Source organism: Cupressus sempervirens, chromosome 7 (assembly GCF_028749045.1).
Source record: "Cupressus sempervirens isolate cs-2001-9-10 chromosome 7, ASM2874904v1, whole genome shotgun sequence".
Lineage (NCBI taxonomy): Eukaryota > Viridiplantae > Streptophyta > Pinopsida > Cupressales > Cupressaceae > Cupressus > Cupressus sempervirens.
In genome coordinates, this window is record NC_143124.1 from 686434760 (window position 1) to 686578938 (window position 144179).

The 144179-nt window shown below is 47.2% G+C and overlaps 4 non-coding genes and 7 pseudogenes across 4 annotated transcripts; all 11 read left to right on the top strand.

Annotated features, from left to right (window-relative positions):
- Window positions 1–5698: 5698 nt before the first annotated feature.
- LOC149548650 (18S ribosomal RNA) lies at window positions 5699–7484 on the top strand (annotated as a pseudogene).
- A 359-nt stretch (window positions 7485–7843) lies between these two features.
- LOC149548651 (25S ribosomal RNA) lies at window positions 7844–9550 on the top strand (annotated as a pseudogene).
- Window positions 9551–37873: 28323 nt separating this feature from the next.
- On the top strand, window positions 37874–39684 carry LOC149548652 (18S ribosomal RNA). The gene has a single exon (XR_016354763.1). It is a non-coding gene; the product is annotated as an 18S ribosomal RNA (ribosomal RNA).
- Window positions 39685–40595: 911 nt separating this feature from the next.
- Window positions 40596–43153, top strand: LOC149548653 (25S ribosomal RNA; annotated as a pseudogene).
- A 24393-nt stretch (window positions 43154–67546) lies between these two features.
- Window positions 67547–67700, top strand: LOC149548654 (5.8S ribosomal RNA). The gene has a single exon (XR_016354996.1). It is a non-coding gene; the product is annotated as a 5.8S ribosomal RNA (ribosomal RNA).
- Window positions 67701–67947: 247 nt separating this feature from the next.
- LOC149548655 (25S ribosomal RNA) lies at window positions 67948–69697 on the top strand (annotated as a pseudogene).
- A 1773-nt stretch (window positions 69698–71470) lies between these two features.
- Window positions 71471–71624, top strand: LOC149548656 (5.8S ribosomal RNA). The gene has a single exon (XR_016354766.1). It is a non-coding gene; the product is annotated as a 5.8S ribosomal RNA (ribosomal RNA).
- A 947-nt stretch (window positions 71625–72571) lies between these two features.
- On the top strand, window positions 72572–74435 carry LOC149548657 (25S ribosomal RNA; annotated as a pseudogene).
- A 29277-nt stretch (window positions 74436–103712) lies between these two features.
- On the top strand, window positions 103713–104315 carry LOC149548658 (18S ribosomal RNA; annotated as a pseudogene; the record flags this gene model as incomplete).
- Window positions 104316–105066: 751 nt separating this feature from the next.
- Window positions 105067–105220, top strand: LOC149548659 (5.8S ribosomal RNA). Its single transcript, XR_016355001.1, has one exon. It is a non-coding gene; the product is annotated as a 5.8S ribosomal RNA (ribosomal RNA).
- Window positions 105221–105444: 224 nt separating this feature from the next.
- Window positions 105445–107793, top strand: LOC149548660 (25S ribosomal RNA; annotated as a pseudogene).
- The last annotated feature ends 36386 nt before the right edge of the window (window positions 107794–144179 follow it).

Consider the following 144179-nt stretch of genomic DNA (forward strand, 5'->3'; position numbering starts at 1 on the left):
GCTAGCACAATTTTGGAAAAAGGTTTGGCAGTGCTTGCCAGCCCTTACCGCGTCTACTTGGTGATTTTAAAACTCAATCTAAAACAAGAGCCCTTGTCTAGCACCTCCGTTCAGTGTTGCTCAGGTATTAAATCAATTTATGCCATCAGCAAGAATCCCCCAATGAATGCCTACACTTGGACCCTCTCTTAGATCACCTTCTTCGATCACTCGACTAACGCAATTATGGAAGAGACATGGCAGCAGTTGCCATTCTACACCTCGTCTGTTCTGCGATTTCGAAGTTGATCTAATGGCCAGCCCTTGTCTCTAGCCATGAGGTGGGTGCTTGGCACTCTATCAAAGAATTTTGCATGCCTATCATGGCTACAATGGGAGAGGTGGTTGCCACGAGCCTCTCTCGTGCCCCCCTCATTGATTCATTGCTGCTATCAAGGCAGATGGATATGTCAGATTTTGAAATGGTGGACGCCGACGTTGAATCAATTAGAGGGGTATGAAGCCCACCCTCGAGGGTGCTATTCCTGGACTCTCCTTTAGATCATGTTTTCTTGTCACTCATCTGGCACAATTTTGGAAAAAGGTTTAATAGTGGTTGCCAGCCCTCACCGCGTCTACTTGGTGATTTTAAAACTTGATCTAAAATGGGAGCCCTTGTCTGGCACCTCCGTCCAGTGTTGCTCGGGTATTGCATAAATTTTTGCCATCGGTGCAAATTCCCCAATGAATGCCTATTCTTGCACCCTCTCTTAGATCACCTTCTTTGATCACTCTACCAATGCAATTACGGAAGAGACTTGGCAGCAGTTGCCATTATACATCGCATATGTTCTGCGATTTCGAAGTTGATCTAATGGCGAGCCCTTGTCTCTAGCCATGAGGTGCGTGCTTGGTGCTCTAGCAAAATTTTTTGTGAGCCTATCGCGGTTACAATGGGAGAGGTGGTTGCTGTGAGCCTCTCCCGTGCCCCCTCATTGATTCAACACCGCTGTCAGGGCGGATGGATATGTCAGATTTTGAAATGGTGGATGCCGACGTTGAATCAATTAGAGGGGCATGAAGCCCACCCTCGAGGGTGCTATTATTGGACTCTCCTTTAGATCAAGTTTTCTAGTCACTCAGCTGGTGCAATTTCAGAAAAAGGTTTGGCAGCAGTTGCCAGCCCTTACCGCATCTACTTGGTGATTTTAAAATTTGATTTAAAACGGGAGCCCTCGTCTAGCACCTCCATCCGGTGTTGCTCAGGTATTGCATAAATTTATGCCATCGGCCTGAATCCCCCAATGAATGCCTACACTTGGACCCTCTCTTAGATCACCTTCTGTGATCACTCGACTGACGCAATTACAGAAGAGTCTTGGCAGCGGTTGCCATTCTATACCATGTGTGTTCTGCGATTTCGAAGTTGATCTAATGGCGAGCCCTTCTCTATAGCCATGAGATTGGTGCTTGGTGCTCTAGCAAAAATTTTGCATGCCTATAGTGGCTACAATGGGAGAGGTGGTTGCCACGAGCCTCTCGTATACCCCCATCATTGATTCAATGCTACTGTCAGGGTAGATGGATATGTCAGATTTTGAAACGGTGGACACCGACGTTGAATCAATTAGAGGGGCATGAAGCCCACCCTCATGGGTGCTATACCTGGACTCTCATTTAGATCATGTTTTCTTGTCAGTCACCTAAAAATAATTTTAGAAAAAGGTTTGGCAGTGGTTGCCAGCCCTCACCGCGTCTACTTGGTGATTTTAAAACTTTATCTAAAATGGGAGCCCTCGTCTAGCACCTCCATTTGGTGTTGCTCGGGTGTTGTCTAAATTTATTCCATCGGTTTGAATCCCCCAACGAATGCCTATGCTTGGACCCTCTCTTAGATGACCTTCTTCGATCACTCGACCGATGCAATTACGGAAGAGACTTGGCAGCGGTTGCCATTCTACACGCGTCTGTTCTGCGATTTCGAAGTTGATCTAATGGCGAGCCCTTGTCTATAGCCATGAGGTGGGTGCTTTGGCACTCTAGAAAATTTTTTTTCATGCCTATCATGGCTACAATGCGAGAGGTGGTTGCCGCGAGCCTCTCCCATGCCCCCCTCATTGATTCAATGTCGCTATCAGGGCGGATGGATATGTCAGATTTTGAAATGGTGGATGCCGACGTTGAATAAATTAGAGGGGTATGAAGCCCACCCTCGAGGGTGCTATTCCTATACTCTCATTTAGATCATGTTTTCTTGTCACTCAGCTGGTGCAATTTCAGAAAAAGGTTTGGCAGTAGTTGCCAGCCCTCACTGTGTCTTCTTGGTGATTTTAAAACTCGATCTAAAATGGGAGCCCTCGTCTAGCACCTCCGTCCAGTGTTGCTCGGGTATTGCATAAATTTATGCGATCAGCACGAATCCCCCAACGAATGCCTACCCTTGGACCCTCTCTTAGATAACCTTCTTCCATCACTCGACCGACGCAATTACAGAAGAGACTTGGCAGCGGTTGCCATTCTACAGCGTGTCTGTTCTGCAATTTCAAAGTTGATCTAATGGCGAGCCCTTGTCTCAAGCCATGAGGTGGGTGCTTGGCGCTCTAGAAAAAAATTTTGCATGCCTATTGCGGCTACAATGGGAGGCTTTGATAAAAAAAGCTCTTGGGGACCCTCCCTAATAGAATTGATGCTAGTGTTCAAGAAAGACATGTTATTCGGATTTCGAATATTGGCACCAGCATCGTTTCTATTGGAAGGGTCATGAAGCCATCCCGATTTCGCTATGCGAGTGCTCTCTCCCTAGAGTCATTCTCTTCGCAAAAATATCTTTGGCACAAAATTTTTGGAATGGTTCGATAGCGGTTGTCATTCCAATGGTGTCATTGTGGTGGTTGCCTGGGCTGCGATCTGAAGGGCGAGCCATTGTCTAGCAGTTGGGATGTGCATCACGAGTGACAAGGGAGCCTTTGTTATCGGAAGCTCCCCATGGCCATTCGATCAGAAGAGCCATTGCTCATGTGGGCAAGGACGAATGCAGCCTCAGATTCCAAATGAAATCAGTGACACTGGATCTATATATAAGAGCGGAATGAAGGAGCAGCCCGTTTGCTATGCGCCTCTCCCCAAAGTTGCTCTTCTTTCTCACTCCATTGCCACAATTTTAGGAGTTGTTCGATAGCGGTTGTCATTCCAATGTGTCATTGCAATGATCTGGAGAGTGATGCTAAGGGCGAGAGCTTGTGTCTAGAATTTGGGATGTTTGTGCGAGTGAGAAGGGGGGGCTTCTCTTCTTGGAACCTCTCTGTGGCCTTTATATATACACCCAGTGCCGACGATATTGATGGATGCGAGCCCTTGGATTCCAAATTTGTTCATAGCTAACGTTGGTCTTTGTGAGAGATGGGTACAAAAGCACATCCCGATTGCTATGCAAGAGCTCACCAGGGTCGCCTCTGTGCCTACTCGATCAGGACAACATTGGGAATGCTTCGACAGTGGTTGTCGTTCCAATGTGTCATTGGGGGATGCCTTGGAAAGTGGCCTTTCAAGGGCGAGCTCGTGGCTAGCATTTGGATTGTGCATTGCGTCACAAGTGAATGGGGAGATCTCTCTGTGAACGGAGGCATGGTGATTGCAAGAGAAAATTGACTTAGTCAGAGCCATTGGCCTCGGGCCATTGTGATAGCCTTGCAATTTCTCTTTAATTGCAACCTATGTTTGTGCAGTAGCAGAGTTTGCATGTAAGATGGGCCTTGTTCTTGAGAGTTCCAAGAGATGACCTCTGAAACTTTTGGATTGGGCCCCTTCAAGGTGAAATTCATCCAATTGATCAGATAAAGCTCAATGTTCTTGTATCTATTCTAAGATGGTAATGATGGTCATTAATCTGTGGCGGTGAGTATATCCCATTCGATAATTGCAATGGTAGAGCTGTTGGGAAGTACTTGTCGCTTTGTTTTGTTGGATATACCCTATATGTAGGTGTCTACAGTGCTTGCAACACACTGCACATTTGGTGTTCAATTCTAAGATGCACTTGTTGCTGAGTGTGTATGGAGGTGTATCTTTTAGCCAAGGTCTCTGTCTCATTGGTACGTTCTATCATTGCATTTTTATGCTGCCCAGATGACAAGAAGGAAAGAGATGGTTGCATGGGTGCATTGCTCGATGTCCCTAATTTTTTGCCAATTGTTGGAGCCTTGGGATTGAGAGGGGGGCCGGTGAAAGGTTTGGTTGCTGCATAATTTATTCACTAGTGCGTTCTAGGTGCATGCTCGCCTCTTCACTATCTCATCCTACAAAAGTGCATGGCACTGTCATGACAGCCTTTGTCGTCCGGGCCAATAGAAGCATAGAGTATTACCAATAATTTTTTTTTGGATGCGGAAACTCTCCATGCCCTATCCTGCCCTGTGCGATCTGAATGGCTGCAGCTCATGGGTTTTGTGGGAGATACTCTTCTTCAGCTCCCCCCTAAAGAGAGCGTTTGTTGTTTGCATTGTGTAGATAAAAAGCCCAAGGCGTTTCATCTCTCTTCAGATGCAAAATTCTAGGAGGGCTTATTGATGTATGGCCATTTGTACAGGGTGCACCAAAATGCATGTAGGGGGCATATGCCTGGGAAATGGATGTCTTTGAGTGTCCTTACTTGGTCACATGCACGGTGTACATCTTTGCATTACGTCTCTACTGCGAGCATTTGTGATTCGAGCATTTTGGGGGAACGAGTTTTGTATGAGATGTTCTTCTCAGGCTCCTGTGAACCAGTGCGTTCGTCTTTGCAATGCTCTGACAAGTGCAGGCCCAATGTGTCTATCTAGAGGAAGAAATCACACGAATGCTTTTTGCTGAGATGTGGGTGCTCGCGAGTGGTTCCCTCGCGGTGCAGTTCTTCAGTATGTGCATGTGCATGAGATTGAAGCTTTTTCGACAACGCTAGTGTGAGTGTTCACCCATAGGAACTTTTTTGTACCTGCGCTGGCAGATCACGTGTCACGGGGAATGGTTAGCGAGGCTGTGCTGGGAAAGGAGATATTTTCCAGAGGTTAGACATGTCCGTGTATGCGGGAAGGCTCTCATCACCTATAAATGTGCAGAGGGGGTGTTATACATGATGCCCTTGAGTAGCCTTATAATTGAGGTGGTCACGTGCACAGTGATGCCCCCGCCAATCGCATAACTAGCCATGTTTTTGACTCATACGACCCTTCACCCTTTAGCACAGTGGTCTCCATTGGCACTTCGGCAACCAACTCTTCATCATGGGAAAATGTTTGTTGCGATCGAGAAGGATTTTGTCTGTGTGGTTGCACCTCAACAAGCATGTAGGAGGCATATGCCTGGGAAATGGATGTCTCTAAGTGGCCTTACAATTGAGGTGGCTACATGCGCGGTGCATCTCGTATAGACTCGAGGCTTCTTTTCAAGTAGTGGTGATAGCGAGTTCGAGGGTAAAGGGTTCCGTACGGGATGTTCTTCCCAGGTGCCTGTGAACCAAACCTCCCTATTCGGCCCTGTTCGATCGACGATGGGACACTTTCCTCTTGTGTGAAATCTTTGAGCGTTGCGAGTCCTGCATGTGCTGTGAAAGTCATTCTTGTTGCTTGTGCGGTGGATTATGTTTGGATGCATGGCAGAGCGAATGCAAATTTTTGTTTCCCATTGTGGCGGGCATCCCTTGGCTGTAGAAGGTCTTGGGGGTCCCCTCGTTGTCAGAAGCTACCTAGTTGGTCCTGCCAGTAGTCATATGCTTTTCTCAAAGATTAAGCCATGCATGTCTAAGTATGAACTATTTCAGACTGTGAACTTGCAGATGGCTCATTAAATCAGTTATAATTTCTTTGATGGTACTTTGCTACTCGGATAACCGTAGTAATTCTAGAGCTAATACATGCACAAAATCCTGACTCTTGGAAGGGATGCATTTATTAGATAAAAGGCCAGTGCGGGCTTGCCCACTATTTCGGTGATTCATGATAACTCAACGGATCGCACGGCCTTTATGTTGGTGACGCTTCGTTCAAATTTTTGCCCTATCAACTTTTGATGGTAGGATAGAGACCTATCATGGTGGTGATGGGTGATAGAGAATTAGGATTCAATTCTAGAGAGGGAGCCTGAGAAATAGCTACCACATCCAAGGAAGGCAGCAGGCGCGCAAATTACCCAATCCTGACACGGGGAGGTAGTGACAACAAATAACAATACTGGGCTCATCCATTCTAGTAATTGGAATGAGTACAATCTAAATCCCTTAATGAAGATCCATTGGAGGGAAAGTTTGGTGCCAGAAGCCATGGTAATTCAAGCTCCAATAGCATATATTAAAGTTGTTGCAGTTAAAAAACTCGTAGTTGAACCTTGGGTCATCACGGTCGGTCTGCCTTCTAGGTGTGCACTGGCCCTCACGTCCCTTCTATTGGCAGCGTCTTCCTGGCCTTAATTGGTTGGGTCGTGGTTTCGGCACCGTTACTTTGAAAAAATTAGAGTGCTCAAAGAAAGCCTATGCTTTGAATACATTAGCATGGAATAATGCGATAAGAATCTGGTCCTGTTCCGTTGGCCTTCAGGACCGGAGTAATGATTAATAGGGACTGTCGGGGGCATTGGTATTTCATTTTTAGAGGTGAAATTCTTGGATTTATGGAAGATGAACCACTACAAAAGAATTTTCCAAGGATGTTTTCATTAATCAAGAATGAAAGTTGGGGGCTTGAAGATGATCAGATACCGTCCTAGTCTCAACCATAAACGATGCCGACCAAGGATCGATGAATGTTGCTCTAAGGACTTCGCCAACACCTTCTGAGAAATCAGAGTGTTTGGGTTCCGGGTGGAGTATGGTCGCAAGGCTGAAACCTAAAGGAATTGATGGAAGGGCACCACCAGGAGTGGAGCCTGTGGCTTAATTTGACTCAACACGGGGAAACTTACCAGGTCCAGACATAGTAAGGATTGACAGATTGAGAGCTCTTTCTTGATTCTATGGGTGGTGGTGCATGGCTGTTCTCAGTTGGTGGAGCAATTTTTTTGGTTAATTCTGTTAATGAATGAGACCTCAGCCTGCTAACTAGCTATGCGGAGGTTCCCCTTCGTGGCCAGCTTCTTAGAGTGACTATGGCCTCCTAGGCCATGGAAGTTTGCGGCAATAACAGGTCTGTGATGCCCTTAGATGTTCTGGGCTGCATGCGTGCTACACTGATGCAACCAACGAGTTTCTCTCCCTGGCTTGAAAGGTTTGGGAAATCTTGCCAAATTGCATCATGATGTGGATAGACCATTGCAATTATTGATCTTCAATGAGGAATTCCTAGTAAGCGCGAGTCATCAGCTCACGTTGACTATGTCCCTGCCCTTTGTACACACCGCCCGTCGCTCCTACTGATTGAATGATCCGATGACATGTTTGGATCACGGTGACGACGGTGGTTCCTGTCAGCAACATCGTGACAAAAAAAAATCATGACTCTTAGCAACGGATATCTCGGCTCTTGCCATGATTAAGAATGTAGCGAAATGCGATACTTAGTGTTAACTGCAAAATCTCGTGAATCATCAAGTCTTTGAACACAAGTTGCGACTGAGGCCTAGGCCAAGGGCACGTCTGCTAGGGTGTCACACTACAAAATTTTGCCCTCCCCAGCAAGGAGCAGAGATGGCCATCCGCTTCTACAAGTGGCACACGGTCGGCTGAAATGAGCACGAGGTCTGTCGATCCATCACGATGAGTGGTGGCTCGCAAAGGTCAGCGTTGGTTTGCGCCGATCAAACGATTCCTCACAAGGAACTTTATTCTGGGCTCAGTAGCCCACCACAGTGCGGGCATTGCTGCATCTCTACTGCATCCCCAAGTTAGGCATGAGTACCCACTGAGTTTAAGCATATCAATAAGCGGAGGAAAAGAAACTTACCAGGATTCCCCTAGTAACGACGAGCGAACCGAGAAGAGCCCAGCATGAAAATTGATGGCTGCACATGTCGAATTGTAGTCTGTAGAAGCGTCCTCAGTGATGGACTAGGCCCAAGTCCCCTGGAAGGGGGCTCCAGAGAGGGTGATAACCTTGTCGGGCCCAGACCCTGTCGCACCACGAGGCACTGTCGGCGAGTTGGGTTGTTTGGGAATGCAGCCCTAATCGGGTGGTAAATTTCTTCCAAGGCTAAATACGGGCGAGAGACTAATAGCGAACAAGTACCGTGAGGGAAAGATGAAAAGGACTTTGAAAAGAGTGTTAAAGAGTGCTTGAAATTGCCAGGAGGGAAGCGAATGGAGGCCGGCGATGTGCTCTCGGGCACCTATGTGCTCGTGGCGCTAGCCAGCGAGCTTTCCATCTTACCCGTCTTGAAACATGGACCAAGGAGTCTAACATGTGTGTGATTTGTCAGGTTGGTAAAACCCGCAAGGCACAAGGAAGCTGACTGGTGAGATCCCCTCTTGGGGGGTGCACCACAGACCGACCCTAATCTTCTGTGAAGGGTTTAAGTGTGAGCACACCTGTTGGGACCCGAAAGATGGTGAACTATGCCTGAGCAGGGCGAAGCCAGAGGAAACTCTGGTGGAGGCCCGCAATGATACTGACGTGCAAATCGTTCATCTGACTTGGGTACAGGGGTGAAAGACTAATTGAACTGTCTAGTAGCTAGTTTCCTCCAAAGTTTCCCTCAGGATAGATGGAGCTCACGTGCAAGTTTTATTGGGTAAAGCAAATGATTAGAGGCATCGAGGGCATAACTCCCTCAACCTATTCTCAAAATTAAATAGGTAAGTCAACGCAGCTACTCTGTTGAGCCGTGCCACGAAATCGCGAGCTCCAAGTGGGCCATTTTTGGTAAGCAGAACTGGCGATGCGGGATGAACCAAAAGTCGAGTTATGATGCCAAATTGCGCGCTAACCCAGATCCCACAAAGGGTGTTGGTTGATTAAGACAGCAGGACGGTGGTCATGGAAGTCAAAATCCACTAAGGAATGTGTAAAAACTCACCTGCCGAATCAACTAGCCCCAAAAATGGATGGCGCTGAAGCGTGCAACCTATACTCAGCCGTCGGGGAAAGTGCCAAGCTCCGATGAGTAGGAGGATGTGGGGGTTGTTGCGAAACCTTAGGCATGAGCCTAGGTGGATCGGCCCCCGGTGCAGATCTTGGTGGTAGTAGTAAATATTCAAATGAGAACTTTGAAGACTGAAGTGGGAAAGGTTCCATGTGAACAACACTTGGACATGGGTTAGTCGATCCTAAGAGATGGGGAAACCCTGTTTCAAGGGCGCACTTTGTGCGATCATCGAAAGGGAATCAGGTTAATATTCTTGAACTAGGATGTGGCGGTGGACAGTAATGTTAGGAAATCTGGAGACGTCAGCGGGGGCCCTGGGAAGAGTTTTCTTTTCTTTTTAACAGCCTGCCCACCCTGAAATCGGTTCAACCAGAGATAGGGTCCAGCGGCTGGAAGAGCACCGCACGTCCCACGATGTCCGATGCACCTTTGAAATCCCTTGAAAATCTAGAGGATCGAGTACCATTCACACTCGATCGTACTCATAACTGCATCAGGTCTCCAAGGTGAACAACCTCTAGTCAATAGAAAAATGTAGGTAAGGGAAGTCAGCAAAATGGATCCATAACTTCGAGAAAATGATTGGCTCTGAGGGCTAGGCCTAGGGGTCTGCACCCTGAACTCGTGGGCTGTTGGCGGCCTGCCCGAGCTACTCCTGTGGCAAGGGCGGGCCTCGCATGCCGATAGGGCGACAAACACAGGATGCCCCCTTCAGAGGGCTTTCCCTAGGCGGCGAACAGTCGACTCAGAACTGGTACGAAAAAGGGGAATCTGACTATTTAATTAAAACAAAGCATTGTGATGGTCCCTGCTAATACTGACGCAATGTGATTTCTACAATTTTTTTGAACCACTCATGTCACCGTGCTTGACTTGATTCTATGCGCCCCAAATCATGTACGTGATCCAAAAGCGATTAACTCTTTTTTTGGCTAACGGCCAAAGTTTTCGAATCGACTCAGCTACCCTGACTCGAATTGCCTCGAGCCTTAACTGCCTCCATTTTTTTTTTGCTCGACTCATGTAGCTACACTTGCCTTGATTCTGAGTGGCCCGAGTCAATTACGTGATCCAAAATCGGGTAAGTTTTTCTTTTTTCTTTTTTTTGTCAAGTCCCAAAGTTTTGAACTCGAATAGAGTCGGATGCCCTGACTCGAGTCATCTCCAAATTTTTTGCACGACTCATGTCACTGTGCTCGACTTGATTCTAAGTGCCTCGAGCCGTGTACGTGATCCAAAAGCGGTTAACTTTTTCTTTTTGGTTAACACCCAAAGTTTTCAACCTGACCCGCCTCGATAACCTCGACTCAAAGTGCCTCGAGCCTTAATGGCCTCCAATGTTTTTGCATGACTCATGCCACTGTCGACTTTTCGCTCGAATCATGTCACCTAGGGCACCTCGATGGTACGTGACCTGAGCCCTATGCGCAATCCAAAACTGGGTAACATTTTTTTTTGAACTCCTAAAATTTCATTCTATTTTGCCTTATGGGGCCTATCATGATCTCTTTTTATAAAGAAAATTCTCAAATCGGATCATTTCATCTACCCTATGTCAAATCTGGCTAGCTAGGCATAACGCCTCGAGTCGGCTCAACAATACGTGAACTGAAACTTGTGCGTGATCCAAAAGCATTTTTTTTTTTTGTAATGCCCAAAATTTAGCGCTTTTTGCTGTACAGGGTCTCCCATGATTTTTTATTTTCCCCCCTTGTCAACCCACTCTGGTGACCTAGTCGGGTCACCCGAGGTTGGGGCGACGGAGTCAGGTGACCCAAGTTCGGTCGACCTAGGCGTGCGATCCTGGCTGGGGATAGCAAGTCAATTCTATAAGTTTGTTTGCCAATTTTGCTAGCCAGCTCGCCAAGATGACTTACCGTCTCGCCTCACTAGGTTGCCCCACCAGGTCACCTCTTCTTTAAGATTGCTCACCATGTCGGCTCCCCAAGTCAGCTCACCGAGTCGACTATTCAGGTTGCATCACCAAGTGGACCCCTTAAGTTTGCTCACCAAGTCAGCTCCCTAGGTCAGCTCACCAAGTCGAATCACCTAGTCATTTTACCACCTTGCCCCAGCAAGTGTGCTTGCCAAGTTGCCCCACTGAGTTGCTTCTCTAAACCCACTCACCATGTCAGCTCACCAAGTTGGTTGTTCAAGTACATTGCCAAGTGAACTCTTTAAGTTCACTCACCAGGTTAGCCTGCCCAAGTTGCCTCTTTAAGTTTGCTTGCCAGGTCGCCCCCCCAAGTCGCATCAGCGAGCTAACTCACCAAGTCACCTCACAAAGTTGACTCTTTAAGTGCGCTCACCAAGTCAGCTCACCAAGTCGACTCAACATCTCACCTTGATAAGTTGGCTTGCTGAGTTACCCCACCAAGTCGTTGCCTCTTTAAGCTCGCTCACCGTGTCAGCTTGTCAGGTTGGCTCACCAAGTAAACTAATCAAGTAGGCCCACCAAGTCACCTCAAGGATAGCTCCTCACCATGAGTCACCTCACCATGTTGACTCAATGAGTTGCCTCACCATGTTGACTCTTTGAGCTCGCTCGCCAGGTTGCCTCACCAAGTCGACTCGAGTACGTTGCCAAGTCAACACTTTAAGTTCGCTTGCCAGGTCAAATCGCCAAGTTAGCTCACCATGTCATCTCAATGAACCAACTCGGTGAGTTGCCTCACTAGGTTGGCTCTCTAATTCCACTCACCAAGTCACCCCACCAACTTGCCCCGTTAGGCCCACCCACCACCTCGCCCCGTTAGGCCCACTCTCACAAAATTGACTCTTTAAGTTTGCTCATCAAGTCGAGCCACCAAGTAATCTCACCAAGTCAACTCTTTGAGTCTGTTCATCAAGTCGCCCCACCAAGTACTCTAACCAAGTCGATTCTTCAAGTGCGTTCATCAAGGTGCCCCACCAAGTCGACTCTTTAAGTCATTTCATCAAGTCACCCCACCAAGTACTCTCACAAAGTCAACTCTTTAGGTCCGCTCATAGAGTCACCCCACCAAGTCGACCCTTCAAGTGTGTTCATCAAGTCACCCCACCAAGTTAACTCTTTAAGTTCATTCATCAAGTCACCCCGCCAGGTCAGCCCATAAATTATTTTAACCAAGTTGACTCTTTAAGGTCATTCATCAAGTCACCCCGCCAGGTCAGCCCACCAAGTGGACTCTTTAAGTTCGTTCATGAAGTCACTCTGCCAATTCGGCCCACCAAGTTGACTATTTAAGTTCGTTCATCAAGTCACCCAACCAGGTCAGCCCACCAACTACTCTCACCAAGTTGACTCTTTAAGTTTTCTCACCAAGTCACCCCGCCAGGTCGGCCCATCGAGTACTCTCACCAAGTCGACTCTTTAGGTTTGTTCATCAAGTCACCCCACCAAGTACTCTCACCAAGTCGACTCTTTAAGTTCATTCATCAAGTCGCTCTACCAGGTCAGCCCACCAAGTACTCTCACCAAGTCAACGCTTTAAGTTCGATCATCAGGTCACCCCGCTAGGTCGGCCCACCAAGTACTCTCACAAAGTCGACTCTTTAGGTTCATTCATCAATTCACCCCACTAGCTTGGCCCACCAAGTTCTCTCACCAGGTTGACTCTTTAAGTTCGTTCATCAAGTCACCCTGCTAGTTTGACCCACCAAGTACTCTCACAAAGTTGACTCTCTAAGTTCGTTCATCAAGTCACCCTGCTAGGTCAGCCCACCAAGTACTCTCACCAAGTCACCCCACTAGTTTGACCCACCAAGTTGACTCTTTAAGTTCATTCATCATGTCACCCGACCAAGTCGGCCCACCAAGTGAACTCTTTAAGTTCATTCATCAAGTCACGTGACCAGGTTAGCCCACCGAGTACTCTCACCAAGTTGACTCTTTAAGTTTGTTCATCAGGTCACTCGGCGAGGTCGTCCCACCAAGTCACCAAGTCGACTCTCTAAGTTCGTTCATCAAGTCACCCTGCCAGATCGGCCCACCAAGTCGAATCTTTAAGTTCGTTCATCAAGTCACCCCACCAAGTACTCTAACCAAGTTGATTCTTCAAGTGTGTTCATCAAGTCACTCGACCAAGTACTCTCACCAAGTCGACTCTTTAACTATGTTCATCAAGTCACCCCACCAAGTACTCTCACCAATTCAACTCTTTAAGTTTGTTCATCAACTCACCACACCAAGTACTCTCACCAAGTCAACTCTTTAGGACCGTTCATCAAGTCACCTCGCCAAGTCGACGCTTGAAGTTCGTTCATCAAGTCACCCCACCAAGTACTCCCACCAAGTCGACTCGTTAAGTTAGTTTATGAAGTCACCCAGCCAGGTTGACCCACCAAGTACTCTAACCAAGTCGACTCTCTAAGTCTGTTCATCAGGTCACCCCACCAAGTACTCTCACCAAGTCAACTCTTTAGGTCCGTTCATCAAGTCACCCTGCAAAGTCAACCCTTTAAGTTTTTTCATCAAGTCACCCCACCAATTCGACTCTTTAAGTCCTTTCATCAACTCACCCCACCAAGCTGACTCTTTAAGTCCATTCATCAAGTCACCAGAACAACTACTCTCACCATGTCGACTCTATAAGTTCGTTCATCAAGTCACCCCACCAAGTCGGCCCACCAAGTACTCCCACCAAGTTGACTCTTTAAGTCCGTTCATCAGTTCACCCTGCCAAGTACTCTCACCAAGTCAACTCGTTAGGTCCATTCATCAAGTCACCCCGCCAAGTCGACCCTTTAAGTCTGTTCATCAAGTCGCCCCACCAAGTACTCTCACCAAGTCGACTCTTTAAGTCCTTTCATCAAGTCACCCAACCAAGTCGACTCTTCAAGTCTGTTCATCAAGTCACCAGAACAAGTACTCTAACCAAGTCAACTCTTTAAGTCTGTCCATAAAGTCACCCCACCAGGTCGGCCTAGCAAGTACTCCCACCAAGTCGACACTTTAAGTCCTTTCATTAGTTCACCCTACGAAGTACTCTCACCACGTTGACTCTTTAAGTCTGCTCATCAAGTCGAGCTACCAAGTACTCTCACCAGGTCAACTCTTTGAGTCTGTTCATCAAGTCGCCCAACCAAGTTCTCTCACCAAGTCGATTCTTCAAGTGCGTTCATCAAGTCGACCCACCAAGTACTCTCACCAAGTTGACTCTTTAAGTCCTTTCATCAAGTCACCCCACCGAGTACTCTCACCAATTCGACTCTTTAAGTTTGTTCATCAAGTCGCTCCGCCAGGTCAGCCCACCAAGTACTCTCACCAAGTCAACCCTTTAAGTTCGGTCATCAAGTGACCCCGCCAGGTCGGCCCACCAAGTTCTCTCACAAAGTCGACTCTTTAGGTTCCTTCATCAATTCACCCTGCCAGCTCGGCCCACCAAGTTCTCTCACCAGGTCAACTCTTTAAGTTTGTTCATCAAGTCACCCCGCCAGTTCAACCCACCAAGTACTCTCACAAAGTCAACTCTCTAAGTTCGTCCATCAAGTCACCCTGCCGGGTTAGCCCACTAAGTACTCTCACCAAGTCACCCCGCTAGTTTGACCCATGAAGTTGACTCTTTAAGTTCATTCATCAAGTCACCCGGCCAAGTTGGCCTACCAAGTCGACTCTTTAAGTTCATTCATCAAGTCACGTGACCAGGTCAGCCCACCGAGTACTCTCACCAAGTCGACTCTTTAAGTTTATTCATCAAGTCACCCAGCCAGGTTGGACCTCCAAGTCACCAAGTACTCTCACCAAGTTGACTCTCTAAGTTCGTTCATCAAGTCACCCCACCAGGTCGGCCCACCAAGTCGAATCTTTAAGTTCGTTCATCAAGTCACCCCACCAAGTACTCTAACCAAGTCGATTCTTCAAGTGCATTCATCAAGTCACCCAACCAAGTACTCTCACCAAGTCGACTCTTTAACTATGTTCATCAAGTCACCCCACCAAGTACTCTCACCAGGTCAACTCTTTAGGTCCGTTCATAAAGTCACCACACCAATTACTCTGACCAAGTCAACTCTTTAGGACCGTTCATCAAGTCACCTTGCCAAGTCGACCCTTGAAGTTCATTCATCAAGACACCCCACCAAGTACTCCCACCAAGTTAACTCTTTAAGTCAGTTCATGAAGTCACCCAACCAGGTCAGCCCACCAAGTACTCTCACCAAGTCGACTCTCTAAGTCTGTTCATCACGTCACCCCACCGAGTACTCTTGCCAAGTCAACTCTTTAGGTCCTTTCATCAAGTCACCTCGCAAAGTCGGCCCTTTAAGTTTGTTCATGAAGTTAGCCCACCAAGTTGACTCTTTAAGTCCTTTCATCAAGTCACCCCACCAAGCCAACTCTTTAAGTCTGTTCATCAAGTCACTAGAACAACTACTCTCACCAAGTCGACTCTATAAGTCCATTCATCAAGTCACCCCACCAGGTCGGCCCACCAAGTACTCCCACCAAGTCGACTCTTTAAGTCCATTCATTAGTTCACCCCACCAAGTACTCTCACCAAGTCAACTCTTTAGGTCTGTTCATCAAGTCACCCTACCAAGTCGACTCTTTATGTCCATCCATAAAGTCACCCAACTAGGTCGGCCCACCAAGTACTCTCACCAAGTCGACTCTTTAAGTCCGTTCATCAGTTCACCCCACCAAGTACTCTCACCAAGTCAACTCTTTTGGTCCGTTCATCAAGTCACCCCGCCAAGTCAACCGTTTAAGTCTGTTCATTAAGTCACCCCACCAAGTACTCTCACCAAGTCAACTCTTTAAGTCCTTTCATCAAGTCAACCCACCAAGTCGACTCTTCAAGTCCATTCATCAAGTCACCAGAATAAGTACTCTAACCAAGTCGACTCTTTAAGTCCATCCATAAAGTCACCCCACTAGGTCGGCCCACCAAGTACTCCAACCAAGTACTCCAACCAAGTCGACTCTTTAGGTCGGCCACCAAGTACTCTCACGAAGTAGACTCTTTGAGTCCGTTCATCAAGTCGCCCCACCAAGTACTCCAACCAAGTCAATTCTTCAAGTGCATTCATCAAGTCTCCCCACCAAGTACTCTCACCAAGTCGACTCTTTAAGTCCTTTCATCAAGTCACCCCACCAAGTACTCTCACCAAGTCAACTCTTTAGGTCCATTCATAGAGTCACCCCACCAAGTCGACCCTTCAAGTGTGTTCATCAAGTCACCACACCAAGTTGACTCTTTAAGTTCATTCATCAAGTCACCCTGTCAGGTCAACCCTCAAATTACTCTCACGAAGTTGACTCTTTAAGTTCGTTCATCAAGTCACCCCACCAGGTCGGCCCACCAAGTGGAATCTTTAAGTTCGTTCATGAAGTCACTCTCCCAAGTCGGCCCACCAAGTCGACTCTTTAAGTTCATTCGTCAGGTCACCCCGCCAGGTCAGCCCACCAACTACTCTCACAAAGTTGACTCTTTAAGTTTGCTCACCAAGTTACCCCGCCAGGTTGGCCCACCAAGTATTCTCACCAGGTTGACTCTTTAGGTTTTTTTCATCAGGTCACCCAATGAAGTACTCTCACCAAGTTGACTCTTTAAGTTCGTTCATCAAGTCGCTCCACCAGGTCAGCCCACCAAGTACTCCCACCAAGTCGACCCTTTAAGTTCGATCATCAAGTCACCCCGCTAGGTCGGTCCACCAAGAACTCTCAAAAAGTTGACTATTTAGGTTCCTTAATCAATTCACCCCGCCAGCTCGGCCCACCAAGTTCTCTCACCAGGTTGACTCTTTAAGTTCGTTCATCAAGTCACCCCGCTAGTTCGACCCACCATGTACTCTCACAAAGTCGACTCTCTAAGTTTGTTCATCAAGTCACCCTGCCAGGTTAGCCCACTAAGTACTCTCACCAAGTCACCCCGCTAGCTCGACCCACCAAGTTGACTCTCTAAGTTCATTCGTCAAGTCACTCGGCCAAGTCAGCCCACCAATTTGACTCTTTAAGTTTGTTCATCAAGTCACGTGAATAGGTCAGCCCACCGAGTACTCTCACCTAGTCGACTCTTTAAGTTTGTTCATCAAGTCTCCCAGCCAGGTCGACCCACCAAGTCACCAAGTACTCTCACCAAGTTGACTCTCTAAGTTTTTTCATCAAGTCAGCCCGCCAGGTCGGCCCACCAAGTCGAATCTTTAAGTTCATTCATCAAGTCACCCCACCAAGTACTCTAACCAAGTCGATTCTTCAAGTGCGTTCATCAAGTCACCCGACCAAGTACTCTCACCAAGTCGACTCTTTAACTATGTTCATCAAGTCACCCCACCAAGTACTCTCACCAGGTCAACTCTTTAGGTCCGTTCATAAAGTCACCACACCGAGTACTCTCACCAAGTCAACTCTTGAGGTCCGTTCATCAAGTCACCCCGCAAAGTCGACCCTTTAAGTTTGTTCATCAAGTCACCCCACCAAGTTGACTCTTTAAGTCCTTTCATTAAGTCACCCCACCAAGCCGACTCTTTAAGTCCGTTCATCAAGTCACCAGAACAACTACTCTAACCAAGTTGGCTCTATTAGTCCGTTCATCAAGTCACCCCACCAAGTCGGCCCACCAAGTACTCCCACAAAGTCGACTCTTTAAGTCTGTTCATCAGTTCACCCCGCCAAGTACTCTCACCAAGTCAAATCTTTAGGTTCGTTCATCAAGTCACCCTGCCAAGTCGACCCTTTAAGTTCATTCATCAAGTCGTCCCACCAAGTACTCTCACCAAGTCAACTCTTTAAGTCCTTTCATCAAGTCACTCCACCAAGTCGACTCTTCAAGTTCGTTCATCAAGTCACCAGAACAAGTACTCTAACCAAGTCGACTCTTTAAGTCCATCTATAAAGTCACCCCACCAGGTTGGCCCACCAAGTACTCCCACCAAGTTGACTCTTTAAGTCTGTTCATCAATTCACCCCGCCAAGTAGTCTCACCAAGTTGACTCTTTAAGTTTTCTCATCAAATCGAGCCACCAAGTACTCTCACCAAGTAGACTCTTTGAGTCCATTCATCAAGTCGCCAAACCAAGTACTCTAACCAAGTCGATTCTTCAAGTGCCTTCATCAAGTTGCCCCACCAAGTACTCTCACCAAGTTGACTCTTTAAGTCCTTTCATCAAGTTAGCCCACCAAGTACTCTCACCAAGTCAACTCTTTACGTCCGTTCATAGAGTCACCCCACCAAGTCTACCCTTCAAGTGTGTTCATCAAGTCACCCCACCAAGTCGACTCTTTAAGTTCATTCATCAAGTCACCCCGCCAGGTCAGCCCACAAATTACTCTCACCAAGTTGACTCTTTAAGTTCGTTCATCAAGTCACCTCGCCAGGTCAGCCCACCAAGTGGACTCTTTAAGTTCATTCATGAAGTCACTCTGCCAAGTCGGCCAACCAAGTCAACTCTTTAAGTTCGTTCATCAAGTCACCCCGCTAGGTCAGCCCACCAACTACTCTCACCAAGTTGACTCTTTAAGTTTTCTCACCAACTCACCCCGCCAGGTCGGCCCACCAAGTAGTATCACCAGGTCAACTCTTTAGGTTTGTTCATCAGGTCACCCCACCAAGTACTCTCACCAAGTCAACTCTTTAAGTTTGTTCATCAAGTCGCTCTGCCAGATCGGCCCACCAAGTACTTTCGCCAAGTCGACCCTTTAAGTTCGATCATCAAGTCACCCCACCAGGTCGGCCCACCAAGTACTCTCACCAAGTCGACTCTTTGAGTTCGTTCATCAAGTAACCCTACCAAGTGCTCTCATCGAGTCAACTCTTTAGGTCCGTTCACCAAGTCACCTCGCCAAGTCGACCCTTTAAGTTCTTTCATCAAGTCAACCCACCAAGTACTCTCACCAAGTCAACTCTTTAAGTCCGTTCATCAAGTTACCCCACTAGTTCGGCCAACAAACTACTCCCACCAAGTTGATTCTTTAAGTCTATTCATCAGTTCACCCCGCCAAGTGCTCTTACCAAGTGGACTCTTTAAGTCTGCTCATCAAGTCAAGCCACCAAGAACTCTAAGCAAGTTGACTCTTTGAGTCCGTTCATCAAGTCACCCCACCAAGTACTCTAGCCAAGTCGATTCTTTAATTGTGCTCATCAAGTCACCCCACCAAGTACTCTCACCAAGTTGACTCTTTAAGTCTGTTCATCAAGTCACCCCACCAAGTACTCTCACCAAGTCAACTCTTTAGGTCGGTTGATAGAGTTAGCCCACCAAGTCGACCCTTCAAGTGCATTCATCAAGTCACCCCACTAGGTCGACTCTTTAAGTTCATTCATCAAGTCACCCCGCCAGGTCACCCCACAAATTACTCTCACCAAGTTGACTGTTTAAGTTCGTTCATCAAGTCACCCCGCAAGGTTGGCCCACCAAGTGGACTCTTTAAGTTCGTTCATGAAGTCACTCTGCCAAGTTGGCCCACCAAGTTGACTCTTTAAGTTTGTTCATCATGTCAGCCCGCCAGGTCAGCCCACCAAGTTGACTCTTTAAGTTTGCTGACTAAGTCACCCCGCCAGGTTGGCCCACCGAGTACTCTCACGAAGTTGACTTTTTAGGTTTGTTCGTCAAGTCACCCCACCAAGTACTCTCACCAAGTCGATTCTTTAAGTTCGTTCATCAAGTCGCTCTGCCAGGTCGGCCTGCCAAGTACTCTCACCAAGTTGACCCTTTAAGTTTGGTCATCAAGTCACCCCACCAGGTCGGCCCACCAAGTACTCTCACAAAGTCGACTCTTAACGTTTGTTCATCAATTCACCCCGCCAGCTCGGCCCACCAAGTTCTCTCACCAAGTTGACTCTTTAAGTTGGTTCATCAAGTTAGCCCGCCAGTTCAACCCACCAAGTACTCTCACAAAGTTGACTCTCTCAGTTTGTTTATCAAGTCACCCTACCGGGTCAGCCCACCAAGTACTCTCACCAAGTCACCCCGCCTGTTCGACCCACCAGGTCAACTCTTTAAGTTCGTTCATCAAGTCACCTAGCCAAGTCAGCTCACCAAGTTGACTCATTAAGTTCGTTCATCAAGTCACGTGACTAGGTCAGCCCACCGAGTACTATCACCAAGTCGAATCTTTAAGTTTGTTCATCAAGTCACCCCGCCAGGTCAGCCCACCAAGTACTCTCACCAAGTTGACTCTTTAAGTTTGTTCATCAAGTCACCCTGCTAGGTCGACCCACCAAGTCGACTCTTTAAGTTCGTTCATCAAGTCACCCTGCCAGGTCGGCCCACCAAGTCGACTCTTTAGGTTCGTTCATCAAGTCACCCCACCAAGAATTCTCACCAAGTAAACTCTTTAAGTTCGCTCATCAAATCACCCCACTATGTCTGCCCACCAAGTACTCTCACCAAGTCGACTCTTTAGGTTCATTCATCAAGTCACCCTACCAGGTCGACCCACCAAGTGGACTCCTTAAGTTCGTTCATCAAGTCACCCAGCCAGGTCGGCCCACCAAGTCACCAAGTACTCTCACCAAGTCGACTCTCTAAGTTCATTCATCAAGTCACCCCGCCAAGTCAACCCACCAAGTCAACTCTTTAAGTTCGTTCATCAAGTCACCCCACCAAGTACTCTAACCAAGTCGATTCTTCAAGAGCATTCATCAAGTCACATGACCAAGTACTCTCACCAAGTCGACTCTTTAAGTCCTTTCATCAAGTCACCCCACCAAGTCGACTGTTTAAGTCCATTCATCAAGTCACTAGAAAAAGTACAAGTACTTTAACCAAGTCGACTCTTTATGTTCGTTCATCATGTCACCCCACCAGTTTGGCCAACCAAGTACTCCCACCAAGTCAATTCTTTAAGTCCGTTCATCAGTTCAACCTGCCAAGTACTCTCCCCAAGTGGACTCTTTAAGTCTGCTCATCAAGTCGAGCCACCAAGTACTCTCAGCAAGTCGACTCTTTGAGTCCATTCATCAAGTCACCCCACCAAGTACTCTGAACAAATCGATTCTTCAAGTGCGCTCATCAAGTCGAGCCACCAAGTACTCTCACCAAGTCGACTCTTTGAGTCTGTTCATCAAGTCACCCCACCAAGTGCTCTCACCAAGTCAACTCTTTAGGTTCGTTCATAGAGTCACCCCACCAAGTCAAACCTTCAAGTGCATTCATCAAGTCACCCCACCAAGTTGACTCTTTAAGTTAATTCATCAAGTCACCCCGCCAGGTTAGCCCACAAATTACTCTCACCAAGTCGACTCTTTAAGTTCGTTCATCAAGTCACCCCGCCAGGTCGGCCCACCAAGTGGACTCTTTAAGTTCGTTCATGAAGTCACTCTGCCAAGTCGGCCCACAAGGTCGACTCTTTAAGTCCGTTCATCAAGTCACCCCGCCAGGTCAGCCCACCAAGTACTCTCACCAAGTCGACTCTTCAAGTTTGCTCATCAAGTCACCTCGCCAGGTCGGCCCACAAAGTACTCTCACCAGGTCGACCCACCAAGTACTCTCACCAGGTCGACTCTTTAGGTTTGTTCATCAAGTCACCCCACCAAGTACTCTCACAATTTTGACTCTCTAATTTTGTTCATCAAGTCGCTCCGCCAGGTCGGCCCACCAAGTACTCTCACCAAGTCGACCATTTAAGTTCAGTCATCAAGTCACCCAGCCAGGTCGGCCCACCAAGTACTCTCACAAAGTAGACTCTTTAGGTTCATTCATCAATTCACCCCACCAGCTCGGCTCACCAAGTTCTCTCACCAAGTCGACTCTTTAAGTTCATTCATCAAGTCACCCTGCCAGTTCGACCCACCAAGTACTCTCACCAAGTCAACTCTTTAGGTTCATTCATCAAGTGATCCCACCAGGTCGACCCACCAAGTGGACTCTTTAAGTTTTTTCATCAAGTCACTCTGCCAAGTCGGCCCACCAAGTTGACTCTTTAAGTTTTTTCATCAAGTCACCCCGCCAGGTCAGCCCACCAAGTACTCTCACCAAGTTGACTCTTTAAGTTTGATCACCAAGTCACCCCGCCAGGTCGGCCCACCGAGTACTCTCACCAAGTCGACTCTTTAGGTTTGTTCATCAAGTCACCCCACCAAGTACTCTCACCAAGTTGACTCTTTAAGTTCGTTCATCAAGTTGCTCCGCCAGGTCGGCCTGCCGAGTACTCTCACCAAGTCGACCCTTTAAGTTTGGCCATCAAGTCACCTCGCCAGGTTGGCCCACCAAGTACTCTCACAAAGTCGACTCTTTAGGTTCTTTCATCAATTCAAACCACCATCTTGGCCCTCCAAGTTCTCTCACCAAGTTGACTCTTTAATTTTGTTCATCAATTCACCCCGCCAGTTTGACCCACCAAGTACTCTCAAAAAGTCGACTCTCTAAGTTCGTTCATCAAGTCACCCTGCTGGGTCAGCCGACCAAGTACTCTCACCAAGTCACCCCACTAGTTCGACCCACCAAGTCAACTCTTTAAGTTCCTTCATCAAGTCACGTGACTAGGTCAGCCCGCCGAGTACTCTCACCAAGTCAACTCTTTAAGTTTGTTCATCAAGTCACCCTGCCAGGTCAGTCCACCAAGTACTCTCACCAAGTTGACTCTTTAAGTTTGTTCATCAAGTCACCCTACCAGGTCGGCCCACCAAGTCGACTCTTTAAGTTCATCCATTTAGTCACCCTGCCAGGTCGGCCCACCAAGTAAACTCTTTAGGTTCGTTCATCAAGTCACCCCACCAAGTACTCTCACCAAGTTGACTTTTAAGTTCGCTCATCAAATCACCCCACTATGTCTACCCACCAAGTACTCTCACCAAGTTGACTCTTTAGGTTCATTCATCAAGTCACCCAGCCAGGTCTACCCACCAAGTGGACTCTTTAAGTTCATTCATCAAGTCACCTGGCCAGGTCGGCCCACCAAGTCACCAAGTACTCTCACCGAGTCGACTCTCTAAGTTCGTTCATCAAGTCACCCCGCCAGGTCGGCCCACCAAGTTGACTCTTTAAGTTCTTTCATCAAGTCGCCCAGCCAAGTACTCTAACCAAGTTGATTCTTCAAGTGCATTCATCAAGTCACCCGACCAAGTACTCCCACCAAGTCGACTCTTTAAGTCCTTTCATCAAGTCACCCCACCAAGTCGACTCTTTAAGTCCATTCATCAAGTCACCAGAACAAGTACAAGTACTCTCACCAAGTCGACTCTTTATGTCTGTTCATCAAGTCACCCCACCAGTTCGGCCAACAAAGTACTCCCACCAAGTCGATTCTTTAAGTCTGTTAATCAGTTCACCCCACCAAGTACTCTCACCAAGTGGACTCTTTAAGTTTTCTCATCAAGTCGAGCCACCAAATACTCTCACCAAGTAAACTCTTTGAGTCCGTTCATCAAGTCACCCCACCAAGTACTCTTACCAAGTTTATTCTTCAAGTGTGCTCATCAAGTCGAGCCACGAAGTACTCTCACCAAGTTGACTCTTTGAGTCTGTTCATCAAGTCACCCCACCAAGTGCTCTCACCAAGTCAACTCTTTAGGTCCGTTCATAGAGTGACCCCACCAAGTCAACCATTCAAGTGCATTCATCAAGTCTCCCCACCAAGTTGACTCTTTAAGTTAATTCATCAAGTCACCCCGCCAGGTTAGCCCACAAATTACTCTCACCAAGTCGACTCTTTAAGTTCGTTCATCAAGTCACCCCGCCAGGTCAGCCCGCCAAGTGGACTCTTTAAGTTCGTTCATGAAGTCACTCTTCCAAGTCAGCCCACAAGGTCGACTCTTTAAGTTCGTTCATCAAGTCACCCCGCCAGGTCAGCCCACCAAGTACTCTCACCAAGTCAACTCTTCAAGTTTGCTCATCAGGTCACCCCACCAGGTCGGCCCACCAAGTACTCTCACCAGGTCGACTCTTTAGGTTTGTTCATCAAGTCACCCCACCAAGTACTCTCACAATGTCGACTCTCTAAGTTCGTTCATGAAGTCGCTCTGCCAAGTCAGCCCACCAAGTACTCTCACCAAGTCGACCCTTTAAGTTCGATCATCAAGTCACCCAGCTAGTTCGGCCCACCAAGTACTCTCACAAAGTTGACTCTTTAGATTTGTTCATCAATTCACCCCGCCAGCTCGGCCCACCAAGTTCTCTAACCAAGTCGACTCTTTAAGTTTGTTCATCAAGTCACCCAGCCAGTTTGACCCACCGAGTACTCTCGCAAAGTCAACTCTCTAAGTTCATTCATCGAGTCACCTTGCCAGGTCAGCCCACCAAGTACTCTCACCAAGTCACCCCGCCAGGTCAGCCCACCAAGTTGACTCTTTAAGTTCGTTCATCAAGTCACTCGACCAAGTCGGCCCACCAAATCGACTCTTTAAGTTCGTTCATCAAGTCATGTGACCAGGTCAGCCCACCGAGTACTCTCACCAAGTCGACTCTTTAAGTTAGTTCATCAAGTCACCTTGCCAGGTTGGCCCACCAAGTACTCTCACCAAGTTGACTCTTTAAGTTTGTTCATCAAGTCACCCTGCTAGGTCGGCCCACCAAGTCAACTCTTTAAGTTTGTTCATCAAGTCACCCAGCCAGGTTGGCCCACCAAGTCAACTCTTTAAGTTCGATCATCAAGTCACCCCACCAAGTACTCTCACCAAGTTGACTCTTTGAGTTCATTCATCAAATCACCCTACTATGTCTGCCTACCAAGTACTCTCACCAAGTCGACTCTTTAGGTTCATTCATCAAGTCACCCCAGCAGGTCGGCCCACCAAGTCACCAAGTACTCTCACCAAGTCGACTCTCTAAATTTGTTCATCAAGTCACCCTTCCAGGTCAGCCCACCAAGTCGACTCTTTAAGTTTGTTCATCAAGTCACCCCACCAAGTACTCTAACCAAGTCAATTCTTCAAGTGCATTCATCAAGTCACCCGACCAAGTACTCTCACCAAGTCGACTCTTTAACTCTGTTCATCAAGTCACCCCACCAAGTACTCTCACCCGGTCAACTCTTTAGGTCTGTTCATCATTTCACCCCACCAAATTGACCCTTCAAGTGCGTTGATCAAGTCACCCTGGCAAGTTGACCCTTTAAGTTCGTTCATCAAGTCGCCCCACCAACTACTCTCACCAAGTCGACTCTTTAATTCCTCATCAAGTCACCCCACCAAGTCGACTCTTCAAGTCCGTTCATCAAGTCACCAAAATAAGTACTCTAACCAAGTCGACTCTTTAAGTCCGTTCATCAAGTCACCCCACTAGGTCAGCCCACCAAGTACTCCCACATAGTTGACTATTTAAGTCTGTTCATCAGTTCACCCCGCCAAGTACTCTCACCAAGTTGACTCTTTAAGTCTGCTCATCAAGTTGAGCCACTAAGTACTCTCACCAAGTCCACTCTTTGAGTCTGTTCATCAAGTCACCCCACCAAGTACTCTAACCAAGTCGATTCTTCAAGTGCGTTCATCAAGTCACCCCACCAAGTACTCTCACCAAGTCGACTCTTTAAGTCCTTTCATCAAGTCACCCCACCAATTCGACTCTTTAAGTCTATTCATCAAGTCACCCTAACAATTACTCTCACCAAGTCGACTCTTTATGTCCCTTCATCAAGTCACCCCACCAGGTACTCCCACCAAGTCGACTCTTTAAGTTCGGTCTTCAGCTCACCCTGCCAAGTACTCTCACCAAGTGGATTGTTTGAGTCTGCTCATCAAGTCGAGCCACCAAGTACTCTCACCAAGTCGACTCTTTGAGTCTGTTCATCAAGTCACCCCACCAAGTGCTCTCCCTGAGTCAACTCTTTAGGTCCATTCACCAAGTCACCCCGCCAAGTCGACCCTTTAACTTCTTTCATCAAGTCACCCCACCAAGTCCTCTCACAAAGTCAACTCTTTAAGTCCTTTCATCAAGTTACCCCACCAAGTCGACTCTTTAAGTCCGTTTATCAAGTCACTAGAACAAGTACAAGTACTCTCACCAAGTCGACTCTTAATGTCTGTTCATCAAGTCACCCCACCAGTTCGGTGAACCAAGTACTCCCACCAAGTCGATTCTTTAAGTCCGTTCATCAATTCACCCCGCCAATTACTCTCACCAAATGGACTCTTTAAGTCTGCTCATCAAGTTGAGCCACCAAGTACTCTCAACAAGTCGACTCTTTGAGTCTGTTCATCAAGTCACCCCACCAAGTACTCTAACCAAGTCGATTCTTCAAGTGCGCTCATCAAGTCACCCCACCAAGTACTCTCACCAAGTCGACTCTTTAATTATGTTCATCAAGTTGCCCCACCAAGTACTCTCACCAAGTCAACTCTTTAGGTCTATTCATAGAGTCACCCCACCAAGTCGACCATTCAAGTGCATTCATCAAGTCACCCCACCAAGTCGACTCTTTAAGTTCATTCATCAAGTCACCCCGCCAGGTCAGGCCACAAATTACTCTCACCAAGTCGACTCTTTAAGTTCGTTCATCAAGTCACCCCACCAGGTTAGCCCACCAAGTGGAATCTTTAAGTTTGTTCATGAAGTCACTCTGCCAAGTCGGCCCACCAAGTTGACTCTTTAAGTTTGTTCATCAAGTCACCCTGCCAGGTCAGCCCACCAAGTACTCTCACCAAGTCGACTCTTTAGGTTGCTTCATCAAGTCACCCGACGAAGTACTCTCATCCAGTCGACTCTTTAAGTCCGTTCATCAATTCACCCCACCAAGTGCTCTCACTGAGTCAACTCTTTAGGTCCATTCATTAAGTCACCCTGGCAAGTCGACCCTTTAAGTTCTTTCATCAAGTCACCCCACCAAGTACTCTCACCAAGTCAACTCTTTAAGTCCTTTCATCAAGTGACCCCACCAAGTCGACTCTTTAAGTCCATTCATCAAGTCACCAGAACAAGTACAAGTACTCTCACCAAGTTGACTCTTTATGTCCGTTCATCAAGTCACCCCACCAGTTTGGCCAACCAAGTACTCCCACCAAGTTGATTCTTTAAGTCCATTCATCAATTCACCCCACCAAGTACTCTCACCAAGTGGACTCTTTAAGTCTGCTCATCAAGTCAAGCCACCAAGTACTCTCAGCAAGTCCAATCTTTGAGTCCGTTCATCAAGTCACCCCACCAAGTACTCTAACCAAGTCGATTCTTCAAGTGCGCTCATCAAGCCACCCCAGCAAGTACTCTCACCAAGTCAACTCTTTAAGTCTGTTCATCAAGTCACCCCACCAAGTACTCTCACCAAGTCAACTCTTTACGTCCGTTCATAGAGTCACCCCACCAAATTGAACCTTCAAGTGTGTTCATCAAGTTACCCCACCAAGTCAACTCTTTAAGTTCATTCATCAAGTCACCCTGTCAGGTCAGCCCACAAATTACTCTCACCAAGTCGACTATTTAAGTTCGTTCATCAAGTCACCCCGCCAGGTGAGCCCACCAAGTGGATTCTTTAATTTTGTTCATGAAGTCACTCTGCCAAATCGGCCCACAAGGTCGACTCTTTAAGTTCATTCATCAAGTCACCGCGCCAGGTCACCCCACCAAGTACTCTCACCAAGTCGACTCTTTAAGTTTGCTCATCAAGTCACCCTGCCAGGTCGGCCCACCAAGTACTCTCACCATGTTGACTCTTTAGGTTTGTTCATCAAGTCACCCCACCAAGTACTCTCAAAAAGTTGACACTCTAAGTTGGTTCATCAAGTCGCTCCGCTAGGTCAGCCCACCAAGTACTCTCACCAAGTCGACCCATTAAGTTCGGTCATCAATTCACCTCGCCAGGTCGGCCCACCAAGTACTCTTACAAAGTCAACTCTTTAGGTTCGTTCATAAATTCACCCCGCCAGCTTGGCCCACCAAGTTCTCTCACCAATTTGACTCTTAAAGTTCGTTCATCAAGTCACCCCGCCAGTTTGACCCACCAAGCACTCTCGTAAAGTCGACTCTCTAAGTTCATTCATCAAGTCACCCTGCCAGGTCAGCCCAGCAAGTACTCTCACCAAGTCATCCCGCTAGTTCGACCCACCAAGTCGACTCTTTAAGTTCGTTCATCAAGTCACCCAGCCAAGTCGGGCCACAAAGTTGACTCTTTAAGTTCGTTCATCAAGTCACGTGACCAGGTAAGCCCACCAAGTACTCTCACCAAGTTGACTCTTTAAGTTAGTTCATCAAGTCACCTTACTAGGTTGGCCCACCAAGTACTCTCACCAAGTTGACTCTTTAAGTTTTTTCATCAAGTCACCCTGCCAGGTTGGCCCACCAAGTCGACTGTTTAAGTTCATAAAATGGGTACCCGAGCCATTCTACTTGAGTCATAATTCTCAAATCGAGTAGCTTCCGATATAAAATGGTCGTCAAGCCATTCTAGTTGGTCTCCAAAAATTGATCAATTTACCCCCTTGACTGATGTAATCAAATCGCCTAACAAATGCCAATCTTTGTCTCCATTGACAACCTCATGAAAAATGGGGTCGTGGATGGCTATTCGGTCACATTTTCCATTGAATTGGGTTTTAAGGTACTTATGCACTGAATGTACATTTCTGATGTAGAGTCAGCCTTGCACTAATAGCTTATATAGGGGAGGTAGTGTGCTTGAAAAATAGTGGGCGAGCCAGCCTGGTTGAGCCGATCTGGGAGAGCCATGCTGGCCGACCCTATCTGGCTGAGCCGTTCTGGCTGAGCCATGCTGGCCGAGCCGATCTGGGTGAGCCATTCTGGCCAACCTAATATGGGCGAGCCATGCTGGCCGAGCCATGCTGGCTAACCCAATCTAGGCAACCCGATCTGGGTGAGCCGTTCTGGCCAAGCCATCCTGGCCGAGCCGATCTGGGCGAGCCATGCTGGCCGACCCGATCTGGCCGAGCTCCAAAAATGGTGTCGTGGATGGCTGTTTGGTCACATTTTTCATTGAATTGGATTTTTAAGGGAGTTGTCCATGCTATCACAGATTTCTAATGCAGAGCGAGCCTCACACTAATAGCTTATATAGGAGAGGTTGTTGCCGCGAGCCTCTCCCATGCCCCTTTCATTTATTCAACATTGGTGTCTAGGCAGATCAGATTGTTGGGTTTTCAAACGGTGTATGCTAATGTTGAATCAATGAAAGGGGCATGAAGCAATCTCAGTGCTTTTCCTCAGCTCTCCTTTAGATCATGTTTTTCGATGACTCAATTTTGGAAAAGGTGAGGCAGTGATTGCCAATCCATGGCGTGTCTTTTTGGTGATTTTAAAACTTGATCTAAATGTAAGCCCTTGTCTAGCACTCTGGCGTTGCTTGGTATAATGGCAATTTGCTATGGGTGCTCGGCACTCTAGAAATTTGTCATGGTGTACTTATCGCGGCTACATAGGAGCTTTAATATTGAAACCTCTCGGCAAAAAATGGTGGCCGAGGGATGCTGGCCAGCCTGATCTGGGTGAGCCATGCTAGCCGACCCGATCTAGCTTAGCCCTTTTTGTCGACCTGATCTGGATCTTCTTTCTCACTCCATCAGCACAAATTCGGGAGTTGTTTGATAGCGGTTGTCATTCAAATGTGTCATTGTGGTGATTTAGAGGGCGATGCTAAGGGCAAGAGCTTGCGTCTAGCATTTGGGGATGTTTGTGCAAGCGAGCAGGGTAGCTTCTCTTATCAGAACCTCTTCGTGGCCTTTGAATATAGACCTAGTGCCAATGATATCGATGGATACGAGCCTTGGATTCTAAATTTATTCAGCTAACATTGGTTTTTGTGAGAGAAGGGTACAAAAGCACTTCTTGATTGCTACGTGGGAGCTCCCTAAGATCGTCTCTGTGCCAACTCATTCGGCACAACATTGGGAATGGTTCGATAACGGTTGTCATTCCAATGTGTCATCGGGATGTCTTGGAACGCAGCCTTTCAAGGGCGAGCTCGTGTCTAGCACTTGGATTGTGCGTCATCACAAGTGAATGGGGAGATCTCTCTGTGAACGGTGGCATGGTGATTGCAAGAGAAAATTGACTTAGTAGTCAAAGCATTGGCCTCGGGCCATTGTGACGGCCTTGCAATTTCTCTATAATTGCAACCTATGTTTGCGCAGTAGTAGAGTTTGCATGTAAGATTGGCCTTTGTTCTTGACAGTTCCAAGTACTCTCACCAAGTCACCAAGTCACCATGCTAGCCGACCCGATCGGGCTGAGCCGTTCTGGCCGAGCCATGCTGGCTGAGCGGATCTGGGTGACCCATTCTAGCTGAGCCGATCTAGGTGAGCCATGCTAGACAATCCGTTCTGGGTGAGCCATGCTGGCCGATCTGTTCTGGGCAAGCCATGCTGGCCGACCCAATCTGGCCGAGCTCCAAAAATACTGTCGTGGATGGTTGTTTGGTCACATTTTTCATTGAATTGGATTTTTAAGGGAGTTGTCCGTACTATCGCAGATTTGTAATACAAAGCGAGCCTCGCACTAATAGCTTATATAGGAGAGGTTGTTGCCGCAAGCCTCTCCCATGCCCATTTCATTGATTCAACATTGGTGTCTAGGCGGATCGAATTGTTGGGTTTTCAAACGGTGTATGCTGATGTTGAATCAATGAAAGGGGCATGAAGTGATCTTAGTGCTTTTCCTTGGCTCTCCTTTAGATCACGTTTTCTAATGACTCAATTTTGGAAAAGGTGAGGCAGCGGTTGCCGATCCATGGCATGTCTTTTTGGTGATTTTAAAACTTGATCTAAACGTGAGCCATTGTCTAGCACTCCAGCGTTGCTTGGTATAATGGCAATTTTCTATGGGTGCTCGACGCTCTAGCAATTTGTTATGGTGTACTTATCACGGCTACATGGGAGCTTTAATATCGAAAGGTCTCGGCATAAAATGGTGGCCGAGCCATGCTAGCCGACCCGATCTGGCTTAGCCATTTTTGTCAACCTGATCTGGCTCTTCTTTCTCACTCCATCAGCACAAATTCAGGAGTTGTTCGACAGCGTTTGTCGTTCCAATGTGTCATTGCGGTGTTCTGGAGAGCGATGCTAAGGGCGGGAGCTTGCATCTAGCATTTGGGGATGTTTGTGCAAGCGAGCAAGGGAGCTTCTCTTATTGAAACCTCTCCGTGGCCTTTTAATATAGACCCAGTGCCGACGATATCAATGGATACGAGCCTTGGATTCTAAAATTGTTCAGCTAACATTGGTTTTTGTGATAGATGGGTACAAAAGCACTTCTCGATCGATACGCGGGAGCTCCCTAAGATCGCCTCTGTGCCAACTCGATCGGCACAACATTGGGAATGGTTCGATAGTAGTTGTCATTCCAATGTGTCATCGAGATGTCTTGGAACGTGGCCTTTCAAGGGTGAGCTTGCATCTAGCACTTGGATTGTGCATCATCACAAGTGAATGGGGAGATCTCTTTGTGAATGGCAACATGGCAATTGCAAGAGAAAATTGACTTAGTAGTCGGAGCATTGGCCTCGGGCCATTGTGACGGCCTTGCAATTTCTCTATAATTGCAACCTATGTTTGCACAGTAGCAGAGTTTGCATGTAAGATTAGCCTTTGTTCTTGATAGTTCCAAGTACTCTCACCAAGTCACCAAGTCACCATGCTGGCCGACCCGATCTGACCGAGCTGTTCTAGCGAAACCATGTTGGCTGAGTTGATCTGGGCGAGCCATTCTGGCCGAGCTGATCTAGGCGAGCCATGCTGGCTAAGCCGATCTGGGTGAGCCATGCTGGCCGACCCGTTCTGGGTGAGCCATGCTGGCCGAGCCGTTCTGGGCGAGCTCCAAAAATGGTGTCGTGGATGGCTGTTTGGTCACATTTTTCATTGAATTGGATTTTTAAGGGAGTTGTCCGTGCTATCACAGATTTCAAATGCAGAGAGAGCCTCGCACTAATAGCTTATATAGGAGAGGTTGTTGCCGCGAGCCTCTCCCATGCCCCTTTCATTGATTCAACATTGGTGTCTAGGCAGATCATATTGTTGGGTTTTCAAATGGTGTATGCTGATGTTGAATCGATGAAAGGGGCATGAAGTGATCTCAGTGCTTTTCCTCGGCTCTCCTTTAGATCATGTTTTCCGATGACTCAAATTTTGAAAAGGTGAGGCAGCGGTTGCCGATCCATGGCATGTCTTTTTGGTGATTTTAAAACTTGATCTAAACGTGAGCCCTTGTCTAGCACTCTGGCGTTGCTTGGTATAAAGGCAATTTTCTATGGGTGCTCAGTGCTCTAGCAAATTGTCATGGTGTACTTATCGCTGCTACATGGGGGCTTTAATATCGAAAGCTCTTGGGAAAAAATGGTGGTCGAGCCATGCTAGCTGACCTGATCTGGCTTAGCCATTTTCGTCGACCCAATCAGGCTCTTCTTTCTCACTCCATCAGCATAAATTTGGGAGTTGTTCAATAGCGTTTTTCATTCCAATGTGTCATTGCAGTGATCTAGAGAGTGATGCTAAGGGTGGGAGCTTGCATCTAGCATTTGGGGATGTTTGTGCAAGCGAGCAGGGGAGCTTCTCTTATCGGAACCTCTCCGTGGCCTTTGAATATAGACCCAGTGCCGACGATATCTATGGATACGAGCCTTGGATTCTAAAATTGTTTAGCTAACATTGGTTTTTGTGAGAGATGGGTACGAAAGAACATCCCGATCGATACGCGAGAGCTCCCTAAGATCACCTCTGTGCCAACTCGATTGGCCCAACATTGGGAATGGTTTGATAGTGGTTGTCATTCTAATGTGTCATCAGGATGTCTTGGAACGCGGCCTTTCAAGGGCAAGGTCGCGTCTAGCACTTGGATTGTGTGTCATCACAAGTGAATGGGGAGATCTCTCTGTGAACGACGGCATGGTGATTGCAAGAGAAAATTGAATTAGTAGTCAGAGCATTGGCCTCGAGCCATTGTGACGGCCTTGCAATTTCTCTATAATTGCAACCTATGTTTGTGCAGTAGTAGAGTTTGCATGTAAGATTGGCCTTTGTTCTTGATAGTTCCAGGAGATGACCTCTGAAACTTTTGGATTGGGCCCATTCAAGGTGAAATTCATCCAGTTGATCGGATGAGCTTGATGACCATTTCACTCGCTTGGCTCCATGAATTCAAATCCCATCCAGCTGCGATAGACACTCCAAATGCCGAGCCATTGATACCATGCCATCCTACTCGGACTCCTAGACGATCAAGGTCAACATTGTGTCTGCTCCTCTCAAGTAAACCTCTAAAAAGGCACCAAGGCAAATGGTATTGTCGAGTCATCCTACCCGAGCTGTTCCACCCGAGCCGAGCTATTCCGCCCGATCTCCAAAAGGTGGCCATTTCACTACCTTGGCTCCATGAATTCCCATCTCCTGACCGATGAAAATCTTTTGCTCCTCTGTCGACCTCATAAGAAATGGGGTCATGGATCTATATATAAGAGCAAAATGAAGCAGCAGCCCATTTGCTATGCGCGGCTCCCCAAAGTTGCTCATCTTTCTCACTCCATCGGCACAAATTCGAGAGTTGTTCGATAGCAGTTGTCATTCCAATGTGTCATTGCCACGATCTGGAGAGCGATGCTAAGGGTGAGAGCTTGTGTCTAGCATTTGGGATGTTTGTGCGAGTGAGCAGGGGAGCTTCTCTTATCGGAACCTCTCTGTGGCCTTTGAATATATAGACCCAATGCCGACGATATCGATGGATACGAGCCTTGGATTCTAAATTTGTTCATAGCTAACATTGGTTTTTTGGAGAGATGGGTATGAAAGCACATCCCAATTGCTACACGGGAGCTCCCTAAGGTCACCTCTATGCCAACTCGATTGACACAACATTGGGAATGGTTCGACAGCAATTGTCATTCCAATGTGTCATCAGGGGATCTCTTAGAAAGTGGCCTTTCAAGGCCGAGCTCGCGTCTATCACTTCGATTGTGTATCACATCACAAGTGAATGGGGAGATCTCTTTGTGAATGGTGGCATGGTGATTGCAAGAGAAAATTGACTTAGTCAGAGCATTGGCCTCAGGCCACTATGATGGCCTTAAAATTTCTCTTTAATTGCAACCTATGTTTGCATAGTAGCAGAGTTTGCAAGTAAGATGGGCCTTGTTCTTGAGAGTTCCAGGAGATGACCTCTGGAACTTTTGGATTGGGCCCCTTCAAGGTGAAATTCATCCAGTTGATCAGATGAGCTCGATGACCATTTCAATCCCTTGGCTCTATGAATTTGCATCTCCTAACCGATGACAATCTTTTGCTCCTTAGACGACCTCATAAAAAATTGGGTCGTGGATGGCTGTTTGGTCAGAATTTACAATGATTTGGATTTTTAAGGCGGATGTCAGTGTGTTCACTAATTTCTAATGCAGAGCGAGCCTTGCACTAATAGCTTATATAGGAGAGCTTGGTACTGCAAGCCTCTCTCGTGCCTCTCTCATTAATTCAACGTCGGTGTCAAGGGGGATGGAAATGTCAGATTTTGAAACGGTGGACGCCAACGTTGAATCAATTGGATGGGCATGAAGCCCACCCTCGAGGTGCTATTCCTTGACTCTCCTTTAGATCATGTTCTCTTGTCACTCAGCTGGTACAATTTCAAAAAAAGGTTTGGCAGTGGTTGCCAGCCCTCACCGCATCTACTTGATGATTTTAAAACTTGATCTAAAATAGGAGCCCTTGTCTAGCACCTCTGTCTGGTGTTGCTCGGGTATTGCATGAATTTATGCCATCGGTGTGAATCCCCCAATGAATGCCTATGCTTGGACACTCTCTTAGATCACCTTCTTCGATAACTCGATCGATGCAATTACAAAAGAGACTTGGCAGTGGTTGCCATTCTACAACGCGTCTGTTCTACGATTTTGAAGTTGATCTAATGGCGAGCCCTTGTCTCTAGCCATGATGTGGGTGCTTGGCGCTCTAGAAAAAACTTTTGCATGCCTATCGCGGCTACAATGGGAGGCTTTGATAACAAAAGCTCTCGGTGACCCTCCCCAATAGAATCGGTGTTGGTGTTCGAGAAAGACACATTATTTGGATTTTGAATATTGGCACCAGCATCGTTTCTATTGGAAGGGCCGTGAAGCCATCCTGATTTTTCTATGCGAGTGCTCTCTCCCTAGAGTCATTCTCTTCGCAACAACTTCTTTGGCGCAAAATTTTTGGAATGGTTCAGTAGCGGTTGTCGGTCCAATGGTGCCATTATGGTGGTTGCCTGGGCAGCAATCTAAAGGGTGAGCCATCGTCTAGCAGTTGGGCTGCGCATCACGAGTGACAAGGGAGCCTTTGTTATCGAAAGCTCCCCATGGCCATTCGATTAGAAGAGCCATTGCTCATGTGGTCAAGGACGAATGTAGCCTTGGATTCCAAATGAAATCAGTGACATCAGATCTATATATAAGAGCGGAAAGAAGGAGCAGCCCATTTTCTATGCGCCTCTCCCTAAAGTTACTCTTATTTCTCACTCCATTGCCACAATTTTGGGAGTTGTTCAACAGCGGTTGTCATTCCAATGTGTCATTGCGGTGATCTGGAGAGCGATGCTAAGGGCGAGAGCTTGTGTCTAAAATTTGGGATGTTTGTGCAATTGAGTAGGGGGGGCTTCTCTTCTCGAAACCTCTCCGTGGCCTTTGTATATAGACCCAGTGCCGACGATATCGATGGATGCAAGCCCTTGGATTCCAAATTTGGTCATAGCTAACATTGGTCTTTGTGAGAGATGGGTATGAAAGAACATCCTGATTGCTACGCGGGAACTCCCCAAGGTCACCTCTATGCCAACTCGATCAGCACATAATTGGGAATGGTTTGACAGTGGTTGTCATTCCAATGTGTCATCGGAGGATGCCTTGGAAAGTGGCCTTTCAAGGGCGAGCTCGTGTCTAGCACTTGGATTGTGCATCGTGTCACAAGTGAATGGGTAGATCTATCTATGAATAGCGGCATGGTGATTGCAAGAGAAAATTGACTTAGTTGAAGCCTTTGGCCTCGGGCCATTGTGACGGCCTTGCAATTTCTCTTTAATTGCAACCTATGTTTGTGCAGTAGTAGAGTTTGCATGTAAGATGGGCCTTGTTCTTGAGAGTTCTAGGAGATGACGTCCAGAACTTTTGGATTGGGCCCCTTCTGGGTGAAATTCATCCAGTTGATCAGATGAAGCTTGATGTGCTTGTATCTATTCCGAGATGGTAATGATGGTCATTAATCTATGGCGGTGAGTATATCCCATTTGGTAATCGCAATGGCGGAGCTGTTGGGAAGTACTTGTCACTTTGTTTTGTTGGATATACCCTATATGTAGGTGTCTGCATGGCTTGCAACACACTGCATATTTGGTGTTCGATTCTAAGATGCGCTTGTTGCTGAGTGTGTATGGAGTTGTATCTTTTAGCCAAGGGCTCTGTCTCATTGGCACATTTTATCATTGCATTTTTATCCAGCCCGGATGGCAAGAAGGAAAGACATGGTTACACAGGTGCATTGCTCGACATCCTTAATTTTTTGCTGATTGGTAGAGCCTTGGGATTGAGAGGGGGGCCGGCGAAAGGTTTGGTTTCTGCATAATTTATTCGCTAGTGCGTTCTCGGTGCATGCTCTCCTCTTCACTGTCCCATCCTACAGAAGTGCATGGCATTGTCATGACAGCCTTTGTTGTCCAGGCCAGTAGAAGCGTAGAGTATTACCGATAATTTTTTTTTGGATGCGGAAACTCTCCATGCCCTATCCTGCCCTGTGCGATCCAAATGACTGCAGCTCATGGGTTCTACGGGAGATACTCTTCTTCAGCTCCCCCCTAAAGAGAGCATTCGGTGTTTGCATTGTGTGGACAAAAAGCCCAAGGCGTTTCATCTCTCTTCAAATGCAAAATTCTAGGAGGGCTTGTCAAAGTATGGCCGTTTGTACGGGGTGCACCGAAAAGCATGTAGGTGGCATATGCCTGGGAAATGGATGTCTTTGAGTGTCCTTACTTGGTCACGTGCATGGTGTACATCTTTGCATTATGACTCTGCTGCGAGCATTTGTGATTCGAGCATTTTGGGGGAACAGGTTTCATACGAGATGTTCTTCTCAGGCTCCTGCGAACCAGAGCGCTCATCTTTGCAATGCTCCGACAAGTGCAGGCCCAATGTGTCTGTCTAGGGGAAGAAATTGCACAAATGCTTTTTGTTGAGATGTGGGTGCTAGCGGGTGGTTCCCTCACGGTGTAGTTCTTTGGTATGTGCATGTGCATGAGATTGAAGCTTGTCCAATAACGCTAGTGTGAGTGTTCACCCATAGGAACTTTTCTGTACCTGCACTGGTAGATCACGTGTCACGGGGAACGGTTAGCAAGGCTGTGCTGGGAAAGGAGATATTTGCCATAGGTTAGACATGTCTATGTATGCGGGTGGGCTCTCATCACCTATAAATGTGCGGAGGGGGTGTTATACACGATGCCCTTGAGCGGCCTTATAATTGAGGTGGTCGCATGCACACTGATGCCCCCACCAATCGCATAACCAGCCATATTTTTGACTCGCATGGCCCTTCACCCTTCAACACAATGGTCTCTGTTGGCACTTCGGAAACCAGCTCTTTGTCATGGGAAAATGTTTGTTGCGATCGAGAAGGATTTTGTCTATGTGGGTGCACCTCAACAGGCATGTAGGAGGCATATGCCTGGGAAATGGATGTCTTTGAGTGGCCTTACAATTGAGGTGGCTATGTGCGCGGTGCATCTCATACAGACTCGAGGCTTCTTTCTGAGTAGTGGCGACAACAAGTTTGAGGGTAAAGGGTTCCATACAGGATGTTCTTCCTAGGTGCCTATGAACTAAGGCTCCTTGTTCGGCCCTCTCTGGTCGATGATGGGAGACTTTCCTCTTGTGTCAAATCTTTGAGCGTTGCGAGTCCTGAATGTGCTGTGAACGTCATTCTTGTTGCTTGTGCGGCGGATTATGTTTGGATGTATGACAGAGCGAATGCAAATTTTGGTTTCCCATCACGGCGAGCATTCCTTGGCTGTAGCAGGTCTTTTGGGTCCCCTCATTGTTAGAAGCTACTTGGTCAATCCTGCCAGTAGTCATATGCTTGTCTCAAAGATTAAGCCATGCATGTCTAAGTATGAACTATTTCAGATTATGAAACTGAAGATCGCTGATTAAATTAGTTATAGTTTCTTTGATGGTACTTTGCTACTTGGATAACCGTAGTAATTCTAGAGCTAATATGTGCACCAAATCTCAACTCTCGAAAGGGATGCATTTATTAGATAAAAGGCCAGCGCGGGCTCGCCCACTATTTCGATGATTCATGATAACTCGACGGATCGCATGGCCTTTGTGCTAGCGACGCTTCATTCAAATTTCTACCCTATCAACTTTCGATGGTAGGATAGAGGCCTACCATGGTGGTGATGGGTGACAGAGAATTAGGGTTTGATTCCAGAGAGGGAGCCTGAGAAACGACTACCACATCCAAGGAAGGTAGCAGGCGCGCAAATTACCCAATCCTGACATGGGGAGGTAGTGACAATAAATAATAATACTGTTCTCATTGAGTCTGGTAATTGGAATGAGTACAATCTAAATCCGCTAACGAGGATCCATTGGAGGGAAAGTCTGGTGCTAGTAGCCATGGTAATTCTAGCTCCAATAGCATATATTTAAGTTGTTGCAGTTAAAAAGCTTGTAGTTGGACCTTGGGTTGTCACGGTTGGTCTGCCTTCTAGGTGTGCACTGGCCCTCACGTCCCTTCTATTGGCAGTGTGTTCCTAGCCTTAATTGGCTAGGTCGCAGTTCTGGCATCGTTACTTTGAAAAAATTAGAGTGCTCAAAGCAAGCCTACGCTCTGAATACATTATCATGGAATAACACGATAGGAGTCTGGTCCTATTCCGTTGGCCTTTGGGACCGGAGTAATGATTAATAGGGACTGTCGAGGGAATTTGTATTTCATTGTCAAAGTTGAAATTCTTGGATTTATGGAAGATGAACCACTGTGAAAGCATTTGCCAAGGATGTTTTCATTAATCAAGAATGAAAGTTGGGGGCTCGAAGACGATCAGATACCGTCCTAGTCTCAACCATAAACGATGCCGACCAGGGATCGGCGGATGTTACTCTAAGGACTCTGCCAACACCTTCTGAGAAATCAGATTGTTTGGGTTCTGGGGGGAGTATGGTCGCAAGGCTGAAACTTAAAGGAATTGATGGAAGGGCATCACCAGGAGTGGAGCCTACGGCTTATTTTGACTCAACACGGGGAAACTTACCAGGTCCAGACATAGTAAGGATTGACAGATTGAGAGCTCTTTCTTGATTCTATGGGTGGTGGTGCTAGGCCGTTCTTAGTTGGTGGAGCAATTTGTTTGGTTAATTCTATTAACGAATGAGACCTCAGCCTGCTAACTAGCTATACAGAGGTTCCCCTTCATGGCCAGCTTCTTAGAGGGACTATGGCCTCCTAGGCCATGGAAGTTTGAGGCAATAATAGGTCTGTAATGCCCTTAGATGTTCTGGGCCGCATGCGCGCTACACTGATGCAACCAAAAAGTTTCTCTCCCTGGCCTGAAAGGTTTGGGAAATCTTGCCAAATTGCATTGCGATGGGGATAGACCATTGCAATTATTGATCTTCAACGAGGAATTCCTAGTAAGCACGATTCATCAGCTCACGTTGACTACGTCCCTGCCCTTTGTACACACCACCCGTCGCTCCTACCAATTGAATGATTCGGTGAACTGTTCGAATCATGATGGCGACGGTGGTTCCTATCGATGACGTCACAAGAATTTCACTAAACCTTATCATTTAGAAGAAGGAGAAGTCGTAACAAGGTTACCGTAGGTGAACCTACAGTAGGATCATTGTCGGTTTGAGACCCTGAATCATGTAGGGGATGGAGCTGGCCTCCTCCTCGCCCCCAAAATCTTTGCAACGTGCAAACACTTGGCCCTGTAGCAATGTGCTAGATGACCAAGCTAAGGGTCTAGCGCCATCGAGGTCGAGGGTCACATCGAATGCCCATGATTGAAAGCGTGGATTCCTTGCGGGGCGAAGAAGAGACTTAGATGCAATCTGGATTAGGATTAGTGCCTTCGAATGACATCCACGTTGGAGCGAGAGGTCTCTGCTCGGTTTTAGTTTAGAGGGGGTCCGGGCCTTGTCCCCCATTGAGATTTCATGGTCCGATCACATGCGCGACGCTGTGCCAGGGATCCATCATTTCTATGGCGGCAAGTCAGGACTGCCGCAACCCTCCGTTGCCTTGCCCAAGTGTGTTGACTCGTCGCTTGGAGCATTCTGTGTTTATAATGGGTGCACTCGCATGATTTGTGGGGCAGGGGGCCCCATTCGTTGAAACGGCTCTCCCATGCATCCCCTCCCACCTTTGCGAGGTGATGGGGTGGGGACACACCACAGCATTCCTCGTCACACCCATTGGGTGCTCGGGGTTTGGGATGTGTCAACACCCAACACACGGGTGCATCTCGCACCTTAGAAATCCAAAGAACAAAGCGTGAGCCAACACCTTGCGCACGTCTACTTGGGAATCATACTAAAAAAATTTGCCCTCCCCAGTGAGGAGAAGAGATGGCCATCCACGTCCACAAGTGGCGCGCGGTCAGCTGAAATGAGGATGAGGTTCGTTGATCCATCACGACAAGCGTTGGCTTGCAAAGGCCGGTGTTGGTTTGCGCCGATCGAATGATTCCTCTCGAGGAACTTTATTCTGGGCTCAGTAGCCCACCACAGTGTGGGCATTGCTGCATCTCTACCGCGTCCCCAAGTCAGGTGTGAGTACCCACTGAGTTTAAGCATATAAATAAGTGGAGGAAAAGAAACTTACCAGGATTCCCCTAGTAACAGCAAGCGAATCAGGAAGAGCCTAGCATGAAAATCGACGGTCATGCCTGTCGAATTGTAGTTTGTAGAAGTGTCCTCAGTGACAAACCAGGGCCAAGTCCCCTAGAAGGGGGCATCGGAGAGGGTGAGAGCCCCGTCAGGCCCAGACCCTGTCGCACCACAAGGCACTGTCGATGAGTTGGGTTGTTTGGGAATGTAGCCCTAATCGGGTGGTAAATTCCGTCCAAGGCTAAATATGGGCAAGAGACCAATAGCAAACAACTACCACGAGGGAAAGATGAAAAGGACTTTGAAAAGAGAGCTAAAGAGTGCTTGAAATTTCTAGGAGGGAAGGGGATGGAGGCCGGCAATGTGCCCCGGTCAGATGTAGAATGGTGTGAGCTGGTCCGTCGATTGGTTCGGCGGACGTGCCAATGTGCGCTGTCACGGTGGCACAAGCACAACCTTTTGGTCGCACAAATACTTTCGTCGTAGCGGTCAAAGGAGCAAAGCACACGCCTTCACGACAGGCTCTCGAGCACCTGTGTGCTCGTGGTGCTGGCCAGTAGGCTTTCCATCTGACCCATCTTGAAACACAGACCAAGGAGTCTAACATGTGTACAAGTTGGCAAGTTGGGAAAACTCACAAGGTGCAAGGAAGCTGACTGGCAAGATCCCATCTCGGGGGGTGCACCATCGACCAACCCTGATCTTCTGTGAAGGGTTCGAGTGTGAGCACACCTGTTGGGACCTAGAAGATGGTGAACTATGCCTGAGCAGGGTGAAGCTAGAGGAAACTCTGGTGGAGGCCCACAGTGATACTAACGTGCAAATCATTCATCTGACTTGGGTATAGGGGCGAAAGATGAATCAAACTGTCTAGTAGTCGATTTCCTCTGAAGTTTCCCTCAGGATAGCTGGAGCTCAGATGCGAGTTTTATTGGGTAAAGCAAATGATTAGAGGCATCGGGGGCGTAACGCCCTCAACCTATTATGAAACTTTAAATAGGTAAGTCGATGCGGCTACTCTGTTGAGCCATGCCATAGAATTGTGAGCTCCAAGTGGGCCATTTTTGGTAAGCAGAACTGGCGATGCAGGATGAACCAAAAGCTGAGTTACAGTGCCAAATTGCATGCTAACCCAGATTCCACAAAGGGTGTTGGTTGATTAAGGCTTTCCCTAGGTGGCAAACAGTCGACTTAGAATTGGTACAGACAAGGGGAATCTGACTTTTTAATTAAAACAAAGCATTGCGATGATCCCTGCGGATGCTGATGCAATGTGATTTTTGCCCAGTGCTCTGAATGTCAAAGTGAAGAAATTCAACCAAGTGCAGGTAAACGGTGGGAGTAACTATGACTCTCTTAAGGTAGCCAAATGCCTTGTCATCTAATTAGTGATGTGCATGAATGGATTAACGAGATTCCCACTATCCATATCTACTATCTACCGAAACCACAGCCAAGGGAACGGGCTTGGCAGAATCAGGATGGAAAGAAGACCTTGTTGAGCTTGACTCTAGTCTGACATTGTGAAATGATTTGAGAGCTGTAGAATAAGTGGGAGCTTTTAGGTGCAAGTGAAATAACACTACTTTTAATGTTATTTTACTTATTTTGTGAGGTGGAGATGGGGTAATGCCCCTATTTTTAGCCTTAAGGTGCATCTAGGTGCGTCGATCTGGGCAAAAGACATTGTCAGGTGGGGAGTTTGGCTAGGGTGGCACATCTATTAAAAGATAACGCAGGTGTCCTAAGATGAGCTCAATGAGAACAGAAATCTCATGTAGAACAAAAGGGTAAAAGCTCATTTGATTTTGATTTTCAGTATGAATACAAACTGTGAAAGCGTGGCCTATCGATCCTTTAGACTTTCAGAATTTGAACCTAGAGGTGTCAGAAAAGTTACCATAGGGATAATTGGCTTGTGGCAGCCAAGCGTTCATAGCGACGTTGCTTTTTGATCCTTTGATGTTGGCTCTTCCTATCATTGTGAAGCAAAATTCACCAAGTGTTGGATTCTTCACCCACCAATAGGGAATGTGAGTTGGGTTTAGACTGTCGTGAGACAGGTTAGTTTTACCCTACTGATGATTCGCACTGCGATAGTAATTCAACTTAGTACGAGAGGAACCATTGATTCACACATTTGGTCATCATGCTTGGTTGAAAAGCCTGTGGCGCAAAGCTATCGTGTGTCAGATTATGACTGAATGCCTCTAAGTTAGAATCCACGCTAGATGCGACGCATATCTCTCTCCGGCTGCATCGCGACCCGCAGTAGGGGTGCTCTTGCACTCATTGGGGACTGGGTCATTGGCCATCTTCGATCGACGCACTAGCCCGTTGGAGCAACCTTGGATATTAATTTCAAGCAGTCGGTGAGAAGAATCTTTTGTAAACGACTTAAATAAGCAACGGGGTATTGTAAGTGGCAGAGTGGCCTTGTTGCCATGATCCATTGAGATTCAGCCCTCTGTCGCCTCAATTCGTAAAACCTTTTTCAACTCTGAGGTGGGTGGGGTTTGTAATTTGCATGAGGGCGAGAAAATCTCCCAAGTGCCAAATTCTGAGTGGAGGTGGGGTTCGCAAGGTTTTTTCTTGCGAGCTCGTAACAATCTCTTAGGTGCCAAATTCCTAGCGGGTGGGGTTTGCAATTTGTGCGAGTGCAGGAAAATCTTCCAAGTGCCAAATTTCGGGTGGGTGGGGTTTGTAATTTTTCGCAAGGGCGGGAAAACTCTCCCAGGTGCCAAATCTCGAGCGGGTGGGGTTTTGTGAAAATTTTTGTGAGGGCGAAGAAATCTCCCAAGTTCTGAATTCCCGGTGGGTGGGGTTTTGCAATTTCTATCGGGGCAGAAAAATCTCCCAAGTGCCACATTCCGGGTGGGTGGGGTTTTGTGAAAATTTTTGCGAGGGTAGAAAAATCTCCTGAGTGCCAAATTTCGGGCGAGTGGGGTTTTGTAAAATTTCCACGAGGGGGAAAAAAATCTCCCGAGTCCCAAATTCCGAGCTGGTGGGGTTTGCAATTTTCGGAAGGGCAAAAAAATCTCCCAAGTGCCGAATTCCCCACGGGTGGGATTTTGTGATTTTCGTGAGTCTGAAAAAGTCTTCCAAGTGCAATTTCCATGTGGGTCAGGTTTGCAATTTCTATGAGGGCAGAAAAATCTTCCAAGTCCAAATTCCGGGCGGGCGGGGTTTCGTAATTTCCAAGTGCCAAATTCCGAGTGGTTGGGGTTTGTAAATTTTGCGAGGGTGGAAAAATCTTCCAAGTCCAAATTTTGAGTGGGTGGGGTTTGTAAATTTTTGTGAGGGCAAAAAAATCTTCCGACTGCAAATTCTAGGTGGGTCCTCGGGTTTTGTAATTTTTGCGAGGGCAGACAACTCATGTACGTGATCCAAAATCGGTCAACTTATTTTTTTGGTTAACGCCCAAAGTTTTGAACTCAAATCGAGTTGGCTACCCCGACTTGAATCGCCTCCAAATTTTTTGCACAACCCATGTCACCATGCTCGACTTGATTCTAAGTGCCCCGAGTCATGTACATGGTCCAAAAGAGGTCAACTTTTTTTTTTTGGGTTAATGCCCAAAGTTTTCAACTCGAACCATGTCGGCAACCCCGAAACGAATTGCCCCAACTACCCAAACCTCGACTCGAATCGCCTCGAGCCTTAATCACCTGCAATTTTTTTGAACCACTCATGTCACCGTGCTTGACTTGATTCTAAGTGCCCCGAGTCGTGTAAGTGATCCAAAAGCGGTTAACTTTTTCTTTTTGGTTAACACCCAAAGTTGTCAACTCGACCCACCTCGAGCCTTAATGGCCTCCAATGTTTTTGCATGAATCATGCCACTGTCAACTTTTCGCTCAAATCATGTCACCCAGGGCACCTCAATGCTACGTGACCTGAGCCCTGTGCGCAATCCAAAATCGGGTAACATTTTTTTTTTAACTCCCAAAATTTCATTCTTTTTGCCTTATGGGGCCTATCATGATCTCTTTTTATAAAGAAAATTCTCAAATTAGATCGTTTTGGCTACCCTACCTCGAATCTGGCTAGCTAGGTGTAACACCTCGAGTCGGCACGGCAATACGTGAACTGAAACTTGTGCGTGATCCAAAAGCAGGTAACTTGTTTTTTTTTTTTTGTAATGCCCAAAATTTAGCTCTTTTTGCTGTACAGGTCCTCCCTTGATTTTTTTTAATTTTTTTTCCACTCGTCGACCCACTCTGGCAACCCAGTTGGGTCACCCGAGGTTGGGGCGATGGAGTCGAGTGACCCAAGTTGGGTCGACCAAGGCGTACGATCCTGGCTGGGGACAACAAGTCGATTCTATAAGTTTTCTTGCCAATTTTGCTAGCCAGGTCGGCTCACCAAGTCATTTGACCATGTGGTCTTTGCCAAATCAAGAATTGAATCTTTAAGTCTGCTCATAGCTCATCAAGCCGGCTCACCAAGATGACTTGCCGTCTCACCTCACCAGGTTGCCTCTTCTTTAAGACCGCTCATCATGTCGGCTCCCCAAGTCAGCTCACCGAGTCAACTATTCAGGTTGCCTCACCAAGTTGACCCCTTAAGTTTGCTCACCAAGTCAGCTCCCTAAGTCAGCTCACCAAGTCGAATCACCTAGTCGTTTTACCACCTTGCCCCAGCAAGTGTGCTCGCCAAGTTGCCCCACCGAGTTGCTTCTTTAAGCCCACTCACCATGTCAGCTCACCAAATTGGTTGTTCAAGTACATTGCCAAGTCAACTCTTTAAGTTCGCTCACCAGGTCAGCCCACCCAAGTCGCCTCTTTAAGTTTGCTCACCAGGTCAGCACGCCCAAGTCGCATCAGCGAGCTAACTCACTGAGTCACCTCACAAAGTTGACTCTTTAAGTGTGCTCACCAAGTCAGCTCACCAAGTCAACTCACCATCTTGCCTCGATAAGTTGGCTTGTCGAGTTACCCCACCAAGTCATTGCCTCTTTAAGCCCGCTCACCGTGTCAGCTCGTCAGGTCGGCTAACCAAGTCGACTAATCAAGTAGGCCCACCAAGTTGCCTCAAGGATAGCTCCTCACCATGAGTCACCTCACCATGTTGACTCAATGAGTCACCTCACCATGTTGACTCTTTGAGCTCGCTTGCCAGGTTGCCTCACCAAGTCGACTCGAGTACGTTGCCAAGTCGACTCTTTAAGTTTGCTCGCTAGGTCAAATCGCCAAGATAGCTCACCATGTCATCTCAACGAACCAACTCACTGAGTCACCTCACCATGTTGGCTCTCTAATTCCACTCGCCAAGTCGCCCCACCAACTTGCCCCGTTAGGCCCACTCACCACCTCGCCCTGTTAGGCCCACTCTCACCAAGTTGACTCTTTAAGTCTGCTCATCAAGTCGAGCCACCAAGTACTCTCACTAAGTCGACTCTTTGAGTCTGTTCATCAAGTCGCCCCACCAAGTACTCTAACCAAGTCGATTCTTCAAGTGCGTTCATCAAGTTGGCCCACCAAGTACTCTCACCAAGTCAACTCTTTAAGTCCTTTCATCAAGTCATCCCACCAAGTACTCTCACCAAGTCAACTCTTTAGGTCTATTCAAAGAGTCACCCCACCAAGTCAACCCTTCAAGTGCATTCATCTAGTCACCCCACCAAGTCGACTCTTTAAGTTCATTCATCAAGTCACCCCGCCAAGTCAGCCCACAAATTACTCTCACCAAGTTGACTCTTTAAGTTCGTTCATCAAGTCGCTTCGCCAGGTTGGCCTACCAAGTACTCTCACCAAGTTGACCCTTTAAGTTCGTTCATCAAGTCACCCCACCAGGTCGGTCCACCAAGTACTCTCACAAAGTTGACTCTTTAGGTTCGTTCATCAATTCACCTCGCCAGCTCGGCCCACCAAGTTCTCTCACCAGGTCAACTCTTTAAGTTCGTTCATCAAGTCACCCCGCCAGTTCGACCCACCAAGTACTCTCAAAAAGTTAACTCTCTAAGTTCATTCATCAAGTCACCCTGCCAGGTCAGCCCACCAAGTACTCTCACCAAGTCACCCTGCTAGTTCAACCCACCAAGTCAACTCTTTAAATTCATTCATCACATCACCCGGCCAAGTTGACCAACCAAGTCGACTCTTTAAGTTCGTTCATCAAGTCACGTAACTAGGTCAGTCCATCGAGTACTCTCACCAAGTCAACTCTTTAAGTTTGTTCATCAAGTCACCCGGCCAGGTCGGCCCACCAAGTCACCAAGTACTCTCACCAAGTTGACTCTCTAAGTTCGTTCATCAAGTCACCCTGCTAGGTCAGCTCACCAAGTCGAATCTTTAAGTTCATTCATCAAGTCACCCCATACAGTACTCTAACCAAGTCGATTCTTCAAGTGCGTTCATCAAGTTACCCGACCAAGTACTCTCACCAAGTCGACTCTTTAACTATGTTCATCAAGTCACCCCACCAAGTACTCTCACCAATTCGACTCTTTAAGTTTGTTCATCAAGTCACCACACCAAGTACTCTCACCAAGACAACTCTTTAGGACCGTTCATCAAGTCACCTTGCCAAGTCGACCCTTGAAGTCCATTCATCAAGTCACCCCACCATTTACTCCCACCAAGTTGACTCTTTAAGTTAGTTCATGAAGTCACCCAACTAGGTCGGCCCACCAAGTACTCTCACCAAGTCGACTCTCTGAGTCTATTCATCAGGTCACCCCACCGAGTACTCTCGCCAAGTCAACTCTTTAGGTTCGTTCATCAAGTCACCTTGCAAATTCGACCCTTTAAGTTCATTCATCAAGTCACCCCAACAAGTCGACTCTTTAAGTCCTTTCATCAAGTCACCCCACCAATCCGACTCTTTAAGTCTGTTCATCAAGTCAACAGAACAACTACTCTCACCAAGTCGACTCTATAAGTTCGTTAATCAAGTCACCCCACCAGGTCAACCCACTAGGTACTCCCACCAAGTCGACTCTTTAAGTCCTTTCATCAGTTCACCCCGCCAAGTACTCTCACCAAGTCAACTCTTTAGGTCTGTTCATCAAGTCACCCTGCCAAGTTGACCCTTTAAGTTCATTCATCAAGTCGCCCCACCAAGTACTCTCACCAAGTCGACTCTTTAAGTCCTTTCATCAAGTCATCCCACCAATTCGACTCTTCAAGTCCATTCATCAAGTCACCAGAACAAGTACTCTATCCAAGTCGACTCTTTAAGTCCGTCCATAAAGTCACCCCTCCAGGTCGACGCACCAAGTACTCCCACCAAGTCGACTCTTTAAGTCTGTTCATCAGTTCACTCTACCAAGTACTCTCACCAAGTTGACTTTTTAAGTCTGCTCATCAAGTCAAGCCACCATGTACTCTCACCAAGTCGACTTTTTGAGTCCGTTCATCAAGTCGCCCCACCAAGTACTCTAACCAAGTCGATTGTTCAAGTGCATTCATCAAGTCGCCCCACCAAGTACACTCACCAAGTTGACTCTTTAAGTCCTTTCATCAAGTCACCCCACCAAGTACTCTCACCAAGTCAACTCTTTAGGTCCGTTCATAGAGTCACCCCACCTAGTCGACCCTTCAAGTGCATTCATCAAGTCACCCCACCAAGTCGACTCTTTAAGTTCATTCATCAAGTCACCCCGCCAGGTCAGCCGACAAATTACTCTCACCAAGTCGACTCTTTAAGTTCGTTCATCAAGTCACCCCACCAAGTCTTCCCACCAAGTGGACTCTTTAAGTTCGTTCCTATAGTCACTCTGCCAAGTCGGCCCACCAAGTTGACTCTTTAAGTTCATTCATCAAGTCACCCCGCCAGGTCAGCCCACCAACTACTCTCACCAACTCGATTCGTTAAGTTTTCTCACCAAGTCATCCCGCCAGGTCGGCCCACCAAGTACTCTCACCAGGTCAACTCTTTAGGTTTGTTCATTAGGTCACCCCACCAAGTACTCTCACCAAGTTGACTCTTTAAGTTCGTTCATCAAGTAGCTCTGCCAGGTCGGCCCGCAAAGTACTCTCACCAAGTCGACCTATTAAGTTTGATCATCAAGTCACCCCACTAGGTCGGCCAACCAAGTACTCTCACAAAGTCAACTCTTTAGGTTCCTTCATCAATTCACCCCGCTAGCTCGGCCCACCAAGTTCTCTCACCAGGTCGACTCTTTAAGTTTGTTCATCAAGTCACCCCGCCAGTTTGACCCACCAAGTACTCTCACAAAGTTGACTCTCTAAGTTCGTTCATCAAGTCACCCTACCAGGTTAGCCCACCAAGTACTCTCACCAAGTCACCCTGCTAGTTCGACCCACCAAGTCAACTCTTTAAGTTCATTCATCAAGACACCCAACCAAGTCAGCCCACCAAGTCGACTCTTTAAGTTTGTTCATCAATTCACGTGACCAGGTCAGCCCACCGAGTACTCTCACCAAGTCGACTCTTTAAGTTAGTTCATCAAGTCACCTTGCCAGGCCGGCCTACCAAGTACTCTCATCAAGTCGACTCTTTAAGTTTGTTCATCAAGTCACCCTGCCAGGTCGGCCCACCAAGTTGACTCTTTAAGTTCGCTCATCAAGTCACCCTGCCAGGTCGACCCACCAAGTCGACTCTTTAGGTTCGTTCATCAAGTCACCCCACCAAGTACTCTCACCAAGTTGACTCTTTAAGTTCGTTCATTAAATCAGCCCACTATGTCTGCCCACCAAGTACTCTTACCAAGTCGACTCTTTAGGTTCATTCATCAAGTCACCCCACCAGGTCAACCCACCAAGTGGACTCTTTAAGTTAGTTCATCAAGTCACCTGGCCAGGTCAGCCCACCAAGTCACCAAGTACTCTCACCAATTCGACTCTCTAAGTTTGTTCATCAAGTCACCCCGCCAGGTCAGCCCACCAAGTTGACTCTTTAAGTTCGTTCATCAAGTCACCCCACCAAGTACTCTAACCAAGTCGATTCTTCAAGTGCATTCATCAAGTCACCCGACCAAGTACTCTCACCAAGTCAACTCTTTAACTCTGTTCATCAAGTCACCCCACCAAGTACTCTCACCCGGTCAACTCTTTAGGTTCATTCATCAAGTCACCCCACCAACTCGACCCTTCAAGTGCGTTGATCAAGTCACCCCACCAAGTCGACCCTCTAAGTCCGTTCATCAAGTCGCCCCACCAAGTTGACTCTTTAAGTCCGTTCATCAAGTCACCCCACCAGTTCGGCCAACCAAGTACTCCCACCAAGTCGATTCTTTAAGTCTGTTCATCAGTTCACCCTGCCAAGTACTCTCACCAAGTTGCCTCTTTAAGTCTGCTCATCAAGTCGAGCCACCAAGTACTCTCACAAAGTCGAGTCTTTGAGTCCGTTCATCAAGTCACCCCACCAAGTACTCTAACCAAGTCGATTATTCAAGTGCGTTCATCAAGTCATCCCACCAAGTACTCTCACCAAGTTGACTCTTTAAGTCCTTTCATCAAGTCACCCCACCAAGTTGACTGTTTAAGTCTATTCATCAAGTCACCAGAACAAGTACTCTCACCGAGTTGACTCTTTATGTCCCTTCATCAAGTCACCCCACCAGGTACTCCCACCAAGTCAACTCTTTAAGTCTGTTCATCAGTTCACCCCACCAAGTACTCTCACCAAGTGGACTCTTTAAGTCTGCTAATCAAGTCGAGCCACCAAGTACTCTCACCTGGTTGACTCTTTGAGTCCGTTCATCAAGTCACCCCACAAAGTGCTCTCACCAAGTCAACTCTTTAGGTCCATTCACCAAGTCACCCTGCCAAGTCGACCCTTTAAGTTCGTTCATCAAGTCACCTGGCCAAGTTGGCTCACCAAGTCAACTCTTTAAGTTTGTTCATCAAGTCACGTGACTAGGTCAGCCGACCGAGTACTCTTACTAAGTCAACTCTTTAAGTTTGTTCATCAAGTCACCCCGCTAGATTGGCCCACCAAGTACTCTCACCAAGTCGACTCTTTAAGTTTGCTCACCAAGTCACCCCACCAGGTCAGTCCACCAAGTACTCTCACCAAGTCGACTCTTTAGGTTGCTTCATCAAGTCACCTCACCAAGTACTCTCACCAAGTTGACTCTTTAAGTTCATTCATGAAGTCGCTCTGCCAGGTCGGCCCGCCAAGTACTCTTATGAAGTTGACCCTTTAAGTTCGGTCATCAAGTCACCCCACCAGGTTGACCCACCAAGTACTCTCACAAAGTTGACTCTTTAGGTTCGTTTATCAATTCACCCTGCCAGTTTGACCCACCAAGTACTCTCGCAAAGTCAACTCTCTACGTTTGTTCATTGAGTCACCTTGCCAGGTCAGCCCACCAAGTACTCTCAGCAAGTCACCCTGCCAGGTCAGCCCACCAAGATGACTCTTTAAGCTTGTTCATCAAGTCACCCGGCCAAGATGGCCCACCAAGTCAACTCTTTAAGTTCATTCATCAAGTCATGTGACCAGGTCAGCCCACCAAGTACTCTCACCAAGTCGACTCTTTAAGTTAGTCCATCAAGTCACCTTGCTAGGTCTGCCCACCAAGTACTCTCGCCAGGTCGACTCTTTAAGTTTGTTCATCAAGTCTCCCTGCCAGGTTGGCCCACCAAGTCAACTCTTTAAGTTTGTTCATCAAGTCACCCTGCCAGGTCAGCCCACCAAGTTGACTCTTTACATTCATTCATCAAGTCACCCCACCAAGTACTCTCACCAAGTCGACTCTTTAAGTTCGTTCATCAAATCACCCCACTATGTCTGCCCACCAAGTACTCCAACCAAGTTGATTCTTTAAGTCTGTTCATTAGTTCACCCTGCCAAGTACTCTCACCAAGTGGACTCTTTAAGTCTGCTCATCAAGTCGAGCCACCAGGTACTCTCAGCAAGTCAAATCTTTGAGTCCGTTCATCAAGTAACCCCACCAAGTACTCTAACCAAGTCGATTCTTCAAGTGCGCTCATCAAGTCACCCCACCAAGTTGACTCTTTAAGTTTGTTCATCAAGTCACCCCACCAAGTACTCTCACCAAGTCAAATCTTTAGGTCCGTTCATAGTGTCACCCCAGCAAGTCGACCCTTCAAGTGCGTTCATCAAGTCACCCCACCTAGTCGACTCTTTAAGTTCATTCATCAAGTCACCCCACTAGGTCAGCCCACAAATTACTCTCACCAAGTTGACTCTTTAAGTTCGTTCATCAAGTCACCCCACCAGGTCGGCCCACCAAGTGGACTCTTTAAGTTCATTCATGAAGTCACTCTACCAAGTCGGCCCACAAGGTTGACTCTTTAAGTTCGTTCATCAAGTCACCCCACCAAGTACTCTCACCAAGTTGACTCTTTAAGTTTGCTCATCAAGTCACCCCACCAGGTCAACTCTTTAGGTTATTTCATCAAGTCACCCCACTAAGTACTCTCACAAAGTTGACTCTCTAAGTTCGTTCATCAATTCACTCCGCCAGGTCGGCCCACCAAGTACTCTCACCAAGTCGACTCTTTAAGTTCGGTCATCAAGTCACCCCGCCAGGTCGGCCCACCAAGTACTCTCATAAAGTCGACTCTTTAGGTTTGTTCATCAATTCACCCCGCCAGCTCGGCCCACCAAGTTCCCTCACCAAGTTGACTCTTTAAGTTCGTTCATCAAGTCACCCCTCCAGTTCGAACCACCAAACACTCTCGCAAAGTTGACTCTCTAAGTTCGTTCATCGAGTCACCCTGCCAGGTTAGCCCATCAAGTACTCTCACCAAGTCATCCCGCTAGTTTGACCCACCAGGTCAACTCTTTAAGTTTGTTCATCAAGTCACCCAGCCAAGTCGGTGTTAGATTGTGGTGACTGATCAGGAAAGTACTGTACATACTTCATAAATGGTAGCCGACATCGACATGGTAGCCGACATATTATGGCCAACATATGGCCGACATGTTATAACCCTAAAGCGGTTTAATACTTGTATAAAAAGGGCTTAGGGTTGGGTATTTTTTGATATGTGGTGATACGAAATTGGTTCTTGCGGCGGTATTGAGCTGTAAGGGATTACGGATTGTAATCAGGTTGTAATCACTGGATTGTAATAAGATCATACTTGCTGTTTGGTGGATGTAGCCCAGGGATTGGGTGAACCACGTTAAATCTTGGTGCCTTGTGTTCATTTCTGTGTGTTCTATTATTTTTTGTTATTGGTTATATTTGCATGTAGTTTTTATTTCTGTCCGTGGTTTATCCTAACAAGTGGTATCAGAGCCTAGTTGTTTCTCAGTTATCCTCTGCAGGAAAGTCTCACGATTAAGTGGGAGTCTCACGGTTGAGTGGGAGCAATGGCAGATGATGGTAAGCTGAGGGTTGATAGGTTTAATGGGCAGAACTTCCAGTTATGGAAGATGCAAATGGAAGACTATTTATATCAGAAGGATTTGTGGGAGCCGTTGGAAGGAAAAGCCAAGAATCAGGGAACTATTTCAGAGGCTGAATGGGATCTTTTGGACAGAAAGGCACTTGGAAGCATTCGGTTATGCTTGGCACCATCGGTGGCATTTAATATTACAAAAGCAAAGACGACAGAAGATTTGATGAAAACCCTAGCGACACTCTATGAAAAGCCCTCCGCTTCAAATAAGGTATTTCTGATGAAGCGTTTATTTAATATGAAAATGGCAGAAGGTGGATCTGTTGCAGATCATTTAAATGACTTTAATACTATTACTAGTCAATTATCTTCTGTGGGTATCAATTTTGATGAAGAAATTAGGGCTCTCTTGATTTTGTGTTCTTTGCCTGAAAGCTGGAATGGCTTGGTAATGGCAGTGAGTAATTATGTTCCTGGATCAAGTACCCTAAAATATGATGATGTGATCGGTGTTATTTTAAGTGAGGAAACTCGTAGAAAATCCTCAGGTGGATCTACATCAGGAAGTGCTTTAAATGCACAAAGCAGGGGCAAAACGACTGAAAGAGGAAGTAACTCTGGAAATCGTGGGAAATCAAGAGGAAAGTCAAAGGGGAGGAGGTCTCAATTGAGAGGACCAAATGATTGCTGGTACTGTGGGAAACCAGGGCACAAAAAGAAAGATTGCTGGACTCGAAAGAAAAATGAAGGAGATAAATCAGATGTAGACAAAGAGGCAAATGTGGTAAGTAATAAATCCGAAGAGGATGCTTTGCTTCTGTCTTTAGAGAGTGTTGATGATTCATGGGTTTTAGATTCTGGTGCTTCTTTTCATGCTACACCTCATAGAGGTTATTTCATTGATTATGTCCAAGGGGATTTTGGGCTTGTTTATTTGGGGGATAATGAACCCTGTCAGATTGTTGGAAAGGGAAAAATTAAGATTAAGTTGCAGAATGGGAATCATTGGATACTACATGAGGTAAGACATGTTCCAAAGCTGAGTAGGAATTTAATTTTAGCAGGGCAACTCGGTGATGAGGGTTGTGTAATTAATTTTAATGATAAAAATTGGAAGGTTTCAAAAGGTTCCCTTGTAGTAGCAAAAGGTGTGAAAGTAGGCACCTTATATCTTTGTACAGGTCATATTGTTCCTTCTACTTTGATTGTTTCAGAGAAAAATGAATATTCAGGAACAATTACTGCAGTTGAGCAGGGAGAACAAATAGCTGCTGTAGATTCTGATACAGCGCTGTGGCGCAATAGACTTGGGCACATGAGTGAGAAAGGTATGAAAGTACTTCATTCAAGGAAAGTTTTACCAGGTCTAAAATGTGTGAATATGGATTTCTGTGAAAGTTGTGTGTATGGAAAACAAAAGAGAGTGAGTTTTGTAAAGACAGGGAAGGAAAACAAAAAGGAGAAATTAGAGCTTGTGCATACAGATGTATGGGGACTGGCTCAGGTATCTTCCCTTGGTGGCTCTCATTATTATGTTACATTTATTGATGACGCAACTAGAAAAGTATGGGTTTATTTCCTTAGACAAAAATCTGATGTATTTCAAACTTTTAAGAAATGGAAATGCTTGGTTGAAAATGAGACTGGTAAGAAATTAAAATGTCTCAGATCTGATAATGGTGGTGAGTATTGCAGTCATGAATTTGAAGATTATTGCTCCACTAATTGTATTCATAGACAAAAAACTATTCCAAGGACTCCACAGGAAAATGGAGTGGCTGAATGCATGAACAGGACTATAATGGAGCACGCAAGGAGCATGAGGTTGCATGCTGGGTTGCCCTTACACATGTGGGCGGAGGCTATCAATACTGCAGTATATTTGATTAATAGAGGATGTCCCAATTCTTCCAAGAAGAACTGAAGCCATATCATCTCTTTGGTGGCCTCTATAGCAGCATCATACTCTGCCTCTTTAGTGGAGAGAGCATGTATAAAATGGGTACTTGGTGGGCAGTATATTTGATTAATAGATCTGGACGAGCCATGCTGGCTGACTCGATCTGGCCGAGCTCCAAAAATGGTGTCATGGATGGTTGTTTGGTCACATTTTTCATTGAATTGGATTTTTAAGGGAGTTGTCCATGCTATCATAGATTTCTAATGTAGAGCGAGCCTCGCACTAATAGCTTATATAGGAGAGGTTGTTGCCGCGAGCCTCTCCCATGCCCCTTTCATTGATTCAACATTGGTGTCTAGGCAGATCAGATTGTTGGGTTTTCAAACGGTGTATGCTGATGTTGAATCAATGAAAGGGGCATGAAGCGATCTCAGTGCTTTTCCTTGGCTCTCCTTTAGATCATTTTTTCTGATGACTCAATTTTGGAAAAGGTGAGGCAGCGATTGTCAATCCATGGCGTGTCTTTTTGGTGATTTTAAAACTTGATCTAAATGTGAGCCCTTGTCTAGCACTCTGACGTTGCTTGGTAAAATGGCAACTTACTATGGGTGCTCGACGCTCTAGAAATTTGTCATGGTGTACTTATTGCGGCTACATGAGATGTTTGTGCAAGCGAGCAAGGGAGCTTCTCTTATCGAAACTTCTTTGTGGCCTTTGAATATAGACCCAGTGCTGACAATATCAATGGATACGAGCCTTGGATTCTAAAATTGTTCAGCTAACATTGGTTTTTGTGAGAGATGGGTACGAAAGCACTTCCCAATCGATACACACGAGCTCCCTAAGATCGCATCTGTGCCAACTCGATCGGCACAACATTGGGAATGGTTCGACAGCGATTGTCATTCCAATGTGTCATCGGGATGTCTTGGAATGTGGCCTTTCAAGGGCGAGCTCGCGTCTAGCAGTTGGATTGTGCATCACAACAAGTGAATGGGGAGATCTCTCTGTGAACGACGACATGGTGATTGAAAGAGAAAATTTACTTAGTAGTTGGAGCATTGGCCTTGGGCCATTGTGATGGCCTTGCAATTTCTCTATAATTGCAACCTATGTTTGCGCAGTAGCAGAGTTTGCATGTAAGATTGGCCTTTGTTCGATGACCATTTCACTCCCTTGGCTCCATGAATTCAAATCCCATCTAGCTGCCATAGACACTCCAAATGCCGAGCCGTTGTTACCATGCCATCCTACTCGAACTCCTAGATGATCAAAGTTGACATTATGTCTGCTCCTCTCAAGTAAACCTCAAAAAAGGCACTGAGGCAAATGGTATTGTCGAGTCGTCCTACCCGAGCTGTTCCACCCGAGCTGAGCTATTCCGCCTGATCTCTAAAAGGTGGCCATTTCACTACCTTGCCTCCATGAATTCCCATCTCCTAACCAATGATAATCTTTTGCTCCTCTATCGACCTCATAAAATCGGTGCTGGTGTTCAAGAAAGACACATTATTTGGATTTGGAATATTGGCACCAGCATCGTTTCTATTGGGAGGGTCATGAAGCCATCTCGATTTTGCTATGCAAGGGCTCTCTCCCTAGAGTCGTTCTCTTTGCAACAACTTATTTGGAAAAAAAAATTTGAAATGGTTCGGGAGCGATTTTCGTTCCAATGGTGCCGTTACGGTGGTTGCCTGGGTAGCGATCTGAAGGGCGAGCCATCGTCTAGTAGTTGGGCTGTGCATCACAGGTGACAAGGGAGCCCTTGTAATCGGAAGCTCCCTGTGACCATTCGATGAGAAGAGCCATTGCTTGTGTGAGAAAGGACGAGTGCAGCCTCGAATTCCAAATGAAATCAATGACATCGAATCTATATATAAGAGCGGAATGAAGCTGCAACTCGTTTGCTATGCGCGGCTCCCCAAAGTTGCTCATCTTTCTCACTCTATCAGCACAAATTTGAGAGTTGTTCGACAATAGTTGTCATTCCAATGTGTCATTGTGGTGATTTGGAGAGCGATGCTAAGGGTGGGAGCTTGTGTCTAGCATTTGAGATGTTTGTGCGAGCGAGTAGGGGAGCTTCTCTTATCGAAACCTCTCCGTGGCCTTTGAATATATAGACCAAGCACCGACGATATCAATGGATACGAGCCTTGGATTCTAAATTTGTTCATAGCTAACATTGGTTTTTTTGAGAGATGGGTATGAAAGCACATCTCGATTGCTACACGGGAGCTCCCTAAGGTCACCTCTGTGCAAACTCTATCGGCACAACATTGGGAATGGTTTGACCATGGTTGTCATTCCAATGTGTCATCGGGGGATGTCTTGGAAAGTGGCCTTTCAAGGGCGAGCTCACGTCTATCACTTGGATTGTACGTCGTGTCACAAGTGAATGGGGAGATCTCTCTGTAAATGATGGCATGGTGATTGCAATAGAAAATTCACTTAGTCGGAGCATTGGCCTCGGGCCACTGTGATGGCCTTGCAATTTCTCTTTAATTCCAACCTATGTTTGCGCAGTAGCAGAGTTTGCATGTAAGATGGGCCTTGTTCTTGAGAGTTCCAGGAGATGACCTCTGGAAATTTTGGATTGGGCCCCATCAAGGTGAAATTCATCCAGTTGATCAGATGAGCTCGATGACCATTTCAGTCACTTGGCTCCATGAATTAACATCTCCTAACCAATGACAATCTTTTGCTCCTTAGACGACCGCATAAAATTTTTTCTCATGGATGGCTGTTTGGTCAGAATTTTCAACGATTTGGATTTTTAAGGTGGATTTTGGTGTGTTCACTAATTTCTAATGCAGAGCGAGCCTCGCACTAATAGCTTATATAGGAGAGGTTGTTTCTGCGAGCCTCTCCCATGCCCCTCTCATTGATTCAACGTTTGTGTCAAGGCGGATGGATATGTCAATTTTTGAAATGATGGACGCCGACGTTGAATCAATTAGAGGGGCATAAAGCCCACCCTCGAGGTGCTATTCCTTGACTCTCCTTTAGATCATGTTTTCTTGTCACTCAGCTAGCACAATTTCAGAAAAAGGTTTGGCAGCGGTTGCCAGCCCTCACCGCGTCTACTTTGTGATTTGAAAACTCAATCTAAAATGGGAGCCCTCGTCTAGCACCTCCGTCCGATGTTGCTCAGGTATTGCATAAATTTATGCCATCGGCACGAATCCCCCAATGAATGCCTACGCTTGGACCCTCTCTTAGATCACCTTCTTCGATCACTCAACCGACGCAACTACGGAAGAGACTTCGCAGCGGTTGCCATTCTACACCGCATGTATTCTACAATTTCGAAGTTGATCTAATTGTGAGGCCTTGTCTCTAGCCATGAGGTCGGTGCTTGGCGCTCTAGAGAAAAATTTTGCATGCATATCATGGCTACAATGGGAGAGGTGGTTGCCACGAGCCTCTCCCGTGCCCCCCTCATTGATTCAATGCCGCTGTCAGGGCGGATGGATATGTCGGATTTTGAAATGGTGGACGCTGACGTTGAATCAATTAGAGGGGCATGAAGCCCACCCTCAAGGGTGCTATTCTTGGAATCTCCGTTAGATCATGTTTTCTTGTCACTCAGCTGGCATAATTTCAGAAAAAGGTTTGGCAATGATTGCCAGCCCTCACCGCGTCTACTTGGTGATTTTAAAACTTGATCTAAAATGGGAGCCATCGTCTAGCACCTCCGTTAGATGTTGCTCGGGTATTGCATAAATTTTTGCCATCTGCGCGAATCCCCCAATGAATGCCTATGCTTGGACCCTCTCTTAGATCACCTTCTTCGATCACTCGACCGATGCAATTACGGAAGAGACTTGGCAGTGGTTGCCATTCTACACCACGTCTGTTCTGCGATTTCGAAGTTGATCTAATGGCGAGCCCTTGTCTATAGCCATGAGGTGGGTGCTTGGCACTCTAGCAAAAAGTTTTGCATGCCTATCACAGCTACAATGGGAGAGGTGGTTGCCACAAGCCTCTCCCATGCCCCCCTCATTGATTCAATGCCGCTGTCAGGGCGGATGGATATGTCAGATTTTGAAACGGTGGACACCGACGTTGAATCAATTAGAGGGGCATGAAGCCCACCCTCGAGGGTGCTATTCCTGGACTCTCCTTTAGATCATGTTTTCTTGTCCCTCAACTGGTGCAATTTCAGAAAAAAATTTGGCAGCGGTTGCCAACCCTCACCGCGTCTACTTGGTGATTTTAAAACTTGATCTAAAATGGGAGCCCTCATCTAGCACCTCCATCCGGTGTTGCTCGGGTATTGCATAAATTTTTTCTATTGGCACGAATCCCCCAACGAATGCCTACCCTTGGACCCTCTCTTAGGTCACCTTCTTCGATCACATGACCAGCACAATTATGGAAGAGACTTGGCAGCGGTTGCCATTCTATAGCGTGTCTGTTCCGCGATTTTGAAGTTGATTTACTAATGGCGAGCCCTTGTCTAGCCATAACATGGGTGCTTGGAACTCTAGCAATTTTTTGCATTCCTATCGCAGCTACAATGGGAGATGTGGTTGCCATGAGCCTCTCCCGTGCCCCCCTCATTGATTCAACGCTGGTGTCAGGGCGGATGGATATGTCAGATTTTGAAACGGTGGACGCCGACTTTGAATCAATTAGAGTGGCATGAAGCCCACCCTCGAGGTGCTATTCTTGGACTCTCCTTTAGATCTTTTTTTGTTGTCACTCAGCTGGTGCAATTTTAGAAAAAGGTTTGGCAGTGGTTGCCAGCCCTCACCGCATCTACTTGGTGATTTTAAAACCTGATCTAAAATGGGAGCCCTTGTCTAGCACCTCCGTTCGGTGTTGCTGGAGTATTGCATAAACTTTTTCTATCGGCATGAATCCCCCAACGAATCCCTAGCCTTGGACTCTCTCTTAGATCACCTTCTTTGATCACTTGACTGACGCAATTACGGAAGAGGCTTGGCAGCAGTTGCCATTCCACAGCGCGTCTGTTTAGCAATTTTGAAGTTGATCTAATAGCGAGCCCTTGTCTAGCCATGAGGTGGGTGCTTGGGGCTCTAGCAATTTTTTGTTTGCCTATCGTAGCTACAATGGGAGTTTTGATAACAAAAGCTCTTGGTGACCCTCCCCAATACAATCAGTGCTAGTGTTCGCGAAAGACACGTTATTCAGATTTGGAATATTGGCACCAACATCGTTTCTATTGGGAGGGCTATGAAGCCATCCCGATTTTGCTATGTGAGGGCTCTCTCCCTAGAGTCATTCTCTACGAAACAACTTCTTTGGCACAAAATTTTTAGAATGGTTCGGCAGAGGTTGTCATTCCAATGGTGCCATTGTGGTGGTTGCCTGGGCAGTGATCTGAAGGGCGAGCCGTCGTCTAGCAGTTGGACTGCGCATCACGAGTGACAAGGGAGCCTTTGTTATTGGAAGCTCCCCATGGCCATTCAATTAGAAGAGCCATTGCTTGTGTGAGCAAGGATGAATGCAGCCTTGGATTCCAAATGAAATCAATGACGTCGGATCTATATAAGAGCGAAATGAAGCAGTAGTAGCCCGTTTGCTATGTGTCGCTCCCCAAAGTTGCTCTTCTCTCTCACTCCATTGCCACAATTTCGGGAGTTGTTCGATAGTGGTTGTCATTCCAATGTGTCATTACGCTTATCTAGAGAGCGATGCTAAGGGCGGGAGCTTGTGTCTAGAATTTGGGATGTTTGTGCGAGCAAGCAGGGGAGCTTCTCTTATCGGAACCTCTCCATGGCCTTTGTATATAGACCCAGTGGTGACGATATCAATGGATGCAAGCCCTTGGATTCCAAATTTGTTCACAGCTAACATTGGTTTTTTTGAGAGATGGGCAAAAAAGCACATACCAATTGCTACACAAATGAATGGGGAGATCTCTCTATGAACGACGGCATGGTGATTGCAAGAGAAAATTGACTTAGTCGGAGCCATTGGCCTCGGGCCATTGTGACGGCCTTGCAATTTCTCTTTAATTGTAACCTATGTTTGCGCAGTAGCAGAGTTTGCATGTAAAGATGGGCCTTGTTCTTGAGAGTTCTAGGAGATGACCTTCAAAACTTTTGGATTGGCCCCTTCAAGGTGAAATTCATCTAGTTGATCGGAAGAGCACGAAGAAAATTTCAGTCCCTTGGCTCCATCAACTCACATCTCCTAACCGATGACAATCTTTTGCTCCTCTGCCGACCTCATAAAAAATTGGGTCGTGAATGGCTGTTTGGTCAGAATTTTCAAGGATTTGGATTTTTAAGGCAGTTGTCAGTGTGTTCACTAATTTCTAATACAGAGCGAGCCTCACACTAATAGCTTATATAGGAGAGGTGGTTGCCACGAGCCTCTCCCATGCCCCTCTCCTCGATTCAACGCCAGTGTCAAGGCGGATGGATATGTCAGATTTTGAAATGGTGGACACCGACGTTGAATCAATTAGAGGGGCATGAAGCCTACCCTCGATGTGCTATTCCTCGACTCTCCTTTAGATCATGTTTTCTTGTCACTCAGCTGGCACAATTTTGGAAAAAGGTTTGGCAGCGGTTGCCAGCCCTCACCATGTCTACTTGGTGATTTTAAAACTCGATCTAAAACAGGAGCCCTCGTCTAGCACCTCCATCCAGTGTTGCTCAGGTATTGCATAAATTTATGCCATCGAAGTTGATCTAATGGCGAGCCCTTGTCTATAGCCATGAGGTGGGTGCTTTGGCACTCTAGCAACATTTTTTGTATGCCTATCACGGCTACAATGGGAGAGGTGGTTGCCGCGAGCCTCTCCCGTGCCCCCCTCATTTATTCAATGCCACTGTCAGGGCGGATGGATATGTCAGATTTTGAAATGGTGGACGCCGACATTGAATCAATTAGAGGGGCATGAAGCCCACCCTCAAGGGTGCTATTCCTGGACTCTCCTTTAGATCATGTTTTCTTGTCACTCACCTGGCGCAATTTTGGAAAAAGGTTTGGCAGCACTTGCCAGCCCTCACCGCGTCTACTTGGTGATTTTAAAACTCGATCTAAAATAGGAGCCCTCGTCTAGCACCTCCATCCAGTGTTGCTCAGGTATTGCATAAATTTATGCCATCGACACGAATCCCCCAATGAATGCCTATGCTTGGACCCTCTCTTACATCACCTTCTTCGATCACTCGACCGACGCAATTATGGAAGAGACTTGGTAGCGGTCTCCATTCTACATCGCATGTGTTCTGCAATTTCAAAGTTGATCTAATGGCAAGCCCTTGTCTATAGCCATGAGGTGGGTGCTTTGCGCTCTAGCAAAATTTTTTGCCTGCCTATCATGGCTACAATGGGAGAGGTGGTTGCCGCAAGCCTCTCCCGTGCCCCCCTCATTGATTCAATGCCGCTGTCAAGGTGGATGGATATGTCAGATTTTGAAACGGTGGACACTGACGTTGAATCAATTAGAGGGGCATGAAGCCCACCCTCATGGGTGCTATACCTGGACTCTCCTTTAGATCATCTTTTCTTGTCACTCTGCTGGCGCAATTTTGGAAAAATGTTTGGCAGTGGTTGCCAGCCCTCACCGTGTCTACTTGGTGATTTTAAAACTTGATCTAAAATGGGAGCTCTCGTCTAGTACCTCCCTTTGGTGTTGCTTGGGTGTTGCATAAATTTATGCCATCGGCGTGAATCCCCCAATGAATTCCTACACTTGGACCATCTCTTAGATCACCTTCTTTGATCACTCGACTGACGCAATTATGAAAGAGACTAGGCAGCAGTTGCCATTCTACACCGTGTCTGTTCTGCGATTTCAAAGTTGATCTAATGGAGAGCCCTTGTCTATAGCCATGAGGTGGGTGCTTTGGCGCTCTACCAAACATTTTTGCATGCCTATCATGGCTACAATGGGAGAGGTTGTTGCTACGAGCCGCTCCCGTGCCCCCCTCATTGATTCAACGCTGCTGTTAGGGTGGATGGATATGTCAGATTTTGAAACGGTGGATGCTGATGTTGAATCAATTAGAGGGGCATGAAGCCCAACCTCGAGGGTGCTATTCCTAGACTCTCCTTTAGATCATTTTTTCTTACCACTCAGCTGGTGCAATTTTTGAAAAAGGTTTGGTAGCGGTTGCCAGCCCTCATCGCGTCTTCTTGGTAATTTTAAAAATCGATCTAAAAAAGGAGCCCTCATCTAGCACCTCCGTCTGGTGTTGCTCAGGTATTGCATAAATTTATGCCAATGGTGTGAATCCCCCAACGAATTCCTACACTTGGACCCTCTCTTAGATCACCTTCTTCGATCACTCGACTGACGTAATTACGGAAGAGACTTGGCAGCGGTTGCCATTCTACGCCGTGTCTGTTCTGCGATTTTGAAGTTGATCTAATGGCAAGCCCTTGTCTCTAGCCATGAGGTGGGTTCTTGGTGCTCTAGAAAAAAAATTTGCATGCCTATCGTGGCTACAATGGGAGGCTTTGATTACAAAACCTCTCGATGAACCTCCCCAATAGAATCGGTGCTGGTGTTCGAGAAAGACACGCTATTCAGATTTTGAATATTGGCACCACCATCATTTCTATTGGAAGGGCCATGAAGCCATCCCAATTTTGCTATGCGAGTGCTCTCTCCCCAGAGTCATTCTCTTTGCAACAACTTCTTTGGTACAAAATTTTTGGAATGGTTCGGCAGCGGTTGTCGTTCCATTGGTGCCATTGTGGTGGTTGCCTGGGCAATGATCTAAAGGGCGAATTGTCATCTAGCAGTTGGGCTGTGCATCATAAGTGACAAGGGAGCCTTTGTTATCAGAAGCTCCCCATGGCCATTTGATCAGAAGAGCCATTGCTCATATGGGCAAGGACGAATGCAGCCTTGGATTCCAAACAAAATCAGTGACATCGGATCTGTATATAAGAGTGGAATGAAGGAGCAACCCATTTGCTATGCGCCTCTCCCCAAAGTTACTCTTCTTTCTCACTCCATTGCCAAAATTCTGGGAGTTGTTCGACAATGGTTGTCATTCCAATGTGTCATTGCGGTGATTTGGAGAGCAATGCTAAGGGCGGGAGCTTGTGTCTAGAATTTGGGATGTTTGTGCAAGCGAGCAGGGGGGGCTTCTCTTCTCAAAACCTCTCCATGGACTTTGTATATAGACCCAGTGTCAATGATATCGATGGATGCGAGCCCTTGGATTCCAAATTTTTTCATAGCTAACAATTGTCTTTGTGAGAGTTGGGTATGAAAGAACATCCCGATTGCTACACGGGAGCTCCCCAAGGTCGCCTCTGTGCCAACTCAATCGGCACAAAATTGGGAATGGTTCGACAGCGGTTGTCATTCCAATGTGTCATCGGGGGATGCCTTGGAAAGTGGCCTTTCAAGGGTGAGCTCGCGTCTAGCACTTGGATTGTGCATCATGTTACAAGAGAATGGGGAGATCTCTCTATGAATGGTGGCATGGTGATTGCAAGAGAAAATTGACTTAGTCAGAGCATTGGCCTTGGGCCATTGTGATGGCCTTGCAATTTCTCTTTAATTGCAACCTATTTTTGTGCAGTAGTAGAGTTTGCATGTAAGATGGGCCTTGTTCTTGAGAGTTCAAGGAGATGACCTTTGAAACTTTTGGATGGGCCCCTTCAAGGTAAAATTCATCCAGTTCATCGGATGAAGCTCGATGTGCTTGTATCTATTCCAAGACGGTAATGATGGTCATTAATCTGTGGCAGTGAGTATATCCCATTCGATAATCGCAATGGCAGAGCTGGTGGGAAGTACTTGTCACTTTTTTTTGTTGGATATACCCTATATGTAGGTGTTTGCACAGCTTGCAACACACTACACATTTGGTGTTCAATTCTAAGATGCGCTTTTTGCTTAGTATGTATGGAGTTGTATCTTCTAGCCAAGGGCTCCGTCTCATTGGCACGTTCTATCATTGCATTTTTATCCTGCCTGGATGACAAGAAGGAAAGAGATGGTTGCACGGGTGCATTGCTTGATGTCCCTAATTTCATCAAGGGTCCACTCTCCACCCTAAGTTTTTGCCAATTGGTAGAGCCTTGGGATTGAGAGGGGGGCTAGCAAAAGGTTTGGTTGCCAAATAATTGATTTGCTAGTGCGTTCTCAGTGTGTGCTCGCCTCTTCACTGTCTCATCCTACAGAAGTGCATGACACTATCGTGACAGCCTTTTTGGTTTAGGCCAGTAGAAGCGTAGGGTATTACCGATAATTTTTTTGGATGCGGAAACTCTCCATGCCCTGTGCGATCTGAACGGCTGCAGCTTATGGGTTTTGCGGGAGATACTCTTCTTCATCTCCCCCCTAAATCGAGCGTTCGGTGTTTGCATTGTGTGGACAAAAAGCCCAAGGTGTTTCATCTCTCTTCAGATGCGAAATTCTAGGAGGGCTTGTTGAAGTCTGGCCGTTTGTATGGGGTGCACCAAAAATCTTGTAGGGGGCATATGCCTAGGAAATGGATGTCTCTGAGTGTCCTTACTTATTCGCGTGCGCAGTGTACATCTTTGCATTATGACTCTGCTGCGAGCATTTGTGATTCAAGCATTTTGGGGGAACAGGTTTTGTACGAGATGTTCTTCTCAGGCTCTTGCAAACCAGAGCGCTCGTCTTTGCAATGCTCCGACAAGTGTAGGCCCAACATGTTTGTCTAGGGGAAGAATTCGCATGAATGCTTTTTGCCGATATGTAGGTGCTCGTGGGTGGTTCCCTCACGATGTAATTCTTTGGTATGTGCATGTGCATGAGATTGAAGCTTGTTCGACAATGCTAGTGTGAGTGTTCACCCGTAGGAACTTTTCTATACCTACACTGGCAGATCACGTGTCACGGGGAATGGTTAGCGAGGCTGTGCTAGGAAAGGAGATATTTGCCAAAGGTTAGACATGTCCGTGTATGCGGGCAGGCTCTCATCACCTATAAATGTGCGGAGGGGGAGTTATACATGATGCCCTTGAGCGGCCTTATAATTGAGGTGGTCGCATGCACAGTGATGCCCCCGCCAATCGCATAACCAGCCATGTTTTTGACTCGCACAACCCTTCACCCTTCAGCACGGTGGTCTCCGTTGGCACTTTGGCAACCAACTCTTCATCATGGGAAAACATTTGTTGCGATCGAGAACAATTTTTTCTATGCGGGTGCACCTCAACAGGCATGTAGGAGGCATATGCCTGGGAAATGGATGTCTTTGAGTGGCCTTACAATTGAGGTGGCTACGTGTGCGGTGCATCTCATACAGACTCGAGGCTTCTTTCTGAGTAGTGGCAAAGGTGAGTTCGAGGGTAAAGGGTTCCATACAAGATGTTCTTCCCAGGTTCCTATGAACTGAGGCTCCCTATTCAACCCTCTCTGGTCGACGATGGGATACTTTCCTCTTGTGTGAAATCTTTGAGCATTGCGAGTCCTGCATGTGCTGTGAACGTCATTCTTGTTGCTTGTGCGAGAGCTCTTTCTTGATTCTATGGGTGGTGGTGCATGGCCATTCTTAGTTGGTGGAGTGATTTGTCTGGTTAATTCCATTAACGAATGAGACCTCAGCCTGCTAACTAGCTACGCGGAGGTTCCCCTTCACGGCCAGCTTCTTGGAGGGACTATGGCCTCCTAGGCCATGGAAGTTTAAGGCAATAATAGGTCTGTGATGCCCTTAGATGTTCTGGGCCACACGTGCGCTACACTGATGCAACCAACGAGTTTCTCTCCCTAGCCTGAAAGGTTTGGGAAATCTTGCCAAATTGCATCATGATGGGGATAGACCATTGCAATTATTGATCTTCAACGAGGAATTCCTAGTAAGCATGAGTCATGAGCTCGCGTTGACTACGTCCATGCCCTTTGTACACACTGCTCGTTGCTCCTACCAATTGAATGATCTGGTGAAGTGTTCAGATTGCGGCGACGATGGCGATTCCTGTCGACGACGTCGCGAGAAGTTCACTGAACCTTATCATTTAGAGGAAGGAGAAGGTGTAACAAGGTTACCATAGGTGAACCTGGGGTAGGATCATTGTCAGTTTGAGACCCTAAATTGTGTAGGGGATGGAGATGGCCTCCTCCTCACCATTGAAATCTTGGTGAGGTGCGAACACTCGGCCCTGCAGCGATGTGCTGGATGGCCAAGCTACGGGTCCAGTGTTGTTGAGGTCGAGGGTCACATCGAATGCCTGTGATCGAAAGAGTGGATTCCCTGCAGGGCGAAGAAGAGACTTGGATGCAATCTAGATTAGGATCAGTGCCTTCGAACGACGTCTGCATCAGAGCGAGAGGTCTCTGCTCAGTTGCAGTTCAAAGGGGGTCTGGGCCTCATCCCCCATTGAGATTTCATGGTCAGATTGCATGCGCGTCACTATGCCAGGGATCCATCATTTTGATAGCGGTGAGTCGAGACTGCTGTAACCCCTTGTTGCCTTGCCTAGGTGTGTTGACTCATTGCTTGGCGCATTCTGTGTTTAGGATGGGTGCACTCGCATGATTTGCGAGGTAGGGGCCCCGTCCACTGACACGGCTCTCCCATGCGTCACCTCCCACCTTTGCAAGGTGATGGGGTGGGGACACACCATAGTGTTCCTCATCGCACCCATTGGGTGCTCAGGGTTCGGGATGTGTCAACACCCAACACACGGGTGCATTGCGCACCTTAGAAATCCAAAGAACGAAGCGCCAGCTAGCGCCTTGCACGCTTGGGTCACCAAAAGACAAAAACAAAACAAAATAATGACTCTCAGCAATGGATACCTTGGCTCTCACCACGATGAAGAATGTAGCGAAATGTGATACTTAGTGTGAATAGTAGAATCCTGTGAATCATCAAGTCTTTGAACGCAAGTTGTGCCTGAGGCCTCAGCCAAGGGCACGTCTTCTTGGGCATCACACTACAAAATTTTGCCCTCCCCAGTGAGGAGTGGAGATGGCCATCCACGTCCGCAAGTGGCACGCGGTCAGCTAAAATGAGCACGAGGTCCGTTGATCCATCATGACAAGCGGTGGCTCGCAAAGGCTGGTGTTGGTTTGCGTCGATCAAACGATTCCTCGAGAGGAGCTTTATTCTAGGCTCAGTGACCCATCGCAGTGCGGGCATTGTTGCATCTCTACCACGTCCCCAAGTCAGGCATGAGTACCCGCTGAGTTTAAGCATATCAATAAGTGGAGGAAAAGAAACTTACCAGGATTCCCCTAGTAACAGCGAGCAAATCGAGAAGAGCCCAACATGATAATCGACAGCCACGCCTATCAAATTGTAGTTTGTAGAAGTGTCCTCAGCAACGGACTAGGCCCGTGACCCTTGGAAGGGGGCACCGAAGAGGGTGAGAGCCCCGTCAAGCTCAGACCCTGTCGCACCATGAGGCGCTATCGGCGAGTCAGGTTGTTTGGGAATGCAGCCCTAATCGGGTGGTAAATTCTATCCAAGGCTAAATATGGGCCCCGGTCAGATGCAGAACAGTGTGAGCCAGTCCACCGCTTGGTTCGGGGGATGTGCCAGCGCGGGTTGTCGCGGTGGTACAAGCACGACCTTCTAGTTGCAAAAATACTTCCATCGCGGTGGTCGAGGAGCGAAGTGCATGCCTTTACGATGGGCTCTCAGGCACCTGTGCACTCATGGCACTGGCCAACGGGCTTTCCATCCGACCCACCTTTAAACACGGACCAAGGACTCTAACATGTGTGTGAGTTGGCAGGTTGGGAAAACTCACGAGGCACAATGAAGCTAACTAGCGAGATCCCCTCTCGGGGGGTGCACCGTCGACCGACCCTGATCTTCTATGGAGGGTTCGAGTGTGAGCACACCTATTGGGACCTGAAAGATGGTGAACTATGCCTGAGTAGGGTGAAGCCAGAGGAAACTCTGGTGGAGGCACACAGCGATACTGATGTGGAAATCATTTATTTGACTTGGGTATAGGGGCGAAAGACTAATCAAACCATCTAGTAGCTGGTTTCCTCTGAAGATTCCCTCAAGATAGCTAGAGCTCACGTGCGAGTTTTATCGAGTAAAGAAAATGATTAGATGCATCGGGGGTGTAATGCCCTCGACCTATTCTCAAACTTTAAATAGGTAAGTTAGCATGGCTGCTCTATTGAGCCGTGCCACAGAATCGCGAGCTCCGAGTGGGCCATTTTTGTTAAGCAGAACTGGCGATGCGTGATGAACCAAAAGCCGAGTTACGGTGCCAAATTGTGCACTAACCCAGATCCCACAAAGGGTGTTGGTTGATTAAGACAGTAGGACGGTGGTCATCGAAGTCAAAATCTGCTAAGGAGTGTGTAACAACTCACCTGCCAAATTAACTAGCCCCAAAAATGGATGGCGCTGAAGCGCGCAACCTATACTCGGCCGTTGGGGCAAGTGCCAGGCTCTGATGAGTAGGAAGACGCAGGGGTTGTTGCGAAACCTTGGGCATGAGCCTGGGTGGACTGGCCCCCGGTGCAGATCTTGGTGGTAGTAGCAAATATTCAAATGAGAAATTTGAAGACTGAAGTGGGGAAAGGTTCCATGTGAACAGCACTTGGACATGGGTTAGTCGATCCTAAGAGATGGGGAAACCCTATTTCAAGGGTGCACTTTATGCGATCATCGAAAGGGAATCAGGTTAATATTCTCGAACCGAGACGTGGCAGCAGACGACAATGTTAGGAAATTTGGAGATGTCGATAGGGGCCTCGAGAAGAGTTATCTTTTCTTTTTAACAGCCTGCCCACCCTGAAATCGATTCAACCAGAGATAGGGTCCAGCAGCTGGAAGAGCACCGCACATCCCGCGGTGTCTGGTGCACCTTTGGTGGTCCTTTAAAATCTAGAGGACCGAGTACCGTTCACACCCAATCATACTCATAACCGCATGAAGTCTCCAAGGTGAATAGCCTCTGGTCAATAGAACAATGTAGGTAAGGGAAGTCGGCAAAATGGATCCGTAACTTCAAGAAAAGGATTAGCTCTGAGGGCTGGGCCTAGGGGTCCTGTTTTGTTGGCCTTCGGGACCGTAGTAATGATTAATAGGGACTGTCGAGGGCATTTGTATTTCATTGTCAGAGGTGAAATTCTTGGATTTATGGAAGATGAACCATAGTGAAAGCATTTTCCAAGGATGTTTTCATTAATCAAGAACGAAAGTTGGGGACTCGAAGATGATCAGATACCGTCCTAGTCTCAACCATAAACGATGCCGACCAAGGATCGGCGGATGTTGCTCTAAGGACTCTGCCAACACCTTCTAGGAAATCAGAGTGTTTGGGTTCCGGGGGGAGTATGGTCGCAAGGCTAAAACTTAAAGGAATTGATGGAAGGGCACCACCAAGAGTGGAGCCTGCGGCTTAATTTGACTCAACACGGGGAAACTTACCAGGTCTAGACATAGTAAGGATTGACAGATTGAGAGCTCTTTCTTGATTCTATGGGTGGTGGTGCATGGCCATTCTTAGTTGGTGGAGCAATTTGTCTGGTTAATTCCATTAACGAATGAGACCTCAGCCTGCTAGCTAGCTACGTGGAGGTTCCCCTTCGCAGCCAGCTTCTTAGAGGGACTATGGCCTCCTAGGCCATGGAAGTTTGAGGCAATAACAGGTCTGTGATGCCCTTAGATGTTCTGGGCTGCACGCATGCTACATTGATGCAACCAATGAGTTTCTCTCCCTAGCTCGAAAGGTTTGGGAAATCTTGCCAAATTGCATCATGATGGGGATAGACCATTGCAATTATTGATCTTCAACGAGGAATTCTTAGTAAGCGCGAGTCATCAGCTCGCATTGACTATGTCCCTGCCCTTTTTACACACCGCCCTTTGCTCCTACCAATTGAATGATCTAGTGAAGTGTTCAGATCAGGGCGATGTTGGCAGTTCTTGTCGGTGACGTCGCGAGAAGTTCACTAAACCTTATCATTTAGAGGAAGGAGAAGTTGTAACAAGGTTACCGTAGGTTAACCTGTAGTAGGATCATTGTCGATTCGAGACCTTGAATCATGTAGGGGATGGATCTCACCTCCTCCTCACCCCCAAAATATTAGCGACATGCGAGCACTCAGCCCTACAGTGATGTGCTAGATGACCAAGCTACGGGTCCAGCACTGTCGAGGTTAAGGGTCACATCGAATGCCCGTGATCGAAAGCGTGGATTCCCCGCAGGGCAAAGAAGAGACTCGGACGCAATCTGGATTAGGATCGGTGCCTTTGAATGACGTCTGCATCAAAGCAAGAGGTCTCTGCTCAATTGCAGTTTAGAGGGGGTCTGGGCCTCATCCCCCATTGAGATTTCATGGTCCAATCGCATGCGCGGTGCTGTGCCAGGGATCCAACATTTTGATGGCGATGAGTCGAGACTGCTGCAACCCCCTATTGCCTTGCCTAGGTGTGTTGACTCGTCGCTTGGAGCATTCTGTGTTTAGGATGGGTGCACTCGCATGATTTATGGGGCAGGGGCCCCATCCACTGACACGGATCTCCCATGCATCACCTCCCACCTTTGTGAGGTGATGGGGTAGGGACACACCACAACGTTCCTCATCACACCCATTAGGTGCTCGGGGTTTCAGATGTGTCAACACCCAACACACGGGTGCATCGCGCACCTTAGAAATCCAAAGAATGAAGCGCAAGCCAGCGCCTTGCATGCTTGGGTCGCCAAAAGACAAAAAAAAAACAAAATCACGACTCTCGACAATGGATATCTCGGCTCTCACCACGATGAAGAATGTAGCAAAATGCGATACTTAGTGTGAATTGCAGAATCTCGTTAATCATCAAGTCTTTGAACACAAGTTGCGCCCGAGGCCTCGGCCAAGGGCATGTCTTCTTGGGCGTCACACTACAAAATTTTTCCCTCCCCAGCGAGGAGTAGAGATGGCCGTCCGTGTCCAAAAGTGGCACGCGATTGGCTGAAATGAGCACGAGGTCCATCAATCCGTGGCAACGTGCAGACACTCAGCCCTGCAGTGATGTGCTAGATGGCCAAGCTACGGGTCCAGCACCGTCGAGCTCGAGGGTCACATCGAATGCCTGTGATCAAAAGCGTGAATTCCCCGTGGGGCAAAGAAGAGACTCGGATGCAATCTAGATTAGGATCGGTGTCTTCGAACGACGTCCGTGTCAGAGTGAGAGGTCTCTACTCGGTTGCATTTTAGAGGGGGTTCGGGCCTCATCCCCCATTGAGATTTCATGGTCTAATTATGTGCGCGGCGCTGTGTCAGGGATCCATCATTTCGACGGTGGTAAGTCAGGACTGCTGCAACCCCCCGTTGCCTTGCCCAGGTGTGTTGACTCGTCACTTGGAGCATTCTATGTTTAGGATGGGTGTAATCGTATGATTTGTAGGGCAGGGGCCCCGTCTAAAGACGCGGCCCTCCCATGCGTCACCTCCCACCTTTGTGAGGTGATGGGGTAGGGACACACCACAGCGTTCCTCATCGCACCCATTGGGTGCTCGAGGTTTGGGATGTGTCAACACCCAACACACAGGTGCATCGCGCACCTTAGAAATCCAAGGGAGCATCTGCTTGGGCGTCGCACTACAAAATTTTTCCCTCCCCAGTGAGGAGAAAAGATGGTCGTCTGTGTCTGCAAGTGGCACACGGTTAGCTAAAATGAGCACGAGGTTCATTGATCTGTCGCGATGAGCGGTGGCTCGCAAAGGCCGGCATTGGTTTGCGCCGATCGAATGATTCCTCGTGAGGAACTTTATTCTGGGCTCAGCAGCCCGCTGTAGTGCGGGTATTGCTGCATCTCTACCGCATCCCCAGGTCAGGCGTGAGTACCCACTAAGTTTAAGCATATCAATAAGTGGAGGAAAAGAAACTTACCAAGATTCCCCTAGTAACGATGAGTGAACCAGGAAGAGGCCAGCATGAAAATTGATGGCCGCGCCTGTCAAATTGTAGTTTGTAGAAGTGTCCTCAGCGACGGACCAGCCCCAAGTCCCCTGGAATGGGGCACCGAAGAGGGTGAGAGCCCTGTCGGGCCTGGACCCTGTTGCACCATGAGGCACTGTCGGTGAGTTGGGTTGTTTGGGAATGCAGCCCTAATCGAGTGGTAAATTCCGTCCAAGGCTAAATACGGGTGAGAGACCGATAGCAAACAAGTACCACGAGGGAAAGATGAAAAGGACTTTGAAAAGAGAGTTAAAGAGTGCTTGAAATTACCGAGAGGGAAGCGGATGGAGGCCGGTGATGTGCCTCGATTGGATGTGGAACGGTGTGAGCCGGTCCGCTGCTCAATTTGAGGGACGTGCCAGTGCGAGCTGTCGCGACGACACAAGCGTGACCTTCTAGTCACACAAATACTTCCATCGTGGCGGTCGAGGAGCAAAGTGCGCACCTTTATGGTGGGCTCTTAGGCACCTGTGGGCTTGTGGCACTGGCCAACAGGCTTTCCATCTAACCCATCTTGAAACACGGACCAAGGAGTCTAACATGTGTGTGAGTTGGCAGGTTGGGAAAACTCGCGAGGCACAAGGAAGCTGACTGGCGAGATCCCCTCTCGGGGGCTGCACCGCTGACCGACCCTGATCTTCTATGAAGGGTTCGAGTGCGAGCACACCTATTGGGACCCAAAAGATGGTGAACTATGCCTGAGTAGGGCAAAGCCAGAGGAAACTCTGGTGGAGGCCCGCAGCAATACTGACGTGGAAATCGTTCATCTGACTTGGGTATAGGGGAAAAAGACTAATCAAACCGTCTAGTAGCTGGTTTCATCTAAAGTTTCCCTTAAGATAGCTGGAGCTCACATGCAAGTTTTATCGGGTAAAGAAAATGATTAGAGGCATCAGGGGCATAACGCCCTCGACCTATTCTCAAACTTTAAATAGGTAAGTTGGCGTGGCTACTTTGTTGAGCCACACCACAGAATTGCGAGCTCCAAGTGGGCCATTTTTGGTAAGCAGAACTAGTGATGCGGGATGAATCGAAAGCCGAGTTACGGTGCCAAATTGTGCGCTAACCCAGATTCCACAAAGGGTGTTGGTTGATTAAGACAGCAGGACGGTGGTCATGGAAGTCAAAATCTGCTAAGGAGTGTGTAACAACACACATGCTGAATCAACTAGCCCCGAAAATGGATGGCACTGAAGCGCGCAACCTATACTCGATTGTCGGGGCAAGTGCCAGGCTCCGATGAGTAGGAGGACGCGGGGGTTGTTGCAAAACCTTGGGCATGAGCCTGGGTGGACCGGCCCCCAGTGCAAATCTTGGTGGTAGTAGCAAATATTCAAATGAGAACTTTGAAGACTAAAGTGGGGAAAGGTTCCATGTGAACAACACTTAGACATGGGTTAGTCGATCCTAAGAGATGGGGAAACCCTATTTCAAGGGCACACTTTGCGCGATCATCGAAAGGGAATCGGGTTAATATTCTTGAACTGGGATGTGGCAGTGAACGACAACATTAAGAAATTTGGAGATGTCGGTGGGGGCCCTGAGAAGAGTTATCTTTTCTTTTTAACAGCCTGCCCACCCTGAAATCGGTTCAATCGGAGATAGGGTCCAGCGGCTGGAAGAGCACTGCACATCCTGCGATGTTTGATGTGCCTTTGGCGGCCCTTGAAAATCTAGAGGACCGAGTACCATTCATGCCCGATCGTACTCATAACCGCATCAGGTCTGAAAGGTGAATAGCCTCTGGTAAATAAAACAATGTAGGTAAGGGAAGTTAGCAAAATGGATTTGTAACTTAGGGAAAAGGATTGGCTTTGAGGGCTTGGCCTAGGGGTCTATGCCCCGAACTTGTGGGCTGTTGGCTGCCTGCCCGAGCTGCTCCCGTGGTGAGGGTGGGCTGTCGTGTGTCGATCGGGCGACGGACGCAGGATGCCCCCTTCGGAGGGCTTTCCCTAGGCGGCGAACAGTCGACTTAGAACTGGTATGGACAAGGGGAATTTGACTATTTAATTAAAATAAAGCATTGTGATGGTCCCTGTGGATGTTGATGCAATGTGATTTCTACCCAGTGCTCTGAATGTCAAAGTGAAGAAATTCAACCAAGTGCGGCTAAATAGTGGGAGTAACTATGACTCTCTTAAGGTAGCCAAATGCCTCGTCATCTAATTAGTGACATGCATGATTGGATTAACAAGATTCCCACTATCCCTATCTACTATCTAGCGAAACCACAGCCAAGGGAACAGGCTTGGTAGAATCAGTGAGGAAAGAAGACCCTGTTGAGCTTGACTCTAGTCTGACTTTGTGAAATGACTTGAGAGGTGTAGAATAAGTGGGAGCTTTCAGGCGCAAGTGAAATACCACTACTTTTAACATTATTTTACTTATTCTGTGAGGCAGAGATGGGGTAATGCCCCTATTTTTTTCCTTAAGGTGCATCTAGGTGCATTAATCTGGGAAAAAGACATTGTTAGGTGGGGAGTTTGGCTAGGGTGGCACATCTGTTAAAATATAATGCAAGTGTCCTAAGATGAGCTCAACGAGAACAGAAATCTCGTGCGGAACAAAAGGGTAAAAGCTCATTTGATTTTGATTTTCAGTATGAATACAAATCATGAAAGCATGGCCTATCGATCCTTTAGACTTTCAGAATTTGAAGCTAGAGGTGTCAAAAAAGTTACCATAGGGATAATTGGCTTGTGGCAGCCAAGTGCCGAATTCCCGACGGGTGGAGTTTTGCAATTTCTGCCAGGGCAGAAAAATATCTCAAGTGCCACATTCCGGGCGGGTGGGGTTTTGTTAAAATTTTTGCGACGGCGAAAAAATCTCCCAAGTGCCAAATTCCCAGTGGGTGGGGTTTGCAATTTTTGCGAGGGCGTAAAAATATCCCAGGTGCCAAATTCCTAGCGGGTGGAGTTTCCAATTTCCACCAGGGCAAAAAAATCTCCTGAGTGCCAAATTTTGAGTGAGTAGGGTTTTGTAAAATTTCCACGAGGGGTAAAAAAATCTCTCGAGTCCCAAATTCTGTGCTGGTGGGGTTTGCGATTTTCAGAAGGGCGGAAAAATCTCCCAAGTGTCGAATTCCCCACGGGTGAGGTTTTGTGATTTCCGCGAGTGCAAAAAAGTCTTCCAAGTGCAATTTCCATGTGGGTCGGGTTTGCAATTTCTGTGAGGGCGAAAAAATCTTCCAAGTCCAAATTCTGGGCGGGCAGGGTTTCGTAATTTCCAAGTGCCAAATTTCGAGCGGGTGGGGTTTGTAAATTCCACGAGGGGGAAAAATCTTCCAAGTCCAAATTTCAAGCAGGTGGGGTTTGTAAATTTTTGTTAGGGCAGAAAAATCTTTCGACTGCAAATTCCACGGAGGTCCCCGGGTTTTGTAATTTTTGCGAGGGTAGACAACTCATGTACATGATCCAAAATTGGTCAACTTATTTTTTTGGTTAACGCCCAAAGTTTTGAACTCAAATCAAGTTGGCTACCCCGACTCGAATCGCCTCCAGATTTTTTGGACAACCCATGTCACCGTGCTCGACTTGATTCTAAATGCCTCGAGTCATGTAGGTGGTCCAAAAGAGGCCATTTTTTTTTTTGGGTTAATGCCCCAACTACCCAAACCCTAACTCGAATCGTGTCGAGCCTTAACTGCCTCCAAGTTTTTTGCACAACTCATGTCATCGTGCTCGACATGATTCTAAGTGCGCCGAGTCATGTGCGTGATCCAAAGGTGGTCAACTCTTATTTTTGGTTAACGCCCAAAGTTTTCAACCCAAATTGTGTCAGCAACCCCGACTCGTATCGCCTTGAGCCTTAACTGCCTCCAGTTTTTTCATAGGACTCATGTCACTGTGCTCGACTTGGTGCCTCGAGTCATGTACATGATCCAAAAGTGGTTAACTTCTTCCTTCTTTGGTTAACACCCAAAGATTTCAACCCGAATCGTGTCAGCAACATCGACTCAAATCGCCTCGAGCCTTAATCGCCTGCAATTTTTTCAAACCACTCATGTCACCGTGCTTGACTTGATTCTATGTGCCCCAAGTCATGTACATGATCCAAAAGCAATTAACTCTTTTTTTGGCTAACGGCCAAAGTTTTCGAATCGACTTAGCTACCCCGACTCGAATTGCCTCAAGCCTTAACCGCCTCCATTTTTTTTTTCGCTTGACTCATGTAACCACACTTGCCTTGATTCTGAGTGCCCCGAGTTACTTACGTGATCCAAAATTGGGTAACTTTTTCTTTTTTCTTTTTTTTGTCAAGTCCCAAAGTTTTGAACTCGAATAGAGTCGGATGCCCCAACTCGAGTCATCTCCAAATTTTTTGCACGACTCATGTCACCGTGCTCGACTTGATTCTAAGTGCCCCGAGTCGTGTACATGATCCAAAAGCGGTTAACTTTTTCTTTTTGGTTAATGCCCAAAGTTTTCAACCCAACCCGCCTCGGCAACCTCGACTCGAAGTGCCTCGAGCCTTAATGGCCTCTAATTTTTTTGCACGACTCATGCCATCGTCAACTTTTTGCTCGAATCATGTCACCTAGGGTACCTTGATGCTACATGACACGAGCCCTGTGCGCGATCCAAAACTGGGTAACATTTTTTTTGAACTCCCAAAATTTCATTCTTTTTTGCCTTATGGGGCCTATCATGATGTCTTTTTATAAAGAAAATTCTCAAATTGGATCGTTTTAGCTACCCTACCTCGAATCTGGCTAGCTAGGTGTAACGCCTCGAGTCGGCTCGGCAATACATGAACTGAAACTTGTGCGTGATCCAAAAGCAGGTAACTTGTTTTTTTTTTTTTTTGTAATGCCCAAAATTTAGCGCTTTTCGCTGTACAGGGCCTCCCATGACCCAAGTTTGGTCGACCTAGGTGTGCAATCCTGGCTAGGGATAGCAAGTCGATTCTATAAGTTTGTTTGCCAATTTTGCTAGCCAGGTTGGCTCACCAAGTCATCTGACCATGTGGTCTTTGCCAAATCAAGAATTGACTCTTTAAGTCCACTCACAGCTCATCAAGACGGCTCAACAAGATGACTTACCGTCTCGCCTCACTAGGTTGCCCCACCAGGTCACCTCTTTTTTAAGACCACTCACCATGTCAACTCCCCAATTCAGCTCACCGAGTCGTCTATTCAGGTTGCCTCACCAAGTCGACCCCTTAAGTTTGCTCACCAAGTCAGCTCCCTAAGTTAGCTCACCAAGTTGAATCACCTAGTCATTTTACCACCTTGCCCCAGCAAGTGTGCTCACCAAGTTGCCCCACCGAGTTTCTTCTCTAAGCCCACTCACCATGTTAGCTCACCAAGTTGGTTGTTCAAGTATGTTGCCAAGTCAACTCTTTAAGTTCTCTCACTAGGTCAGCTCGCCCAAGTCACCTCTTTAAGTTCGCTCGCCAGGTCGGCCCACCCAAGTCGCATCAGCAAGCTAACACGCCGAGTCACCTCACAAAGTTGACTCTTTAACTGCGCTCACCAAGTTAGCTCACCAAGTTGACTCACCATCTCGCCTTGATAAGTTGGCTTGCTGAGTTACCCCACCAAGTCATTGCCTCTTTAAACCCGCTCACCATATCAGCTGGTTAGGTCGGCTAACCAAGTTGACTAATCAAGTAGGCCCACCAAGTCACCTCAAGGATAGCTCCTCACCATGAGTTGCCTCACCATGTTGACTCAATGAGTCACCTCACCATGTTGACTCTTTGAGCCTACTCACCAGGTCACCTCACCAAGACGACTCGAGTACATTGCCAAGTTGACTCTTTAAGTTCGCTCACCAGGTCGACTCGCCAAGTCATCTCACCATGTCATCTCAAAGAACCAACTCACTGAGTCATCTCACCATGTTGGCTCTCTAATTCCACTCACCAAGTCACCCCACCAACTCGCCCCGTTAGGCCCACTCACCACCTCACCTCGTTAGGCCCACTCTCACCAAGTTGACTCTTTAAGTCTGCTCATCAGGTCAAGCCACCAAGTACTCTCACCAAGTCGACTCTTTGAGTCCCTTCATCAAGTTGCCCCACCAAGTACTCTAACCAAGTCAATTCTTCAAGTTCGTTCATCAAGTAGTCCCACCAAGTACTCTCACCAAGTCGACTCTTTAAGTCCTTTCATCAAGTCACCCCGCCAAGTACTCTCACCAAGTCAACTCTTCAGGTCCGTTCATAGAGTCACCCCACCAAGTAGACCCTTCAAGTGCATTCATCAAGTCACCCCACCAAGTTGACTCTTTAAGTTCATTCATCAAGTCACCCCACCAGGTCAGCCCACAAATTACTCTTACCAAGTCGACTCTTTAAGTTCGTTCATCAAGTCACCCTGCCAGGTCGGCCCACCAAGTGGACTCTTTAAGTTTGTTCATGAAGTCACTCTGCCAAGTTGGCCCACCAAGTCGACTCTTTAAGTTCATTCATCAAGTCACCCCGCTAGGTTAGCCCACCAACTACTCTCACCAAGTTGACTCTTTAAGTTTTCTCACCAAGTCACCCCACTAGGTCGGCCCCCCGAGTACTCTCACCAAGTCGACTCTTTAGGTTTGTTCATCAAGTCACCCCACCAAGTACTCTCACCAAGTTGACTCTTTAAGTTCATTCATCAAGTCGCTCCGCCAGGTCGGCCCGCCAAGTACTCTCACCAAGTTGACCCTTTAAGTTCGGTCATCAAGTCACCCCACCAGGTCGGCCCACCAAGTACTCTCACAAAGTCGACTCTTTAGGTTCGTTCATCAATTCACCCCGCCAGCTCGGCCCACCAAGTTCTCTCACCAGGTCAACTCTTTAAGTTCATTCATCAAGTCACCTTGCCAGTTTGACCCACCAAGTACTCTCACAAAGTCGACTCTCTAAGTTTGTTCATCAAGTCACCCTGCCAGGTCAGCCCACCAAGTACTCTAACCAAGTCACCCTGCAGTTTGACCCACCAAGTTGACTCTTTAAGTTCGTTCATCAAGTCACCCAAACAAGTCAGCCCACCAAGTCCACTCTTTAAGTTCATTCATCAAGTCACATGACCAGGTCAGCCCACCGAGTACTCTCACCAAGTCGACTCTTTAAGTTTGTTCATCAAGTCACCTAGCCAGGTCGGCATAGTAACTAACCAAGTACTCTCACCAAGTCGACTCTTTAAGTTTGTTCATCTAGTCACCTTGCTAGGTCGGCCCACCAAGTCGAATCTTTAAGTTCGTTCATCAAGTCACCCCACCAAGTACTTTAACCAAGTCGATTCTTCAAGTGAGTTCATCAAGTCACCCAACCAAGTACTCTCACCATGTTGACTCTTTAACTATATTCATCAAGTCACCCCACCAAGTACTCTCACCAATTTGACTCTTTAAGTCTGTTCATCAAGTAACCACACCAAGTACTCTCACCAAGTCAACTCTTTAGGTCTGTTCATAGAGTCACCCCACAAAGTCAACGCTTTAAGTGCATTCATCAAGTCACCTCACCAAGTCGACTCTTTAAGTTCATTCATCAAGTCACCCCACCAGGTCAGCCCAAAAATTACTCTCACCAAGTTGACTCTTTAAGTTCGTTCATCAAGTCACCCTGCCAGGTCGGCCCACCAAGTGTACTCTTTAAGTTCGTTCATGAAGTCACTCTGCCAAGTCGGCCCACCAAGTCGACTCTTTAAGTTCGTTCATCAAGTCACCCCGCCAGGTCAGCCCACCAACTACTCTCACCAAGTCAACTCTTTAAGTTTGCTCACCAAGTCACCCCGCCAAGTCGGCCCACCAAGTACTCTCACTAGGTCAACTCTTTAGGTTTGTTCATCAAGTCACCCCACCAAGTACTCTCACAAAGTGGACTCTTTAAGTTCGTTCATCAAGTTGCTCAGCTAGGTCGGCCCACAAAGTACTCTCACCAAGTCGACCCTTTAAGTTTGGTCATCAAGTTACCCCACGAGGTCGGCCCACCAAGTACTTTCACAAAGTGGACTCTTTAGGTTCCTTCATCAATTCACCCCGCCAGCTCGGCCCACCAAGTTCTCTCACCAGGTTGACTCTTTAAGTTCGTTCATCAAGTCACCCCGCCAGTTCGACCCACTGAGTACTCTCACAAAGTCGACTCTCTAAGTTCATTCATAAAGTCGCCCTGCCAGGTTAGCCCATAAAGTACTCTCACCAAGTCAACCTGCTAGTTTGACCCACCAAGTCGACTCTTTAAGTTCGTTCATCAAGTTACCCGGCCAAGTTGGCCCACCAAGTTGACTCTTTAAATTTGTTCATCAAGTCATGTGACCAGGTCAGCCCACCGAGTACTCTCACCAAGTCAACTCTTTAAGTTTGTTCATCAAGTCACCTGGCCAGGTCGGCCCACCAAGTCACCAAGTACTCTCACCAAGTCAACTCTCTAAGTTTGTTCATCAAGTCACCCCGCCAGGTCGGCCCACCAAGTTGAATCTTTAAGTTCGTTCATCAAGTCACCCCACCAAGTACTCTAACCAAGATGATTCTTCAAGTGCGTTCATCAAGTCACCCGACCAAGTACTCTCACCAAGTCGACTCTTTAACTATGTTCATCAAGTCACCCCACCAAGTACTCTCACCAGGTCAACTCTTTAGGTCCATTCATAAAATCACCACACCAAGTACTCTCACCCAGTCAACTCTTTAGGACCGTTAATCAAGTCACCCCACCAAGTACTCCCACCAAGTCGACTCTTTAAGTCCGTTCACAAAGTCACCCAACCAGGTCAGCCCACCAAGTACTCTCACCAAGTTGACTCTCTAAGTCTGTTCATTAGGTCACCCCACCGAGTACTCTAGCCAAGTCAACTTTTTAGGTCCGTTCATCAAGTCACCCCGCAAAGTTGACCCTTTAAGTTAGTTCATCAAGTCACCCCACCAAGTTGACTCTTTAAGTCCTTTCATCAAGTCACCCCACCAAGCTGACTCTTTAAGTCTGTTCATCAAGTCACCAAAACAACTACTCTCACCAAGTCGACTCTATAAGTCCGTTCATCAAGTCAACCCACCAGGTCAGCCCACAAAGTAATCCCACCAAGTTGACTCTTTAAGTCCATTCATCAGTTCACCTCGCCAAGTACTCTCACCAAGTCAACTCTTTAGGTCTGTTCATCAAGTCACCCCACCAAGTTGACCCTTTAAGTCCGTTCATCAAGTCGCCCCACCAAGTACTCTCACCAAGTTGACTCTTTAAGTCCTTTCATCAAGTCACCCAATCGAGTTGACTCTTCAAGTCCATTCATCAAGTCACCAGAACAAGTACTCTAACCAAGTGGACTCTTTAAGTCCATCCATAGATTCACCCCACCAGGTCGGCCCACCAAGTACTCCCACCAAGTCGACTCTTTAAGTCTGCTCATCAAGTTGAGCCACCAAGTTCTCTCACCAAGTAGACTCTTTGAGTCCGCTCATCACGTCGCCCCACCAAGTACTCTAACCAAGTTGATTCTTCAAGTGCGTTCATCAAGTCGCCCCACCAAGTACTCTCACCAAGTTCACTCTTTAAGTCCTTTCATCAAGTCACCCCACCAAGTACTCTCACCAAGTCAAATCTTTAGGTCCGTTCATAGAGTCACCCCACCAAGTCGACCCTTCAAGTGCGTTCATCAAGTCACCCCACCAAGTTGACTCTTTAAGTTTGTTCAACAAGTCACCCCACCAGGTCAACCCACAAATTACTCTCACCAAGTTGACTCTTTAAGTTCGTTCATCAAGTCACCCCGCCAGGTCAGCCCACCAAGTGCACTCTTTAAGTTCATTCATTAAGTCACTCTGCCAATTACTCTCACAAAGTTGACTCTTTAGGTTCCTTTATCAATTCACCCCGCCAGCTCGACCCACCAACTTCTCTCACCAGGATGAATCTTTAAGTTTGTTCATCAAGTCACCCCACCAGTTTGACCCACCAAGTACTCTCACAAAGTCAACTCTCTAACTTCGTTCATCAAGTCACCCTGCCAAGTTAGCTTGCCAAGTACTCTCACCATGTCACCCCGCTAGTTCGACCCACCAAGTCGACTCTTTAAGCTTGTTCATCAAGTCACCCGGCCAAGTCGGCCCACCAAGTTGACTCTTTAAGTTTTTTCATCAAGTCACGTGACCAGGTCAGCCCACCAAGTACTCTCACCAAGTCGACTCTTTAAGTTTGTTCATCAAGTCACCCGACCAGGTCAGCCCACCAAGTCACCAAGTAGTCTCACCAAGTCGACTCTCTAAGTTCGTTCATCAAGTCACCCCGCCAGGTCAGCCCACCAAGTCGAATCTTTAAGTTCGTTCATCAAGTCACCCCACCAAGTACTCTAACCTAGTCGATTCTTCAAGTGCATTCATTAAGTCACCCGACCAAGTACTCTCACCAAGTCGACTCTTTAACTATGTTCATCAAGTCACCCCACCAAGTACTCTCACTAGGTCAACTCTTTAAGTCTATTCATAAAGTCACCCGACCAAGTCAACTCTTCAAGTGCATTCATCAAGTCACCCCACCCAAGTACTCTCACCAATTTGACTCTTTAACTCTGTTTGTCAAGTCACCACACGAAGTACTCTCACCAAGTCAACTCTTTAGGATCGTTCATCAAGTCACATCGCTAAGTCGACCCTTGAAGTTCGTTCGTCAAGTCACCCCACCAAGTACTCCCACCAAGTTGACTCTTTAAGTCCGTTCACGAAGTCACCCAACCAGGTCGGCCCACCAAGTACTCTCACCAAGTCGACTCTTTAGGTCCATTCATCAAGTCACCCCGCAAAGTCGACCCTTTAAGTTCATTCATCAAGTCACCCCACCAAGTCGACTCTTTAAGTCCTTTCATCAAGTCACCCCACCAAGCCGACTCTTTAAGTCCATTCATCAAGTCACCCCACCAGGTTGGCCCACCAAGATGACTCTTTAAGTCTATTCATCAGTTCACCCCGCCAAGTACTCTCACCAAATCAACTCTTTAGGTCCGTTCATCAAGTCACCCCGCCAAGTCGACCCTTTAAGTCCGTTCATCAAGTTGCCCCACCAAGTAGTCTCACCAAGTCGACTCTTTAAGTCCTTTCATCAAGTCACCCCACCAAGTAGACTCTTCAAGTCCATTCATCAAGTCACCAGAACAAGTCCTCTAACCAAGTCATCCGTTTAATTTTGTTCATCAAGTCACCCCACCAGTTCGGCCAACAAAGTACTCCCACCAAGTCGATTCTTTAAGTCTGTTCATCAGTTCACCCTACCAATTACTCTACAAAGTGGACTCTTTAAGTCTGCTCATCAAGTTGAGCCACCAAGTACTCTCAGCAAGTTGACTCTTTGAGTCTGTTCATCAAGTCATCCCACCAAGTACTCTAACCAAGTCGATTCTTCAAGTGCGCTCATCAAGTCACCCCACCAAGTACTCTCACCAAGTCGACTCTTTAAGTCTATTCATCAAGTCACCCCACCAAGTACTCTCACAAAGTCAACTCTTTAGGTTCATTCATAGAGTCACCCCACAAAGTTGACCCTTCAAGTGCATTCATCAAGTGACCCCACCAAGTTGACTCTTTAAGTTCATTCATCAAGTCACCCCGCCAGGTCAGCCCGCCAAGTACTCTCACCAAGTCGACTCTTTAAGTTTGTTCATCAAGTCACCCCGCAGGGTCGGCCCACCAGGTGGACTCTTTAAGTTCGTTCATGAAGTCACTCTGCCAAGTCGGCCCACCAAGTTGACTCTTTAAGTTTGTTCATCAAGTCACCCTGCCAAGGCAGCCCACTAAGTCAACACTTTAAGTTTGCTCACCAAGTCACCCTGCCAGGTCGGCCCACCGAGTACTCTCACCAAGTCGATTCTTTAGGTTTGTTCATCAAGTCACCCCACCAAGTACTCTCACCAAGTCCACTCTTTAAGCTCATTCATCAAGTCGCTCCGCCAGGTCGGTCCGTCAAATACTCTCACAAAGTTGACTCTTTAAGTTTGTTCATCAATTCACCCTGACAGGTTGGCCAAACAAGTCGAATCTTTAAGTTTGTTCATCAAGTCAATTTTCCAGGTCGGGCCACCAAGTCGACTCTTTAGGTTCATTAATCAAGTCACCCCACCAAGTACTCTCACCAAGTCAACTCCTTAAGTTTTCTCATCAAATCACCCCGCTATGTCTGCCCACCAAGTACTCTCACCAAGTTGACTCTTTAGGTTCATTCATCAAGTCACCCCGCCAGGTCGGCCCACCAAGTGGACTCTTTAAGTTTGTTCATCAAGTCACCCAGCCAGGTCGGCTCACCAAGTCACCAAGTACTCTCACCAAGTTGACTCTCTAAGTTCGTTCATCAAGTCACCTCGCCAGGTCGGCCCACCAAGTCGAATGTTTAAGTTCGTTCATCAAGTCGCCCCATCAAGTACTCTAACCAAGTCAATTCTTCAAGTGCGTTCATCAAGTCACCTGACCAAGTACTCTCACCAAGTTGAGTCTTTAAGTCCTTTCATCAAGTCACCCCACCAAGTCGACTCTTTAAGTCTATTCATCAAGTTACCAGAACAAGTATAGGTACTCTCACCAAGTCGACTCTTTATGTCCGTTCATCAAGTCACCCCACCAGTTCGGCCAACCAAGTACTCCCACCAAGTTGATTCTTTAAGTCCGTTCATTAGTTCACCCCGCCAAGTACTCTCACCAAGTGGACTCTTTAAGTCTGCTCATCAAGTCGAGCCACCAAGTACTCTCAGCAAGTCGACTCTTTGAGTCTGTTCATCAAGTCACCCCACCAAGTACTCTGACCAAGTCAATTCGTGAAGTGCGCTCATCAAGTCGAGCCACCAAGTACTCTCACCAAGTTGACTCTTTGAGTCTGTTCATCAATTCACCCCACCAAGTGCTATCACCAAGTGAACTCTTTAGGTCCGTTCATAGTGTTAACCCACCAAGTCGACCCTTGAAGTGTGTTCATCAAGTCACCCCACCAATTTGACTCTATAAGTTAATTCATCAAGTCACCCTGCCAGGTTAACCCACAAATTACTCTCACCAAGTCGACTCTTTAAGTTCGTTCATCAAGTCACCCCACCAGGTCGGCCCACCAAGTGGACTCTTTAAGTTCGTTAATGAAGTCACTCTGCCAAGTCAGCCCACAAGGTTGACTCTTTAAGTTCATTCATTAAGTCACCCTGCCAGGTCAGCCCACCAGGTACTCTCACCAAGTCGACTCTTCAAGTTTGCTCATCAAGTCACTCCGCCAGGTTGGCCCACCAAGTACTCTCACCAGGTCGACTCTTTAGGTTTGTTCATCAAGTCACCCCACCAAGTACTCTCACAATGTCGACTCTCTAAGTTCATTCATCAAGTCACTCCGCCAGGTCGGCCCACCAAGTACTCTCACCAGGTCGACCCTTTAAGTTCTGTCATCAAGTCACCCAGCCAGTTCGGCCCACAAAGTACTCTGACAAAGTTGACTCTTTAGGTTCATTCATCAATTCACCCTGCCAGCTCGGCCCACCATGTTCTCTCACCAAATCGAATCTTTAAGTTAGTTCATCAAGTCACCCCGCCAGTTTGACCCACCAAGTACTCTCAAAAAATTGACTCTCTAAGTTCATTCATCAAGTCACCCTGCCAGCTCAACCCACCAAGTACTCTCACCAAGTCACCCCGCCAGGTCGGTCCACCAAGTGGACTCTTTAAGTTCATTCATCAAGTCACCTGGCCAAGTTGGCCAACCAAGTCGACTCTTTAAGTTCATTTATCAAGTCACGTGAGTAGGTTAGCCCACCTAGTACTCTCACCAAGTCGCATCTTTAAGTTAGTCCATCAAGTCACCTTGCCAGGTTAGCCCACCAAGTACTCTCACCAAGTTGACCCTTTAAGTTTGTTCATCAAGTCACCCTGCCAGGTCGGCCCACAAAGTTGACTCTTTAAGTTCGTTCATCAAGTCACCCTGCCAGGTCGGCCCACCAAGTTGACTCTTTAGGTTTGTTCATCAAGTCACCCCACCAAGTACTCTCATCAAGTCGACTCTTTAAGTTCGTTCATCAACTCACCCCGCTATGTCTGCCCACACAGTACTCTCACCAAGTCGACTCTTTAGGTTCATTCATCAAGTCACCCCACCAGTTCGACCCACCAAGTGGACTCTTTAAGTTTGTTCATCAAGTAACCCAGCCAGGTCGGCCCACCAAGTCACCAAGTACTCTCACCAAGTCGACTCTCTAAGTTCATTCATCAAGTCACCCTGCCAGGTTAGCCCACCAAGTCGACTCTTTAATTTCGTTCATCAAGTCACCCCACCAAGTACTCTAACCAAGTCGATTCTTCAAGTGCGTTCATCAAGTCACCTGACCAAGTACTCTCACCAAGTCGGATCTTTAACTCTGTTCATCAAGTCACCCCACCAAGTACTCTCACCAGGTCAACTCTTTAGGTCTGTTCATCAAGTCACCCACCAACTTGACACTTAAAGTGCGTTGATCAAGTCACCCTGCCAAGTCGACCCTTTAAGTCCGTTCATCAAGTTGCCCCACCAACTACTCTCACCAAGTCAACTCTTTAAGACCTTTCATCAAGTCACCCCACCAAGTCGACTCTTCAAGTCCATTCATCAAGTCACCAGAACAAGTACTCTAACTAAGTCAACTCTTTAAGTCTGTTCATCAAGTCACCCCACCAGGTCGACCTACCAAGTACTCCCAGCAAGTCAACTCTTTAAGTCCGTTCATCAGTTCACCCCGCCAAGTACTCTCACCAAGTTGACTCTTTAAGTCTTCTCATCAAGTCAAGCCACCAAGTACTCTAACCAAGTCGACTCTTTGAGTCCGTTCATCAAGTCACCCCACTAAGTACTTTAACCAAGTTGATTCTTCAAGTGCGTTCATCAAGTCACCCCACCAAGTACTCTCACCAAGTCAACTCTTTAAGTCCTTTCATCAAGTCACCCCACCAAGTCGACTGTTTAAGTTTGTTCATCAAGTCACCAAAACAACTACTCTCACCAAGTCGACTCTTTATGTCCCTTCATCAAGTCACCCCACCAGGTTGGCCCACCAAGTCAACTCTTTAAATCTGTTCATCAGTTCACCCCACCAAGTACTCTCACCAAGTGGACTCTTTGAGTCTTCTCATCAAGTCGAGCCACGTAGTACTCCCACCAAGATGATTCTTTAAGTCTGTTCATCAGTTCACCCCGCTAAGTACTCTCACCAAGTGGACTCTTTAATTCTGCTCATCAAGTCGAGTAACCAAGTACTCTCAGCAAGTCGAATCTTTGAGTCTGTTCATCAAGTCACCCCACCAAGTACTCTAACCAAGTCAATTCTTCAAGTGCGCTCATCAAGTCACCCCACCAAGTACTCTCACCAAGTCGACTCTTTAAGTCTGTTCATCAAGTCACCCCACCAAGTACTCTCACCAAGTCAACTCTTTAGGTCCGTTCATAGAGTCACCCCACCAAGTCAAACCTTCAAGTGCATTCATCAAGTCACTCCAACAAGTCGACTCTTTAAGTTTATTCATCAAGTCACCCCGCTAGGTCAGCCCAAAAATTACTCTCACCAAGTCGACTCTTTAAGTTCATTCATCAAGTCACCCCGCCAGGTCGGCCCACCAAGTGGACTCTTTAAGTTCATTGATGAATCACTCTACCAAGTCAGCCCACCAAGTCGACTCTTTAAGTTCGTTCATCAAGGCAACCCGCCAGGTCAGCCCACCAAGTACTCTCACCAAGTCGACTCTTTAAGTTTGATCACCAAGTCACCCCGCTAGGTTAGCCCACCGAGTACTCTCACCAAGTCGACTCTTTAGGCTTGTTCATCAAGTCACCCCACCAAGTACTCTCACCAAGTTGACTCTTTAAGTTCGTTCATCAAGTTGCTCCACCAAGTCAGCCTGCCAAGTACTCTCACCAAGTCGACCCTTAAAGTTTGGTCATCAAGTCACCTCGCCAGGTCGGCCCACCAAGTACTCTCACAAAGTCGACTCTTTAGGTTCGTTCATCAATTCAAACTGCCAGATTGGCCCACCAAGTTCTCTCACCAAGTCAACTCTTTAAGTTCATTCATCAAGTCACCCCACCAGTTTGACCCACCAAGTACTCTCACAAAGTCGACTATCTAAGTTCGTTCATCAAGTCACCCTGCTGGGTCAGCCCACCAAGTACTCTCAACAAGTCACCCTGCTAGTTTGACCCACCAAGTCAACTCTTTAAGTTTGTTCATCAAGTCACCTAGCCAAGTTGGCCCACCAAGTCAACACTTTAAGTTCGTTCATCAAGTCATGTGACTAGGTCAGCCCACCGAGTACTCTCTCCAAGTCGACTCTTTAAGTTTGTTCATCAAGTCGCTCCACCAAGTACTCTAACCAAGTCAATTCTTCAAGTGCGTTCATCAAGTCACCCAACCAAGTACTCTCACCAAGTCGACTCTTTAAGTCCTTTAGTCAAGTCACCCCACCAAGTTGACTCTTTAAGTCTGTTCATCAAGTCACCAGAACAAGTACAAGTACTCTAACCAAGTCGACTCTTTATGTACGTTCATCAAGTCACCCCACCAATTCGGCCAACAAAGTACTCCCACCAAGTCGATTCTTTAAGTCCATTCATCAGTTCACCCTGCCAAGTACTCTCACAAAGTGGACTCTTTAAGTTTTCTCATCAGGTCAAGCCAGACTCTTTGAGTCTATTCATCAAGTCATCCCACCAAGTACTCTAACCAAGTCGATTCTTCAAGTGCGCTCATTAAGTCGAGCCACCAAGTACTCTCACCAAGTCGACTCTTTGAGTCTGTTCATCAAGTCACCCCACCAAGTGCTCTCACCAAGTCAACTCTTTAGGTCCGTTCATAGAGTCACCCCACCAAGTCGATCCTTCAAGTGTGTTCATCAAGTCACCCCACCAAGTCGACTCTTTAAGATAATTCATCAAGTCACCCCGCCAGGTTAGCCCACAAATTACTCTCACCAAGTTCGTTCATCAAGTCACCTCGCTAGGTCGGCCAACCAAGTGGACTCTTTAAGTTCGTTCATGAAGTCACTCTGCCATGTCGGCCCACAAGGTCAACTCTTTAAGTTTGTTCATCAAATAACCCTGCCAGGTCAGCCCACCAAGTACTCTCACCAAGTCGACTCTTCAAGTTTGCTCATCAAGTCACCCCGCCAGGTCGGCCCACCAAGTACTCTCACCAGGTCGACTCTTTAGGTTTGTTCATCAAGTCTCCCCACCAAGTACACTCACAATATCGACTCTCTAAGTTCGTTCATCAAGTCACTATGCCAGGTCGACCCACCATGTACCCTCACCAAGTCGACCCTTTAAGCTCGGTCATCAAGTCACCCAGCCAGGTTGGCCCACCAAGTACTCTCACAAAGTTGACTCTTTAGGTTCGTTTATCAATTCACCCCACTAGCTCGGCTGACCAAGTTCTCTCACCAAGTCGACTCTTTAAGTTTGTTCATCAACTTACCCCGCCAGTTCAACCCACCAAGTACTCTCGCAAAGTTGACTCTCTAAGTTCGTTCATCGAGTCACCTTGCCAGGTCAGCCCACCAAGTACTCTCACCAAGTCACCCTGCCAGGTCGGCCCACTAAGTCGACTCTTTAAGTTCATTCATCAAGTCACCCAGCCAAGTCGGCCCACCAAGTCGACTCTTTAAGTTCATTCATCAAGTCACGTGACCAGGTCAGCCCACCGAGTACTCTCACCAAGTCGACTCTTTAAGTTAGTTCATCAAGTCACCTTGCCAGGTCGGCCCACCAAGTACTCTCACCAAGTCGACTCTTTAAGTTTGTTCATCAAGTCACCCTGCTAGGTCGGCCAACCAAGTCGACTCTTTAAGTTCGTTCATCAAGTCACCCTGCTAGGTCGGCCCACCAAGTCATCTCTTTAGGTTCATTCATCAAGTCACCCCACCAAGTACTCTCACCAAGTTGACTCTTTAAGTTCATTCATCAAATCACCCCACTATGTCTGCCCACCAAGTACTCTCACCAAGTTGACTCTTTAGGTTCATTCATCAAGTCACCCCGCCAGGTCGGCCCACCAAGTTGACTCTTTAAGTTCGTTCATCAAGTCACTTGGCCAGGTCAGCCCACCAAGTCACCAATTACTCTCACCAAGTCGACTCTCTAAGTTTGTTCATCAAGTCACCCCGCCAGGTCGGCCCACCAAGTCGACTCTTTAAGTTCATTCATCAAGTCACCCCACCAATTACTCTAACCAAGTCGATTCTTCAAGTGCGTTCATCAAGTCACTAGACCAAGTACTCTCAGCAAGTTGACTCTTTAACTTTTTTCATCAAGTCATCCCACCAAGTACTCTCACTCGGTCAACTCTTTAGGTCCGTTCATCAAGTCACCCCAACAACTCGACCCTTCAAGTGTGTTGATCAAGTCACCCCGCCAAGTTGACCCTTTAAGTCCGTTCATCAAGTTGCCCAACCAAGTACTCTCACCAAGTCGACTCTTTAAGTCCTTTCATCAAGTCACCCCACCGAGTCGACTCTTCAAGTCCGTTCATCAAGTCACCAGAACAAGTACTCTAACCAAGTCGACTCTTTAAGTCCGTTCATCAAGTCACCCGAGCAGGTCAACCCACCAAGTACTCCCAGCAAGTTGACTCTTTAAGTTCGTTCATCAGTTCACCCCGCCAAGTACTCTCACCAAGTTGACTCTTTAAGTCTGCTCATCAAGTCAAGCCACCAAGTACTCTCACCAAGTTGACTCTTTGAGTTCGTTCATCAAGTTACCCCACCAAGTACTCTAACCAAGTCGATTCTTTAAGTGTGTTCATCAAGTCACCCCACCAAGTACTCTCACCAAGTTGACTCTTTGAGTTCGTTCATCAAGTTACCCCACCAAGTACTCTAACCAAGTCGATTCTTTAAGTGCGTTCATCAAGTCACCCCACCAAGTACTCTCACCAAGTTGACTCTTTAAGTCCTTTCATCAAGTCACCCCACCAAGTTGACTGTTTAAGTCCGTTCATCAAGTCACCAGAACAAGTACTCTCACCAAGTCAACTCTTTATGTCCCTTCATCAAGTCACCCCACCAGGTTGGCCCACCAAGTCGACTCTTTAAGTCCGTTCATCAGTTCACCCCGCCAAGTACTCTCACCAAGTGGACTCTTTGAGTCTGATCATCAAGTCGAGCCACCAAGTACTCTCACCAAGTCGACTCTTTGAGTTTGTTCATCAAGTCACCCCACCAAGTGCTCTCACCGAGTCAACTCTTCAGGTTCGTTGACCAAGTCACCCAACTAAGTCGACCCTTCAAGATCTTTCATCAAGTCACCCCACCAAGTACTCTCAGCAAGTCAAGTCTTTAAGTCCTTTCATCAAGTGACCCCACCAATTTGACTCTTTAAGTCCATTCATCAAGTGACTAGAAAAAGTACAAGTACTCTCACCAAGTTGACTCTTTATGTCCGTTCATCAAGTCACCCCACCAGTTCGGCCAACCAAGTACTCCCACCAAGTTGATTCTTTAAGTCTGTTCATCAGCTCACCCCACCAAGTACTCTCACCAAGTCAACTCTTTAGGTCCGTTCATAGAGTCACCCCACCAAGTCGACCCTTCAAGTGCGTTCATCAAGTCACCCCACCAAGTTGACTCTTTAAGTTCATTCATCAAGTCACCCCGCCAGGTTAGCCTACAAATTACTCTCACCAAGTCGACTCTTTAAGTTCATTCATCAAGTCACCCTGCAAGTTCGGCCCACCAAGTGGACTCTTTAAGTTTGTTCATGAAGTCACTCTGCCAAGTCGACCCACAAGGTCGACTCTTTAAGTTCGTTCATCAAGTCACCCTGCCAAGTCACCCCACCAAGTACTCTCACAAAGTCAACTCTTTAAGTTTTCTCATCAAGTCACCCCGCCAGGTCGGCCCACCAAGTACTCTCACCAGGTTGACTCTTTAGGTTTGTTCATCAAGTCACCCCACTAAGTACTCTCACAAAGTTGACTCTCTAAGTTCATTCATCAAGTCGCTCCACCAAGTTGGCCTACCAAGTACTCTCACCAAGTTGACCCTTTAAGTTGGATCATCAAGTCACCCTGCCAGGTTGGCCCACCAAGTACTCTAACAAAGTCGACTCTTTAGGTTCGTTCATCTAAATGTGAGCCCTTGTCTAGCACTCTTGCGTTGCTTGGTATAATGGCAATTTACTATGGGTTCTTGGCACTCTAGCAATTTATCATGGTGTACTTATCATGGCTACATGGGAGCTTTAATATCGAAAGCTCTCGACAAAAAATGGTGGCCGAGCCATGCTGGCCGACCCGATCTGGCTCTTCTTTCTCACTCTATCGGCACAAATTTGGGAGTTGTTTGACAGCGGTTGTCATTCAAATGTGTCATTGCGGTGATCTGGAGAGCGATGCTAAGGGCAGGAGCTTGCATCTAGCATTTGGGGATGTTTGTGCAAGTGAGCAGGGGAGCTTCTCTTATCGGAAGCTCTCCATGGCCTTTGAATATAGACCCAGTGCCGATGATATCGATGGATAAGAGCCTTGGATTCTAAAATTGTTCAGCTAACATTGGTTTTTGTGAGAGATGGGTATGAAAGCACTTCCCGATCGATACGCGAGAGCTCCCTAAGATCACCTCTATGCCAACTCGATCAGTACAACATTGGGAATGGTTCGACAGTGGTTTTCGTTCCAATGTGTCATCGGGATGTCTTGGAACACAGCCTTTCAAGGGTGAGCTCGTGTCTAGCACTTGGATTGTGCATCGTCACAAGTGAATGGGGAGATGTCTCTATGAACGGCGGCATGGTGATTGCAAGAGAAATTTGACTTAGTCGGAGCATTGGCCTCGGGCCATTGTGATGCCCTCGCAATTTCTCTTTAATTGCAACCTATGTTTGCGCAGTAGCAGATTTTACATGTAAGATGGGCCTTGTTGTTGAGAGTTCCAGGAGATGACTTCCGAAACTTTTGCATTGGGCCCCCTTCAAGGTGAAATTCATCCAGTTGATCGGATGAGCTCGATGACCATTTCAGTCCCTTGGATCCATGAACTCACATCTCCTAACCGATGACAATCTTTTGCTCCTCTCCTGACCTCATAAAAAATTGGGTCGTGAATGGCTGTTTGGTCAGAATTTTCAAGGATTTGGATTTTTAAGGCAGTTGTTAGTGTGTTCGCTAATTTCTAATGCAGAGCAAGCCTCACACTAATAGCTTATATAGGAGAGGTGGTTGTCGCGAGCCTCTCCCGTGCCCCTCTCATTGATTCAATTAGAGGGGCATGAAGCCCACCCTCGATGTGCTATTCCTCAACTCTCCTTTAGATCATGTTTTCTTGTCACTCAGCTGGCGCAATTTTAAAAAAAGGTTTGGCAGTGGTTGCCAGCCCTCACCGTGTCTACTTGGTGATTTTAAAACTTGATCTAAAATAGGAGCCCTCGTCTAGCACCTCTGTCTAGTGTTGCTCGGGTATTGCATAAATTTATGCCATCGGCATGAATCCCCCAATGAATGCCTATGTTTGGACCCTCTCTTAGATCACCTTCTTCGATCACTCAACCGACACAACTACAGAAGAGACTTGGCAGCGGTTACCATTCTACACCGCGTCTGTTCTGCGATTTTGAAGTTGATCTAATGGCGAGCCCTTGTCTCTAGCCATGAGGTGGGTGCTTGGCGCTCTAGCAAAATTTTTTGCATGCCTATCATGGCTACAATGGGAGAGGTGGTTGCCACGAGCCTCTCCCGTGCTCACCTCATTGATTCAACGCCACTGTCAGGGCAGATGGATATGTCAGATTTTGGAACGGTGGACGCCGACGTTGAATCAATTAGAGGGGCATGAAGAGCACCCTCGAGGTTGCTATTCCTGGACTCTGCTTTAGATCATGTTTTCTTGTAACTCAGCTGGCACAATTTTGAAAAAAGGTTTGGCAGCAGTCGCCAGCCCTCACCGCGTCTAATTGGTGATTTTAAAACTTGATCTAAAATGGGAGCCCTCATCTAGCACCTCCGTCCGATGTTGCTCGGGTATTGCATAAATTTTTTCCATTGGCATGAATCCCCCAACGAATGCCTATTCTTGGATGCTCTCTTAGATCACCTTCTTCAATCACTTGACCGACGCAATTACAGAAGAGATTTGGCAGTGGTTGCCATTCTACACTGTGTCTGTTCTACGATTTCGAAGTTAATCTAATGGCGAGCCCTAGTCTATAGCCATGAGGTAGGTGCTTGGTGCTCTAGAAAATTTTTTTGCATGCCTATCACGGCTACAATGGGAGAGGTGGTTGCCACGAGCCTCTCCCATGCCCCCCTCATTGATTCAACACCGCTGTGAGGGCGGATGGATATGTTAGATTTTGAAACGGTGGATGCCGACGTTGAATAAATTAGAGGGGCATGAAGCCCACCCTCGAGGGTGCTATTCCTAGACTCTCCTTTAGATCATGTTTTCTTGTCCCTCAACTGGCACAATTTTGAAAAAAGGTTTGGCAGCGGATGCCAACCCTCACTGCGTCTACTTGGTAATTTTAAAACTTGATCTAAAATGGGAGCCCTTGTCTAGCACCTCCGTCCAGTGTTGCTCGGGTATTGCATAAATTTTTGCTATCAGCGTGAATCCCCCAATGAATGCCTACCCTTGGACCCTCTCTTAGATCACCTTCCTCGATCACTTGACCGACGCAATTATGGAAGAGACTTGGCAGCGATTGCCATTCTACATCGTGTCTGTTCCATGATTTCGAAGTTGATCTACTAATGGCGAGCCCTTGTCCAGCCATGACGTGGGTGCTTGGGGCTCGAGAAATTTTTTGCATGCCTATTGTGGCTACAATGGGAGAGGTGGTTTCTGTGAGCCTCTCCTGTGCCCCCCTCATTGATTCAATGCCGGTGTCAGGGCGGATGGATATGTCGGATTTTGAAACGGTGGATGCCGACATTGAATCAATTAGAGGGGCATGAAGCCCACGCTCGAGGTGGTATTCCTGGACTCTCCTTTAGATCTTGTTTTGTTGTCACTCAGCTGGCACAATTTCAGAAAAAGGTTTGGTAGTCGTTGCCAGCCCTCACCGCGTCTACTTGGTGATTTTAAAACCTGATCTAAAATGGGAGCCCTTGTCTAGCACCTCCGTGCGGTCTTGCTTGGGTATTGCATAAATTTTTGCTATCGGCGTGAATCTCCCAATGAATCCCTAGCCTTGGACTCTCTCTTAGATCACCTTCTTCAATCACTCGACCGACGCAATTACAAAAGAGGCTTGGCAATGGTTGCCATTCCACAGCGCGTCTGTTCAGCAATTTTGAAGTTGATCTAATGGCGAGCCCTTGTCTAGCCATGAGGTGGGTGCTTGGGGCTCTAGCAATTTTTTATGTGCCTATTGCAGCTACAATGGGAGCTTTGATAACAAAAGCTCTTGGTGACCCTCCCTAATAGAATCAGTTCTGGTGTTTGCAAAAGACACGTTATTCGAATTTGGAATATTGGCACCAGCATCATTTCTATTAGGAGGGTCATGAAGCCATCCCAATTTTGCTATACGAGGGCTCTCTCCCTAGAGTCATTCTCTACGCAACAACTTCTTTGGCACAAAGTTTTTAGAATGGTTTGGCAGCGGTTGTCGTTCCAATGGTGCCGTTGTGGTGGTTGCCTGGGCAGTGATCTGAAGGGCGAGCCATCGTCTAGCAGTTGGGCTACGCATCACGAGTGACAAGGGAGCCTTTGTTATCGGAAGATCCCTATGGCCATTCGATTAGAAGAGCCATTGCTTGTGTGAGCAAGGATGAATGCAACCTCGGATTCCAAATGAAATCAACGATGTCGGATCTATATAAGAGTGGAATGAAGCAGTAGTAGCCCATTTGCTATGTGCGACTCCCCAAAGTTTCTCTTCTTTCTCACTCCATTGCCACAATTTTGGGAGTTGTTCGATAGTAGTTGTCATTCCAATGTGTCATTGCGGTGATCTGGAGAGTGATGCTAAGGGCGGGAGCTTGTGTCTAGAATTTGGGATGTTTGTGCGAGCGAGCAGGGTAGCTTCTCTTATCAGAACCTCTCCGTGGCCTTTGTATATAGACCCAGTGGCAATGATATCGATGGATACGAGCCCTTGGATTCCAAATTTTTTCATAGCTAACATTGGTTTTTTCGAGAGATGGGCACGAAAGCACATCCTGATTGCTACGCGGGAGCTCCCTAAGGTCGCCTCTGTGCTAACTCGATCGGCACAACATTGGGAATGGTTCAAAAACGGTTGTCATTCCAATGTGTCATCAGGGGATGTCTTGGAAAGTGGTGTTTCTTTCAAGGGAAAGCTCGTGTCTCACACTTGGATTGTGCATTGTGTCACAAGTGAATGGGGAGATCTCTCTGTGAACGGTGGCATGGTGATTGCAAGAAAAAATTGACTTAGTCTGAGCCATTGGCCTCGGGCCATTGTGACGGCCTTGCAATTTCTCTTTAATTGCAACCTATGTTTGCACAGTAGCAGAGTTTGCATGTAAAGATGGGCCTTGTTCTTGAGAGTTCTAGGAGATGACCTACAAAACTTTTGGATTGGGCCCCTTCAAGGTGAAATTCATCCAGTTGATCCGAAGAGCATGATGACCATTTCAGTCCCTTGGCTCCATGAACTCACATCTCCTAACTGATGACAGTCTTTTTCTCCTCTGCCGACCTCATAAATAATTGTGTCGTGAATGGTTGTTTGGTCAGAATTTTCAAGGATTTGGATTTTTAAGGTAGTTGTCGATGTGTTTGCTAATTTCTAATGTAGAGCGAGCCTTGCACTAATAGCTTATATAGGAGAGGTGGTTTCCACGAGCCTCTCCCATGCCCCTCTCATTGATTCAATGCTGGTGTCAAGGCGGATGGATATGTCAGATTTAAAAATAGTGGACGCTGATGTTGAATCAATTAGAGGGGCATCAAGCCCACCCTTGATGTGCTATTCCTTGACTCTCCTTTAGATCATGTTTTCTTTTCACTTAGCTGGTGCAATTTTGGAAAAAGGTTTGGCAGCGGTTGCCAGTCCTCACTGCGTCTACTTGGCGATTTTAAAACTTGATCTAAAACGGGAGCACTCGTCTAGCACCTCCGTCCGAAGTTGCTCGGGTATTGTATAAATTTATGCCATCGGCATGAATCCCCCAATGAATGCCTACACTTGGACCCTCTCTTAGATCACCTTCTTCGATCACTCGACCGACGCAACTACGGCAAAGACTTAGCAGCGGTTGCCATTCTACACCACGTCTGTTCTGCGATTTCGAAGTTGATCTAATAGTGAGCACTTGTCTCTAGCCATGAGGTGGGTGCTTGGTCCTCTAGCAAAATTTTTTGCATGCCTATCATAGATACAATTGGAGAGGTGGTTGTCACAAGCCACTCCCGTGCCCCCCTCATTGATTCAACACCGCTATCAAGGCGGATGGATATGTCAGATTTTGAAATGGTGGACGCTGACATTGAATCAATTAGAGGGGCATGAAGCTCACCATTGAGGCTGATATTCCTAGACTCTCCTTTAGATCATGTTTTCTTGTCACTCAGCTGGCACAATTTCAGAAAAAGGTTTGTCAGCGGTTGCCAGCCCTCACCGCGTCTACTTGGTGATTTTAAAACTTGATCTAAAACGGGAGCCCTCGTCTAGCACCTCCGTCCGGTGTTTCTTGGGTATTGCATAAATTTTTTTCATCGGCGCGAATCCCCCAATGAATGACTACGCTTGGACCCTCTCTTAGATCACCTTCTTTGATCACTAGATCGACGCAATTATGGAAGAGACTTGGCAGTGGTTGCCATTCTACACCGTGTCTGTTCTGCAATTTCAAAGTTGATCTAATCGTGAGCCCTTGTCTCTAGCCATGAGGTGGGTGCTTGGCACTCTAGTAAAATTTTTTGCATGCCTATCACGGCTACAATGGGAGAGGTGGTTGCCGCGAGCCTCTCCCGTGCCCCCCTCATTGATTCAACGCCGCTGTCAGGCCAGATGGATATGTCAGATTTTGAAACGGTGGATGCCGACGTTGAATCAATTAGAGGGGCATGAAGCCCACCCTTGAGGGTGCTATTCTTGGACACTCCTTTAGATCATGTTGTCTTATCACTCAGTTTATGCAATTTCAGAGAAAGGTTTGGCAGTGCTTGCCAGCACTCACTGTGTCTACTTGGTGATTTTAAAACTTGATTGAAAACGGGAGCCCTCGTCTAGCACCTCCGTTCGGTGTTGCTTGGGTTTTGCATAAATTTATGCCATCGGCACGAATCCCCCAACGAATGCCTAGGCTTGGATCCTCTCTTAGATCACCATCTTCAATCACTCGATCGACTCAATTACAGAAGAGACTTGGCAGCGGTTGGCATTATACACCACGTCTGTTTTGTGATTTCGAAGTTGATCTAATGGCGAGCCCTTGTCTATAGCTATGAGGTGGGTGCTTGGTGCTCTAGCTAAATTTTTTGCATGCCTATCACGGCTACAATGGGAGAGGTGGTTTCCACGAGTCTCTCCCATGCCACCCTCATTGATTCAATGCCAATGTCAGGGCGGATGGATATGTCAGATTTTGAAATGGTGGACATCGATGTTGAATCAATTAGAGGGGCATGAAGCCCACCCTCGAGGGTGCTATTCTTGGACTCCCCTTTAGATCATGCTTTCTTGTCACTCAGCTGGCACAATTTCGGAAAAAGGTTTGGCAGCAGTTGCTAGCCCTCACCGCGTCTACTTGGTGATTTTAAAACTTGATCTAAAACAAGAGCCCTCGTCTAGCACCTCCATCCAGTGTTGCTCAGGTATTGCATAAATTTATGCCATCGGCATGAATCCCCCAACAAATGCCTATGCTTGGACCCTCTCTTAGATCACCTTCATTGATCACTCAACCAACACAATTACGAAAGAGACTTGGCAGCGGTTGCCATTCTACACCGCGTCTATTCTACAATTTCAAAGTTGATCTAATGGTGAGCCCTTGTCTTTAGCCATGAGGTGGGTGCTTGGCACTCTAGCAAAATTTTTTGCATGCCTATTGTGGCTACAATGGGAGAGGTAGTTTGCTACGAGCTTCTCCCATGCCCCGCTCATTGATTCAATGCCGTTGTTAGGGCGGATGGATATGTCAGATTTTGATATGGTGGACACCGACGTTGAATCAATTAGAGGGGCATGAAGCCCACCCTCGTGGGTGCTATACCTAGACTCTACTTTAGATCATATTTTCTTGTCACTCACCTGGCGTAATTTTGAAAAAAGGTTTGGCAGTGGTCGCTAGCCCTCACTGCGTCTACTTGGTGATTTTAAAACTTGATCTAAAATGGGAGCCCTCGTCTAGCACCTCTGTCCGGTGTTGCTCGGGTGTTGCATAAATTTATGCCATCGGCACGAATCCCCCAATGAATGGCTATGCTTGGACCCTCTCTTAGATCAACTTCTTCGATCACTCGACCGATGCAATTACAGAAGAGACTTGGCAGCGGTTGCCATTCTACACCGCATCTGTTCTATGATTTTGAAGTTGATCTAATGGTGAGCCCTTGTCTATAGCGATGAGGTGGGTGCTTTAGCGCAATAGAAAATTTTTTTGCATGCCTATCATGGCTACAATGGGAGAGGTGGTTGCCACATGCCTCTCCCGTGCCCCCCTCATTGATTCAACGCCGCTGTCAGGGTGGATGGATATGTCAAATTTTGAAACGGTGGACACCAACGTTGAATCAATTAGAGGGGCATGAAGCCCACCCTCGAGGGTGCTATTCCTGGACTCTCCTTTAGATCATGTTTTCTTGTCACTCAACTGGCGCAATTTTAGAGAAAAGGTTTGGCAGTTGTTGCTATCCCTCACCACGTCTTTTTGGTGATTTTAAAACTCGATCTAAAATGGGAGCCCTCATCTAGCACCTTCGTCCAGTGTTGCTCGGGTATTGCATAAATTTATGCCATCGGCACGAATTCCCTAATGAATGCCTACACTTGGACCCTCTCTTAGATCACCTTCTTCGATCACTCGACCGACACAATTACGAAAGAGACTTGGCAGCGGTTGCCATTCTACACTACGTTTGTTCTGCGATTTTGAAGTTGATCTAATGGCAAGCCCTTGTCTCTAGCCATGAGGTGGGTGCTTGGCACAATAGCAAAAAAATTTTCCCGCCTATCATAGCTACAATGGGAGGCTTTGATAAAAAAAGCTCTCGGCAACCCTCCCCAATAGAATCGGTGCTGGTTTTCGAGAAAGACACGTTATTCGGATTTCGAATATTGGCACCAACATCATTTCTATGTGAAGGGCCATGAAGCCATATCGATTTTGCTATGCGAGTGCTCTCTCCCTAGAGTCATTCTCTTCGCAACAACTTCTTTGGCACAAAATTTTTGGAATGGTTCGACAATGGTTGTCGTTCCAATGGTGCCGTTGTGGTGGTTGCCTGGGCAGCGATCTGAAGGGCGAGTCATCGTCTAGCAGTTGGGCTGTGCATCACGAGTGACAAGGGAGCCTTTGTTATTGGAAGCTCCCCATGGCCATTCGATCAGAAGAGCCATTGCTCGTGTGGGCAAGGACGAATGCAACCTCGAATTCCAAATGAAATCAGCAACATCGGATCTGTATATAAGAGCAGAATGAAGGAGCAACCCGTTTGCTATGCGCCTCTTCCCAAAGTTGCTCTTCTTTCTCACTCCATTGACACAATTTCGGGAGTTGTTCAACAGCAGTTTTCATTCCAAAGTCTCATTGCAATGATCTGGAGAGCGATGCTAAGGGCAGGAGCTTGTGTCTAGAATTTGGGATTTTTGTGCGAGCGAGCAAGGGGGGCTTCTATTCTCAGAACCTCTCCGTGGCCTTTGTATATAGACCCAGTGCTGACGATATCGATGGATGTGAGCCCTTGGATTCCAAATTTGTTCATAGCTAACATTGGTCTTTGTGAGAGATGGGTACGAAAGCACATCCTGATTGCTACACGGGAGCTCCCCAAGGTCGCCTCTGTGCCAACTCAATCGGCACAACATTGGGAATGGTTTGACAGTGTTTGTTCCAATGTGTCATTGGGGGATGCCTTGGAAAGTGGCCTTTCATGGGTGAGCTCACATCTAGCATTTGGATTGTGCATCACATCACTAGTGAATGGGGAGATCTCTCTATGAACGAAGGCATGGTGATTGCAAGAGAAAATTGACTTAGTCAGAGCATTGGCCTCGGGCCATTGTGACAGCCTTGCAATTTCTCTTTAATTGCAACCTATGGTTGTGCAGTAGCAGAGTTTGCATGTAAGATGGGCCTTGTTCTTGACAGTTCCAGGAGATGACCTCTAGAACTTTTGGATTGGGCCCCTTCAAGGTGAAATTCATCCAGTTGATCGAATGAACCTCGATGTGCTTGTATCTATTCCGAGACGGTAATGATGGTCATTAATCTATGGTGGTGAGTATATCCCATTCGGTAATCGCAGTGGTAGAGCTGGTGGGAATTACTTGTCACTTTGTTTTGTTGGATATACCCTATATGTAGGTGTCTGCATGGCTTGCAACACACTGCAGATTTGGTGTTCGATTCTAAGATGCGCTTGTTACTGAGTGTGTATGGAGATGTATCTTTTAGCCAAGGGCTCTCTCTCATTGGCACATTCTATCATTGCATTTTTATCCTTCTCGGATGGCAAGAAGGAAAGAGATGGTTGCACAGGTGCATTGCTTGATGTCGATAATTTCATCAAGGGTCCACTCTCCACCATAAGTTTTTGATGATTGGCAGAGCCTTGGGATTGAGAGGGGGGATGGCGAAAGGTTTGGTTGCCACATAATTTATTCACTAGTGTGTTCTCGATGCGTGCTCGCCTCTTCACTATTTTATCCTACAGATGTGCATGGCACTATCATGACAGCCTTTGTGGTCTGGGCTAGTAGAAGCATAGAGTATTACCAATAATTTTTGTTTGGATGCGAAAACTCTCCATGCCTTGTCCTGCCCTGTGTGATTTGAACGGCTGTGGCTCATGGGTTCTATGGGAGATACTCTTCTTTAGCTCCCCCCTAAAGAGAGCCTTGGAAATGGATGTCTCTGAGTGTCCTTACTCGGTCGTGTGCATGGTGTACATCTTTTCATTATGACTCTACTGCGAGCATTTGTGATTCGAGCATTTTAGGGGAACGGGTTTTGTACGAGATGTTCTTCTCGAGCTCCTACGAACCAGAGCGCTCATCTTTGCAATGCTCTGACAAGTGCAGGCCCAACATGTCTGTCTAGGGGAGGAAATTGCACAAATGCTTTTTGCTGAGATGTGGGTGCTCGCAGGTGGTTCCCTCGCATTGCAGTTCTTTGGTATGTGCATGTGCATGAGATTGAAGCTTGTCCGACAATGCTAGTGTGAGTGTTCACCCATAGGAACTTTTTTGTACCTGTGCTAGCAGATCACGTGTCACAGGGAATGGTTAGTGAGATTGTGCTAGGAAAGGAGATATTTTCCAGAGGTTAGACATGTCTGTGTATGCGGGCAGGCTCTCATCACCTATAAATGTGCAGAGGGGGTGTTATACATGATGCCCTTGAGAGGCCTTATAATTGAGGTGGTCACGTGCACAGTGATGCCCTCACCAATTGCATAACCAGCCATGTTTTTGACTCACACAGCCCTTCACTCTTCAGCACGATGGTCTCCGTTGGCACTTCGGCAACTAGCTCTTCATCATGGGAAAATGTTTGTTGTGATCAAGAAGGATTTTTTCTGTGCGGGTGCACCTCAATAGGCATGTAGGAGGCATATGCATGGGAAATGGATGTCTCTGAGTGGCCTTACAATTGAGGTGGCTACGTGCACGGTGCATCTTGTATAGACTCAAGGCTTCTTTTTGAGTAGTGGCGATAGCAATTTTGAGGGTAAAGGGTTCCGTACGGGATGTTCTTCCCAGGTGCTTATGAATCGAGGCTCCTTGTTCGACCCTCTCTGATCGACGATGGGACACTTTCCTCTTGTGTGAAATCTTTGAGCGTTGCGAGTCCTACATGTGCTGTGAACGTCATTCTTGTTGCTTGTACGGTGGATTATATTTGGATGCATGACGGAGCGAATGCAAATTTTGGTTTCCCATCATGGCGGGCATCCCTTGGCTGTAGAAGGTCTTGGGGGTCCCCTTGTTGTTAGAAGCTACCTGGTCAATCCTGCCAGTAGTCATATGCTTGTCTCAAAGATTAAGCCATGCATGTCTAAGTATGAATTATTTCAGACTGTGAAACTGTGGATGGCTCATTAAATCAGTTATAGTTTCTTTGATGGTACTTTACTACTTGGATAACTGTAGTAATTCTAGAGCTAATACATGCACCAAATTCCAACTCTCAGAAGAGATGTATTTATTAGATAAAAGGTTGGTGTAAGCTCGCCCACTATTCTGGTGATTCATGATAACTCGACAGATTGCACGGCCTTTGTGTTGGTGAAGCTTAATTCAAATTTCTACCCTATCAACTTTCGATGGTAGGATAGAGGCCTACCATGGTGGTCACGGGTGATGGAAAATTAGGGTTCTATTTCAGAGAGGGAGCCTTAGAAATGGCTACCACATCCAAGGAAGGCAGCAAGCGCGCAAATTACCCAATCCTAACACGGGGAGGTAGTGACAATAAATAACAATACTGGGCTCATCGAGTCTGGTAATTGGAATGAGTACAATTTAAATCCCTTAATGAGGATCCATTGGAGGGCAAGTATGGTGCTAGCAGCCATGGTAATTCCAGCTCCAATAGCGTATATTTAAGTTTTTGCAGTTAAAAAGCTCATAGTTGGACCTTGGGTCGTCACGGTCAGTCTGCCTTTTGGGTGTGCACTAGCCCTCACGTCCCTTATGCCGACGGCGTGTTCTTGGCCTTAATTGGCTAGGTCGCAGTTCCGACACCATTTTGGCGCCAAGCTACGAGTCCAGTGCCGTCGAGGTTGAGGGTCACATCGAATGCCCATGATCGAAAGCGTGGATTCCTCGCAGGGTGAAGAAGAGACTCGGATGCAATATGGATTAGGATAGGTGCCTTCGAATGACGTTCGCATTGGAGCGAGAGGTCTCTGCTCGATTGCAGTTCAGAGGGGGTTCGGGCCTCATCCCCTGTTGAGATTTCATGGTCTGATCATGTGTGTGTTGCTATGCCAGGGATCCATCATTTTGACGACGGCAAGTCAGGACTACCACAACCCCCCGTTGCCTTGCCCAGGTGTGTTGACTCGTCGCTCGTAGCGTTCTATGTTTAGGATGGGTGCACTCACATGATTTGCTAGGCAGGGGCCCCATCCACTGACATGGCTCTCCCATGCGTCACCTCCCACCTTTGCAAGGTGATGGGCTGAGGACACACCACAGCGTTCCTCGTCGCACCCATTGGGTGCTCGGGGTTCAGAATGTGTCAACACCCAACACACAGGTGCATCGCGCACCTTAGAAATCCAAAGAATGAAGCGTGAGCCAATGCCTTGTGTGCTTGGGTTGCTGAAAGACAAAAACAAAACAAAATCATGAGTCTTGGCAATGGATATCTCAGCTCTCGCCATGATGAAGAATGTAGCAAAATGCGATACTTAGTGTGAATTACAGAATTTTGTGAATCATCAAGTCTTTGAACGCAAGTTGCCCCCGAGGCCTCAGCCAAGGGCACGTCTGCTTGGGCATCGCACTACAAAATTTTTCCCTCCCTAGTAAGGAGCAGAGATGGCCGTCCGTGTCTGCAAGTGGCACGCGATTGACTGAAATGAGCACGAGGTCCGTCGATCCATCGCGACGAGCACTGGCTTGCAAAGGCCGGCGTTGGTTTGCATCAATCGAACAATTCCTCGCGAGGAACTTTATTCTAGGCTTAGTGGCCCACCGCAGTGTGGGCATTGCTGCATCTTTACCACATCCCCAAGTCAGGCATGAGTACCCACTGAGTTTAAGCATATCAATAAGTGGAGGAAAAGAAACTTACCAGGATTCCCCTAGTAACGGCGAGCAAACCGGGAAGAGCCCAGCATGAAAATCAACAACCGCGCCTATCGAATTATAGTTTGTAGAAGCATCCTTAGTGATGGACTAGGCCCAAGTCCCCTAGAAGGGGGCACTGGAGAGGGTGAGAGCCCTGTCGGGCCCAGACCCTATCGCACTATGAGGTGCTGTCGGTGAATCAGGTTGTTTGGGAATGCAACCCTAATCGGGTGGTAAATTTTGTCCAAGGCTAAATACAGGCGCCGAATCAACTAGCCCTGAAAATGGATGGCACTAAAGTGCACAACCTATACTCGGTCGTCGGGGCAAGTGCCAGGCTCTGATGAGTAGGAGGATGTGGGGGTTGTTGTGAAACCTTGGGCGTGAGCCTGGGTGGACCGGCCCCCGGTGCAGATCTTGGTGGTAGTAGCAAATATTCAAATGAGAACTTTGAAGACTTAAGTGGGGAAAGGTTCCATGTGAACAGCACTTGGAAATGGGTTAGTCGATCTTAAGAGATGGGGAAACCCTATTTCAAGGGTGCACTTTGCACGATCATCGAAAGGGAATCGGGTTAATATTCCTGAACCGAGACATGGCGGCAGATGGCAATGTTAGGAAATCTTGAGACGTCAGTGGGGGCCCCGGGAAGAGTTATCTTTTCTTTTTAACAGCCTGCCCACCATAAAATTGGTTCAACCGAAGATAGGGTCCAACGGTTGGAAGAGCACCGCACGTCCCACGGTGTCTGGTGCACCTTTGGCAGCCCTTGAAAATCTAGAGGACTGAGTAGCATTCACGTCCAATCATACTCATAACTGCATCAGGTCTCCAAGGTGAATAGCCTCTGGTCAATAGAAAAATGTAGGTAAGGGAAGTTGGTGGCCTGCCCGAGCTGCTCCCGCGGCGAGGGTGGGCCGTCGCTTGCCGATCGGGTGACGGACGCAGGATGCCCCCTTCGGAGGGCTTTCCCTAGGCGGCGAATAGTCGACTCAGAACTGGTACAGACAAGGGGAATCTGACTGTTTAATTAAAATAAAGCATTGCGATGGTCCCTGCGGATGCTGACACAATGTGATTTCTGCCCAGTGCTCTGAATGTCAAAGTGAAGAAATTCAACCAAGCGCGGGTAAACGATGGGAGTAACTATGACTCTCTTAAGGTAGCAAAATGCATTGTCATCTAATTAGTGATGCGCATGAATGGATTAACGAGATTCCCACTGTCCCTATCTACTATCTAGCAAAACCATAGCCAAGGGAATGGGCTTGGTGGAATCAGCGGGGAAAGAAGACCCTGTTGAGATTGACTCTAGTCTGACTTTTTGAAATGACTTGAGAGGTGTAGAATAAGTGGGAGCTTTCGGGCGCAAGTGAAATACCACTACTTTTAATGTTATTTTAATTATTTTGTGAGGCGGAGACAGGGCAATGCCCCTGTTTTTGGCCTTAAGGTGCGTCTAGGCGTGCCGATTTGGGCGGAAGACATTGTCAGGTGGGGAGTTTGGCTGGGGTGGCACATCTGTTAAAAGATAACACAGGTGTCCTAAGATGAGCTCAACAAGAACAGAAATCTCGTGTGGAACAAAAGGGTTAAAGTTCATTTGATTTTGATTTTTAGTATGAATATAAACCGTGAAAGCGTGGCCTATTGATCCTTTAGACTTTCAAAATTTGAAGCTAGAGGTGTCAAAAAAGTTACCACAGGGATAACTTGCTTGTGGCAGCCAAGCGTTTATAGTGACATTGCTTTTTGATCCTTTGATGTCGGCTCTTCCTATCATTGTGAAGCATAATTCACCAAGTGTTGGATTTTTCACCACCAATAGGGAACGTGAGCTGGTTTTAGACCATAATGAGACAAGTTAGTTTTACCCTACTGATGATCTGTGCCATGATAGTAATTCAACTTAGTACGAGAGGAACCATTGATTCACACATTTGGTCATCGCACTTGGTTGAAAAGCTAGTGGCACGAAGCTACTATGTGTCAGATTATGACTAAATGCCTCTAAGTCAGAATCCACGCTAGATGCAGTGCATATCTCTCTCCAACTGCATCGTGACCCGCAGTAGGGGTGCTCTTGCACTCCTAGAGGCCCGTGTCATTGGCCATCTCCGATTGGCGCACTAGCCTGTTGGAGCAACCTTGGATATTAACTTCGAGCGGTTGGCGAGAAGAATCTTTTGCAGACGTCTTAAATAAGCAATGGGGTATTGTAAGTGGCAGAGTGGCCTTGCTGCCACGATCCACTGAGATTCGGCCCTCTGTCGCCTCGATTCGTAAAACCTTTTTTGACTCTGAGGCGGGTGGGATTTGTAATTTGCATGAGGGCGAGAAAATCTCCCAAGTGCCAAATTTTGGGTGGGGGTGGGGTTTGCAAGGTTTTTTCTTGTGAGCTCGTAACAATCTCTCAGGTGCCAAATTCTCGGCAGGTGGGGTTTGCAATTTGTGCGAGTGCGGGAAAATCTTCCAAGTGCCAAATTTTGGGCGGGTGGCATTTGCAATTTTTTGTGAGGGTGGGAAAACTCTCCTAAGTGCCAAATTTTGAGCCGGTGGGGTTTTGTGAAAATTTTTGTGAGGGCGAAGAAATCTCCCAAGTGCCGAATTCTCAGTGGGTGGGGTTTTGCAATTTTTGCCGGGGCGGAAAAATCTCCCAAGTACCACATTCCGGGCGAATGGGGTTTTGTGAAAATTTCTGCGAGGGCAAAAAAATCTCCCAAGTGCCAAATTCCCGGCGGGTGGGGTTTGCAATTTTTGCAAGGGCGTAAAAATCTCCCAGGTGCCAAATTCCTGGCGGGTGGGGTTTGCAATTTCCGCCAGGGCAGAAAAATCTCCCGAGTGCCAAATTCTAGGTGGGAGGGAGGGGTTTTGTAGAAATTTCTGCCAGGGCAGAAAAATCTCCCGAGTGCCAAATTTTGGGCGAGTGGGGTTTTGTAAAATTTCCATGAGGGGGAAAAAAATATCTCGAGTCCCAAATTCCGAGCTGATGGGGTTAGTGATTTTTGGAAGGGCAAAAAAATCTCTCAAGTGCTGAATTACCCGCGGGTGGAGTTTTGTGATTTCCGCGAGTGCGAAAAAGTCTTCCAAGTGCAATTTTCATGTGGGTTGGGTTTGCAATTTCTGTGAGGGAGGAAAAATCTTCCAAGTCCAAATTCTAGGAGGGCGGGATTTCATAATTTCCAAGTGCCAAATTCCGAGCAGGTGGGGTTTGTAAATTCTGCGAGGGTGGAAAAATCTTCCAAGTCCAAATTTTGAGCGGGTGGGGTTTGTAAATTTTTGTGAGGGCAGAAAAATATTTTGACTGCAAATTCCAGGCGGGTCCTCGGGTTTTGTAATTTTTGCGAGGGTAGACGACTCATGTACGTGATCCAAAATCGGTCAGCTTATTTTTTTGGTTAACGCCCAAAGTTTTGAACTCAAATCAAGTTAGCTACCTCGACTCGAATCGCCTCTAAATTTTTTGCACAACCCATGTCACCATGCTCGACTTGATTCTAAGTGCCCCGAGTCATGTACGTGGTCCAAAAGAGGTCAACTTTTTTTTTTGGGTTAATGCCCAAAGTTTTCAACTCGAACCATGTCGGCAAACCCAACACGAATCGCCCCAACTACTTGAATCCTGACTCGAATCACGTTGAGCCTTAACTGCCTAAAATTTTTTCGCAAGACCTATGTCACCAAGCTCGACATCATTCTAGGTGCACCGAGTCATGTGCATGATCCAAAGGCGGTCAACTCTTTTTTGGGGTTAACGCCCAAAGTTTTCAACATAAATTGGCCGAGTCATCTCACCACGTTGGCTCTCTAATTCAACTTGCCAATTCGCCCCACCAAATTGCCCCGTTACGCCCACTCACCACCTTGCCCCGTTGGGCCCACTCTCACCAAGTTGACTCTTTAGGTCTGCTCATCAAGTGAGCCACCAAGTACTCTCACCAAGTCGATTCTTTGAGTCTGTTCATCAAATCGCCCCACCAAGTACTCTAACCAAGTCGATTCTTCAAGTGCGTTCATCAAGTCGCCCCACCAAGTACTCTCACCAAGTCGACTCTTTAAGTCCTTTCATCAAGTCACCCCACCAAGTACTCTCACCAAGTCAACTCTTTAGGTCCTTTCATAGAGTCACCCCACCAAGTTGACCCATCAAGTGTGTTCATCAAGTCACCCCACCAAGTCGACTCTTTAAGTTCATTCATCAAGTCACCCTACCAGGTCAGCCCACAAATTACTCTCACCAAGTCGACTCTTTAAGTTTGTTCATCAAGTCACCCAGCCAGGTCGGCCCACCAAGTGGACTCTTTAAGTTCATTCATGAAGTCACTCTACCAAGTCAGCCCACCAAGTCAACTCTTTAAGTTTGTTCATCAAGTCACCCCAAAAGGTCAGCCCACCAACTACTCTCACCAAGTCGACTCTTTAAGTTTGCTCACCAAGTCACCCAGCCAGGTCGGCCCACCTAGTACTCTCACAAGGTCGGCTCTTTAGATTTGTTCATCAGGTCAACCCACCAAGTACCCTCACCAAGTCGACTCTTTAAGTTCGTTCATCAAGTCACTCCGCCAAGTCGGCCTGCCAAGTACTCTCGCCAAGTCGACCCTTTAAGTTCGGTCATCAAGTCACCTCGCCAGGTCGGCCCACTAAGTACTCTCACAAAGTTGACTCTTTAGGTTCATTCATCAATTCACCCTGCCAACTCGGCCCACAAAGTTCTCTCACCAGGTCGACTCTTTAAGTTCATTCATCAAGTCACCCCGCTAGTTTGACCCACCAAGTACTCTCACAAAGTCAACAGTCTAAGTTCATTCATCAAGTCACCCTGTCAGGTCAGCCCACCAAGTACTCTCACCAAGTCACCCTGCTAGTTCGACCCACCAAGTTGACTCTTTAAGTTTGTTCATCAAGTCACCCGACCATGTCGGCCCACCAAGTTGACTCTTTAAGTTTGTTCATCAAGTCACATGACCAGGTCAGCCCACCGAGTACTCTCACCAAGTTAACTCTTTAAGTGTGTTCATCAAGTCACCTGGCCAGGTCGGCCCACCAAGTCACCAAGTACTCTCACCAAGTCGACTCTCTAAGTTCGTTCATCAAGTCACCCCGCCAGGTCGGCCCACCAAGTCAAATCTTTAAGTTTGTTCTTCAAGTCACCCCACCAAGTACTCTGACCAAGTCGATTCTTGAAGTGCGTTCATCAAGTCACCCGACCAAGTACTCTCACGAAGTCGACTCTTTAACTATGTTCATCAAGTCACCCAACCCAGTACTCTCACCAATTTGACTCTTTAAGTCTGTTCATCAAGTCACCACACCAAGTACTCTCACCAAGTCAACTCTTTAGGACCGTTCATCAAGTCACCTCGCCAAGTTGACCCTTGAAGTCCATTCATCAAGTCACCCCACCAAGTACTCCCACCAAGTCGACTCTTTAAGTCAGTTCACAAAGTCACCCAACCAGGTCGGCCCACCAAGTACTCTCACCAAGTCAACTCTCTAAGTATTTTCATCAGGTCACCCCACCGAGTACTCTCGCCAAGTCGACTCTTTAGGTTCGTTCATCAAGTCACCCCACAAAGTCGACCCTTTAAGTTCGTTCATCAAGTCACCCCACCAAGTCGACTCTTTAAGTTCTTTCATCAAGTCACCCCACCAAGCCGACTCTTTAAGTCTATTCATCAAGTCACCAGAACAACTACTCTCACCAAGTTGACTCTATAAGTCCGTTCATCAAGTCACCCCACCAGGTCGGCCCACCAAGTACTCCCACGAAGTTGACTCTTTTAGTCCGTTCATCAATTCACCCCGCCAAGTACTCTCACCAAGTAAACTCTTTAGGTCCGTTCATCAAGTCACCCCACCAAGTCGACCCTTTAAGTCCATTCATCAAGTCGCCCCACCAAGTACTCTCACCAAGTTGACTGTTTAAGTCCTTTGATCAAGTCACCCCACCAAGTCGACTCTTCAAGTCCATTCATCAAGTCACCAGAACAAGTACTCTAGCCAAGTCGACTCTTTAAGTCCATCCATAAAGTCACCCCACCAGGTACTCTAACCAGGTCGATTCTTCAAGTGCGTTCATCAAGTCACCCGACCAAGTACTCTCACCAAGTCGACTCTTTAACTATGTTCATCAAGTCACCCCACCAAGTACTCTCACAAATTCAACTCTTTAAGTCTGTTCATCAAGTCACCACACCAAGTACTCTCACCAAGTCAACTCTTTAGGACCGTTCATCAAGTCACCTTGCCAAGTCGACCCTTAAAGTCTGTTCATCAAGTCACCCCAAAAAGTACTCCCACCAAGTTGACTCTTTAAGTCAGTTCACGAAATCACCCAACCAGGTCGGCCCACATAGTACTCTCACAAAGTTGACTCTCTAAGTCTTTTCATCAGGTCACGCCACCCAGTACTCTTGCCAAGTCAACTCTTTAGGTCCGTTCATCAAGTCACCTCGCAAAGTCGACCCTTTAAGTTCGTTCATCAAGTCACCCCACCAAGTTGACTCTTTAAGTCCTTTCATCAAGTCACCCCACCAAGTCGACTCTTTAATTCCATTCATCAAGTCACCAGAACAACTACTCTCACCAAGTCGACTCTATAAGTCCGTTCATCAAGTCACCCCACCAGGTCGGCCCACCAAGTCGACTCTTTCAGTCCGTTCATCAGTTCACCCCACCAAGTACTCTCACCAAGTCAACTCTTTAGGTCCACTCATCAAGTCACCCCGCCAAGTCGACCCTTTAAGTTCGTTCATCAAGTCACCCCACCAAGTACTCTCACCATGTCGACTCTTTAAGTCCTTTCATCAAGTCACCCCACCAAGTCAACTCTTCAAGTCCGTTCATCAAGTCACCAGAACAAGTACTCTATCCATGTTGACTATTTAAGTCCATCCATAAAGTCACCCCACTAGGTTGGCGCACCAAGTACTCCCACCAAGTCGACCCTTTATGTCCGTTCATCAGTTCACCCCGCATGGTACTCTCACCATGTTGACTCTTTAAGTCTGCTCATCAAGTCGAGCCACCAAGTACTCTCACCAAGTAGGCTCTTTGAGTTCGTTCATCAAGTCGCCCCACCAAGTACTCTAACCAAGTCGATTCTTCAAGTGCATTCATCGAGTCGCCCCACCAAGTACTCTCACCAAGTTGACTCTTTAAGTCCTTTCATCAAGTCACCCCACAAAGTACTCTCATGAAGTCAATTCTTTAGGTCCGTTCATAGAGTCACCCCACCAAGTCGATCCTTCAAGTGCATTCATCAAGTCACCCCACCAAGTCGACTCTTTAAGTTCATTCACCAACTGACCCCGCAAGGTCAGCCCAAAAATTACTCTCACCAAGTCGACTCTTTAAGTTCGTTCATCAAGTCACTCTGCCAGGTCGGCCCACCAAGTGGACTCTTTAAATTTGTTCATGAAGTGACTCTACCAAGTTAGCCCACCAAGTTGACTCTTTAACTTTGTTCATCAAGTCACCTCGCCAGGTCAGCCCACCAACTACTCTCACCAAGTCGACTCTTTAAGTTTTCTGACCAAGTCACCCCACCAGGTCGGCCGACCAAGTACTCTCACCAGGTTGACTCTTTAGGTTTGTTCATCAGGTCACCCCACTAAGTACTCTCACTAAGTTGACTCTTTAAGTTCGTTCATCAAGTCGCTCCGCCAGGTCAGCCCACCAAGTACTCTCACCAAGTCGACCCTTTAAGTTCAGTCATCAAGTCACCCCACCAGGTCGGCCCACCAAGTACTCTCACAAAGTCAAATCTTTAGGTTCTTTCATCAATTCACCCTGCCAGCTCGGCCCACCAAGTTCTCTCACCAGGTCGACTCTTTAAGTTCGTTCATCAAGTCACCCCGCTAGTTCGACCCACCAAGTACTCTCACAAAGTCAACTCTCTAAGTTTGTTCATCAAGTCACCCTGCCAGGTCAGCCCACCAAGTACTCTCACCAAGTCACCTTGCTAGTTTAACTCACCAAGTCGACTCTTTAAGTTTGTTCATCAAGTCACCCAGCCAAGTCGGCCCACCAAGTTGACTCTTTAAGTTCGTTCATCAAGTCACATAACCAGGTCAGCCCACCGAGTACTCTCACCAAGTCGACTCTTTAAGTTTGTTCATCAAGTCACCAGGTCAGGTCGGCCCACCAAGTCACCAAGTACTCTCACCAAGTTGACTCTCTAAGTTCATTCATCAAGTCACCCTGCCAGGTCGGCCCACCAAGTCGAATCTTTAATTTCGTTCATCAAGTCACCCCAGCAAGTACTCTAACCTTGTCGATTCTTCAAGTGTGTTCATCAAGTCACCCGACCAAGTACTCTCACCAAGTCGACTCTTTAACTATGCTCATCAAGTCACCCCACCAAGTACTCTCACCAGGTCAACTCTTTAGGTTCATTCATAAAGTAACCCCACCAAGTCGACTCTTCAAGTGTGTTCATCAAGTCACTCCACCAAGTACTCTCACCAATTTGACTCTTTAAGTCTGTTCATCAAGTCACCACACCAAGTACTCTCACCAAGTCAACTCTTTAGGATTCTTCATCAAGTCACCTCGCCAAGTCGACCCTTGAAGTCCGTTCATCAAGTCACCCCACCAAGTACTCCCACCAAGTTGACTCTTTAAGTCCATTCACGAAGTCACCCAACCAGGTTGGCCCACCAAGTACTCTCACCAAGTCGACTCTCTAAGTCTGTTCATCAGGTCACACCACCGAGTACTCTCACCAAGTCAACTCTTTAGGTCCGTTCATCAAGTCAACCCACAAAGTTGACCCTTTAAGTTCGTTCATCAAGTCACCCCACCAAGTCGACTCTTTAAGTCCTTTCATCAAGTCACCCCACCAAGCTGACTCTTTAAGTCCATTCATCAAGCCACCAGAACAAGTACTCTCACCAAGTCAACTCTATAAGTCCATTCATCAAGTCACGCCACCAGGTCGGCCCACCAAGTCGACTCTTTAAGTCTGTTCATCAGTTCACCCCGTCAAGTACTCTCACCAAGTCAACTCTTTAGGTCCGTTCATCAAGTCACCCTACCAAGTTGACCCTTTAAGTCCATTCATCAAGTCGCCCCACCAAGTACTCTCACCAAGTTGACTCTTTAAGTCCTTTCATCAAGTCACCCCACCAAGTCGACTCTTCAAGTCCGTTCATCAAGTCATTAGAACAAGTACTCTAACCAAGTCGACCCTTTAAGTCCGTTCATCAAGTCGCCCCACCAAGTACTCTCACCAAGTTGACTCTTTAAGTCCTTTCATCAAGTCACCCCACCAAGTTGACTCTTTAAGTCCTTTCATCAAGTTACCCCACCAAGTCGACTCTTTAAGTCCTTTCATCAAGTCACCCCACCAAGTCGACTCTTTAAGTCCTTTCATCAAGTCACCAGAAAAAGTACTCTCACCAAGTCGACTCTATAAGTCCGTTCATCAAGTCACCCCACCAAGTCGGCCCCCCAAGTACTCCCACAAAGTTGACTCTTTAAGTCTGTTCATCAGTTCACCCTGCCAAGTACTCTCACCAAGTCAATTCTTCAGGTCCGTTCATCAAGTCACCCCGCCAAGTCAACCCTTTAAGTCTGTTCATCAAGTCACCCCACCAAGTACTCTCACCAAGTCGACTCTTTAAGTCCTTTAATCAAGTCACCCCACCATGTCGACTATTTAAGTCCATTCATCATGTCACCAGAACAAGTACTCTCACCAAGTCGACTCTTTATGTCCCTTCGTCAGGTCACCCCACCAGGTACTCCCACCAAGTCGACTCTTTAAGTTTGCTCACCAAGTCACCCAGCCAGGTCAGCCCATCGAGTACTCTCACCAAGTCGACTGTTTAGGTTTGTCCATCAAGTCACCCCACCAAGTACTCTAACCAAGTCGACTCTTTAAATTTGTTCATCAAGTTGCTCTGCCAGGTCAGCCCGCCAAGTACTCTCACAAAGTCGACCCTTTAAATTCGGTCATCAAGTCACCCCGCCAAGTCGGCCCACCAAGTACTCTCACAAAGTTGACTCTTTAGGTTCATTCATCAATTCACCCCGCCAGCTTGGCCCACCATGTTCTCTCACCAATTTGACTCTTTAAGTTGGTTCATCAAGTCACCCCACCAGTTCGACCCACCAACTACTCTCACAAAGTCAACTCTCTAAGTTCATTCATCAAGTCACCCTGTCGGGTCAGCCCACCAAGTACTCTCACCAAGTCACCTCACTAGTTCGACCCACCAAGTCGACTCTTTAAGTTCGTTCATCAAGTCACGTGACCAGGTCAGCCCACCGAGTACTCTCACCAAGTCGACTCTTTAAATTTGTTCATCAAGTCACCCGGCCAGGTCGGCCCACCAAGTCACCAAGTACTCTCACCAAGTTGACTCTCTAAGTTCGTTCATCAAGTCACCCCGCCAGGTCGGCCCAACAAGTCAAATCTTTAAGTTTGTTCATCAAGTCACCCCACCAAGTACTCTAACCAAGTCGATTCTTCAAGTGTGTTCATCAAGTCACCTGACCAAATACTCTCACCAAGTGGACTCTTTAACTATGTTCATCAAGTCACCCCACCAAGTACTCTCACCAATTCGAATCTTTAAGTCTATTCATCAAGTCACCACACCAAGCACTCTCACCAAGTCAACTCTTTAGGACCGTTCATCAAGTCACCTTGCCAAGTCGACCCTTGAAGTTCATTCATCAAGTCACCCCACCAAGTACTCAGACCAAGTCGACTCTTTTAGTCAGTTCATGAAGTCACCCAACCAGGTCGGCCCACCAAGTACTCTCACCAAGTCGACTCTCTAAGTCTGTTCATCAGGTTACCCCACCAAGTACTCTCACCAAGTCAATTCTTTAGGTCCGTTCATCAAGTCACCCCGCAAAGTCGACCCTTTAAGTTTGTTCATCAAGTCACCCCACCAAGTCGACTCTTTAAGTTCTTTCATCAAGTCACCCCACCAAGCCAAATCTTTAAGTCCATTCATCAAGTCACCAGAACAAGTACTCTCACCAAGTCGACTCTATAAGTCCGTTCATCAAGTCACACGACCAGGTCAGCCCACCAAGTCGACTCTTTAAGTCTGTTCATCAGTTCACCCCGCCAAGTACTCTCACCAAGTCAACTCTTTAGGTCCGTTCATCAAGACACCCCGCCAAGTTGACCGTTTAAGTCCGTTCATCAAGTCGCCACACAAAGTACTCTCATCAAGTCGACTCTTTAATTACTTTCATCAAGTCACCCCACCTAGTTGACTCTTCAAGTCCGTTCATCAAGTCACCAGAACAAGTACTCTAACCAAGTCGACCCTTTAAGTCCATTCATCAAGTCGCCCCACCAAGTACGCTCACCAAGTCGACTCTTTAAGTCCTTTCATCAAGTCACCCCACCAAGTTGACTCTTTAAGTCCTTTCATCAAGTCACCCCACCAGGTCGACTCTTCAAGTCCTTTCATCAAGTCACCAGAACAAGTACTCTCACCAAGTCGACTCTATAAGTCTGTTCATCAACTCACTCCACCAGGTCGGCCCACCAAGTTGACTCTTTAAGTCTGTTCATCAGTTCACCCCACCAAGTACTCTCACCAAGTCAACTCTTTAGGTTCGTTCATCAAGTCACCCTGCCAAGTCGACCCTTTAAGTCTGTTCATCAAGTCACCCCACCAAGTACTCTAACCAAGTCGATTCTTCAAGTGCATTCATCAAGTTCACCCCACCAAGTACTCTCAACAGGTGGACTCTTTAAGTCTGATCAACAAGTCGAGCCACCAAGTACTCTCAGCAAGTCAACTCTTTGAGTCTATTCATCAAGTCACCTCACCATGTACTTTAACCAAGTCGATTCTTCAAGTGCGCTCATCAAGTCACCCCACCAAGTAATCTCACCAAGTCGACTCTTTAAGTCTATTCATCAAGTCACCCCACCAAGTACTCTGACCAAGACAACTCTTTAGGTCTGTTCATAGAGTCACCCCACCAAGTCGACCCTTCAAGTGCATTCATCAAGTCACCCCACCAAGTCGACTCTTTAAGTTCATTCATCAAGTCACCCCGCTAGGTCAGCCCACAAATTACTCTCACCAAGTTGACTCTTTAAGTTCGTTCATCAAGTGACCCCGCAGGGTCAGCCCACCAAGTGGACTCTTTAAGTTCGTTCATGAAGTCACTCCACCAAGTCAGCCCACCAAGTTGAATCTTTAAGTTCGTTCATCAAGTCAACCCGACAGATCAGCCCACCAAGTCAACTCTTTAAGTTTTCTCACCAAGTCACCCCGCCAGGTCGGCCCACCGATTACTCTCACCAAGTCGACTCTTTAGGTTTGTTCATCAAGTCACCCCACCAAGTACTCTCACCAAGTTGACTCTTTAAGTTCGTTCATCAAGTCCCTCCGCCAGGTCGGCCTGCCAAGTACTCTCACAAAGTCAACCCTTTAAGTTCGGTCATCAAGTCACCCCGCCAGGTCGGCCCACCAAGTACTCTCACAAAGTCGACTCTTTAGGTTTGTTCATCAATTCACCCCGCTAGCTCGGCCCACCAAGTTCTCTCACCAAGTCGACTCTTTAAGTTGGTTCATCAAGTCACCCCGCCAGTTTGACCCACCAAGTACTCTCACAAAGTTGACTCTCTAAGTTCATTCATCAAGTCACCCTGTCGGGTCAGCCCACCAAGTACTCTCACCAAGTCACCTCGCTAGTTCGACTCGCCAAGTCGACTCTTTAAGTTCGTTCATCAAGTCACGTGACCAGGTCAGCCCACCGAGTACTCTCACCAAGTTGACTCTTTAGGTCCGTTCATCAAGTCACCCTACCAAGTTTACCCTTTAAGTCCATTCATCAAGTTGCCCCACCAAGTACTCTCACCAAGTTGACTCTTTAAGTCCTTTCATCAAGTCACAACACCAAGTTAACTCTTCAAGTCCGTTCATCAAGTCATTAGAACAAGTACTCTAACCAAGTCGACCCTTTAAGTCCGTTCATCAAGTCACCCCACCAAGTACTCTCACCAAGTTGACTCTTTAAGTCCTTTCATCAAGTCACCCCACCAAGTCGACTCTTTAAGTCCTTTCATCAAGTTACCCCACCAAGTCGACTCCTTAAGTCCTTTCATCAAGTCATCCCACCAAGTCGACTCTTTAAGTCCTTTCATCAAGTCACCAGAAAAAGTACTCTCACCAAGTCGACTCTATAAGTCCGTTCATCAAGTCACCCCACCAAGTCGGCCCCCCAAGTACTCCCACAAAGTTGACTCTTTAAGTCTGTTCATCAATTCACCCTGCCAAGTACTCTCACCAAGTCAATTCTTCAGGTCCGTTCATCAAGTCACCCCGCCAAGTCAACCCTTTAAGTCTGTTCATCAAGTCACCCCACCAAGTACTCTCACCAAGTCGACTCTTTAAGTCCTTTAATCAAGTCACCCCACCATGTCAACTATTTAAGTCCGTTCATCAAGTCACCAGAACAAGTACTCTCACCAAGTCGACTCTTTAAATTTGTTCATCAAGTTGCTCTGCCAGGTCAGCCCGCCAAGTACTCTCACAAAGTCGACCCTTTAAGTTTGGTCATCAAGTCACCCAGCCAAGTCGGCCCACCAAGTACTCTCACAAAGTTGACTCTTTAGGTTCATTCATCAATTCACCCCACCAGCTTGGTCCACCATGTTCTCTCACCAAGTTGACTCTTTAAGTTGGTTCATCAAGTCACCCCACCAGTTCGACCCACCAAGTACTCTCACAAAGTCAACTCTCTAAGTTCATTCATCAAGTCATCCTGTCGGGTCAGCCCACCAAGTACTCTCACCAAGTCACCTCACTAGTTTGACCCACCAAGTCGACTCTTTAAGTTCGTTCATCAAGTCACATGACCAGGTTAGCCCACCGAGTACTCTCACCAAGTCGACTCTTTAAATTTGTTCATCAAGTCACCCGGCCAGGTCGGCCCACCAAGTCACCAAGTACTCTCACCAAGTTGACTCTCTAAGTTCGTTCATCAAGTCACCCCGCCAGGTCGGCCCAACAAGTCAAATCTTTAAGTTCGTTCATCAAGTCACCCCACCAAGTACTCTAACCAAGTCGATTCTTCAAGTGTGTTCATCAAGTCACCCGACCAAATACTCTCACCAAGTGGACTCTTTAACTATGTTGATCAAGTCACCCCACCAAGTACTCTCACCAATTCGACTCTTTAAGTCTGTTCATCAAGTCACCACACCAAGTACTCTCACCAAGTCAACTCTTTAGGATCGTTCATCAAGTCACCTTGCCAAGTCGACCCTTGAAGTTCGTTCATCAAGTCACCCCACCAAGTACTCAGACCAAGTCGACTCTTTTAGTCAGTTCACGAAGTCACCCAACCAGGTCAGGCCACCAAGTACTCTCACCAAGTCGACTCTCTAAGTCTGTTCATCAGGTTACCCCACCAAGTACTCTCACCAAGTCAATTCTTTAGGTCCATTCATCAAGTCACCCCGCAAAGTCGACCCTTTAAGTTTGTTCATCAAGTCACCCCACCAAGTCGACTCTTTAAGTTCTTTCATCAAGTCACCCCACCAAGCCAACTCTTTAAGTCCATTCATCAAGTAACCAGAACAAGTACTCTCACCAAGTCGACTTTATAAGTCTGTTCATCAAGTCACACCACCAGGTCGGCCCACCAAGTTGACTCTTTAAGTCTGTTCATCAGTTCACCCCGCCAAGTACTCTCACCAAGTCAACTCTTTAGGTCCGTTCATCAAGACACCCCGCTAAGTTGACCGTTTAAGTCCGTTCATCAAGTCGCCCCACAAAGTACTCTCATCAAGTCAACTCTTTAAGTACTTTCATCAAGTCACCCCACCTAGTTGACTCTACAAGTCCGTTCATCAAGTCACCAGAACAAGTACTCTAACCAAGTCGACCCTTTAAGTTCGTTCATCAAGTCGCCCCACCAAGTACGCTCACCAAGTCGACTCTTTAAGTCCTTTCATCAAGTCACCCCACCAAGTCGACTCTTTAAGTCCTTTCATCAAGTCACCCCACCAGGTCGACTCTTCAAGTCCTTTCATCAAGTCACCAGAACAAGTACTCTCACCAAGTCGACTCTATAAGTCTGTTCATCAACTCACTCCACCAGGTCGGCCCACCAAGTCGACTCTTTAAGTCTGTTCATCAGTTCACCCCACCAAGTACTCTCACCAAGTCAACTCTTTAGGTCCGTTCATCAAGTCACCCTGCCAAGTCGACCCTTTAAGTCTGTTCATCAAGTCACCCCACCAAGTACTCTAACCAAGTCGATTCTTCAAGTGCGTTCATCAAGTTCACCCCACCAAGTACTCTCAACAGGTGGACTCTTTAAGTCTGATCAACAAGTCGAGCCACCAAGTACTCTCAGCAAGTCAACTCTTTGAGTCTATTCATCAAGTCACCTCACCATGTACTTTAACCAAGTCGATTCTTCAAGTGTGCTCATCAAGTCACCCCACCAAGTACTCTCACCAAGTCGACTCTTTAAGTCTATTCATGAAGTCACCCCACCAAGTACTCTGACCAAGTCAACTCTTTAGGTCCGTTCATAGAGTCACCCCACCAAGTCGACCCTTCAAGTGCGTTCATCAAGTCACCCCACCAAGTCGACTCTTTAAGTTCATTCATCAAGTCACCCCGCTAGGTCAGCCCACAAATTACTCTCACCAAGTTGACTCTTTAAGTTCGTTCATCAAGTCACCCCGCAGGGTCAGCCCACCAAGTGGACTCTTTAAGTTCGTTCATGAAGTCACTCCACCAAGTCGGCCCACCAAGTTGACTCTTTAAGTTCGTTCATCAAGTCAACCCGACAGATCAGCCCACCAAGTCGACTCTTTAAGTTTTCTCACCAAGTCACCCCGCCAGTTTGGCCCACTGAGTACTCTCACCAAGTCGACTCTTTAGGTTTGTTCATCAAGTCACCCCACCAAGTACTCTCACCAAGTTGACTCTTTAAGTTTGTTCATCAAGTCCCTCTGCCAGGTCGACCTGCCAAGTACTCTCACAAAGTCAACCCTTTAAGTTCGGTCATCAAGTCACCCCGCCAGGTCAGCCCACCAAGTACTCTCACAAAGTTGACTCTTTAGGTTTGTTCGTCAATTCACCCCGCTAGCTCAGCCCACCAAGTTCTCTCACCAAGTCGACTCTTTAAGTTGGTTCATCAAGTCACCCCACCAGTTTGACCCACCAAGTACTCTCACAAAGTTGACTCTCTAAGTTCATTCATCAAGTCACCCTGCCGGGTCAGCCCACCAAGTACTCTCACCAAGTCACCTCGCTAGTACGACCCGCCAAGTCAACTCTTTAAGTTCGTTCATAAAGTCACGTGACCAGGTCAGCCCACCGAGTACTCTCACCAAGTTGACTCTTTAAGTTTGTTCATCAAGTCACCTGGCCAGGTCGGCCCACCAAGTCACCAAGTACTCTCACCAAGTCAACTCTCTAAGTTCGTTCATCAAGTCACCCCGCTAGGTCGGCCCAAAAAGTCAAATCTTTAAGTTCGTTCATCAAGTCACCCCACCAAGTACTCTAACCAAGTCAATTCTTCAAGTGCATTCATCAAGTCACCCGACCAAATACTCTCACCAAGTCGACTCTTTAACTATGTTCATCAAGTCACCCCACCAAGTACTCTCACCAATTCGACTCTTTAAGTCTGTTCATCAAGTCACCAAACCAAGTACTCTCACCAAGTCAACTCTTTAGGACCGTTCATCAAGTCACCTCGCCAAGTCGACCCTTGAAGTCCATTCATCAAGTCACCCCACCAAGTACTCAGACCAAGTCGACTCTTTTAGTCAGTTCACGAAGTCACCCAACTAGGTCGGCCCACCAAGTACTCTCACCAAGTTGACTCTCTAAGTCTGTTCATCAGGTCACCCCACCGAGTACTCTCACCAAGTCAACTCTTTAGGTTTGTTCATCAAGTCACCTCGCAAAGTTGACCCTTTAAGTTTGTTCATCAAGTCACCCCACCAAGTCGACTCTTTAAGTCCTTTCATCAAGTCACCCCACCAAGCTGACTCTTTAAGTCCATTCATCAAGTCACCAGAACAAGTACTCTCACCAAGTCGACTCTATAAGTCCATTCATCAAGTCACACCACCAGGTCAGCCCACCAAGTCGACTCTTTAAGTCTGTTCATCAGTTCACCCCGCCAAGTACTCTCACCAAGTAAACTCTTTAGGTCCATTCATCAAGACACCCCGCCAAGTTGACCGTTTAAGTCCGTTCATCAAGTCGCCCCACAAAGTACTCTCATCAAGTCGACTCTTTAAGTACTTTCCTCAAGTCACCCCACCTAGTTGACTCTTCAAGTCCGTTCATCAAGTTACCAGAACAAGTACTTTAACCAAGTTGACCCTTTAAGTCCGTTCATCAAGTCGCCCCACCATGTACTCTCACCAAGTCGACTCTTTAAGTCCTTTCATCAAGTCACCCCACCAAGTCGACTCTTTAAGTCCTTTCATCAAGTCACCCCACCAGGTCGACTCTTTAAGTCCTTTCATCAAGTCACCAGAATAGGTACTCTCACCAAGTCGACTCTATAAGTCTGTTCATCAACTCACTCCACCAGGTCGGCCCACCAAGTCGACTCTTTAAGTCTGTTCATCAGTTCACCCCGCCAAGTACTCTCACCAAGTCAACTCTTTAGGTCCGTTCATCAAGTCACCCTGCCAAGTCGACCCTTTAAGTCTGTTCATCAAGTCACCCCACCAAGTACTCTAACCAAGTCGATTCTTCAAGTGCATTCATCAAGTCACCCTACCAAGTACTCTCACCAAGTCGACTCTTTGAGTCCGTTCATCAAGTCACCCCACCAATTGCTCTCACCGAGTCAACTCTTTAGGTCTGTTCACCAAGTCACCCTGCCAAGTCGACCCTTTAAGTTCTTTCATCAAGTCACCCCACCAAGTACTCTCACCAAGTCAACTCTTTAAGTCCTTTCATCAAGTGACCCCACCAAGTCGACTCTTTAAGTCTGTTCATCAAGTCACCAGAACAAGTACAAGTAATCTCACCAAGTCGACCCTCCAAGTGCGTTCATCAAGTCACCCCACCAAGTCGACTCTTTAAGTTCATTCATCAAGTCACCCCGCCAGGTCAGCCCACAAATTACTCTCACCAAGTTGACTCTTTAAGTTCGTTCATCAAGTCACCCCACAGGGTCAGCCCACCAAGTGGACTCTTTAAGTTCATTCATGAAGTCACTCCACCAAGTCGGCCCACAAAGTTGAATCTTTAAGTTCATTCATCAAGTCACCCCGATAGGTCAGCCCACCAAGTCGACTCTTTAAGTTTGCTCACCAAGTCACCCCGCCAGGTTGGCCCACCGAGTACTCTCACCAAGTCGTCTCTTTTGGTTTGTTCATAAAGTCACCCCACCAAGTACTCTCACCAAGTTGACTTTTTAAGTTTGTTCATCAAGTCGCTCCGCCAGGTCAGCCTGCCAAGTACTCTCACAAAGTCAACCCTTTAAGTTCGGTCATCAAGTCACCCCGCCAGGTCGGCCCACCAAGTACTCTCACAAAGTTGACTCTTTAGGTAGGTTCATCAATTCACCCCGCCAGCTTGGCCCACCAAGTTCTCTCACCAAGTTGACTCTTTAAGTTGGTTCATCAAGTCACCACGCCAGTTTGACCCACCAAGTACTCTCACAAAGTCGACTCTCTAAGTTCATTCATCAAGTCACCCTGCCGGGTCAGCCCACCAAGTACTCTCACCAAGTCACCTCGCTAGTTTGACCCGCCAAGTTGACTCTTTAATTTCATTCATCAAGTCACGTGACCAGGTCAGCCCACCGAGTACTCTCACCGAGTCGACTCTTTAAGTTTGTTCATCAAGTCACCCGGCCAGGTCAGCCCGTCAAGTCACCAAGTACTCTCACCAAGTCGACTCTCTAAGTTCGTTCATCAAGTCACCCTGCCCGGTTGGCCCACCAAGTTGAATCTTTAAGTTTGTTCATCAAGTCACTCCACCAAGTACTCTAACCAATACAATTCTTCAAGTGCGTTCATCAAGTCACCCGACCAAGTACTCTCACCAAGTCGACTTTTTAACTATGTTCATCAAGTCACCCCACCAAGTACTCTCACCAATTTGACTCTTTAAGTTTGTTCATCAAGTCACCACACCAAGTACTCTCACCAATTCAACTCTTTAGGACTGTTCATCAAGTCACCTCGCCAAGTCGACCCTTGAAGTTCGTTCATCAAGTCACCCCACCAAGTACTCACACCAAGTCAACTCTTTAAGTCAGTTCACGAAGTCACCCAACCAGGTCGGCCCACCACTTACTCTCACTAAGTCGACTCTCTAAGTCTTTTCATCAGGTCACGCCACCGAGTACTCTCACCCAGTGAACTCTTTAGGTTCGTTCATCAAGTCACCCCACAAAGTCGACCCTTTAAGTTCGTTCATCAAGTTACCCCACCAAGTCAACTCTTTAAGTCCTTTCATCAAGTCACCAAAACAACTACTCTCACCAAATTGACTCTATAAGTCCGTTCATCAAGTCACCCCACCAGGTCGGCCAACCAAGTACTCCCACCAAGTCAACTCTTTAAGTCTGTTCATGAGTTCACCCCACCAAGTACTCTCACCAATTCAACTCTTTAGGTCCGTTCATCAAGTCACCCTGCCAAGTCAACCCTTTAAGTCTGTTCATCAAGTCGCCCCACCAAGTACTCTCACCAAGTCAACTCTTTAAGTCCTTTCATCAAGTCACCCCACCAAGTCGACTCTTCAAGTCCGTTCATCAAGTCACCAGAACAAGTACTCTAACCAAGTCGACTCTTTAAGTCCGTCGATAAAGTCACCCCACCAGGTCGGCTCACCAAGTACTCTCACAAAGTTGACTCTCTAAGTTCGTTCATCAAGTCAGCCTGCCAGGTCAGCCCACCAAGTACTCTTACCAAGTCACCCCAATAGTTTGACCCACCAAGTCAATTCTTTAGGTTCGTTCATCAAGTCACCCAGCCATGTCGGCCCACCAAGTTGACTCTTTAAGTTCGTTCATCAAGTTGCGTGACCAGGTTAGCCCACCGAGTACTCTCAGAAAGTTGACTCTTTAAGTTTGTTTATCAGGTCACCCGGCCAGGTCGGACCACCAAGTCACCAGGTACTCTCACCAAGTCGACTCTCTAAGTTCGTTCATCAAGTCACCCTGCCAGGTCGGCCCACCAAGTCGAATCGTTAAGTTCGTTCATCAAGTCACCCCACCAAGTACTCTAACCAAGTCGATTCTTCAAGTGTGTTCATCAAGTCACCCAACCAAGTACTCTCACCATGTCGACTCTTTAACTATGTTCATCAAGTCACCCCACCAAGTAATCTCTCCAATTTGACTCTTTAAGTCTGTTCATCAAGTCACCACACCAAGTACTCTCACAAAGTCAACTCTTTAGGACCGTTCATCAAGTCACCTCGCCAAGTCGACCCTTGAAGTCCATTCATCAAGTCACCCCACCAAGTACTCCCACCAAGTCGACTCTTTAAGTTAGTTCATGAAGTCACCCAACCAATTCGGCCCACCAAGTACTCTCACCAAGTCGACTCTCTAAGTCTTTTCATCAGGTCACCCCACTGAGTACTCTCGCCAAGTCAACTTTTTAGGTCCGTTCATCAAGTCACCCCAAACATTTGACCCTTTTAGTTCGTTCATCAAGTCACCCCACCAAGTCGACTCTTTAAGTCCTTTCATCAAGTCACCCCACCAAGCTAACTCTTTAAGTCCATTCATCAAGTCACCAGAACAACTACTCTCACCAAGTCGACTCTATAAGTCCGTTCATCAAGTCACCCCACCAGGTCGGCCCACCAAGTACTCCAACCAAGTTGACTCTTTCACTTCGTTCATCAGTTCACCCTGCCAAGTACTCTCACCAAGTCAACTCTTTAGGTCCATTCATCAAGTCACCCTGCCAAGTCGACCCTTTAAGTCCATTCATCAAGTCGCCCCACCAAGTACTCTCACCAAGTTGACTTTTTAAGTCCTTTTATCAAGTCACCCCACCAAGTCGACTCTTCAAGTTCGTTCATCAACTCACTAGAACAAGTACTCTAGCCAAGTCGACTCTTTAAGTCCGTCCATAAAGTTACCCCACCAAATCGGTGCACCAAGTACTCCCACCATGTTGACTCTTTAAGTTCGTTCATTAGTTCACCCCGCCAAGTACTCTCACCAAGTTGACTCTTTAAGTCTGCTGATCAAGTCAAGAAACCAAGTACTCTGAACAAGTAGACTCTTTGAGTTCGTTCATCAAAATGCCCCACCAAGTACTCTAACCAAGTCGATTCTTCAAGTGCGTTCATCAAGTCGCCCCACCAAGTACTCTCACCAAGTCGACTCTTTATGTCCTTTCATCAAGTCACCCCACCAAGTACTCTCACCAAGTCAACTCTTTAGGTCCGTTCATAGAGTCACCCCACCAAGTCGACCCTTCAAGTGCATTCATCAAGTCAACCCACCAAGTCGACTCTTTAAGTTCATTCATCAAGTCACCCTGCCAGGTCAGCCCACAAATTACACTCACCAAGTCGACTCTTTAAGTTCGTTCATCAAGTCACCCCACCAGGTCAGCCCACCAAGTGGACTCTTTAAGTTCGTTCATGAAGTCACTCTGCCAAGTTGGCCCACCAAGTCGACTCTTTAAGTTCGTTCATCAAGTCACCCCGCCAGGTCAGCCCACTAACTACTCTCACCAAGTCGACTCTTTAAGTTTGCTCACCAAGTCACCCCGCTAGGTCGTCCCACCAAGTACTCTCACCAGGTTGACTCTTTAGGTTTGTTCATAAGGTCACCCCACCAAGTACTCTCACCAAGTCAACTCTTTAAGTTCGTTCATCAAGTCGCTCCGCCAGATCGGCCCACCAAGTACTCTCACCAAGTCGACCCTTTAAGTTTGATCATCAAGTCACCCCACCAGGTTGGCCCACCAAGTACTCTCACAAAGTCGACTCTTTAGGTTCCTTCATCAATTCACCCTGCCAGCTCGGCCCACCAAGTTCTCTCACCAGGTCGACTCTCTAAGTTCATTCATCAAGTCACCCCTCCAGTTCGACCCACCAAGTACTCTTACAAAGTTGACTCTCTAAGTTTGTTCATTGAGTCACCCTGCCAGGTCAGCCCACCAAGTCGACTCTTTAAGTTCGTTCATCAAGTCACTCGGCAATGTCGGCCCACCAAGTCGACTCTTTAAGTTTTTTCATCAAGTCACGTGACCAAGTCAGCCCACCGAGTACTCTCACCAATTTGACTCTTTAAGTTTGTTCATCACGTCACCCGGCCAGGTTGGCCCACCAAGTCACTAAGTCGACTCTCTAAGTTCGTTCATCAAGTCACCCCGCTAGGGCAGCCCACCAAGTCAAATTTTTAAGTTCGTTCATCAAGTCACCCCACCAAGTACTCTAACCTAGTTGATTCTTCAAGTGCGTTCATCAAGTCACCTGACCAAGTACTCTCACCAAGTCGACTCTTTAACTATGTTCATCGAGTCACCCCACCAAGTACTCTCACCAAGTCAACTCTTTAGGTTCGTTCATAAAGTCACCCCATCAAGTCGACTCTTCAAGTGCGTTCATCAAGTCACCTCACCAAGTACTCTCACCAATTTGACTCTTTAAGTCTGTTCATCAAGTCACCACACCAAGTACTCTCACCAAGTCAACTCTTTAGGATCATTCATCAAGTTACCTTGCCAAGTCGACCCTTGAAGTTTGTTCGTCAAGTCACCCCACCAAGTACTCCCACCAAGTTGACTCTTTAAGTCCATTCATGAAGTCACCCAACCAAGTCGGCCCACCAAGTACTCTGACCAAGTCGACTCTCTAAGTCTATTCATCAGGTCGCCCCATCGAGTAATCTCACCAAGTCAACTCTTTAGGTCCGTTCATGAAGTCACCCTGCAAATTTGACCCTTTAAGTTTGTTCATCAAGTCACCCCACCAAGTCGACTCTTTAAGTCCTTTCATCAAGTCACCCCACCAAGCCGACTCTTTAAGTCCGTTCATCAAGTCACCAGAACAAGTACTCTCCCCAAGTTGATTCTATAAGTCTGTTCATCAAGTCACCCCACCAGGTCGGCCCACCAAGTCGACTCTTTAAGTCTGTTCATCAGTTCACCCCGCCAAGTACTCTCACCAAGTCAACTCTTTAGGTCCGTTCATCAAGTCACCCTGCCAAGTCGACTCTTTAAGTCCTTTCATCAAGTCACCAGATCAAGTACTCTCACCAAGTCGACTCTATAATTCCATTCATCAAGTCACCCCACCAAGTCGGCCCACCAAGTACTCCTACCAAGTTGACTCTTTAAGTCTGTTCATCAGTTCACCCTGCCAAGTACTCTCACCAAGTAAACTCTTTATGTCCGTTCATCAAGTCACCCCGACAAGTCGACCCTTTAAGTCTGTTTATCAAGTCACCCCACCAAGTACTCTAACCAAGTCAATTCTTTAAGTGCGTTCATCAAGTCACCCCACCAAGTACTCTCACCAAGTTGACTCTTTAAGTCCTTTCATCAAGTCACCCCACCAAGTCGACTGTTTAAGTCTGTTCATCAAGTCACTAGAACAAGTACTCTCACCAAGTCAACTATTTATGTACCTTCATCAGGTCACCCCACTAGGTACTCCCACCAAGTCGACTCTTTAATTCCGTTCATCAGTTCACCCTGCCAAGTACTCTCACCAAGTGGACTCTTTGAGTCTGCTCATCAAGTTGAGCCACCAAGTACTCTCACGAATTCGACTCTTTGAGTCCGTTCATCAAGTCACCCCACCAAGTGCTCTCACCGAGTCAACTCTTTAGGTCCGTTCACCAAGTCACCCCACCAAGTTGACCTTTTAAGTTCTTTCATCAAGTCACCCCACCGAGTACTCTCACCAAGTCAACTCTTTAAGTCCTTTCATCAAGTGACCCCACCAAGTCGACTCTTTAAGTCCATTCATCAAGTCACCAGAACAAGTACAAGTACTCTCACCAAGTTGACTCTTTATGTCTGTTCATCAAGTCACCCCACCAGTTCGGGCAACAAAGTACTCCCACCAAGTCAATTCTTTAATTCCATTCATCAGTTCAACTTGCCAAGTACTCTCACGTAGTGGACTCTTTAAGTCTGATCATCAAGTCGAGCCACCAAGTACTCAAAGCAAGTCGACTCTTTGAGTCCGTTCATCAAGTCACCCCACCAAGTACTCTAACCAAGTTGATTCTTCAAGTGCGCTCATCAAGTCACCTTACCATGTACTCTCACCATGTCGACTATTTAAGTCTATTCATCAAGTCACCCCACCAAGTACTCTCGCCAAGTCAACTCTTTAGGTCTGTTCATAGAGTCACTCCACCAAGTCAACCCTTCAAGTGCATTCATCAAGTCACCCCACCAAGTCGACTCTTTAAGTTCATTCATCAAGTCACCCCGCTAGGTCAGCCCACAAATTACTCTCACCAAGTCGACTCTTTAAGTTCATTCATCAAGTCACCCCGTAGGGTCGGCCCACCAAGTGGACTCTTTAAGTTCGTTCATGAAGTCACTCCACTAAGTCGGCCCACCAAGTTGACTCTTTAAGTTCGTTCATCAAGTCACCGTGACAGGTCAGCCCACCAAGTCGACTCTTTAAATTTGCTCACCAAGTCACCCCGCCAGGTCGGCCCACCGAGTACTCTCACCAAGTTGACTCTTTAGGTTTGTTCATCAAGTCACCCCACCAAGTACTCTCATCAAGTCAACTCTTTAAGTTCGTTCATCAAGTTGCTCTGCTAGGTCGGCCCGCCAAGTACTCTCACAAAGTCGACCGTTTAAGTTCGGTCATCAAGTCACCCCGCCAGGTCGGCCCACCAAGTACTCTCACAGAGTCGACTCTTTAGGTTCATTTATCAATTCACCCCACTAGCTCGGCCCACCAAGTTATCTCACCAAGTCAACTCTTTAAGTTGGTTCATCAAGTCACCCTGCCAGTTTGACCCATCAAGTACTCTCAGAAAGTTGACTCTCTAAGTTCGTTCATCAAGTCACCTTGTCGGGTCAGCCCACCAAGTACTCTCACCAAGTCACCTCGCTAGTTCGACCCACCAAGTCACCTCTTTAAGTTTGTTCATCAAGTCACCCAGCCAAGTCGGCTCACCAAGTTGACTCATTAAGTTCGTTCATCAAGTCACGTGACTAGGTCAGCCCACCGAGTACTCTCACCAAGTCGACTCTTTAAGTTTGTTCATCAAGTCACCCCGCCAGGTCGGCCCACCAAGTACTCTCACCAAGTCGACTCTTTAAGTTTGTTCATCAAGTCACCCTGCTAGGTCAGCCCACCAAGTCGAATCTTTAAGTTCATTCATCAAGTCACCCTGCCAGGTCAACCCACCAAGTCGACTCTTTAGGTTCGTTCATCAAGTCACCCCACAAAGTACTCTCACCAAGTTGACTCTTTAAGTTTGCTCATCAAATTACCCCGCTATGTCTACCCACCATGTACTCTCACCAAGTCGACTCTTTAGGTTCATTCATCAAGTCACCCTGCCAGGTCGGCCCACCAAGTGGACTCTTTAAGTTCGTTAATCAAGTCACCCAGCCAAGTCGGTCCACCAAGTCACCAATTACTCTCACCAAGTCGACTCTCTAAGTTCGTTCACCAAGTCACCCCACCAGGTCGGCCCACCAAGTTGACTCTTTAAGTTCGTTCATCAAGTCGCCCCACCAAGTACTCTAACCAAGTCAATTCTTCAAGTGTGTTCATCAAGTCACCCGACCAAGTACTCTCACCAAGTCAACTCTTTAAGTCCTTTCATCAAGTCACCAAACCAAGTCGACTCTTTAAGTCTGTTCATCTAGTCACCAGAACAAGTACAAGTAGTCTCACCAAGTCGGCTCTTTATGTCCGTTCATCAAGTCACCCCACCAGTTTGGCCAACCAAGTACTCCCACCAAGTTGATTCTTTAAATCCATTCATCAAGTCGAGCCACCAAGTACTCTCAGCAAGTTGACTCTTTGAGTCCATTCATCAAGTCACCTCACCAAGTACTCCCAACAAGTCGATTCTTTAAGTCTGCTCATCATGTCGAGCCACAAAGTACTCTCAGCAAGTTGACTCTTTGAGTCCATTCATCAAGTCACCTCACCAAGTACTCCGACCAAGTCAATTCTTCAAGTGCGGTCATCAAGTCGAGCCACCAAGTACTCTCACCATGTCGACTCTTTGAGTCTGTTCATCAAGTCACAACACCAAGTGCTCTCACCAAGTCAACTCTTTAGGTTCGTTCATAGAGTCACCCCACCAAGTCGACCCTTCAAGTGTGTTCATCAAGTCACCCCACCAAGTTGACTCTTTAAGTTAATTCATCAAGTCACCCCGCTAGGTTAGCCCACAAATTACTCTCACCAAGTCGACTCTTTAAGTTTGTTCATCAAGTCACCCCGCCAGGTTGGCCAACCAAGTGGACTCTTTAAGTTCATTCATGAAGTCACTCTCCCATGTCGGCCCACAAGGTCAACCCTTTAAGTTTGTTCATCAAGTCACCTCGCCAGTTCGACCCACCAAGTACTCTTGCAAAGTCAACTCTCTAAGTTCGTTCAACGAGTCACCCTGCCAGGTTAGCCCACCAATTACTCTCACCAAGTCACCCTGCTAGGTCAGCCCACCAAGTCGACTCTTTAAGTTTGTTCATCAAGTCACCCAGCCAAGTCGACCCACCAAGTCAACTCTTTAAGTTTGGTCATCAAGTCACGTGACCAGGTCAGCCCACTGAGTACTCTCACCAAGTTGACTCTTTAAGTTAGTTCATCAAGTCACCTTGCCAGGTCAGCCCACCAAGTACTCTCACCAAGTCGACTCTTTAAGTTTGTTCACCAAGTCACCCTGCCAGGTCGGCCCACCAAGTCGACTCTTTAAGTTCGTTCATCAAGTCACCCTACCAGGTCGGCCCACCATGTTGACTCTTTAGGTTCGTTCATCAAGTCACCCCACCAAGTACTCTCACCAAGTTGACTCTTTAAGTTCATTCATCAAATCACCCTGCTATGTCTGCCCACCAAGTACTCTCACCAAGTCGGCTCTTTAGGTTCATTCATCAAGTCACCCCGCCAGGTTGGCCCACCAAGTGGACTCTTTAAGTTTGTTCATCAAGTCACCCGGCCAGGTCGGCCCACCGAGTCACCAAGTATTCTCACCAAGTCGACTCTCTAAGTTCGTTCATCAAGTCACCCCGCCAGGTCGGCTCACCAAGTTGACTCTTTAAGTTCGTTCATCAAGTAACCCCACCAAGTACTCTAACCAAGTTAATTCTTCAAGTGCGTTCATCAAGTCACCCGACCAAGTACTCTCACCAAGTCGACTCTTTAACTCTGTTCATCAAGTCACCCCACCAAGTACTCTCACCAGGTCAACTCTTTAGGTCCGTTCATCAAGTCACCCCACCAACTCGACCCTTCAAGTGCATTGATCAAGTCACCCCGCCAAGTTGACCCTTTAAGTCCGTTCATCAAGTCGCCCCACCAAGTACTCTCACCAAGTCGACTCTTTAAGTCCTTTCATCAAGTCAACCCACCAAGTCGACTCTTCAAGTTCATTCATCAAGTCACCAGAAAAAGTACTCTAACCAAGTCGACTCTTTAAGTCTGTTCATCAAGTCCCCCCACCAGGTCGGCCCACCAAGTACTCCCAGCAAGTTGACTCTTTAAGTTCGTTCATCAGTTCACCCCGCCAAGTACTCTCACCAAGTTGACTCTTTAAGTCTGCTCATTAAGTCGAGCCACCAAGTACTCTCACCGAGTCAACTCTTTGATTCTGTTCATCAAGTCACCCCACCAAGTACTCTAAACAATTTGATTCTTTAAGTGCGTTCATTAAGTCACCCCACCAAGTACTCTCACCAAGTCGACTCTTTAAGTCCTTTCATCAAGTCACCCAACCAAGTCAACTGTTTAAGTTCGTTCATCAAGTCACCAGAACAAGTACTCTCACCAAGTTGACTCTTTATGTCCCTTCATCAAGTCACCCCACCAGGTCGGCCAACCAAGTTGACTCTTTAAGTCCGTTCATCAGTTCTTCCCGCCAAGTACTCTCACCAAGTGGACTCTCTGAGTCTGCTCATCAAGTCAAGCCACCAAGTACTCTCACCAAGTCGACTCTTTGAGTCCGTTCATCAAGTCACCCCACCAAGTGCTCTAACTGAGTCAACTCTTTAGGCCTGTTCACCAAGTCACCCCGCCAACTCGACCCTTTAAGTTCTTTCATCAAGTCACCCCACCAAGTACTCTCACCAAGTCAACTCTTTAAGTCCTTTCATCAAGTGACCCCACCAAGTCGACTCTTTAAGTTCGTTCATCAAGTCACCAGAACAAGTACAAGTACTCTCACCAAGTCGACTCTTTATGTTCGTTCATCAAGTCAGCCCACCAGTTCGGCCAACCAAGTACTCCCACCAAGTCAATTCTTTAAGTCCGTTCATCAGTTCACCCTGCCAAGTACTCTCACCAAGTGGACTCTTTAAGTCTTCTCATCAAGTCGAGCCACCAAGTACTCTCAGCAAGTCGAATCTTTGAGCTCATTCATCAAGTCACCCCACCAAGTACTCTAACCAAGTCGATTCTTCAAGTGCGCTCATCAAGTCACCTCACCAAGTACTCTCACCAAGTCGACTCTTTAAGTCTGTTCATCAAGTCACCCCACCAAGTACTCTCACCAAGTCAACTCTTTAGGTCTATTCATAGAGTCACCCCACCAAGTTGACCCTTCAAGTGCATTCATCAAGTCACCCCACAAAGTTGACTCTTTAAGTTCATTCATTAAGTCACCCTGCCAGGTCAGCCCACAAATTACTCTCACCAAGTCGACTCTTTAAGTTCTTTCATCAAGTCACCCCGCCAGGTCGGCCCACAAAGTGGACTCTTTAAGTTTGTTCATGAAGTCACTCTGCCAAGTTAGCCCACCAGGTTGACTCTTTATGTTTGTTCATCAAGTCACCCCGCCAGGTCAGCCCACCAAGTACTCTCACCAAGTTGACTCTTTAAGTTTGATCACCAAGTCACCCCGCCAGGTCGGCCTACCAAGTACTCTCGCCAAGTCGACTCTTTAGGTTTGTTCATCAAGTCAACCCACCAAGTACTATCACCAAGTTGACTCTTTAAGTTCTTTCATCAGGTCGCTCTGCCAGGTCGGCCAGCCAAGTACTCTCACCAAGTCGACCCTTTATGTTCGGTCATCAAGTCACCTTGCCAGCTCAGCGCACAAAGTATTCTCAATAAGTCAACTCTTTAGGTTCGTTCATCAATTAGAACTGCCAGCTCGGCCCACCAAGTTCTCTCACCAAGTTAACTCTTTAAGTTCGTTCATCAAGTCACCCTGCCAGTTCGACCCACCAAGTACTCTCACAAAGTCAACTGTCTAAGTTCGTTCATCAAGTCACCCTACCAGGTCAGCCCACCAAGTACTCTCACCAAGTCACCCAGCTAGTTCAACCCAACAAGTTGACTCTTTAAGTTTGTTCATCACGTCACCTGGCCAAGTCGGCCCACGAAGTTGACTCTTTAAGTTCGTTCATCAAGTCACGTGACTAGGTTAGCCCACCGAGTACTATCACCAAGTTGACTCTTTAAGTTTATTCATCAAGTCACCCCACTAGGTCGGCCCACAAAGTACCCTCACCAAGTCGACTCTTTAAGTTTTTTCATCAAGTCACCCTACTAGGTCAGCCAACCAAGTCGACTCTTTAAGTTTGTTCATCAAGTCACCCTGCCAGGTCGGCCCACCAAGTCAACTCTTTAGGTACATTCATCAAGTCACCCCACCAAGTACTCTCGCCAAGTCGACTCTTTAAGTTCGCTCATCAAATCACCCCGCTATGTCTACCCACCAAGTACTCTCACCAACTCGAATCTTTAGGTTCATTCATCAAGTCATCCCACCAGGTCGGCCCACCAAGTGGACTCTTTAAGTTTGTTCATCAAGTCACCAAGCCAGGTCGGCCCACCAAGTCACCAAGTACTCTCACCAAGTCAACTCTCTAAGTTCATTCATCAAATCACCCTGCCAGGGCGGCCCACCAGGTCAACTCTTTAAGTTTTTTCATCAAGTCGCCCCACCAACTACTCTAACCAAGTTGATTCTACAAGTGCGTTCATCAAGTCACCCGACCAAGCACTCTCACCAAGTCGACTCTTTAAGTCCTTTCATCAAGTCACCCCATCAAGTCGACTCTTTAAGTCTGTTTATCAAGTCACCAGAACAAGTACAAGTACTCTCACCAAGTCAACTCTTTATGTCCGTTCATCAAGTCACCCCACCAATTCAGCCAACCAAGTACTCCCACCAAGTCGATTCTTTAAGTCCGTTCATCAGTTCACCCCACCAAGTACTCTCACCAAGTGGACTCTTTAAGTCTGCTCATCAAGTCAAGCCACCAAATACTCTCAGCAAGTTGACTCTTTGAGTCCATTCATCAAGTCACCCCACCAAGTACTCTGACCAAGTCGATTCTTCAAGTGCGCTCATCAAGTCACCCCACCAAGTACTCTCACCAAGTTGACTCTTTAAGTCTGCTCATCAAGTCGCTCCACCAAGTACTCTCACCAAGTCAACTCTTTAGGTCAGTTCATAGAGTCACCCCACTAAGTCGACCCTTCAAGTGCATTCATCAAGTCACCCCATCGGGTCGGCCCACCAAGTGGACTCTTTAAGTTTGTTCATGAAGTCACTCTACCATGTCGGCCTACAAGGTCGACTCTTTAGGTTCGTTCATCAAGTCACCCCACTAGGTTAGCCCACCAAGTACTCTCACCAAGTCGACTCTTCAAGTTTTCTCATCAAGTCACCCCACCAGGTCGACCCACCAAGTACTCTCACCAGGTTGAATCTTTAGGTTTTTTCATCAAGTCACCCCACCAAGTACTCTCAAAATGTAGACTCTCTAAGTTCGTTCATCAAGTCGCTCCACCAGGTCGGCCCACCAAGTACTCCCACGAAGTCGACCCTTTAAGTTCAGTCATCAAGTCACCCAGCCAGGTCGGCCCACCAAGTACTCTCACAAAGTTGACTCTTTAGGTTCGTTCATCAATTCACCCCACCAGCTCGGCCCACCAAGCTCTCTCAGCAAGTCAACTCTTTAAGTTCGTTCATCAAGTTACCCCGCCAGTTTGACCCACCAAGTACTCTCACAAAGTTGACTCTCTAAGTTCGTTCATCAAGTCACCTTGCTAGGTCAGCCCACCAAGTACTCTCACCAAGTCACCCCGCCAGGTCGGCCCACCAAGTCGACTCTTTAAGTTCGTTCATCGAGTCACCCAGCCAAGTCGGCCCACCAAGTCGACTCTTTAAGTTTGTTCATCAAGTCACGTGACCAGGTCAGCCCATCGAGTACTCTCACCAAGTCGACTCTTTAAGTTAGTTCATCAAGTCACCTTACCAGGTCGGCCCACCAAGTACTCTCACCAAGTCGACTCTTTAAGTTTTTTCATCAAGTCAACCTGCCAAGTCGGCCCACCAAGTCGACTCTTTAAGTTCGTTCATCAAGTCACCATGCGAGGTCGGCCCACCAAGTCGACTGTTTAGGTTCGTTCATCAAGTCACCCCACCAAGTACTCTCACCAAGTCGACTGTTTAAGTTCATTCATCAAATCACCCCACTATGTCTGCCCACCAAGTACTCTCACCAAGTCAACTCTTTAGGTTCATTCATCAAGTCACCCCGCCAGGTCGACCCACCAAGTGGACTCTTTAAGTTTGTTCATCAAGTCACTCGGCCAGGTCAGCCCACCAAGTCACCAGGTACTCTCACCAAGTTGACTCTCTAATTTTGTTCATCAAGTCACCCCGCCAGGTCGGCCCACCAAGTCAATTCTTTAAGTTCGTTCATCAAGTCACCCCACCAAGTACTCTAACCAAGTCGATTCTTCAAGTGCGTTCATCAAGTCACCTGGCAAAGTAATCTCACCAAGTCGACTCTTTAACTCTGTTCATCAAGTCACCCCACCAAGTACTCTCACCCGGTCAACTCTTTAGGTCCATTCATCAAGTCACCCCACAAACTCGACCCTTCAAGTGCGTTGATCAATTCACCCCTCCAAGTCGACCCTTTAAGTTTGTTCATCAATCGCCCCACCAAGTACTCTCACCAAGTTGACTCCTTAGGTTCTTTCATCAAGTCACCCCACCAAGTTGACTCTTCAAGTCCATTGATCAAGTCACCAGAATAAGTACTCTGACCAAGTCGACTCTTTAAGTTCATTCATCAAGTCACCCCACCAGGTCGGCCAACCAAGTACTCCCAACAAGTCGACTCTTTAAGTTTGTTCATCAGTTCACCCTGCCAAGTACTCTCACAAAGTGGACTCTTTAAGTTTGCTCATCAAGTCAAGCCACCAGGTACTCTCACCAAGTTGACTCTTTGAGTCCATTCATCAAGTCACCCCACCAAGTACGCTCACCAAGTTGACTCTTTAAGTCCTTTCATCAAGTCACCCCACCAAGGCGATTGTTTAAGTTTGTTCATCAAGTCACCACAACAAGTACTCTCACTAAGTCGACTCTTTATGTCCCTTCATCAAGTCACCCCACCAGGTACTCCCACCAAGTCGACTCCTTAATTCCGTTCATCAGTTCACCCTGCCAAGTACTCTCACCAAGTGGACTCTTTGAGTCTGCTCATCAATTCGAGCCACCAAGTACTCTCACCAAGTTGACTCTCTGTTTCCGTTCATCAAGTCACACCACCAAGTGCTCTCATCGAGTCAACTCTTTAGGTCCGTTCAACAAGTCACCCCGCCAAGTCGACCCTTTAAGTTCTTTCATCAAGTCACCCCACCAAGTACTCTCACCAAGTTGAGTCTTTAAGTTCATTCATCAAGTCACCCTGCCAGGTCAGCCCACAAATTACTCTCACCAAGTTGACTCTTTAAGTTCGCTCATCAAGTCACCTCGCCAGGTTGGCCCACCAAGTGGACTCTTTAAGTTTGTTCATGAAGTCACTCTACCAAGTCGGCCCACCAAGTCAACTCTTTAAGTTCATTCATCAGGTCACCCCGCCAGGTCAACCCACCAACTACTCTCACCAAGTCGACTCTTTAAGTTTGCTCACCAAGTCACCCCACCAGGTCGGCCCACAGAGTACTCTCACCAGGTCGACTCTTTAGGTTTGTTCATAATATCACCCCACCAAGTACTCTCACCAAGTTGACTCTTTAAGTTCGTTCATCAAGTCGCTTCGCCAGGTCGGCCCACCAAGTACTCTCACCTAGTCGACCCTTTAAGTTCGGTCATTAAGTCACCCCGCTAGGTCGGCCCGCCAAGTTCTCTCACCAGGTCGACTCTTTAAGTTCGTTCATCAAGTCACCCCGCCAGTTCGACCAACCAAGTACTCTCACAAAGTTGACTCTCTAAGTTCGTTCATCAAGTCACCCTGCCAGGTCAGCCCACCAAGTATTCTCACTAAGTCACCATGCTAATCTGACCCACCAAGTCGACTCTTTAAGTTCATTCATCAAGTCACCCGGCCAAGTCAGCCCACCAAGTTGACTCTTTAAGTTTGTTCATCAAGTCACGTGACCAGGTCAGCCCACCGAGTACTCTCACCAAGTTCACTCTTTAAGTTTGTTCATCAATTCACCCATCTAGGTTGGCCCACCAAGTCACCGAGAACTCTCACCAAGTTGAATCTCTAAGTTCGTTCATCAAGTCACCCCACCAAGTACTCTAACCTAGTCGATTCTTCAAGTGTGTTCATCAAGTCACCCGACCAAGTACTCTCACCAAGTCTACTCTTTAACTATGTTCATCAAGTCACCCCACCAAGTACTCTCACCAGGTCAACTCTTTAGGTCCGTTCATAAAGTCACCCCACCAAGTCGACTCTTCAAGTGCATTCATCAAGTCACCCCACCAAGTACTCTCACCAATTCGACTCTTTAAGTCTATTCATCAAGTCACCACACCAAGTACTATCACCAAGTCAACTCTTTAGGATCGTTCATCAAGTCACCTCACCTAGTTGACCCTTCAAGTCCGTTCGTCAAGTCACCCCACCAAGTACTTCCACCAAGTTGACTCTTTATGTTCGTTCACGAAGTAACCCAACCAGGTCGGCCCACCAATTACTCTCACCAAGTTGACTCTCTAAGTTTGTTCATCAAGTTACCCCACCAAGTCGACTCTTTAAGTCCGTTCATCAGTTCACCCTGCCAAGTACTCTCACCAAGTCAACTCTTTAGGTCCGTTCATCAAGTCACCCCACCAAGTCGACCCTTTAGGTCCGTTCATCAATTCACCCCACCAAGTACTCTCACCAAGTTGACTCTTTAAGCCCTTTCATCAAGTAACCCCACCAAGTCGATTGTTTAAGTTCGTTCATCAAGTCACAAGAACAAGCACTCTCACCAAGTCGACTCTTTATGTCCCTTCATCAAGTCACCCCACCATGTACTCCCACCAAGTCGACTCTTTAAGTCCGTTCATCAGTTCACCCCACCAAGTACTCTCACCAAGTGGACTCTTTGAGTCTTCTCATCAAGTTGAGCCACCAAGTACTCTCACCAAGTGCTCTCACTGAGTCAACTCTTTAGGTCCATTCACCAAGTCACCTCGCCAAGTCGATCCTTTAAGTTCTTTCATCAAGTCACCCCACCAATTACTCTCACCAAGTCAACTCTTTAATTCCTTTCATCAAGTGACCTCACCAAGTCGACTCTTTAAGTCTATTCATCAAGTCACCAGAACAAGTACGAGTACTCTCACCAAGTTGACTCTTTATGTTCGTTCATCAAGTCACCCCACCAGTTTGGCCAACCAAGTACTCCCACAAAGTTGATTCTTTAAGTCCATTCATCAGTTCACCCCGCCAAGTACTCTCACCAAGTGGACTCTTTAAGTCTGCTCATCAAGTCGAGCCACCGAGTACTCATAGCGAGTCGACTCTTTGAGTCCGTTCATCAAGTCACCCCACCAAGTACTATAACCAAGTCGATTCTTCAAGTGCGCTCATCAAGTCACCCCACCAAGTACTCTCACCAAGTTGACTCTTTAAGTCTGTTCATCAAGTTGCCCCACCAAGTACTCTCACCAAGTCAACTCTTATGGTCCGTTCATAGGGTCACCCCACCAAGTCGACCCTTCAAGTGCATTCATCAAGTCACCCCACCAAGTCGACTCTTTAAGTTCATTCATCAAGTCACCTTGCCAGGTCATCCCACAAATTACTCTCACCAAGTCGACTCTTTAACTTCATTCATCAAGTCACCCCACCCGGTCGGCCCACCAAGTGGTCTCTTTAAGTTCATTCATGAAGTCACTCTGCCAAGTCGGCCCAGAAGGTCGACTCTTTAAGTTCGTTCATCAAGTCACCCCGCCAGGTCACCCCACCAAGTACTCTCACCAAGTCGACTCTTTAAGTTTGCTCATCAAGTCACCCTGCCAGGTCGGCCCACCAAGTACTCTCACCTGGTCGAATCTTTAGGTTTGTTCATCAAGTCACCCCACCAAGTACTCTCACAAAGTCGACTCTCTATGTTCATTCATCAAGTCGCTCCACCAGGTCGGCCCACCAAGTACTCTCACCAAGTTCACCCTTTAAGTTCGATCATCAAGTCACCCCGTCAGGTCGGCCCGCCAAGTACTCTCACAAAGTTGACTCTTTAGGTTCGTTCATTAATTCACCCCACCAGCCCATCCCACCAAGTTGACTCTTTAAGTTCTTTCATCAAGTCACCCCGCCAATTCGGCCCACCAAGCACTCTCGCAAAGTCGACTCTCTAAGTTCGTCCATCATGTCACCCTACCAGGTCAGCCCACCAAGTACTCTCACCAAGTCATCCCGCTAGTTTGACCCACCAAGTTGACTCTTTAAGTTCATTCATCAAGTCACCCACCCAGGTCGGCCCACCAAGTTGACTCTTTACGTTCGTTCATCAAGTCACGTGACCAGGTCAGCCCACCGAGTACTCTCACCAAGTTGACTCTTTAAGTTAGTTCATCAACTCACCTTGCCAGGTCGGACCACTAAGTACTCTCAACAAGTCAACTCTTTAACTTTGTTCATCAAGTCACCCTGCTTGAAAAATGGTGGGCAAGCTAGCTTGGCCTAGCCGATCTGGGCGAGCCATGCTGGCCGACCCGATCTGGCCGAGCCGTTCTGGCCGAGCCATGCTGGCTGAGCCGATCTGGGCGAGCCATTCTGGCTGACATGATCTGGGCGAGCCATGCTGGTCGACCCAATCTAGGAGAGCCATGCTAGGTGACCTGATCTGGGCAAGCCATTCTAGCCAAGCTGATCTAGGCGAGCCGTTCTGGCCGAGCTGTGCTTGCCGAGGCAATCTGGGCGAGCCATGCTGGCTGAGCCGATCTGGGCGAGCCATTCTGGCCGAGCCAATCTAGGTGAACCATTCTGGCTGAGCCATGCTGGCTGAGCTGATCTGGGTGAGCCAATCTAGGCAAGCTGTTCTAGCTGAGCCATGCTGGCCGAGCCGATCTGGGCGAGCCATGCTGGCCAACCCGATCTGGCCGAGCTCCAAAAATGGTGTCGTGGATGGCTGTTTGGTCACATTTTTCATTGAATCAGATTTTTAAGGGAGTTTTTCGTGCTATCGCAGATTTCTAATGCAGAGCGAGCCTCACACTAATAGCTTATATAGGAGAGGTTGTTGTCGCGAGCCTCTCCCATGCCCCTTTCATTGATTCAACATTGGTGTCTAGGCGGATCGGATTGTTGGGTTTTCAAACGGTGTATGTTGATGTTGAATCAATGCAAGGGGCATAAAGAGATCTCAGTGCTTTTCCTCGGCTCTCCTTTAGATCATGTTTTCTGATGACTCAATTTTGGAAAAGGTGAGGCAACGGTTGTCGATCCATGGTGTGTCTTTTTTGTGATTTTAAAACTTGATCTAACCGTGAGCCCTTGTCTAGCACTCCGGCGTTGCTTGGTATAATGGCAATTTTCTATTGGTGCTCGACGCTCTAGCAATTTGTCATGGTGTACTTATCATGGCTACATGGGAGCTTTAATAACGAAAGCTCTCAGCAAAAAATGGTGGGCGAGCCATGCTGGCCGACCCGATCTGGGCGAGCCATGCTGGCTGACCCGATCTGGCTTAACCATTTTCATCAACTCGATCTGGCTTAGCCATTTTTGTCGACCCGATCTGGCTCTTCTTTCTCACTCCATCAGCACAAATTTGGGAGTTGTTCGACAGTGGTTGTCATTCCAATGTGTCATTGCGGTCATCTGCAGAGCGATGCTAAGGGCGAGAGCTTGCATCTAGCATTTGGGGATGTTTGTACAAGGGAGTAGGGGAGCTTCTCTTATTGGAACCTCTCCATGGCCTTTGAATATAGACCTAGTGTCGATGATATCGATGGATACGAGCCTTGGATTCTAAATTTGTTCAGCTAACATTGGTTTTTGTGAGAGAAGGGTACGAAAGCACTTCCCGATTGCTACGCGGGAGCTCCCTAAGATCGCCTCTGTGCCAACTCAATCGGCACAACATTGGGAATGGTTTGACAGTGATTTTCATTCCAATGTGTCATCGGGATGTCTTGGAATGCGGCCTTTCAAGGGCGAGCTCACGTCTAGCACTTGGATTGTGCGTCATCACAAGTGAATGGGGAGATCTCTCTATGAACGGCAGCATGGCGATTGCAAGAGAAAATTGACTTAGTAATCAGAGCATTGGCCTTGGGCCATTGTGATGGCCTTGCAATTTCTCTATAATTGCAACCTATGTTTGCACAGTAGCAGAGTTTGCATGTATGATTGGCCTTTGTTCTTGACAGTTCCAAGTACTCTCACCAAGTCACCAAGTCACCATGCTGGCCGACCCGATCTGGCCGAGCCATTCTGGGTGAGCCATGCTGGCCCAGCCGATCTGGGAATGCTATTCTGGCTAACCTGATATGGGTGAGCCATGCTAGCCATGCCATTCTGGGCGAGCCATGCTGGCCGACCCGATCTGGCCGAGCTCCAAAAACGGTGTCGTGGATGGCTGTTTGGTCACATTTTTCATTGAATTGGATTTTTAAGGGAGTTGTCCGTGCTATCGTATAATTCTAATGCAGAGCAAGCCTCACACTAATAGCTTATATAGGAGAGGTTGTTGCCACAAGCCTCTCCCATGTCCCTTTCATTGATTCAACATTGGTGTCTACACGGATCAAATTGTTGGGTTTTCAAACGGTGTATGCTGATTTTGAATGAATGAAAGGGGCATGAAGCGATCTCAGTGCTTTTCCTCAGCTCTCCTTTAGATCATGTTTTCTGATGAATCAATTTTGGAAAAGGTGAGGCAGCGGTTGCCGATCCATGGCGTGTCTTTTCGATTATTTTAAAACTTGATCTAAACGTGAGCCCTTGTCTAGCACTATGGCATTGCTTGGTATAATGGCAATTTGCTAAGGGTGATCAGGGCTCTAGCAATTTTTCATGGTGTACTTATCGTGGCTACATGGGAGCTTTAATATCGAAAGCTCTCAGAAAAAAATAGTGGCCGAGCCATGCTGGTCAACCCGATCTGGCTTAGCCATTTTCGTCGACCCGATCTGGCTCTTCTTTCTCACTCCATCAACACAAATTTGGGAGTTGTTCGACAGCGGTTGTCCTTCCAATGTGTCATTGAGGTGATCTAGAGAGTGATGCTAAGGGCGGGAGCTTGCATCTAGCATTTGGGGATGTTTGTGCAAGCGAGCAGGGGAGCTTCTCTTATCGGAACCTCTTCGTGG